Genomic DNA, 144,179 nt, shown 5'->3' with positions numbered 1-144,179 from the left:
TTATGCATCTAATTTATGCATAAAATCATTTATGATGAAAATCACACTTTTAATATAAAAAAATATCTTTTATGCATACAAATCATTTATGATGAAAATCACTCTTTTAATATAAAATAATTTCTTTTATGCATAAAATCATTTATGATGAAAATCACACTTTTAATATTTAAAAAATATCTTTTATGCATACAAATCATTTATGATAAAAATCACTCTTTTAATATAAAATAATTTCTTTTATGCATCTAATTTATGCATAAAATCATTTATGATAAAAATCACACTTTTAGTATTAAAAAAATATCTTTTATGCATATGTTTATGCATACAAATCATTTATGATGAAAATCACTCTTTTAATATAAAATAATTTCTTTTATGCATCTAATTTATGCATAAAATCATTTATGATAAAAATCACACTTTTATAATAAAAAAACTAATATTTTATGCATACTTCTATGCATGAAAATCAAATATGATAAAAGTAACACTTTTATAATAAAAAAGTAATCTTTTATGCATGCTTCTATGCATGAAAATCAAATATGATAAAAGTAACACTTTTATAATTAAAAAATAATCTTTTATGCATACTTCTATGCATGAAAATCAAATAGATAAAAGTAACACTTTTATAATTAAAAAAATCTTTTATGCATACTTCTATGCATGAAAATCAAATATGATAAAAGTAACACTTTTATAATAAAAAAATAATCTTTTATGCATACTTCTATGCATGAAAATCAAATATGATAAAAGTAACACTTTTATAATAATAAAAAATCTTTTATGCATACTTTTATGCATAAAAATCAATAATAATGAAAGTAATACTTTTATAATAAAACTGAATTTCTTTTATACAAATAACCAAAATGCATCTTCTATGCATGAAAATGATACTTTAGAATATAGAAACCATAAGGATTACTCTTTTACAATAATAAAAGATAATACTTATTTTTAATTTTTTGAAAAATTTCGCTATAACCTCCTTTGTATGGCTGACCATTTTTCAATTTTTAAGTCTCTAAATTAATTAGAAATGCACCAAGAGTATTTAAATCATTCTAAAATAACATTTTCTTACTTATTTAAGAGAAACATTATGAAAAATTTGATTTTATTCATTAATAATTCATCTAGGATAAAGAATGGTTGGATTTACTAGAGAAGAGAGGGGAATGCCTTTTGCAATGAGGTATAACATCATTTGCAATGTAGAGAAGATAAAAATCATAAAAAACCATAAAATGAATGGAAAAGAGAAGAATCTCCAACTTACATAGATAATTTGAGAGCTTTCCTTTGGCTTGATGGTTTGAGGGTTCAACTCTTGTTTGAAACAAGAGTGGCCACCAATCTTTTGGAAGAGGGAAGGTCAAAAACTAATGAATTATGAGTAAAATTCACTGTTTTTGGCACTTGGGAGAGACAGGGTAACAGTGCAAAACACTATTAAGTTTCAACAAAGGGGAGGGCTTCTATTTATAGGAAAAAGTGAGCCTCTAACCAAGCAAACTGATTCTAGAATTTTCCAGATCAGTTTGGTCAATTTTTGACCATTTTTAGGTCAGTTTTGCTCACTTTTTGGATCTAGTTGAAACAAGAGAGAGGAGAGATGAAAATATCTTATTATTTGGGAGTTTAAAACTCATTCAAGCATGTGAAATAGGCGCCTCCTTCATGAGGGGAATTCCCCCATGCAGAGGTGTCAAAAATGCATCATTACTTCCAAATATCTCTCTTTTTTAACTATTAACCTTGTCCTTAGTCAACTCTTCATCTTATGTGAGTATTTACTCATTTTTGGGGGGATTTTGTTTACTTCTTCCATTTATCTCCTCCACGCATTTGGATGAATCTTATTGGTCCATAGGAACCTTAATTTAAAATTTTGAAAAAATCTTCACCCCCAGGATAATGCCTCTTGAACAGTTTATACTTAATTTCTAGTGCACCTTCTGAAAATCTTTTTGAACTTCTGTTTCAGGGGAACTTATTTTAATAAGATGAGATATTTTTCTATCCAAAAATATTTAAAAACTGAATTACCACTCTCTAGAAGATTTTCTCTTTCTAGGCCAAAACTGGTAGAAACAAGATCTTTTATATTTCTGAACAGGGATTTGACTACAAGGGAAGATACTGGACATCCTGAGAGGCTGGGGAGGAATCTTACATGCGGGACATGCTTGACTTCAACTACAGGACCTGCAAACCTAACTAGGACCCTATACAACGGATCCTTTTGTAACAAGGGCTCACAAAGGGCCACGTACCACTCTAAGACTTGCACATGCTGTACAGATATGTCCACGTGGCGTCCAAGTGCGGGATGCACATGACACCCCCTTCTGCTTAACTTGGCAGATGCTACATAGCCTCTACATAGTGTGTCAATAATGTATAGTCTTCAAAGAAGTTCTTGTCAAGCCAAACTGGTTCATGCATACTTGTCTTCATCACATAGGGCAAAGTTCACTTCCACATTAGTAACAAGAGAATCAGCACAAATACAAACAAAATTATCCAAGCCACTTGTTTCCTTGGTCAATTCCAAGACCATATTAGTCTCTTCAGGAATCTCTTCATCTAATAGGAAACCATCCACTGTCTCTATTTCTAAAGATGAACTCAAATCTACATCCTCCTTGTCTACATAGCCTTTGAATAAAACCTAATATCATTCCTGACACAACTTTCCAAAGAAACATTTCGTGAAAGAGCACCATCAAGTCCCGCAAGATTGAACCTCACTTCCTCAATACTATTTAGCTATCTTGATGCCCAAAAAGGAAGAACATATTGTTGAATATGTGGAAGTAAACCTTGAATATAAATGGCCAACATATAGGAGTGGTCCAAGTTACCAAATAATGCTTCCAAATGATGCCACATCAACGCAACTCTCTGTAATCTTCAAGGGTCTCTTTGTCTTCTTGTTTCATGTCCTTAAGCTACATCGTCCCAATCGTCTTGGATGCTCTCATGTTGCTTTTAATACCAATCCCTTGCATAATCTCATAGCCATTGACTTGCATAAATAGCCTTGTCATAATTGTCACGGATCCTACTTTGCCAAAAGTATTGTGTAGCATGAAAGATCCACTCTCCAACATTCTCTTCATCTTATCAATGGAATAAGAATCAATTTGGAGAAGACAACATATGTAAATTTTCTTTCAAGAAGTATCCAACATCAACCTTGTAAATTGAAGATCACCGATGAGTAAGTCCTCAGTGGGGGCACCAAAATGAAGGCAGTAAAGGGAAACATACCTTTATAGTACTCCCTCTACTCTCACCATATTCTCAACACTTTAAACCCATCAAGAAAAACTCGAGAACACTCAGTGAAGCACACTAAACTTGAAAACTGAGAACGCAGTGAGATAGACGAAGAGAAAAGAGATGAAACTCCATATCATCAACTAATGAAAACAATACTCAAGAAATAAGAAAAAAATACAATCATTATTCAATCATATACTCAAAGGGAAAACCCTTGCAATCATTATTCACTCATATACTCAAAGGCAAAACCCTTACAATCATATGATGGGAGAAAATACTTCCATTGCATACAAAACTAACACAGGAAAAAAAACTAGCATGATGAAGAGGAAAGAAACTTGAAGAGGGAGGAACCATTGAATGTCAAACTCATCTCCTTTCTCTCTATGCTCCAATTGATATGAAGCTCCTCAAGCTCAACACTTCTCTCCTTCTCTTGAAACGAAACTCCCTTCTTCCCTTATCTACACGCTCTCTTGGAATGAAGCTAGATGGTGTTTATATTGATTTTTGAAATGGGCTAGTCCTCTCCTTTCCCTTAAAAAACAATGGTTGCACAACCCTTCTTTCCTACTTTTCTTTTCTTTATTATTTTAGCTAGACGGCTGCTTTCATGCCAAAAAAAAGGAACTATTTATTGTTTTAGCCATAGATGGCTGCTTTTCTTTATTGTTTTAGCCATAGACGGCTGCTTTCATGCAAAAAAAGAACTTTTTTTTAGGGGGAAAGTTTGTATATTTGTGGAGGAAAGCCTTGCTTTTCACATGCATAGGCATGAGCATACCAAAATATGTGATTCCACACGATCAAGGCAAGCAGCCACCCATTGGCCACATTGGCCAAGGCCAAGCCTCTCAATAAAAACTGTCGAAGGCGCCGAACAACAAAACCACCTCCTAGGCAGTGCACATCTATATCACCTTCTAAGCATGTGGACTAACTTAAGAGTTGCTCCCAAGGTTTTGGGACCATGAAGAGGTAGATTGGAACAAAGAAAAATACCTCCATCAACGCGTGTGTGCACATGTGAAACAAGTGCACCTTTATAATTTTTTTTGGTATGCGAACCTTATAAAATTTCAAGGTTCCCACCTAAAATTTAATTTCTCAAGGAATTTTACTCATCTTTGATCCATTTCTCCATGTGCACATTCCATTACACAATTTTCCTTCCTCAAACAATACACCAGTTTATTTTTGGGGGGCTTTTAGCATTTCCTCTTTGCACCCCAAAAAAATATATTATTTTCGTGCTATAGTATCTTGAACTCATTTTTAACAAAGCAAACATTTTACTACATAGAGAATACGACGTCGTTTCTCAATTTTTTATATAGGTAATTACAATTTGCTATATAGAAAGAACAAGTTTGTTCCCTATAGTTGTAGTACCCCAGAATTTGCACATGAAGTGAGAAAAAAAATTGAGAATCTGAATTTTCTTATGAAAAAATTGAAGCCACATGGTTAAACCTTCTAGACTCTCTGTTTCACTACCTCCACTTTCTAGAGGGAGGACTTCAGTAGTCTGAGCCCCTATAGAACAACACATATGCTGTGTATATTCTATATATGTTTTGTAGTGGATATGTATGTAGGAGTTAGAAATTCATGCAGACGTGTGTGTAGTCCAGCTGATAGAATGGTTGGGTTCCACGATGGAGACCTGGGTTCGATGCCTAGGGGACTAGGCAATGGATAGCACGCTTGTAGAGCCGATAATAATATATCCACCTGCCCAACAAGAGAATTTAAGAATTGATTATTGCTAACCACTAGGCACTTAGTTTATTTGGGCTTTTTTATACTTTAATGTCCCTCGACCCCTTGTCCTTAGATGTAGGGGAACACATTTTACTTTTGGTTGCAATGAGATTCTCTTACGACTCTAGCGTGAGCTTCCACTGCCAACCTCACCTTGTTTTGGACCTACGACTCTATATGTGGTAGGTGTTGCTGTAGATGATTGCTTCCTTCGCTCACTCGTCCAACATTTCGTATCAGTGCACAGGCAAATTGCAGACCTTCGTCTGTGTCGTAAGAGTCGGCTGTGCACGCGGTTATTATCAGAGATGAAGGCAAAGCTTAGTCATCTCGACAATAGCGTAGAAATTGGCTATAGTGTCAGGTTTACACACAAGCAACGTAGTAGCCAAACGATATCAAGGTGGGGCTAAGTGTCGTCATACACACTCTACATGTGGGCAGTACTGCTAGTGGGTTGTGGCACAAGCAGCTAAGCAACAGAGCAAGAGGGTTACAAGCAAAGGCGAAAGCTCCGCAGACATGCGGCACAGCTCGAGAGAAGCTGCACAGGTGATACAGATAGACAGCACACAGAGATGGTGTAATAATGCTCAGAAGTGGCATGACACAAGGCGTTACCAAGCAAGCTATCTAGAGCAATATAGAGGAGAAGAAGCAGCAAACAGCTGATAGCGGAGTAGGTTGTCGAAGGCACGGCATGTGGCATCAAGAGTGCACCACATTGCCGGAGGCGACAGCAGGCGATGGCAACAACCGACGGCAAGCGGCACTCCACAGGTGACTGGTAGTGGATCTTGGCAGCTGCACAGGCTAAGCTATGCGGTGCAATGGTGGCACTTTTTCTCCACAGTATGAAGTTCATTCTTCAACTGTATCTTTCGTGCCTTGGTATTCGTTTCATAGAGTTTTACCAAGGTGTCCCACGCCTCCTTGGGGGACTTGGCATCCTGTATGTGCCCAATCATGGTGTCTTGTATACTGATAGAGAGCCAATACATAACTTTTCTGGCTCCTTGGTTCCAGTCCTTGAACTCTTTCACATCTGCAGCAGACGGACTGATCTTTGTTATCTTCGGTACCTCTTCATGCTCGCCTTCTATATAGTCCCAGTAACCCTTTCCCATCTCAGGAAATTTGTCAACCTGAACCTCCAAGCATGGGAGTTGTTCTTATCAAGCTTCTCAGCAACTGTTTGGTTTATGCCATCATTTGACATCTTGCAGCAGACACACAAATTTACCAGAAACAGCACTCTGATTTGTCCTACACAAACTGCTGTATTTTCTGCAGCGGTATTGTACTACACTCAAATGTCACAACCAGTGATCTCAACATGCATACATACACCCAATGGTAGCTGTTTGACCTCCTTGCAGCACGCACAATGTCGGCACAACCAATCTATCTTCCCGCAGTTCTTAAAACAGAGTTCTGCGCACAGAGAATCAATGACTTGCCCGTAATGCTTGAAATCGCATGCTTTCCAAAAAACGGAGGTCCAACGCGCCCAAAACGCATTTTCATCGACAGTCTGATAGGACAATATAGTTGCTCTATAGCTTTACTCCCACGAAGAAAGCTCCTCAATCAGAGATCGTTTGTCGATGCCTCCCATAGAGCTCCCGACACAAGGGTGTAGTTCGCCAACACAAATAGGGAAGAGTAGATGAAGCTCGTACCCTCGTACCGCTTCTTGTGCTTCTCTTGCTTGCAGCTCAGCCCTTAGAATGAACCAAGCTCTGATACCATGAAAAGATACAGGGGAGAAAAGATCTTGAGCTCTTGCAAGCACACACACACTCACAAAACCCTAAAAGAGAACACACAAGGTGAGAAGCTGAAAATCTTCTTCTTCTTTTCACAACACTCAGCACACCATATACAAAGATAAGAGTACACAATTATGAAAAGGTACTCAGCCAAATACATACTAGGGTTCTCTATAGTGTGAACCCAACTAAATAAGCTGGCGCTATAACTATGCCAGTCTCTAGAATGGCTGTCACACAGCCTATCATCCCACTGGCCGCATATCACCCATGATCTCACCAACCATGCCAGTGGTGTAAGTGTGGGGCCTATCCCCCCGGCGGGTCATTAGTGTCTACACCTCACTAGATGAGCTCGATATCTCAATAGTACATGTGAAATGATTGGATGGATGTGGATGAATGAGATGAGATGTTTATGAATGAGATATGATGTGGATAGAAGTGATGTGATATAATGTGGATAGAATGTATGTGTTGGGATGGTTATGAGAATGAATGTGATGCATATGAATGAATGTGATGTGATGGATGTAAATGGATGTGATGTAAATGAATGTGATGGACGTGAATAGATGTGATGTGATGTGAATCGGGATGTGAATGAATGAGATGTGATGTCATGTGAATTGGGATGTGGTGTAAATTGGGATAGATGTGATATGTGATGTGAATGAATACGATGTGATGAGATGTGGATATGGGTAGATGCAAGTGGATGAGATGTTGATATGGGTGGATGCAAGTGGATATGGGTAGATGCAAGTAGATATGGGTAGATGCAAGTGGATGAGATGTGGATATAGGTAGATGCAAGTAGATGAAATGTGGATATAGGTAGATGCAAGTAGATGAAATGTGGATATGGCTAGATGCAAGTGGATGAGATCTGATGCGCATAAATGAGGAAAGATGTGATGAGATGGAAAATGATGTGATGAGAATGGGAATATATGAAATAAATGAGGATTGATGTGGAACAATGTGGAAAGACGAGAGTTTGTTATAGAAACTGTATTTATGACCTATTTTTAAATGATTATTTTATGTCAAGAATGATGGGAAAGAATTTTGACCGTTTTGTGAATGCGGTCGTGGAGACCTAAGTGATAAAGTTGCAACAGCTGACAGAGAGTCATCGGAGAATGTCTCGCGTAGCACGGTCTTGATCAGCCTCGGTTCGATTTAAATGGTGAGCTTCCGGTACGGTGGATAAGAACCAAGGAAGCGGCCTATGAGTGATGCTCTCGGTGACCTACAAAGGATCCTAGAGGGTGCTAACCATACGGTGCTCGGCAGGGCTCTGGGTCGCCGAAGATACCCACACGTACATCATGGAAGATATTGGAACAAGGAGTAAGAGTTGTTTTCTGAATTTGGGCATGGATCTGGTTGATTGACCTTGCTGGTCCTCAACGGATGAGTCCATGGTTTTTTTATGGATCTCTTGGGGGTTGATCTTGCTGATCTTCAATGGAGATTCCATTTTTATTTTTATAAGTGAATATATTGCCGAGTACTATGAGCTAGGAACTATCAAAAAGGTCCCTCAATGGACAGGTGGTGAGCGTTCTGCCAATGATGCCATAGGTACACCGATGAAGGAAAAATTGAAAATTAGGATTCAACCGGAGATTTTGGAGGATTATGATCAGTGATACTATAGTTTCATTAAATGATTGTTTTAAAGATAGCTGAATTTGTGAAAAAGGCAATTTCATATTGGGTGTGTAAGTGGTGTGACTAGTTTTAAGTTTGCATGAATGTCTGGCTAGGGGGCCTGGGAACTGGTACCCGGGACAAAACCTAACCAAATTCTTAAATGGATCCCATCACTACAGTGGTTAGGCGGTTGGCTAACCCACGGGAGTGGATGGGATTAGGCTGGATTGATGGATCCTAAAAATGAGACTCAATTTTTGTTATGGTACGATAGATGAAGTAAATCCCAGATAAAAATTGTTCTATGGAAAAGCATCAACGGCTGTGCCTCTCAATGAGGAAAAAAACGTTGGTCTCTATGATCCAAGTGCAAGTCTTTTCCTTGATCTGACTATGGGACTTACGTGTTCAGTCAGATCAGTTCAGTTAATTAAGGGTTTTGACTATGTTAGAGTAAAATTATCCTGGAGGAATTGCCTGTGCTTTTCGGGTGAGGAAAGTTTTTTCGGGTTTGATTTTGGAAGAACCGAGGGATTAGTCTCTTGTCTGGATATCCGTGGGCGAGGCCCTGAGTGAGGGACCTTGCCCCGTGCAAGAAGTGTTACTTTCACTGCTAGCACCCCTGAATTCGTTGCGCGGAGGGGACAGGGATTTTTCAGCATGTCAGGTGCTACCTAGGGATGTCGGTAGCTTCGAATGCATGCTGGTAACTATCGACACGCATCGGGAGCACCCACAATGCATGCCGGGTATCACCTAGGCATGCCGGTAGCTTCCAATGTGCTGGTAGCTATCGGCATGCACCGGGAGCACCCAATGCATGCTAGGTACTACCGAGGCATGCCAGTGCTGTTGGAATTAGGGTTGCAGGAATGCACACACAACTTCAAGAAGATGAGGAAGCTTGAGCACAACACTGTAGTGTATTATGAGTGCCAAAAATGAAAGATAACCAACCCTAAAAGATAATGGGCGTATATACAATGCACGGGGGAAAAAACCTCCTAGTGAGGGAAAAAGTGCCCCGGCGGTCCTAAGTGTGTTCACACACATCACTACTATAATATGGTAACAAATCCCCCCTGGAGTGATGCGGTGAACAAGAGCTAGCACTCATGTATAGGGAAGTGTCTAGCTATGTGGACGAATCCACAAAAGGGAGTAAGCCCAAAGCTTTGCGAAAAGCTTCGAACTTTTCACGAGGCAGAGCCTTTGTGAAAAGGTCTGCAAGGTTATCCTGTGTTGGCACATAAGCCAAACTGATCTCTCCTGCAGAGAGTCTCTCCCTGACATAATGGTAGTGCACCTCAATGTGCTTCGTACGAGCATGGAACACTGGGTTCCGCGCAACTGCCAATGCGCTCTGACTGTCAGTGAAGATGGTGGTGGCAGATGGCTGCCCAACACCCAAATCAGCCATAAGGCGTCTGAGCCACACACACTCAACCGTAGCTGTGAAAGCTGCCCTGTACTCAGCTTCACAACTAGAAGTGGCCACAGTAGGCTGCTTCTTGCTCAACCATGATATGCATGAGCTTCCAAGCATGAAGCAAAAACCACTCGTGGACACGCGTGTGTCATAACAACCAGCCCAGTCAGAATCTGAAAAAACATGTAAATCTGGCGGCAATGATCCCCCCTTGGGATAAAACAACCCAAGATGCCGAGTACCACTCAAATAGCGAAAGATACGCTTCACTGCCTGCCAATGCTTAATGCCTGGGCTATGCATAAATCTGCTCACCTGTGAGACTGCAAACTGAATGTCTGGCCTCGTAATGCATACATAAATGAGGCAACCAACAGCTGTCTGATAGAGTGTGACATCAAAGTGATCTCCAGCATCATGAAGACTCAACTTCAAACCTGTCTCCATTGGAGTAGCAATAGGCTTGCAGTCTTCAAGGCCAAATCTCCGCAACAATGTTTCAATATACTTTGTCTGACACAAAGCAATACCTCCATCACACTGCTTAAATTGTATCCCCAAATAATGATACAAATGCCCCAAATCTGACATCTCAAAAGAGGCATTCAAATCAGCCTTAAAATCAGCAATATGACTCTCATTTGGTCCTGTGAGCAGCATGTCATCGACATAGAGAGCAATGATTAGATGTACACCATCCACACGTTTAACATACAAAGTGCTTTCTGTTGGACTATTCTGAAACCCATGTGCAGTCAAATATGCATGTATTTTTTCATACCAAGCTCGTGGAGCTTGCTTTAAACCATATAAAGCCTTTTTTAACCTGCACACTTTGTTTTCCTGCCCTCTTTGAACAAAACCACGAGGCTGCGATACATACACCTCCTCATGCAAATCTCCATTTAAGAACGCAGTCTTTATGTCCAGCTGATGTACATTCCAACCATTATGAGCTGCTAATGCACAGATGCTACGAACAGTGGTCATACGACATGTGGGAGCAAAAGTCTCATCAAAATCAATGCCCTTCTCTTGAGCATAACCTTTTGCAACAAGCCTAGCCTTATGGCGATCCACTGTGCCATCAGGCTTACGCTTCAATTTGTATACCCACTTAGTGCCAATGGCCTTCTTGCCAGGGGGCAAGTCACATAAAGACCATGTACCATTCTTCATAATAGCATCGTATTCTGCTTGCATAGCAGCCATCCAATTTTCGGAACTTTGTGCCTCATCAAATGAAACAGGCTCACTTTCATCGCACATACTAGAAACAGCCAATGCATAACAATCTGACGCATAAGAGGCACCATGAGAGCCAGAACGAGTGCGACTAGACAAAGGGGCATCCAACTTGCTGTCACGCAAAGTCTGCACCAGCCATCTAGGCATATTCCTAGAGCCCTCAATCTCTTGTCTCTCATCCTCAAGTGCATCATGCACATCTGCATCAGATATAGGCTGATCTGTGCCATCATTTAAAACCTGCATAGGCTGAAAAACTGCCTCATGAGGTATTGCACTTGACTGTGCACCACTGAAAAGAGGCAACAATGTATCATAGACATCACGTGAGCTGATATCTGTCTCCTTAGTACATGAAACCAAGGGCTGAACTGCATCTTCCACAAATACAACATCACGGCTAACCAAAATGCGCTTTGTCTGTGGATGATACAAACGATAGCCTTTGCTCTCAGCACTATATCCAACAAAAATACATTTGACAGCTTTGTCATCCAATTTTCTGCGATGTTGCACAGGCACTAATGCATATGCCAGGCAACCAAAAACACGTAAATGGCCAACAGATGGCTTGCGGCTATGCCAAGCCTCATATGGAGTGACAACCTGTAATGCTTTGGTGGGACACCTGTTTAGTACATAAGTGGCACACATGACAGCCTCAAGCCAAAAACCATGTGGTAGACTTTGACTCTTAACCATACATCTTGCCATTTCCATGAGAGACCTGTTTTTTCTCTCAGCCACACCATTTTGCTGTGGTGTATACAGCACTGTACATTGGTGTTTTATCCCACGCTCAGCCAGAAATGCATTAAATTCTGAAGACATATACTCCCCCCCTCGATCTGAACGGAGGGTGCCCATCTTACTTTCTGACACATTTTCAGCCATAACCAAAAATTGTTTGAAGCACAAAAACACTTCGGACTTTGCCTTCAAAGGATATACCCATGCATGCCTGGTAAAATCATCAATGAAAGTCACGAAGTAAAGGTAGTTTCCAAATGATGGAGTTTGCATGGGACCACAAACATCACTGTGAACAAGCTGCAATCTGCGTTCAGCTCTCACTGATCCATCTTTGGGAAAGGAAGCACGCTGCATTTTACCCAATATGCAGCCCTCACAAACATGCTTGACAGGTGCCTCAAGCTTAGGCAAAGAAGACACCATTTCAGATTTCTGCAGGCGCAGCAAACTTGCAAAATTCAGATGACCAAAACGTGCATGCCACAGTTTTGCATCTGAAATAGCCTGCGTATCCATAATAGCACATGCTGAATCCTCTACACATTTGCCATCCATATTGAGCTTATACAGCCCTCGACATAGTGAACCAGATGCTACAATGATCGGCATGCATTGGAAGCTACTAGCATGCGTAGGTAGCACCCAACATGCATTGGGTTCTCTTGATGCATGGCTCCTGGTGCATGTCAATCATTATCGGCATGCCTATGTAGCACCCGATAAACATTTGGTACTCTTGATGCATGTTGGTAGTTACCATTCGGTACTCTCGATGTAGAGCCACCAGCATGCCTAGGTAATGCATTGGGTGCTCCCGGTGCATGCCAGTAGCTTTCGATGCATACAGGTAGCTCTCGGTGCATGCCCGTAGTTATCGGCATGCATTGGAAGTTATCGGCATGCCTAGGTAGTTACTGGCATGCCTAGGTAGTTACTGGCATGCGGGAGCTCCCGGTGCATGCCGGTAGCTAAAGGCATACTTAGCTAGCACTCGGTATGCATTAGGAGCTCCCAGTGTATGTCAGTAGTTACAAGCATGCATTAGAAGCAACCGGCATGTCTAGGTAGCACCAATATACATTGTGTTAGAAATGTAAGCCTAAACTTGTCTATCTAAGCCTAAGTCTAAAGCCTAAGGTATGTAATATGTGTAAAGCATGGTATGTATCACCCACCCCAACTCCTATATAAGCCATTGTACTCATTTCACAAATAATGCAAGAATATTGTTAGCGTCTCTCTCTCTCTCTCTCTCTCATCATGAATGGTAGCAATGTCTTTCCACCATAATCTAACAGTGGTATCAGAGCATCTACGTCGTTAGGGTCTTCATTAGTGTAAGCTAATTTAGTTTATTAAGCCATTATTATTATCTTTAATAAATCCTATTAGTTTAATTCTACGCTGTGGAGTTGTCCCAAATCTATAGAAGAGCAGGAGAAGGATCAAAAGCCATCGCATCATCATCATCAACAAGGAAGCTCTCCATAGCTTCAATCTTTGCTACGCAGAACAGGCAGTGGTGGGTTCAATTTTCAAACGGTGCGCACCTTGGGTAAACCAATTTTGCTTCATGTTCTCTGTGCACACAAATGGTCATCTGCAATTTTTTGTGAAGCCGCCTTGACATCATTAATGACGTGGGTGGGTTGGTTAGCTCATCTTCGGCGGTGAGGTGCTGTGGTCAAATCCCGTGTAGCACGCACTGATTAGCACGCACTGATTGTGATAAATTAATTCTTTTTTTTTTTAACATTTGGTCGCCAAGGTCCCCTTTTCCACTAGTCTATGTTCCCACCAAAGACATATATAAATGAATTTTTTCTTACATTAAAAAATCATAAGAGGCTGTTTCCACCAAGCACCAAGAAAAAAATGTCAAGCAAGTTGTTGTGTCAATGGCAATGTCATGTGCAAGAACTACCACCTCATCAAAAGTTGTGAAAGAAAAATCTATGTTGTGCCATAAATGTTGTAAGGGTATAGACACTACCGTGGAACAAAAATGTCTAGAGGTAAGACCTACCCAATGTCTAGAGGTAAGACCTACATTGGGTAGGTCTAGAGGTAAGACCTACCCAATGTAGTGCATAAATGTTTTTTGCCATTGTCTACCCTATGTTGGCCCAAGCTTCGTATTGTGAAAACACTAGTTGTATGGAGGACTTTATCAAAAATTAGTCCTACCATTGGTATTGTGTACACCCACTTGTCTATCCACACTCTTAAAGTTGTAGAGAAGAGTACACATACCCAAATTATGTTAAAAGGGGGGGCTCTATCTCATTATACCAAGGGATGATTGTTTGTTAGGCTAAGCCAAGTATATTGGGTAGTGTTGTTGGCAACCAAAAAATCATTGTCCACAAGTTTGGCTTAAGGGGGTGTTAGAAATGTAAGCCTAAACTTGTCTCTCTAAGCCTAAGTCTAAAGCCTAAGGTATGTAATATGTGTAAAGCATGGTATGTATCACCCATACATGAGGTGTATGATCCATAGAAGGTCAAAAAGTATCTCTAAAGAGGTGGATACATGGAGAAATCATAGAAGGCAGATCATTTATCAAAAACATCATTGCTTATGTCATTTGTAACCTCCCCAACTCCTATATAAGCCATTGTACTCATTTCACAGATAATGCAAGAAGATTGTTAGCGTGTCTCTCTCTTTCTCTCATCATGAATGGTAGCAATGTCTTTCCACCACAATCTAACACATTGGATGCTCTCAGTGCATGCCGATAGCTACCGCCATGCATTGGAAGCTACCGACATACCTAGGTGTAGCACCAAGCATGCTTTGGGTGCTCCCGATGCATGTCAGTGTAGTTACGGGCATGCATTGGAAGTTACCAGCCTATGTAGCACCCGGCATGCATTGCATGCTTCCGGTGCATGTCAGTAGTTACCGGCATGCATTAGAAGCACCCGGCATACATTGGGTGCTCCCGATACATGTCGGTAGCTACCAACATGCATTGGAAGCTACCGACATGCCTAGGTAATACTCGGCATGCATTGGGTGCTCCCCGTGCATGTCCGTAAGTTATCAGCATGCATTAGAAGCTATCGACATGTCTAGGTATAGCACCCGACATGCATGGGGTTCTCTTGGTGTATGCCGCTAGCTCTTGGTGCATGGCGGTAGTTAGCGACATGCATTGGAAGCTACCGGTATGCCTAGGTAGCACCCGGTATGTATTGGGTTCTCTCAATGTGCATGCCGGCATACGAGCCTACTTAGGTAGCACCCAACATGCATTGAGTAGCTACCTAGGCATGTCGGGGCATATCGATTTACGAGCATGCCTTGGAAGCTACTGGCATGCCTATGTAGCATCCGGCATCATGCATTGTGTGCTTTCGGTGCATGTCGGTAGTTAGCGACATGCATTAGAAGCACTTGTTACCATATTATAGTAGTGATGTGTGTGAACACACTTAGGACCGCCGGGGCACTTTTTCCCTCACTAGGAGGTTTTTTCCCCCGTGCATTGTATATACGCCCATTATCTTTTAGGGTTGGTTATCTTTCATTTTTGGCACTCATAATACACTACAGTGTTGTGCTCAAGCTTCCTCATCTTCTTGAAGTTGTGTGTGCATTCCTGCAACCCTAATTCCAACAATTGGTATCAGAGCAGGCTTCCTCCTCCCGGGCAGCATCACCGGCACCTGTCGCTTCATCTCCTCCGATTGCAACGAGGTTTCACGAGCGTCTGCAGGTTAGTATATGCCGTGGGCGAGCCCGTAGGGCTCGTTCGTTTCAGAATTTTGATCTGAAGTCATTTCGCCCTCCGTTTTTGCATTCCAAGTACTGCGCAGGCAAAATCGTCCTACTGTGCAGATTTTCTGTCAAGATTAAAATCTGTAGGACAGGTGCCCATTCGTCTGTTTTGGGCTGTGCTACATAGCACAGGTCGATTTTATACAGGTTTACCTCTTACAGACAGCATTTACATCTAGTAGTACAGTCATTGGCCATGGCTGACAACAATGATGTATTCCGCATGTTGGCTGCTGAGGATAAGTTGGATGGCACCAACTATCCATTGTGGGCATATATGATGCGACATGTATTGGTAGCAAAGGGGTTATGGAACATTGTGCAGGGTATTGATGCACGTCCTATTGTGGCTGGGAATGCTGCAAACACATCAGAAACAGGTACTGTTGATGATGGTGCAGGCACAAGTGCTGTAGCAGCTGTTCGAGAACCACCACTTTCAGCAGAGCAGATTCGTTGGGATGGTAGAGATGCGCAGGCTCATGCCTTGATTGCGCTGTCTGTCAAACGTACCATTATCCCACATATTCGCTCCTGCAGGACTTCTAAGGATGCTTGGGATGTACTTGCCACATTGTATCAGGCAAGAAATGAGGCTCGTGTTGCTTATCTCCGAAAACAGTTGGAGAGTGAGCATATGAACGAAGGTGATTCTATGGATAGCTTTTTGACAAAGATCAAGGATTTCAAAGAGCAGCTCATTTCTGCAGATGAAATCCTGTCAGACAGTTCACTTGTGCAGACTGTTTTGAATGGTCTACCAGATTCTTATCAGGGTTTTGCTTCCACTCTTCGCTTGATGATGAAAGGCAATCCCAATGCCTTATCATTTGAGGAGTTAGTTTCTGTTTTGCTGCAAGAAGATCAGTCAAGGCAAAACAGGAATATTATGCGTGTCGCAGATCAAGCTTTCGTTGCTAGTCAGAGAAGCGGGAAAGGTAAAGCTGGCTTTTCTTCTCTACAACCTGCACCACATTTGCCATGTATGCATAGTGATGTGCCACATAACCATCATGGGCAAACCTCTGCACAAGGTTCTTCACTCTCCCAGATCTTCGCAGCTTTTCATTCATGGCTTCCATAGCCTTCTTTACACCAGGTGTTCTCATAGCTGGGATCCCAAGCTCCTCATCAAGGCTCATCTCTGAGCCACTAGACTCTTCATCAACATGAGAATGCCCTGCAGAAATGTCACGTATACTAAGGGGCTCAACCACTTTCTCTTTTCCTTTACGTGATGTACTAATCACATTTGCAAGACAGGTATTATGACGCAGCCTGCCACTCCATGGTGTATCAACTGAACCACTAGATGAGGACTCTCTGGTCAACTCAAAGACTGTGATTTGCTGACTTCCATTTTGTGCTACCACATTTCCACTCACATCAGTCCCAACAGCTTCTTTTTCAGCAGCATACCAACTACTCATCTCATCAAAGACAACATCCCTGCTTACCCTCAACTCACGTGTAGCAGGATTACAACACCTGTATCCCTTTTGCTCAAGGAAATATCAACACATTTTTCAGCTTTTGGATCCAGCTTAGTTCTCAGCTTATCTGGCACATGCACATATGCAATGCATCCAAAAACTTTTAGGTGAGACAAATTAGGTTTTCTGCCAGTAAACCTCTCCTCTGGAGTTACATCATGTATGGCTGCAGCAGTTGGAGTCCTGTTCATGATGAAAACTGCTGTAGAAACAATCTCAGCCCAATAGCTATGTGACATATTCTTCTCTTCCATCATCAATGCTCACGCAATCTCAGCAATGTGCCTGTTTTTCCACTCAGCAACTCCATTTTGCTGTGGAGTGTATCTGCATGTAAACTATCTTCAAATACCATTTTTCTTCAAAAATTCACATGTCTAATTCTTTTATGCCAAATGTCTGTGTCTGCAACAATTCTTGAACCATTTGCAAACATCGCAACACTCACTTCAAGCATGTTTACATTCAACGTAAACATTCTGCCCACTCTGTTGCCTTTTGCAACCAACCTGCACTTGTCTTTAAAGTCTTCAACAGAACAACCACATCAGGATTAAATCGAACCTGCAAACCCTACTCAATCATCTGGCCAACTGAAACTAGATTCTTTGTTATGTTCGAAACGTGAAGTACATCTACAAGGTACTTCACTTTGCCATCCTGCATAGACAATGGCACATCTCCAACATGGGCAATTGGATGAGCAGTGTCATCCCCTTGTTTCCACAAAACCTGGTTTTTCAAGGTTCTTTATCTTTTCACGACCTCTTTGACTTCCCTTGCCTCTGAATTGGCCTCTTCCACCTGCGTGTTGTTGTTGTTGTTGTGAATTTTTGGACTGTTGTTGTTGTTGCTCTGCTGGCCATAATTCTGATTACCTGTTCGGCCATCTCATTGACTGCGTCCACTGCCTCCTCTACCTCATCCTCTTCCTGAACTTGTGTAGAAGGCTTGTTGCTCTGAACTGTTTTTGTTTTGTGAGTGAAGACTGTTGGTCTTCACCCAAGCTCTTCTCTTCTATAATTAACATTAGACACCAAATCAATAAAATTGGGAATGTTTTCCCGAGTCTGAATAGACGTCTTGAACGCCTTGTAGTGTATTTCACCCACAGACAAACGGCTAGACAGAAATTTACAAACAACCAGTTTTAACGTGCTGAGAGTTAAAAGAAAAGGATGCGGAATTAAAAGAAAAAAGCCTGGCACAACAAGAACCGGTAGACTTACACCCCGCACCCGAACATTTCAAATCATTTACCACAGGGGAACGTAAAGTCGTCTATACAGAAAAGCCCAACGAACGCCTACCAATGGGAGTAGCGGTGTCTATAATGGCCCGACGGTAGTTAAGGAGATAGAACTAGCAGATCTAGGTGAGGAGTCTAACCCAATTTTTATTGCTCAAGACCTCACCCAGACGAAGGAAGCTACACTTAAGAGGCTTCTTAAAGAATTCAAGGACATATTTTCTTGGACATACCATGATATGAAGGGTGTTCCACCCTCTGTGGTGCAACACACAATTCCAATGATTAGCACTGCTAAACCAGTCCAGCAACGTCCCTACCCCTGCAAAGATTGTACAAGAGGAAATTGAAAAGCTTATAAAATGTGGATTCATATACCCTATTGAGCACTCAGAATGGGTTTCTCCGATAGTCATCGTACCAAAGAAGAATGGGAAACTCAGAGTGTGCATTGATCTCAAAAAGGTTAATGCAGCCACGAGAAGGGATCATTACCCCTTGCCGTATTCTGAACGTGTGCTTGAAAGAGTTGCATGCAAGGAGGCATATAGCTTTTTAGACGGGTACTCTGGTTATAATCAGATCACAATTGCAATAGAGGACCAAGCTAAAACAGCATTTATCACGGAGTTTGGAGTGTGCCTTTCGCGTCATGACCTTTGGCTTGACCAATGCACCTGCAACATTCCAACAATTGATAAACATAGCCTTTAAGGAATATCTAAGGGACTTTTGTGAAGCTTTCTTAGATGATCTTTGTGTTCATTCCTCTTGGGACGAGCACTTGATGTGTTTACGAAAAATATTTGAAAGGTGTAGATTATATTGCATCTCATTGAATCCTTTCAAATGCCAATTCTGGGTTAAACACAGAGTTATTCTAGGGCATATAGTGTCCAAAAATGAAATTTCTATCGACGAGAGTAAAATCAAGGTCATTCTGGAATTGCCCCCACCCACCAACTATAAGGGAGTCCAACGCTTTATGGGCCATGTTGGTTATTATCGAAGGTTTATTTTATTCTTCGCTAAGATAGCTCGACCATTGTATAAGCTTCTCATCGAGTTTATTTGGACCGAAGATTGTGATTGTGCATATAAGCTATTAAAAAAGGCCTTGGCGAGTGCTCCAATCTTGCGAATGCCTAACTGGGATTTAATCTTCCATGTGCATATTGATGCATCAAACTTTGCTATTGGGTGTGTGTTAACTCAACCTAGAGAACACAAACTAGACTACCCCATTAGCTTTGCCAGTCTCCAGTTGAACGATGCTGAAATGAACTACACCACTACGGAGTGAGAAGGGTTGGCAATGATATATGCAGTAAGAAAATTGTTGAAATTTGAGCATAATTGATGAGCTATGGTGGATCATACACTAGAATCAACATGATTAACAAAGTGATTAAGAAATGATTAAGACGTAATTAGTGAATAATTAGCAAATAGATTAATGTAGGCATGGATACTCAAAAACCAGCAAATTCTCATTAGGGCTATGCCTCAATTTATAGAGTTTACATCAAGCATCAAATCCCATTGATTTCTCCATGATTCACTCCCAGAATATCTCCACCTCTTGCCTGATTCTCTCCACCTCTTCTCTTTTCCCTGAATATCTCCCAGAATAACTCCACACTCCTAAATTCTCTCATGCTACCCTTTATTCTCTCCCAGTAGATTCTTCTCACCTTTTCACAGGTTCTTTCACATTTACACATCCTCTTTTACAGCCTCTATCCAAGAGCTTGTTCCCACACACACCCTATTCACTTGTATTTTCAACACCTTCCCTCAAGTGAATAATCCTAGTACACCTAGACCCTATACCAAGTTTGCCTCCCTTTACTTTTGGTAGTCCGCGACCAGTGTCTACTCCTCCCCTCAAGTTATCTCAGCACACCTGGACCCTGTATCAAGTTTCTTTCTTACTTGACAGTCCGCAACCAGTGCCTCAAGTCCCTAAACTCCATAGTCCTTGACACTCTCTCTCTCTATGTGTCCAAGGCTTACTATAGTTGCCTGCGACCTTGACTAAAGTGCTCACACATACATCTACCACGTGGCCTACATCATCGGTGGCTCAGAGGTGGTTTTACTTTATTGGGGCAGGTTACATTGGGTTGTGGGGTCTCTCTCTCTCTCTCTCTCTCAGAGATTTTCACATGGCTCCTCACTCTTTGGAGCCTCACATCTTCTCTTGTCTTCAGTCTTCTTGTCGTGGCAGCATCTCTCCACGTGTCCGTCTCTTCTTTCAGTCTTCTTGGGGCAGCTTCTCTTCTCGTGTCCATGTCTTCCTTCAGATCTTCTTCTCGGTGTGGATCCTCTTCTTGGAAAGAGATATTCTTCTTCTTTCATGGCTGGGGCCATGAGCTCGTCCGTCAGGTCATTTTGCTCCATGTGAGCAACATGTTCCAATGTTTTGCTGACAGTTCCTTTGGGCTTTTTATGTTTATTTTGTATCATTATGCAATGCAAACCCAAATTTATGCGGGAGGTCTTACCGCCTTATTCTGGACAAGGGCAGTGTCTGTTCCCATTTTTACACTGATGCAATGTGCCCAATACATAATGCGTATAGCATTCATTCTCATGCACATTCCCAAATGCAACTCTGGCTGTGAATAATCTTGATTTTGAGTGAGATTTACAGGCATTAACCAAGGGTTAAATGCAAAATGATGATTTTCACAATTTTATCAGCATAATTTTACCAAAAATTACACTGAATCAAGGGTAACCAATTTGTACGGGATGGTTGGAGTATCAAACCAACTCCGATTTGAAATCTGAAGTTATAGGGATCTGTATCAGATACCTAATGGTTAATTTGAACCCTCAATTGCACCAAAGTACAGTGATTAGCACTGATTAATCACTGATTAGCAAATTAATGCTCTGTTTTGTGTGCAGAAAACAAAGTATGCGGGGAGTCCAGATCTGGTGCCTTCCACTTCAAATGAGCTCAAATGCTTTCAAAGGCATCAATAGCAATGAGTCTAGTAGAGGATTAACCCAAGAAACACAAGATTTGACCAAATAATGAAAGCTTAATCTCTGTTTTACCAAAGTCACCTGCAGATTTGATGAAGAGCTTTGATCTCAATGTAGACTTGATGAAATTGAATTCTGTCTTCACCAGCTTGTAGAGCATGCTTGATTACCCCTTGTGCTAAGAGGAATTAAAAACATTTGAACTGAGCTTGAAGAAATCTCCATTCTGCTTCAGAAAAACGGCGCCCCTTCATCTGCGAAAATCAGTGCTGATTCGTGGCGGTTTGCTGCGTTTTTTGCATAGGCTTAAAGCCAAGGATGTTAGCTAGCTAGTGGTAAAAGCTTTTGCCCTAATTTGATGTGTGCAATATGCTAGAGATCCTCCACTGGCTGGGGGTGAAGGGGAAGGTGAAAACTCACTAAAATTTTGATTTTTTGCTAATCATCTACTAATCCTAATTAATTAACTAACGGGCTCATAAATCTGATTGATTCTAGGCATGGCTCTGATACCATGTTGAAATTTGAGCATAATGATGAGCTATGGTGGATCATACACTAGAATCAACATGATTAACAAAGTGATAAAGAAATGATTAAGACATAATTAGTGAATAATTAGCAAATAGATTAATGTAGGCATGGATACTCAAAAACCAGCAAATTCTCATTAGGGCTATGCCTCAATTTATAGAGTTTACATCAAGCATCAAATCCCATTGATTTCTCCATGATTCACTCCCAGAATATCTCCACCTCTTGCCTGATTCTCTCCACCTCTTCTCTTTTCCCTGAATATCTCCCAGAATAACTCCACACTCCTAAATTCTCTCATGCTACCCTTTATTCTCTCCCAGTAGATTCTTCTCACCTTTTCACAGGTTCTTTCACATTTACACATCCTCTTTTACAGCCTCTATCCAAGAGCTTGTTCCCACACACACCCTATTCACTTGTATTTTCAACAAAAATTTTGTTATTACCTCCTTGCCACCAAGTTTGTTTTCTATGTGGATCATCAAGCATTGTTGTATCTGGTAAACAAACCATGCTCCACAGGAAGAATCACACGATGGTTATTGATTCTTCTTGAGTTTGATTTCACTGTTGTTATGAGACCTGGCAAAAAACATGTCATGGCTGATCATTTGTCTCGCATACCTAATGGTGAAGCTCCTACGGGAGTTGATGATGACTTACCTGACGCTTCCTTGTTCATGGTGGAGACAATGCCTGAATGGAGTGAGAAGATTGTTAACTTTTTGGTTAATGGCTTTCCACCCAAGGAGCTTCGTATAAAGAGCTAGCTCGAAAGCTGATCAAGGAATGCGATCCCTATTGCCTGATGGCTGGGACTCTTTATAAAAGAGGAAAGGATGACATTCTTAGGCGTTGTGCCCGAGAGGATGAGTATCTATACATTTTGCAAGAGGCACATATGGGCGTAGCCGGTGGTCACTTCTCAGGAGACTTAACTGCGCGAAAGATCTTACAATCAGGGTATTGGTGGCCCACTATGTTCCAAGATGCATCACTTTTTGTGAAGGGTTGCGATGAATGCCAACGATACAAGAAACCCCAACGGAAAGATCAGATGCCCCTAATCCAATTAAAGTAAACCAACCATTTGAAAAGTGGGGTTTAGACTTTGTAGGTCCAATTAGCCCAGCGGCCCGCAACACACAATCTCGCTATATTATTGTGGCCACTGACTATATGACCAAATGGGCTGAAGCGAAAGCGACACGTAAGGCAGATGCGAGGACAACATCCAAGTTTCTCTTTGAAAATATAATCGCATGCTTCAGTTGTCCTTTTGAACTTGTGAGCGACAATGGTACGCATTTTATAAATGAAGTGATTAAGGAGCTCACAACAAATTTCATGATATCCCATTATAAATCTACTCCTTATTATCCGCAAGCGAATGGCCAAGCCGAGAGTACCAATAAGACCTTAATCTCTGTTTTGACAAAGACTGTTGAAGCTCATCGCACGGATTGGGATCTAAAGCTTATGACAGCTTTATGGGCCTATCGTACTGCGTACAAATGGCTATTAATTGCACACCATTCAAGATGGTATATGGCCAAGAAGCAGTCATGCCGTGGGAATTTGTCATTCCTAGTCTTCGTGTTGCTACTCAAGAGGGTTGGGATGGTAATCCCTTAGTAGAGCGTTTGTATATCCTTGAGCGGCTAAACGAAGAAAGACAATTGGCGGTGTACAATGCCCTTGTGGAGAAGGATAGGAGGAAGAAATGGTTTGATCGCCACTTGAAAGACAAGGACATCAAAGCTGGGGATAAAGTCCTGATGTATGGAGTGCGGAGTGCGTAACGAAAAGAAGAAGCTCAAATATGCTGGTAAGGGACCATATAGAGTATGTGAAATTACCCCGCAAGGTACCATCCGAGTGGACTCTTGACGGAGTTGAAACCATTGGATTCCTTAATGGGAGTGAATTCAAAAGATACTATGACCCCCTGAGCCAAGAGGAGTTACATGCAATCCATCACAAGAAGGCAGCTAAAGAACAACCTGAGCTTAAGAAGATACAAGCGAGAGTTGAAGCCAAAGAACGTCAACAGCGTGTTAGGCGCCAACGAGAAGCCAACTTGGGGATTACGCAAGCATTTTTCGAGGAGGCAGAGGAGGATTCACTGGAATCTGACCCGCCTCTAAGATACCCAATCGAGTTACAGAGTCCTTATGGGGAGGTGCTGTATAATGCATTATTGGGATACAAGAGCTCAACACAATTTGCTATAAAAATGGCAATGCAAGTTTATTATGTGCTTTGATGTTGGACTATCGCCCTATTGACACTTGGTAGACGAGGAGCATTCTACTCCAGACCGATGCCCTGGGTTGGTAGGGGGTAGCCTGGTCTAAGGTGAACTAATAGATTCCTGGAAGAATGTCTTGTGTTAAACATGGCACCAGGATCGATGCTAGTTTAGCCTTAGGGAGGTCGCCATTGTGTGTAAAAATTATCACGTGCATAAAGAAATAAAGGCAAAAGGCTCCTATAACTCTGATGTTTCTTGTGTCCTTAGGCTCTTGGGATTAGCTTGTTCTTAGAGTAGACACATTGTGGTCATCTGTTTATTTATTAAGCTTGGTAATTTTCCTTGACTTAGGCCAGTTATAGACCTTTATTAACCTTCGACACTTTGCTAACTCTTGAATTACTTCCAATAATTTTAAACTCCTGTTAATTTGCTACGCTAGCTCATTCATGTGACCCCTTAAACTAAGTTCTCATGGCAACATCCATTGTGGTCTAACATGCTTGAATTTATTACACTCTATATCTTTTGAATTCCAGCATACTTTCACTCTACTTCCCTGTTTTGCAAACGGACTCCCACAACAAACCCTATCGAGCTTACCATACCATAGCTTCCGAGGACGGAACCTACATCAGGAAAGGGGGCATGTTAACCTATGACGGACATTGAGACGTACTACTTTTTACGTCATGTAATTAATTTAAGTATTCTGAGTCATGGGCCGGGCTTGTCGGCACCACATGTAAAGGATAAAGGGATTGGGTGATCGCCGATGAGAGGCGCACATCGTCGAATGTCAACAGGATAAGGGTTAGGATCGGCCGGCCATGTATGGGCGTCCATGTATGAACGGCTAGGTCACCTATAAGAGTCAAATGTAACCCTAAAACCTCTTATTCTCAATGTGTTTAATACAAGGAGTGCTCTTGCCTTATCTTCTCAGTCCCCTTCTCTTGCGTGTGTGTGTGTGAGAGAGAGAGAGAGAGATAGCGATCGAGCACTATGTGGCGGCATGGCGGTGGCGAGGCGATAGAGCGACGACGGCGGCTCCTTCTTCACTGCGGCACAAGAATCCTTCACGACCGCGGTCTGAGCGGTGAGTGACACACCTTTGCTTCCTGTTTGAGCTTGCTAGTTTCTAGTTGTGTGCTTGCAGCCATTCGTGGCTCGCATACGGTGCCCGGCAAGTCCCCAGCTCCGACTCGTGCAGCAAAAGCACACAGAGGCAGTCAATTTGGGTGGTATTAGAGATAGATTCAAAGTAGAGGAGGTAGTTAAAATTGATCTGATGGCATTCGAGTCCAGTGAATCTATGTCCACAAATGTGGTGGTGATGTCTCAAGATTAGGGAAGGAAGCAGGACATAAGGGCGTAGGTCCCCTATAAAGATGGCAAACGTGCTTCTGCTGTATACTTGTAGGACGGAGGTGATGTTAGACGTGCTTCTGCTACTCTTGCTCGTTGCAAGTAAACCATGCAATTTTAAAAAAATTAAGTAAAGTACCTGTGCTTCAAACCGTGCAGAACTTCACAACGCGAAAGTGGGATCTGTTGAGAACGTGCAAAATAAATAAAAATGAACCAAGAATGAAGAAGGTTACATCCACAGATTTCATTGAAAGATGTGAGATGAGATCTTCTTAGATTCAAATTCAAAATTGCATTGGAAGATGTGAGATTTGGCTCCTCCTCACGCTTGCGGGAGGAGTGGTTATTTTGAATTAGCCCCACCTCCTTTGCCCACGTGGAGGGAGGTGGGGTTGTGGTTAATCTTGTATACATGGATTTTATATGAAAAATCATTCTTTAAAATAAGGGATGCGTTTTTCACCTGCCTCCTAGGGAGGGAAAGTAGCCAAAACTTTTGTACATTGAAATCACACCACAATAACAGTCCCACCTTCCATGTTAGAAGTAAACTTTTTTCCTAACCAATGAAAAGAATGATGACCTTCAAACTCAACCTGTTTTTATTGGAAAAAGGCATAGGAAAGTCGGTTTTAAAATTAAAATTTCAAAAATTTGACTTTTCAAATTCAAGGCTAGGCATGTCCTTTGCTGGCCACCGACACAGTCGTCCATCTTACGAGGAATTTTTGGGAGCCTAAATAAGGCTAGGCCAACATATGCATATTTCATTTGATTTTAGTTTTTCTCAATTTGAGCCACGAAAATTATACCAAAAGATGGGTTTTTTCTGACACGGCCCAACTCTACAAAGGTCTCGTTGAAAGATGGTAGTTGGGAATGGCCAACAAAATCTAATTTGGTCAACAAAATCTAATCTTTTGTAATGCTTCTATAAATATATTACTTGTAACCTACCATGTGGCAACAAGCAAAGGAGAGTCCCACTTGGCAAGAGAAGGAGAGATCTTTCACATAAAGGAGAAATGAGAATTTTTTAAATTTTCATACGTATTTTTTACACATGCCTAAATGCATTGGGGCTCACAATTAGTTGTCACCATTAAGTCACCATTAAGTCACCATTAAGACATCCTACATTAAGTGGGTAGAGGTATCCTACATTATTGCTATCTTTGACTAAGAGCTACTTGTGCAGATATTTTCTCTTGAATCAAAATGAAACAATTAGAGTTACACTTACTCATGTACTGCTTCCTTTGCTTGAGGTTTAGATGGTTCTTCCAAACCAAGGAGGCCATAGTAGGGAGAGGTGGAGGAGACTCATGCAAAGGAGGTGAGAATGGGGTTGAAATTACATGAAATTTTTGCAACTCGTATTAGCAACTTAAGATCAAACCAAGCCATCTCAAGTGGCTAAGGTGATGCCTAAATTTCATGAAGATAAAAAAAACTCTTAGAAATCTTTGCCCAAGTCTTTTATATGTACCAAGAGGAATTTGCCGCTATCATGACTTGAAGGTTTTCTTTGATAAGGTTGGTCACATCTGTCTCAGCAGCAAATGCCGTTGGGAGAGGAATCCAACACAATAACTTGTATGAGTTGCCGGCTTTTACAACCCGGGCCGATGTCGAGACGAGAAAGTTATGGCATGAGAGACTTGGGCACCTGAGCTTTTTAGTCTTAAAAAAGACGTAAAGTCTAGGATTATGGCACATCTACCAGTATTTTCAAAGATGTCAACAGATGTTTCTGAAGCTTGTATGATTGGCAATTAGATTGGTATGGATTTCCTCTCTGGAATAAGTCTGGAGCTTTTTGAATTTTTAAAATATGACATAGCTTGGTATAGCATGAGACAAGAAAGAGGCTGAAGGAGTTTCAAACAAATCAACGAGGAGAAATCACTTCAAGTGAGTTTAATGCCTACTACAAGGAGCACGAGATCAAGAGAGATTTCGTAGTTGCTCATACTTTGCAACCAAATTGTATTGCAAAGCGCAAGAATCGCACAGATCTAGAGATGGCATGGTGTATGCTCATATCTTATTGGGATACAATATGGAGTTAAAGGGTCACCAACTAAATCACCCAGAGGCAAGAAAAACGTATATCTTATTGGGATACAATATGGAGTTAAAGGGTCACCAACTATATCACCCAGAGGCAAAGAAGATAATTGTTAGTCGTGATGTGGTGTTCGAGACAACCTCATCAGGTGGAGGAGAATGCTCCATCCACACTATCCCTTAACAAAGAAGTGGCCCAATAGACACAACCCACTAGTGATAGTACCAACTCCACAAGAGGTGGATTCATTAGATGATGAAGAAGAGAAGCTTGCAAGACCATATAAGGGGATGTATCTTAAAACGGTGAAGTAGCTCTTGGATGGGAAAGCTATGCCTGTTTTCAATCATAGAAGAGCCAGTTGCTTGTAGATCTAAGAGAATAGAGGAGCAGAAGAGATGGCATGAAGAATAGAGCTTCAGCTCTTGCAAGTACACACACTTACACAAACCCTAGAAGAGAACACACAAGATGAGAGGCTGAAAATTTTGTTGTTCTTCTTCTTCACAAACAACAAAGTTCTACCAACAAAGACATAAGGGAAAATACAGCATAAGCACGAAAGTACTATGTACATGTAGTCCATAATGTAAACACGCTAAGTGAGTGAGCTGGCAAGATAAGGATGCCATAACTCAGTGGTGGACTAGTAGCTGGTGTAGTCTAGCTATAGAATCATTGGTGAAGTGCTATCATGTCAACATCCTACCAAACACATCAATGATGTAAGTGGCGAAAATGAACACTCAAGCATATTTTAAGTGCCAGCTCATGTTGAGCTTGACATCTCAACACTCCCCCTCAAGCTCAACTCGATCTCCAGGACTCTAAGCATAGTCCAAAATCTGCGAAGCTTCTCTGCTCCCAATGCTTTCATGAAGATGTTTGCTACTTGCTACTCTATGCTAACATACACGAGATCAATGTCTCCTGCTAAGACCCTCTCTCTGATGAAGTGATAGTGGACCCTCTATGTGTTTGGTCCGCGCATGAGAAATTGGGTTCCTCGCCAATTGTATACTACTAAGGTTGCATAATAGATGACAACTTGCTTGTCAACCTACAGCCCCAAATCGCCAAGTAGCTTGTGCAACCAAGCTACCTCACATGCTGCCATTGCAGCACCCCTATACTTTGCCTTTGTACTCGAGAAAGCTACTATTGGCTGCTTCTTGTTGCTCCATGTCACAGCACCACTCCCAAAGGAGAACACAAATCCACAAATAGATCTCCTATATGTGATAGTATCAACCCAATCTGCATCAATGTATCCAAACACCTGCAACTCCATTAGAAGAGACCATAGTCTAATGTAGACTTCACACAGCACAATGTGCACCTCACATCATCCAAGTGTGGCTTTCGAGAAACCTGCAGAAATTGACTCTCCAATACAACTGTATAGTTCAAATCTGGCCTAGTGGTGTTGGAAAAGCATTTTCTCAATGCTCCACCTTCATGTTGTTACTGTGGGTGACGAATGCTCTTTGTTGTAAGCCCCCTAATTGAGGAGTAGCCATTGTGGTGCGTATCTAGGCTCCTAGTTTAAACACTAGATGGTGGCCAAATGGTTAGGAGACGGCTTATATTTACTCAACACTCTCTGCCAAGTAGGGTGCATGCTTGTGCGAGCTATGTCACTCCATTAGTGAGTGCTAGATAGCAAATCGAGGACATTGTTCTCAAGTTACGAGGCCCATTAGGATCTAGACGTTCTTAGATGGCGATGGGAGTCTAATATGGTCCCAATCGAATGATATGGTTGATTGGTCATTTTGGACCAAGTCATGGGTTGGTCGACCTTGGGTGCTATATATAAGACTAGTTTGGCATCCTTATTCATCATCAAGCTCATTGTGTTCAAGTACTCTTATAAGCAAGACATTCTCTATCCAAAGTATGTTTAGTTCACCATCAAAGCTCATTCGCACACAGGTGGAGACAGTGCTTCTGCTATTGTGTATTAATACAACAAATACAAGCTTTTATAGCCTTAGAAAGACATCGCCCCTTTCATATCTACTAAATGATCTCCTTGATAAACTCTTCTTCTTTCCAACTAATGGATTTTACCTAATTAATTGTAAAGCAAGGTTAATGTCAATCACGCTATGAACCTTAGTCTATCCTACCCCATTATATAAGTCATGCAATAAATTTGATTTTTTCTAGACGTCTCGCAAGGATTAAATTTATGTTTAGCAAATATCTAGAAAAGATTTGTAAATTTAATTTTTTTCCAAAAATCTAACACGGGTTAAATTTAAGTTTGATAAGTGTCTAAATAAGATTAATAAAATTAATTGTTTTCCTATCAAGGGCTAAATTTAGATTTAGTAAATATCCAAATAAGATTAGGCAAGGGTAAATCTGACCACTTTGTAAGGATTGTAAAGTTGGACATGCATATAAATGAGGTCACCGACGTTTAAGGAGTCTCCATAATAATGAGGTCACCAATAGCTGATCAATGGTGGCTTTTAAAAAAGGTAGATACCCATGTAATGTAAAGTAACATTGAGTTTTGAAGAAATTAGAATAAGCTTTGAAATAGACAATCATACACGTGTGTGCGTGTGTTGCAAGGGTTTAAACTTTAAATTTGTGTTCTAAAATTCGAAAAGTTGAAAATTATATTTTGGGATATGCCAAACGCCAAATTATGCCAAGATATCAGTATATTACAATAAAATAAAATAATTCATTCAACTTCATTTTTTTCGATGGTGCTTATTCACTCTATGCATTAATTAAATTTTTTCCGATGGTGCTAGTTTTTAAATTTTCCAACACATTAAAGTTAAATCTTAGTCACACTAAGGTTTAACCTTAGTGTGACTAAGGAAAATGGCCACGTTATTTTTGACCAAAAAAAAAAGGCCGCCGCAAGGAAAATTATGAGTAAAAATGGCCGCTTTATTTTTTGACTACAAGAAAAATGGCCGCGTTATTTTTTGACTAAGAAAAATTACAAGGAAAAAAACGAATTATTTTTTTGGAAAAATGGCCGCGTACAAAAACGTGCACAAGAAAATGGCCGCATTATTTTCGACAAAAAATTGGCTGCCTTATTTTTTAGCAAGGAAAATTACGAGGGCTTTATTTTTTGACTAAGAAGAATTACAAGAAAAATGGCCACGTAAAATTTTTACTAAAAAAAATCATAACTCGGGAAAATTACAAGAAAAATGGCCAAGTACAAACACGTACATGAGAAAAGGATTTTTTTGGTATTGAGATGAGGGTGGAGCTTCGAGCAGGATGGCAGAGAACGTCGTTGTTGCAATGCATCGACGTTACAGGCGCGAGACAGAGAGAGAGAGAGGGGGGGAGATACACGCTAGCAATGCATCAGAGTTACAGGCACGAGACAGAGAGAGAAGGGGAGATACACATCTCTTGTGAATTCTCTCTGCAAGGAGTCTTGGAAGTAGTGAGAGGGGACTCTTGAGGTAGATAGGTTGCTCTTCTCAGTTCTCTCTACTTTTGTTCTCTCTGCAAGGACTTGTGAAGGTAGAGTTTTGTTCTCTCTGCAAGGACTTGTGAAGGTAGCAAGGCAGAGAGCGGGTAGCGAGGCAGAGAGAGACGCTCCTCTGTATTGGGCTCTTCAAGGTAGAATGAGGCAAGTTCTGAAGCTGGTCGCTGGCAGGATCATCCGTGGAGAAAGTGGAGGAAAGTTCTGAGTTCTTCTAACTCCAACATTAGGGCAAGCATGTGTCAAGGATTGGAGAAGGAATGCTTCAGAAGGCTCCAATATGCTGATCATCGGGCTTAGTCCATTGAAGATTACAGAGGGGAACATCACACCTTTTCATTCATGTCCTATGCATTTTATATAGGTGATTCACCCTCAGGCCACTGGATTCTTAGCCATCGTCTATGGGTCAGATCGGTCGTTCTCATCTTTGAGGGCTTTTGGATTGTAGCTAAGGCCACCTATTGGCTTAGCTGTGTTAAGGGTCCACCCATGGACCTTCCTCATGGGTCGCTATTGGCTTAGCTGTCTTAAGGGTCTTCCTCATGGGTCGCTGTAATCTCCTCCTTTTTTAATATATTTTCCTGTTTCTACCGAAAAAAAAAATAGCAAGTTGCAAGGACCAGCATAAACTCCACATTGAACTCAAAAGTAAAACATTCTATTAATATATTCATTAAGGTCAAGGAAGAAAATGAACATTAAAAATTTATAAGGTCGAATGACTTTATTTTCTGGCATTTACCTCTCTAAGTAATTAACGAAGCCCAAAAAAAAACATTTTGGGTGCTTATTAATTCATTCAGCTTCATTTTTTATTACCATCTCCCAAGGCCGATGGTGGATAAATAAATGGCCATCTCAATGGTGGATGGCTTTCACCTTTAGAAACCTGCCTGGGAAGCGTGTGAACAGACGCCAAGCTGTCCAGGGAGGACCGGGAGGGGGTCCGGCAGACCGGGACCATGCAGATCGCGCAAAGCTTTATGCGGGGCCTGGCAGAACAGAACAAACCATTCATGAGTCATCAAGACTAGTAGGTACTCTACTAAAAATAGCAGCAAGTTGCCGCCTTCATTTATTTTCTAATAATTTAAGATTAAAAAATTTTAAACCGATATCCGCATGAACACATTCAAACGTACACGCATCGCAGGTAGGTAACCCAGTCTGGAATCTGGAATCTCATGGAGCCTGGAGGACACGCTCTTTTCTCAAAAGGGAAAGAGTTTTTTTTTTCTTTTTTTTCTTTTTTGAGGGGGGGAGGAGGGGCATAGACGTACTGCCTGGGAAGCGTGTGAACAGGCGCCAAGCTGTCCGAGGACCGGGAGACCGGCACCATCATGCAGATCGACCAAAGGCCTGGCAGAACAGAGCAAACTCGTAAACTCATCAGTAATACCAGTGCATGTTTTTCAACCAATTACTATATACAGATTTTATATGAAAAATCATTCTTTAAAATAAGGGCTGCTTTAAATCTCAGCCAGTTGCCAGTAAAATTACACTAGCACTGATATTAGAGCCTCATTTCACCTGCCTCTTATGGAGGAACAGTAGCCATAAATTTTGTACATTGAAATCACACTACAATAACAGTCCCACCAGACGGGTGAATCCATACGACCAGGATACAACCAGTGGGGCTATCATAGACATGGGGAACATAGGCAAGGGGCAGACAAGAGAAAGTGGCCAGGAGCTGAGAATACAAGGGGCTTCCACAAAACAGGGTGAATAGCATATGAGAGTCATGGGGGCTGCAGGGAGGGCAGCCAACTCGGCCTGCACACTCTCCAAGAAGCAACGTCCTTCCATAATCCGGGTCCAGGTGGTGGATCTCAATGTCCAAGCTCTTTTCCCGTTCATCTCTGGTCATGTAGTGATCTCTGAACGCTTCATTGAGCTTTGTTGCAAGCAGATGAGTGTGATAGAACTCGGTGTCCTTCAGGACAGCCTTCTTGGGGTTACTTCGTCTTCTATAACTGTTATAGCCAGGTGATCTTTCCAGTCAGTAACCATATTAGAAGCAGGGAGGTTGTCAATCTCCGACTGGAGAAATAAAGGAATAAAAATTGAGTGTAATAGCCAAGAAAACTCAAGACATCCTACATATAAGTCAAAGGGGTAAAGGTATCCCAAAGGTTTCGAGAGGCTAAGAGCCACGTCCCGCGGTGGGACAGCAGGGGTTGCAAGGTTCGTTGTTCCTGCTACACAAACGCCCCACGGGCAATCTTGTGGGAATATCTCCCCTCCTCCACAAATTTCAAAGCCCTACAAACCATTGCAAAATGCTTACATATACGTATAAATAGGAGGGAGAATGAATGAGATATTGCACTTTTTACTGCACGCAGACAGTCTCTCGGAGTAGCCAATTGATTTTGAGGTGAATTGCTCGATGCAAGTCCAGTGGGACGCATGGAAGAACAAGAGACCTTCTTCTCCTTCCTATTTTTTAATACCCCGGCTGCCCCGCAGTGGGGTGTGGCTGTAACAAGGCCCCTAAAAAATTGCTCCGTCTGCCCAAAGCATGTGAGGCTATATATATATATATATATATATAGGCATGTAATGAAAAAGGATCTTTATAAGCATGTGGACACACCTTGCATGCGAGGTTCTTGAACAAGCCTTGGAGTTCACTAGTAAAGGCTTTAACCCAATTTGAAAGCATCTTGGCTAGGATGGTGAGTGATGTCGTGTTGTGTTGATCCCTAGCCTTCTAATGGGTGAGGAAAGTGAGCAGCTAGATCAAAGCTGTGCACCAATTTGGGGACTATGATCTTCTTTGAATTTAGCCCCATTGGAATTAACATGAGCCATTGGAATTTGGGGGACGCAGCTCTTAAATACCAGCAAGTGCAGATGCTGCAGCCTACAAGCTAATTTAACATTTGTCTACTTTCCTACTTTTAGAAAAAAAACAAAAAATTAACATTATCTGCTGCTATTAACTTAAAATTTTTTTTTTTTAATTGAACAGATTGAAACGTCTACGCCGCTTACTCTTCTCCATTGTAGGTGCGCCTGACTTCAGAACTGGTGTGCTGTTGAATGCTGCGGAGGAGCTGGCAGAAGCCAGTGATGATGGAGGAGAGGATGGCTTTTTTCACTCTGTTTCGCCCACGAGGGAAGGCAAAGGAGGCGGAAGAAGGGAGGCGAGGCAGCTCCATAATTAACACACAAAAGACTTCTCAATCTGCTGTAGCGTAAAAATTGTGAGGACTGTTGAAGAAGAGGCTCCAAAGGCTCCGGATGAAGATGGTGGAGGCAGAGGGGCATTCTTCTAGGGGCTGAGGGCCGCCAACTTTTAAGTGCGTTGCAAACTTGCAACCTCCCAGGGAACAGGGATGATGGTTCGTGGAAAGAGCCTGTGCACGCCCCTGCAGCTTCGGTACTGGTTGCAGGCTCCGCCACGCGACAAAACGTAGAGAGTGATACCATTTCTAAGTCAAAAAGGAGCCGATGTACAGTGTACACTCTTCTGGTGACGCCTCTGAAAGGAGCCCGCTGCCCACTCCGGAGTCCGAACACTACCACGGCCCTAGGGGATTTAGTGCCCACTAGATTGAGTGCGAGCCCCGTCAGCATTAGCAAAGGGACTGAAGCTCTCTTAGCCTCACTCAAGTTTTAAAAAAATAACCCTTAAAAATAGCGTAACTTTCGATGCGTTGCAAATAATGAAGAAAAATACTCAAATACCATGATTTCGGGTCCCTTCACCCGTTAATAGTCAGATCGTATCAGAAGTAGTAGTGAAATTGTGGGAGCTACTATAGCGTAGGATAATAATTTTACCTATCTCATGTTAATGACCCTGTCTAAGAGGAGATAGAGCTCTTAGTTCCCACTAGACTGAGTGCTAGTGAGTGATAAGATTCTATTTAAGATAAAAAAGGAACCAAGAGCCTCACCAAAGGCCCCCTTGAGCACTGCCATCAGAGGGGATTTAGTTCCCAGTAGACCAAGTGCCAATGAGTGATAAGATTCAATTTAGGATTAAAAAGGATAATCTTATATTGAAATTAGCATGCAACCATTGGCTGCAGCCTCGAAAAGCTGTCAAAAACTAGAAAGAAACGCTAGGGAGGTGGTAGATCTGACCAGCCCTTTTCGGTAGTGATTACATATGCCATTGGAGGGCAACCAAAGTTTTCTATCCTTATGATGTGAATTGCGTGAGGCCCTCCAGCCTACCACTAGCCCCCTGCGAGAACACCTCCTTAGAGCTTCTCATCTTGCAATAAGGGCATTAAAAATATTAGAAAAATATATAAATGCTAGTCTGATTTTTACGTATATACATACGTACACACGGTTTGGAGCAAAAGTCTTCCTCCCAACCAATATGTGGCACGAGCGCACAGCTTCTCCTTCCCACGTTTCCTTTTTCACTTCGCAAAAACACACACACACACACACACACACATAACACTGGCTGACCTCCCACATAGGGCTGCTTTCCACGCAGAAGAAATTCGTTTTGAGATAGCCCTCAATTGATTACATATGCAACCCGCAAACTGTTTACCACGACTTCATCTTCTAGAGCTTTATTTGTTTCAGAAAAAATCCTCCAAAACATAAGCTTCCATACGATCAAGACTCAAAAGCATCAAGCAAATAAATGATTTAAATAAATAGTGTCAACAGTAACCTTCAATTAGAATCTCCCTTGTTGCCAGAGATGCCGGATCTTGCCAGATTGCAAAGCTAGATTTTAGAGACCCCATTTCCTTCAACATAAGCATCCTCCCCACCAAAATCTAACTTGCCAACATGCCAGCAATGGCATGAAAAAATTTAGTCCCAATTCATGAGAAGTGTTCATGCTCTTACACCGCATGCTCTCCTCTAGATACCACCTCTTCATCCTTAATAACCGGATTTATTATTGGTCTAGATGGGGTAAACACTAATGATTGCTCTATTTGCAGTGTTTTTGAGACCATTGCAGAGACATAAGTGCTAGCCCATCAGGCTTATCACCATAATTTGATTCCTCTCCATCTTTGATGGGCTATACTACACGTGAATCCCAAATCCCAGCTCTAGTTTACTTAGCATGTACTCTCATGGACAGTGCTTCTTGTAGTTATGCTGAACACGAACAAGGCTTTGGTGAGGAGACACTGGACTATTTGGATTAGATGCAAGTAAAGTGAGTTTCTCTAAATCTTGCTACGTGCATTTGCTGTTTAAAAGCATGTGGCAGCAGAGGAGCCATAGGAAAAGGCTATGCTGAGATTGCAAAGAAGAGATACGAACAAAATCCTTTTGTTAGCAATACTATACGTATGGTAGATGTGGTCACTTGCAGAAGCAGAGCAAGTGTTCCACAGGCTACCCATTTGAGAGCTAGTGTCATGGACTGCTTTGATTACCAGATATGCTTCAAATGAGCTTGATTCCAAAGTGCTCAGCTATGTGGAGCAGATGCAATCGGCAGACTACGTCTCTCCTTTTGGTGTTACGTTTATGTGTGGATTGAGATCTTGTGACGAATGCTGAGATTGTCAAGCAAGGATTTGAAAGAGATCTCTCAGTTGAAAACATGCTGAGTGATATGTATGCCAAGTGTGGCTCATTTGCAGAGCCATGAAAAGTCTTTGATAACTTTCCAGTTCGAGATGTTGTTACTTGTAGTTCAGCAATTGCAGGATATACTTACAACCAGTTCAATGAAGAGGTTCTGCAATTAGAGGGTGTCGCATCTCCTGATGCTATCACATATGTTTGCAGCATGAAATCTTGTGGTAAGCTTTCATGCTCCCATAATACCACAAGCATGAAAGCTTGCGGTATTATGCGCGAGAGATAGAGAGGGGCCAAGGGATACAAGGCGACGCTGTCAAATAGGGACTTGAAAGAAGTCTCTATGTCCACAGTGCTATTCGGGATATGTATGCTAAGGAGGCTCTCACCCGTCTGTACAGCACCAGCCCTTTCATATAAAGAGGGGCCTCTACTGGAATCTACTGCTCAAGGTCCCTCTCAAACCGAGGGGCCTTCTTTTCTCTCTTTTTTCCGGGAAATAGAACCTTCAATTAGTTAAATCAAAAACCAGCCAACAGGCTTAAGTACACGCTGAGAACCTCCAAAGGAGGAAAAAACACTGGTGCGGGTAGTCCCCTCCCTGGCTGGCCCATCTCAGAGGGAACTACCTCATACAAGGGGGGAGGGGGGAAAGCCAAACCAGTGGCCTGTAGTGCCAAGTGAGGTCACTTGCACTGTCCGAGAGGAAGGGGTCCAATCAATTGAGGAGCGGAGGGTGGAGTACTGATACCATGCTAGGTGCTCCTTTTGGACTCAGGCAGGGGACATGGTCACCTGTGATTGCTTTGAGACAGCAGGCCCTCGCCATCGCAGAGATGGGGTCTGGAGGCTGAGGAGCCCAAATGGCACCATAGAGATAGATCCCCCCTAGGTTTGGGCCATAGCCATATGTTTCTTCAGAAATTCCCTTTTAATAGATTCCCTCACCCCTCAGGTGCAGGAGGCAAGGGAGAGAGTCTGGCAGCATACGCGGGAGGTGGTGCCCCCAGGCCTCCAGGCCCTCTTGTGCTTCCCTCACCGAGTTACGAGACTCACGTCGTGCCCTTCCGCTGGGTATGTGTCGAGGCGAGGATGGCTTGCTGGTCACTCTCTGTCACCGTGCCATGGCTAATCTTCGGCATGAACTGTCTTAATCCCTGATTAGTGCAGCACTTAGCAGTAGCAGCAGCATCATCATCATCAGCAGCAGCAGCAGCATCATCATCTTCAGCATCAGCAGAAGCATCAACATTAGCATCATCATCTTATTCATTATCGTAATCATCAGAGCAGGACCATCAACATCAGCACCAGCATTTGTTAGCATCATCATGAGGAGTACAGAAGGGCTGTCGGCTGGCAGCAGGCCTCTGTACAGCAATCGGCTAAGGGCCAGATGAAGGGCAGTAGGTGTGGCAGGGGCAACAGACAAAAGCGCGATTTTATTGATGCTGAATTAAGGATTAAGACAAAGGAGAGAGATTGGGTGTCAGGGTTTTCTTGTATTTAATATGGTACAAAAAGGTTACATGATGCTTGTACATGACTTAGGGCTATGGTCAGCCCCATAGGGGTGACCCTGGCCCTTCTACATAGCTTCTACATAGCTTTCTACATAGCTTCTACTGACGACTAGATGAATGAATGCTGAAAATACTTGATGATTGAATGAATGATGAACTTCATGCTTATATTTATGTCTGGGGATGTAGTCAGCCAGCTGTCCTTGCTGTCGGCCTGCTGTAGACAAGGACCTGAATAAAATACTAATGTTCTTAATCAGGCTTAGGGCTGTGGATTAGTACAGCAAGGACTCCGCGCATGCGACACTCTCTTTCTGCGTCATTGGGATCTCTTTCATGGCCACCTTCAATGAAATCATGACCTCAGGTCACATTGCGGAGAGGCTCTCTTGAGGGGCCGATTCACTCGACTCCGAAGGAGGGTGGTGACCATTTGGAGATTCAGCAGGCGCCCCATCACTGTAACACGCGGAAGCTCTAAGAGTCTTCTTTCAGCCCTAAACACTACTGAGAACATGCTGATGCAAAACGCAGACAGAAGGGACAGTAGAGAGAGAGAGAGAGAGAGAGAGAGAGAGAGAGAGAGAGAGAGATGCTGGAAATTCAGTATATTTATATAGTACAAAAAGGTACCTAATTCTACACTCCTAGGCTGCCTTCATGAAAAGGTGGTATACACCCAAACAGTCCTAGTCTAAGACCCATTCCATGAGGGAATGAATGATTAACTCAATGAGCACGTACGCCTATTTATAGGCTTCTTGAACCTTAGGAATGCTGGCCGACTGCTGGTCGGCCAGCCGACTGGCATACTTCTCCATTAAACGTTGAGCGCTTGCAGCCCCCTTCATCAGGTACAGCCGACTCCACTTTGTTCAGCCGACAGCCCCTTGTCTTGCAGCCGACAGCCTCTTCCAAGTCTTCCATGCCTTGTACCAAGTCCAACACTGCCTCTTCTGCACTTTGTGCTCAAAATCCTAGCTCTAATCTGTTTTTCTGGTTGCCCCTTCAGGATTAGCTCCAGGAAATGTCCATGGGCAAGCATGCACATGACATCCCCCTCTGCTAAACTTGATGACGGGATTCCAACTTGTTCTTGGATGACTGTCATCATCCCATTCTTTTTCCCGAAGTCCCTCTATCATCCATCCATCTCTGGCAACCCTTTTCTCTCAAAACCTAGCCCCGGTCTCCAAAACCACTCTGACTCTGAATAAGATCTATGCATCTATTCCATCCAGTCCCCAATCCGTTCCTGCCCTGACTCTAAACACTGTCTTGGTCTTCATTCCTGAGAAATGAGTCTCGCACTCTCACATCACCCCTTGGAGGATAATCCTCCCTTGGGACCGTTGCCCGAGAACCTATCTGGCTCACAGGACTGCCATCCCCTCTGGCTTTGTGGAACACCACCAAAAAACCTCCTGGGAGCTCTTCTCGTTCCTGTGTTCCTTGCCTTGGGCTTCATACCCGTGTACTTTCTTGTACCTTGACCTATACACCATCATATGGGACCGAATCAATGTTTAGCTTTGCTGAGCCTGATGCTCTGATACCAATGTAACACGCGGAAGCTCTGAGAGTCTTCTTTCAGTCCTAAACACTACTGAGAACATGCTGATGCAAAACGCAGACAGAAGGGAGAGTAGAAAGAGAGAAATGCTAGAAATTCAGTATATTTATATGGTACAAAAAGGCACCTAATTCTACAGCCCTAGGCTGCCTTCATGAAAAGGTGGTATACACCCAAAACAGTCCTAGTCTAAGACCCATTCCATGAGGGAATGAATGATTAACTCAATGAGCACCTACGCCTATTTATAGGCTTCTTGAATCTTAGGAATGCTGGCCGACTGCTGGTCGGCCAGCCGACTGGCATACTTCTCCATTAAACGCTGAGCGCCTGCAACCGCCTTCATCAAGTACAGCCAACTCCACTTTGTTCAGTCGTCGACAGCCCCTTGTCTTGCAGCCGACAGCCTCTTCCAAGTCTTCCATGCCTTGTACCAAGTCCAACACTGCCTCTTCTGCACTTTGTGCTCAAAATCCTAGCTCTAGTCTGTTTTTCTGGTTGCCCCTTCAGGATTAGTTCCAAGAAATGTCCATGGTCAAGCATGCACATGACAATCACCCTCCTAGGAAACGCTTACAAAATCCTTGCCAAAGCCATCAGGCGTTGCCTATAGCCTCATCTCCTCAGCCTGATCCATGGCACCCTAACTGGCTTCATCTGGTCGATATCAGCAAAACCCAAGGGAATGGGAGCCCTGAGGGTCAGATGCCATTTGGGGCATACCAAGGAAGGCTCTCGGGAAAACGGTTCCAAGTGGGTGGAGCAAGGAGGCCATGATCACCCTTGGGAAGGAGACCATTGAGGTGTTCAGGGATAGGAGATGAAGGCAAGAGGACAAAGTGGAATAGATGCACAGATTTCAACACCATATTTGGGGTGGAGTCAGAGACATGGTAAGGTTTTCACTGAAAAGGTTGCCAGGAAGGAAGGATGACAAGTTTGGGAGTCCATGACCAGACAAGGGATGATGACAGTCATCCAAGGTCAAAGGTTGGAATCCCGTCATCAAGTTTAGCAAGAGGGGACATCATGTGCACACGTGAACATGGCTAATTTCCATGCTAGTCCTTGATTAGGCAGCAGATAAACAATAGTTTAGGGCCCAATAGCAAGTCCTTGACAGGCACTGGAACTTGGAAGTCTTCTCCAAGCTAATCCCTGTTTAGGCAGCAGATAAACAATAGTTTAGGGTAGTAGCAAGTCCTTGACAGGCACCGGAAGTCTTCTCTATGGACCAAGGCCCAGTTGGCCAGGTATAGGAGGTGACACCCTTCAGGTAGGCAGCTTACATATATTTATGAGTCCATGGAATCCTTGGGGCAGGTCAAGGGTCAGTCAGTAGGAAGGTCTTTAGATTACCTCTTTTGGAAGGCCAAAGGCCACAGTTTTGTACAGTCCTACGGACAGCTCTATGTACTATATAATTCCTAAAAATACAGCTATCTCTCTCTCTCTCTCTCTCTCTCTTCCGTGGTGATTTGCATCAAGGTTCCTATTCAGTTACTTAGGGCTGAAAGAAGACACATAGCTTCCACACGTGTGACATTTTTTATCTCCAGATCAGTTAGACAAAGATGCTCCCTAGCCCCCTTCCTCTTCCTCTTCATGGCAGAGGTGATGCGTAGGTTGCTCTCCGTGCAGGAGACAGGACTTAGGGTCTCCTTCTCCCCATTAGATCCCAAGAGCTACTCCACTTGGAGTTCACATGCGACACAGCCGCCTTCCTCGAGAGAGAGGAGGGGAACCTTTAGGGATTTGCCCTTGCCATCGAAACTTTTTGCTTAGCCTCCGGAGCTCAGATCAACTGGCACAAGTCGTGTAGTTTCTAGGTAGGATCTTCACCCACCCCGGCTTGGCACCCACCAATTGAGTCATTTCAGCAGATCCCTAGGGGCACCTGGATCAGGTACCTCAGGTGTCACGTAGGGATTGACATCTCAGCCAAGCAGCACCTAGCCCCCTTCTTCAGAAGAAGCTTTTGTATTGGAGCACCGCCCCCCTCTCCCCCGCCGGCTGCTTGATCGTGGCCAACCATGTGCTCATGGCCACCATGTCGTACATCATTTCTTGTTGGGCGTTTTCCAGAGCTTGCCTAGGTCAGGTACAACGACTAATCCGGGACTCTTTGTGGGCTAGGTCCGACGGCCAGCCGGGCACGGGCCAACGTGGCTTGGAGAGTGATTACTCAACTTTGGACACATCGAGGATTGGGCATCATAGACCCAGCTGTTTAGATCAGAGCCCTGCTGGGCAAGTTGATCGTCAGAGGCCTTCTACCTGGTGGTGAGCCCCGGACACGTGGAGGATTGGGCATCATAGACCTAGCTGTGCTGGGCAGAACCCTATTGTGCAAGTTGATTGTCAAGAGCCCTATAAGGCCTCACTTGGCTTTTTGATTGATCGGATCCCCTCACTTGGCAGCCCCTGGACTTACAATGCATGATGGATCTTCACGAAGGTCTGATCTCGAGGCTTGAGCACGGCCTTTGAGGAAAGATTCGTAGCTAGTTTGAGCTTGGGGCCACCTCGAGCTAGCCCTCCAATAGCTCCCCCAAAAGGAGAGACTTCGCTAGCCGCCGCCATTGATCTGGAACCGCCTCTTTAGGATGCCCAGCAATCACCCTTTGGGTGCGCGTTCTCACATAGCCTGGGGCCTCCTCAACTTTGGCGCAGCCCAGTCTCTTGGCGAGTGGACTAGCTTCAGGTGGCTTCTTGAGGAGGCTCAAGATAGACGCCTTGCTTAGATCCGAGGTAGAGAGCAGATTGAAACCAATCCAAGACCTATGAGAACAAACCCCGAAACACTTGAGACACCGACAGACAACACAATATTGAAATAATCTTTAGGACGGAGCGGAAGAACCATAAACAACACTAAAAAGAACACAATACTGAGCCGGAACGGTCAGCCCCCCGTAAGAACTGCTTTATTCCAATGAATAAACTAATACAAACAGACCAAGGTGCGGGTGCAATCCTGCACCGGATTTTCCACCAAGCTTGGCAAACATTTGCTCAAAGACCTGGATACCAATCAGCACCATAAACCAGTACAAATAAGCCTCGAAAACCACAGCTTGGTACAGTGCCAAATCCAGCCCCGTCTTCCGTGCCAAAACAGCCCTCAGAACAGAGCCTCAAATCTGCCCCAGAGGAGCTCTCAAAACAGTCCCTGATATCTCCAAAACAGCCCCAAAATCGGTAGCCACTCCGGAAAAAGAGAGGAAGATGATGTCCTGCTGTACGACCAGCTCTTAGGAGAAGAAGAACTGCTGTACGATCAGCAAATCAGGTGAGAGAGAGTGCACGCTGCTGCCCTACTGTACGGCCAGCACTCAGAAGACAAAGAACACTAGTCACCTGCTAATACTGTGTACGGCCAGTGCTGAATAGAGGAAAACAGGCTGCTGTCCACCTGTACTGCCAGCGAGAGAGAGAACAGAGGCTGCTGTACCTGCTGTATGGCTGTTGTATGGACAGCACAAGGAAAGAACCCCGCCTGTCTGCTGTACAGCCAGCGCTCAGCCACCCACTGCAGAGTACGGCCAATGCAAGGGAAGAGAGGAAAAGGACTACTACCGGCTGGAGATAACAAGTCGCCTGCTGATGCTGTGTACGACCAGCGCAAGGGAGAGGAGAATAGGCTGCTGTACAGCCAGTGTGTATGTGCTTTTTTGCCCCAGCTGCTGCCGACCAGCCCTTTGCCACCCCTAAAAATAGTCAACCTCCACTATATATGCTTGCTTTTCCATCGCTAAAAGTGGTAGTCTCTCCATAAATACCATAAAACTCCTCTTTTGGGAGTTGAAAACAGCTGCCATACATATATATATACATATGTATGTATTATATATATGTATATATATATATACATATGTATGTATGTATGTATGTAAGCTCGCAAGATCCATGCAAAGTTGGGCGCTCACTTTAAGTGTTCACACATGGCTTAAAAATTCAGGTCCACCTCATGTATATGCTCCTTGTCCAAACCCCCCACATGTCCACCCACTTACTTAATAAATAAGTGTGAACAAGTACCCTAATAAACCATATAAGTGAGTAAAATCCTGTAAACTCGTGTCCTGTAGTCCGCCTTCAGATAGAGACATGCCTGATAAACCTTCACACAAGTTTTGCAACAAGTCTTGGCTTTACACAGACGTCTTCCATCCTGTGACTTCCCTGCTTCTATGGGAAATCCCCGTTCACACCTTGGCTCCAATCAGTGTATGAAACACTGTCAAGACTGAAAGGGACCAAATGGTGACACAGATAGTCCTCACCATTGCCTCAGCCATCCCCCCCAATTGGCAGACCCCCCTCGCTAGTGGCTGGGAGCTTTCACGTGCCACAACATCCCTTTGGCAGTATTAGGTTCAGATAGGGGACCAGCTCTCATTTTCTTAGTGGGATGCCATGGACGTCTGACCCTTTCCCCAACAGAGGACTTTAGCAATGGCTCACTTTAGAGGATCCGGATCATCGGCTTCCATGAGCACCGCTGGAGCGAGTGGGAGTGGACAGACCCCTTAGCCCAAAGAGCCCAACCACCCCCTTTTTTCACTAGTTGGCGAGGCTAGCCCGTTGGATCCAAATGCACGAGATTGACGATACTCCTGCTTCAACAGACTACTATTGGTCCTCCCGGGACATTTGACCTAGCTTCCTTAGAGACTACTGGTCCTCCAAGGACATCTCACCTAGCTTCCTTAGAGACTACGGGAAGCGACTGTGGGACAGCTTCCGACCTCAGAAGGTCACTCTTTTTCTCTGCGAGGTAGCTCAAAAAGGTTTAGTAGTGGACACGTGGCTGGCCATTGGTGGTTGTCCAGCACAGTGATGTCACCATTTGGTCCATCTCCATTTTTGGAGCCACTTCTATGGGACTGTCACTCCATAGAACGGCCAGATTTGTGCCATGTTCACATGGGACCAGGCCAGTGTCCCATGTGAAAGGGCCAGTTTTATGGTGTCACATGGACGGGAGCCAGATCAGTGCCACCCGTGTGCGACCAGTGCTGCGTCACATGGACGGGAACCAGTTTCGTGTCACCCATGTGTGATTTGCTTCGTGTTGTATGGACAGGAGCCTGTTGGTGCCACCCGTGTATGGCCAGGATGGTGTCTTACCTATGGGATTGTCACTCCATAGGAAGACCAGGACATTTATTTATATTTGTTGCGCCAGTTTTGTGCCCGACCCTCTTATACAAGTTTCATGAAAGGGAGATTTCGTCCACTATTTGTGCACATGCATTTATGCCTGCATGCATAAATTTGTTTTTGCATGACTTGTTTGCGTGTGTTTGCCTGTTATGCCATGCTAGTACACTGGATGGGGACGCCCCCAATGTACCGTGGAATGCTGTTTGCTGACTTGGTGGGGTGGCGTGTGAACAGGTGGTAAGTATTACCATTTTGGCCTTACCATTTTGGCCCTTTTAAAATGTAAAATCCATAAACTATGGTTAACTTTAATGTTTATAAGCTAATGTGTTCACACATTTAAAAAGGATCTGGACATTTTCTTTAGGATGGTGCCCATATGTATTAAGGTATTATAACCTTTGATAAGCCTTTTGCATGGAACATTATTGGAAACTGCCTACGTGTGAGGTTGGTGGGTTTTCTCTCTCCACCGTCTGTATTCTTTTCTCTCCATCGCCTGTGGTATGTGCTGCTGCTGTACCCGACTGCTGTACCACGCTTGTACCAGCTGCTGTACCACGCTGTTGTACCCGCCTGCTGCCCACGTATTTACCTGGCTACTGTACCCGCCCTTGTGTACTTGTTGTACCTGCTGGCTGCTCTTGTGTACCTGTTGTACCTGCTGGCTACCCTGGTGTACTTGTTGTACTTGCTGGCTGCCTTGGTGTACCTGTTGTACCTATTGCAAGTACAGGTACCTACATAGTACCTGGCTGGTTGTACCTGCACACGTGTGAAGTACCTGATGTGCTTAATTGTACCTGCTACAAATTATACCGGTTGTATCCGGATTGTACTCACCGTACCAGGTGCTCTCATATTTTTTTCTCATTTGTATAAATCTGAAATTTGCTAATTTATATTCAAAAAATGCTTTAAGTTGTGTAGTGCGAGAGCATGGCATGTATATGCTAACCATGTTCAGGAAATTCTTCCTGGTGTGGCTAGTATATTTCCCTGTGTGGTCTTGTTAACCGCGCTCTCAGAGCTTCTGAGAGCCAATGAAGGTTAGACTCACAAGGGAATTTGGGAGCAAAGCTCATTGGGGAGAACCAGGCCACGTTCCCTCCACGGTGTACCCCTTGGCCTGCGTTAGTACAGGCGTGCCTGTTGGTGCACGGTCCCGGAAGACCAGTGAAAGGCAGGTGTCCCCCCAGTGAAGGTGGGAATGAGCCTGTGATTTGGGGCTACTCCAACCAACATCTCTTCATCGACTGAACCAGTTTTATTTGGTTGTTTTCACTCCCTTGTGGAGAAATCTGGCCTGTCAGGCCCGTGACACTTGTACAAATATAAATACTCCAAGAAATACAAAAAGTATTGAGGGGGAGGGGGGCGGCCCTTTCCGGCCCCAGTATAGGCGTCATTTGTATTTTCAGTATTTCCAGTATTTGTGTTGCTGATGTTGTTTCCATTGTTTAATAAGTTAAATTAAGTGTTCTAAATATGTGTATATTGTCTTCCTATCTGTAGGCCTCCTGTAGGGAGCGGCCATAGTGCACGAGGTGCAGCCACCCATAGGAGTCGCAGAGCAACAAGACCTTGGGACTCGGCCCCAAAGCGCAATAGGTTTGGCTGTTCTTTGACTATTCACCACTTCTCCGACTTATGGTCAGGCCCCTAGGCTCACCCATTACAGGATAGAGTCTATCCCCACCCCCAACTCTCCAATAGGAGCCTAGGTGGGAGATCATGAGCAGCATTGCAGCATGGCACATCTGGCGGGCACGGTGCAACTAGGCCATTGCCCCCCACTCCCCTCCAAAAAAAAAAAAAACAACGGAGTCCATCCATGCCATATGGATAGATATCATTCATACCCTCATGGTCAGTGGGGGGAGCTTCCGGGAGATTCAGACCGCATGAGGAGATGTTGAGAGGCCGGCCTTCGCATCTGGCAGCAAGGCCCTCTATGCGGATTGCCTCCAACTAAGACTCCAACCACGGACTGTCTGGGGTCTGCTCCTGAAGCTGCTGAAGGGAGGCTAGGCCCCCGCAGAGACTCCTCTCCTACTCTCTAAACCTTGTAAGTCTATCATGAGCTGCGCCTGTAATAGGGTACTGATCTCCTGTAGTCTAGAGCCGGGCATGGCTGCCACATCTCCCAGCCTAAAAGTGAGGGACTCCCAAATCTCCTCAACTCTTTTCGCGATCTTTGGGTGCTGGACGAAGCACTTAGGGATTCGGACACTCTTGTTGACACTCTGGTCTCCATGTGTCCTCTAGGAGGAGGACAACTGGCAAATGATCTGACTGCAAACAAACCTATATTGCAGCAGGTCCAGCGTGGTGCCTACAAGAATACCAACCAAACCACCGGGACTGAGCAAGGTGGCCCATCTACCTACAAATGAAGCACTGGCCAGGGAAACCGGCGTACTCTACCCGTTACCCTGCTCGCCGGTTTCCCTGGCCAATGCTTCATTTGTAGGTAGATGGGGAAGCAATGCAAACTCTGATTGACCAGATGCTCGTTCCGGATACACCTGCCAGGGGTCAGATGCAAGGTCGAAACCAAGGTGCAATCTCGCAAAGAACACGTGCGCACTGTGTATCGCACAGGACTCTGCTGCATCACACAATCAGCCGATGTGGGGTTTACCATGAGAGTAACCAAGCCCAAGAAAATGGATACCGGTGATTTTGTTGGGTTCCCTGATGAGGGCTGCCTGGAGCAAATTCAGGACTTGTCTGCACACCTACGATCTTGCAAACCAAAGAACAGGCCATGAGGGAAGATACCGTTGAAGCTAAGAGTTGGAGGTCCGCCTTTGAAAATAGGCAAGGGACGATGGCCTTGGCCAAGGATGACGGAGCAGCTGCCATGGAGTCCTCTGGAAGGTGAAGACCAAGAGTGCCTACTCTTGCCGATGATGAACAACCCGGAAGCAGAACACTTACTCGGAGGGGGACGGGCGATGGAAGAGGGAGGGCTGGAGAGAAGCAGGGAGCACAGAAACGGGACGCAACAGAGAGGCGACACGAGGCACACGCGACAAGAACACGGGGACCTCGAAGGGGCAAGGAGGGGCTGTTAGCAATCATCACCTATCTATACCATATTACACTGTAGGGAGTGAGGGCGAGTGTTGTGGGTGTGCCCGCCTGTGTAGGAGTTTCTCCATTTTTCCTCATTGTCCAGATTTTCCTCCACGTGGGGGTGCTGTAGTTTTTTCCCTAGTCGGCTGTAATAGCTTGCTAGCCAAGAGGGCCCGTTTTTGTTGGCCGACCAGGTGGTGCTGGTCGTGGGCCAGCCAACTTGGCTCTTATGCTGGCCCTATAATCTATTCAGAGGCTGTCGGCCTGTTTTACACTGGCCAACCAGCAGCCCCTTCTTGTATATATACCCTCTTGCCCCCCATTGTCACCATTTGGTCCCTTCCCAAATCTTGATCAGTGTTTCAGACAATGGGCGGAACCAAGGTGTGAACGGAGATCTTTCCACATAAGAAAGTTGGAGATTTCACCGACAAAATTTGGCCTAAAACATGGGTTTTGAGTGCTGGAGATGAATGGCCAAAAACCTTTGGACATCATCTTGTACTTGACAAGGACTTGCCAAGTGTGGAAGCCCTCTCCTGAGAACTTCTTAATTTGGCTGTTTTCCTTTGACATTGGGTATTGAAGGGAGATTACAAGAGTGTAATGGGCTGATTTATGAAGAAAAAAACCAAAAAAATTGTGATATTTTGGCTTAAGTAGAAAGAGAATGGCTTATGAGAGTGCAACAACCCTTAATCAAGCCAAGGATGTTGCATAAAAAGAGATTAAGATGAGGAAGCTTATGGTTTAGCACTTAGGGTTTGTGCCCAACCACTAATTCTGATGGAGATGAGCTTCATTAGTGTCAAAGAACACTTTCTTTGGTAATTAAGATCACTGTTAGTGTTTAGCAACACTATTAGTGCTTAAGAGCACATTTTTAGCGTCTAATGACACTTGCATTGGTGATTAGATTCACCATTAGTGTTTAAGAACACTCTTAGTATTTAGAAACACTCTGAAATGGCTCCCCTTTGCTAGATTAGTTGCATCATTAGTGTTAATTAACACTACTAGTGTTTGAGAACACTAATATCAAGCTTTTGAAGAAGCTTTCATGGTAGAACACAAGAGCAACCTGGTTTTTCGACTCCCACGCACGATTCACGCCGCCATTAGGGCTGATTTCTTGATTGTAGACCCTTGAGGCTATGGGCTTCAAAAGCCCTAAGCTTATGTGGCCTAATATTACCCACTGAAGGCGTATTTGTGTACGAAAACAGCGCTGCAGTACAGCGTACGCCGGCCTGCTCAGAGCGCAATGACGCGGCTAGGAGAAGAGAAACCCTACAATTGACTGTACGAAACTGAACGCCCGGGGGTATGCTTCATCTTCCTAGTTGGAATCAAGCCAAGATATGGCCTCCACAAGCAGCTGGAAGGCCTCCACTAGCTGGGGGTTCATCTCCACAAGTAGTGAGATATGGATAACCTAGTCTACACCACACAAAATGTGACCTAATCTACCAAGCTCTGATACCATGTTGAGAAAACGTGGTGCTTATGCTAGATCAAGTTGAGTGGAGGAGAGAGACCCAAAAAATACAAGAACAAATCTTGTTTATTAAGTTGCTTATGCATACAACTTGGCCTTTGCACACACAAAATGCCTTCTAGCTTTGCCTTTAAATAGGTGAGCTAGTGGACCATAAGTCCATTCATACACACACCCTTCTCCTACCCTTTTACATGACCTTAGTCTTTTAATAATGATCACAATACCCTTATCACTCTTGCGCACATACAAAGAGTGATCTACATCTGCCATATGAAAACCAATAGTAATAAGATACTCAACAATCTTGTCATGCCATGCTCATGGAGCTTGCTTCAGCCCATACAAGACCTTACGAAGCTTACATACTCTGGGTGACCTGTATTCTCAAAACCTAGTGGCTGATCCATATACACCTCTTCTTGCAAGTCACCATGCAAGAACACATTTTTGACATCCATCTGATGTAAAAACCAGCCTTTAGCTGCAGCCACCGCAATCACAACTCTTGCAGTTGCCATCTTTGCAACTAGGACAAATGTCTCCTCATAATCAATCCCATGTGTCTACGCATATCCTTTGGTTACCAATCTAGCCTTGTACCTGCTTATGCTACCATCACTGTTATTTTTCACCTTATACATCTACTTACAGCCAATAGATTTCTTGCCTTCAGGCAATGGTACCAAATCCCAAGTCTCATTTCCATATGATGCATCCATCTCCTCATCCATAGCTTTCTCCCAACACACATTTCCAATAGCCTCATCTTCAAAACATATGGATTCTACAACCAACACAACTTTTCCCATATACGCATAGTGATGTGTCACGTAACCATCATAAGTCAACCTCTACACAGGATTTTTAACTCTTCCGGATCTTCGTAACTTTGCATTCATGGCTTCCATAGCCTTCTTCACACCAGGTGTCCTCATTGCTGGAATCCCAAGCTCTTCATCAAGACTCATCTCCGAGCCACTAGACTCTTCATCAACAAGAGAATGCCCTGCATAAATGTCAGGCATACCAAGGGGCTCAACCACTTTCTCTTTGTCTTTATGTTGTACCAACTACATTTTCAGAACTGGTATTATGACGCAACCTGCCACTCCATGGTCTATCAACAGAACCACTGGATGAGGACTCTCCTGGTCCACTCAATGACTGTGATTGCTGACTTGCATTCTGTGCAACCAGTTACCACATTTCCACTTACATCAGTCCCAACAGCATCTTTTTCAGCATAACTCATCTGGCACATGCACAGATGCAATCAGTTCACAAGAAACGTTTCGAGGATTTGAAAGTTTTTTAACGAAAGGTTTCGTCCGTCACTAAAATAACCGCAGGTTTCGAAAATTTAGAATTATAAAAATAAATTATAAATTTGTACACACATACACACACACACACACACATATATATATATATATATATATATATATATATATACACACACACATATATATACACACACACATATATATATATATATATATATATATATATATACACACACACACACACACGTATTACATCATACATACATATTATATACAAATTAGAATTCACAAGATAGATAGAAATTTAGAATCTATATTCTAGCTGCACAATTTCAGAGACTTTCATGCAAGCTACAAGCACAAGAATGACAAGTCACAAGATTCATTATTCAAGATATGATAGATTGAAACTTTAAAGTATCAAAGACCATAGATCAATCATCATAGATAACATCATCCAAAATGCATAATATATATACCATGAATCATGATTCATGATACATCAATGTCAATGTCAACACTGAACAGGCATACTAAATAGTCAATGCTCAAAAAATCTAAGAGCTAGCTGCTATCCTGATGTCTCTCCCTCTGAGTCTCTTGAGCTATCAGTGCTCGAGAGACTAGTAGAGATAGATCTCTCTCTCTCCTCATCTGATGGCATCATCTACTGCATGACAAAAGAGCATGCTCTGCCACGACCTCTGGGTCCTCTGCTACGACCTCTGCCACGACCCCTACCGCCATGGCGGCCGGTGCCTCCAGTGTGTCTCGGCTCAACGCTCCCACCTCTAGGGGAGAATGCAAATCAAGATCATCACCCTCCGGCTCGGGAGCAGTAGATCGAGACTGAGCTCGTGTAGCACACCTAAAGCGTGCCTCATCCTCTCGAAGAAACTCATAGGCAAGATCCTCATCACTGCGTCTCTGAATAAAAGAAAGGTCAATCTGCTCTCCCCGCTCCAATCCTCGCTCTAACTTTATGAGGATCGTGACGTCAATCTCCTTCACCTTCCACTTGAGAACTCCTCCTTCCTCAATGCTCCCATTGGTTTTCTTGAGCTTCTCAAGTAGGCAAAGATTTGCGTAGACCAACTTATCTAGTTGGGATGTGCTCAATCTGCAACATCAAGATTCAAGAACGTAAATAAATTTGTGTACATCAATCATGTCTTGACTCTTGAGTCTTAAGTTATTATGTTTACCTATTTCTCTTTTTTGTATGGATGTCCGCGCATATACTCCAAATGCGCTCTGCGGCACCACTCGTGCACTCTTGGGAGAGAGTGCGAAGAGCCAAGGTCTACAAAGTAGGAGTCAATCGCCCATTGATTTCCCACCATGAGACAGTTTGACGTCTTTGCTCCTCTCTCATGGTGATCTCCCATGCGAATTAGTCACGATCTTGAGAGAAGAGAAGTGGCTCTTCCTCAATGCTATTCAGAGCACAAAGTTCAAACCAAACATATAAGTGAATAGTTATTAGTACTTGTTACTTTGCACACTCAAGACTCAAGAGACAAGTCCTGTAAGTAACAAGCTTAAGCCAATACTTACGTGGACTGCTCGTCTGGAGCATATACTCTATCCAAATAAGATGTCCACCCACAAACCAGCTTTCTATCATGCCAATGATTTGCATCCTTGAAAAGAGGATGAAGCATGTAAGCAACCATGTGGATTGGTTTATGAAACCAAATCCACCTGTCGTTCCAAATCCGAGAGAGATCCGAAATCCTGCACGTAGTCATGCATTAGCAATCGCCCAGTTTATGTTTTAACGCTCATCAAGACTCATGATTACATGATAGATGATAGATCATACAGTATACTACATAGTAGTAAGTACTAACTTCTAAGTAAAAAAGTACATACCTCTCAAGTGACAAAGCTTTGCATGTGGTCATGCATTGTCCCAGGCGTTGCATGTAGTGGTATACCAAGCTCATCGTACACCCCTCGTGATCAACCTACTCCACTCTTCGCTACATACCAATCGGCGAAGAGAGTCTTTACTTTGCACCATCCTGAAAGGCATTGTACATGAACATTAAATTTGTATGAGCATTGAGGCTATGTCCATTGTCATATGAGCAATGAGCATACGAATTTAGGATGCATCATGCTTGTAAGTACTATGTACAAATTAGAAACGTGACATGTCACATGTCTAAATGTCACATACTTCTGAAGCACTAGAAAAAGATACCCAAACCGTGTCTTTTCCGGCTTCACGAGGTCATAGCGACATACGTCTCTAAATAGTGACAAAGCTTGAGGCTTTCGAGTGATGAACGTGATGATGCGCAAAGCCTTTTCTAACACCGGGTCAACCCACCCAAGCTTTGCAATATCCTCCATCATCAAGTCAAGGGAGTGGAAGGCACATGGTGTCCATACAATGGTAGAAAAATCCCTTTCTACAAACTCTCCCATCTTTTCACAATTCGAACCATTGTCGGTGATGATTCGGACTACATGTTGTGGCCCAACCTCCTCTATAGCTTGCCGAATGTGCTCGTATATCCACTCCCCTGTGATGCGCAGATCCGGAGCCGAGGCATCAACAACTCGCACTAATGTCGTACCGGCATAAGATGAGACCAAGATATTGATCATATGCCACCTTTTCTACACATTAGACAAACAATCGATTATGTAAATATTCAATAGACAACAACATAATACAAGTCTCAAATTATGATTTAGAATGTATCAAAAGATCAAAGCAAGGGACCATTTGAGAGTCATGACTTACTAGGTCACTCCATCCATCGGAGATGATAGAGCATCCATATCTTTGCCAACACGCCCCCAATCCCGTCAACTCTTGTTTGATTTGGTTCACTTGAGCGGTCACATTTGTTGTTCTCAAGGACTCCGAGTTGACGGGATGCATGCCAATGGCTCCCGCCGCAGCCAAAGCATTGTAAAACTTATGGTATGCGGGCACACGAACAATGTTGAAGGGAAGATTACATTGTTAAAAAATTTGTTGCTCCGCAATTTGTGCCTCTTGCTTGAGCTTTGGGACGTATAGTGCTGCAAGTGTAGTTTGAGTACCATGCCCAAGTTCCATAGCCCTCTTCGGGACGTATAGTGCTGCAAGTGTAGTTTGAGTACCATGCCCAAGTTCCATAGCCCTCTTCTTTGTATAGACTTGTGTGGGTCGTCTGCTAGAAGGCATGGAAACACGTCTCTTGATTTTCATCTATTGGGAGTTTGATAGAGACTCACCCATAAGAGGAGAATCCACCGTAGCCACACGTGAGTGTGTAGGTGTATCCCTCGATGTACTTGGTGGTTGGGAGCTCATAGCACCAACATTTGAAAAGCTTGGTGGTTGTGAGCTTGGGACCGATGGTTGCCCGTCTCCTCTTGCACTTTGTTTTGAGGCTTCGAATTGCCTCGCTGCTTCTACACACTGCTCAATGTGCTCTCGGGGTAGTGAAGGGTGCAAGAGTGGGAGCACTTCTTGCCATTTTCGCTCCAAACCACCATGAGCAAGAAAAATAGCCTCACTCACACGATAGCATCCGTGTGATCCTTGCTTGTCCTCCCATGTGAAGTGAGCTCTTGCACCGGTGCTACTACCTCGCAAGACATCTCCACACAACTTACACACTGCACATCTAGAGCCCGAGGTCCTGTACCTATGGATGAATACATTGTCATCCCTCACATTCCAAGTATTGTCATTTTTGTTGCGACAAGGCATTATAGAATTTAAGAATAGGGCTAAGAAGAGGAATTTTGGAATTAGCGAAAAAAGGAGATGGGGGAATTGAGGAAGGAGAGAAGATGAGGAGAAGGGAGGAAGGAGAAGAAGTTAGGAAGAAGAAGAAGAGAGGAAGGAAGGAGAAGAAGATAGGAGAAAGAAGAGGGGAGGGGGAGAGGAAGGAGAAGAAGAGGTGGAAAAGTAGAGGTGAAGGAAGAGAGAAGAGGAAGAGAAGGAGAGGTAAAGGAAGAGGAAGAAGAGCAGGGCTGCACTGTGCAGGCAACTGACGGACAGCGGGCTGCAGACGACTGGCGGGCGAGTCGCGACTGTTTGGCGGGATGCAGCGAGTCGGCGACCATCTATGAGACTACGAGAAGGGCACGTGCCACAGGGAAGCGAGCGTGTAGAGTGGAAGAAAACATGCGAAAATGCACCACGGGTGAAAACAAGCAAGTTTTCTGGATTTGGACGAAACGTCTCCAGTCAGGCGTTTCGCACGTTTCGTAGAAACGTTTCGGCACAAAACGTTTCAGAGGTTTCGTTGCTGCGAAACACGTTTTTTTGTGACTATGTATGCAATACATCCAAAAACTTTCAAGTGAGACAAATCAAGTTTCCTACCAGTAAACCTCTCCTCTGGCGTTACATCATGTATAGCTGCAGTAAAAGTCCTGTTCATGATATAAACTACTGTAGGCACAGCCTCAGCCCAATAGCTATACGGCATATTCTTCTTTACCATCAAAGCTCGTGCTATCTCTACAATGTGCCTGTTTTTTTGCTCAGCAACCCCATTTTGTTGCGGAGTGTATCTACATGTAAATTGTCTCTGAATGCCATTCTTTCGCACGAATTCAGAGAACTCATTGGAGAAGTATTCTCCCCCTCCATCTGACCTTAGGCACTTCACATGCTTTCCTGTCTGTTTTTCAGCCATAACTCTGAAATTCTGAAAATGAGTGAACACTTCTCTTCTCCTTCATGAAGTACACCCACACTTTTCTCGTGTGGTCATCAATGAATGTTACGTAGTACCTGCAGCCACCGATAGACATAGTCTTCACAGGACCCCATACATCTGAATGCACAACATCTAGTATATTCCTGCTCACATTTCTGTCATGTGAAAATACATGTTTTGTTTGCTTTCCAAATTGACATGCTTCACAAACTTTCTGCATACCTTCAACTTTAAACTTAGGCAGCCCTGTCACAATTTATTTAGTCTACATAGACTTCATTCTTTGCACATTGACATGCCCAATTCTCTTATGCCAAATGTCTATATCTGCAACAACTCCTTAACCATTTGCAAACATTACAACACTCACTTCAAGCATATTTACATTCAATGTAAACATTATGCCCACTCTGTTGCCTTTTGCAACCAATCTGCACTTATCTTTAAAGTCTTCTACATAACAACCATCAGGGTTAAACCAAACCTGCAAACCCCACTCAATCATCTGGCCAACAAAAACCAGATTCTTTGTAATGTTTGGAACATGAAGTACATGTGCAAGGTACTTCACCTTACCATCTTGCATAGACAATGGCACATCTCCAACATAGGTAATCGGATGAGCAGTATCATCCCTTGTTTCGACAAAACCTCGTCTTTCAAGACTCTTCATTTCCTTGAACCACTCACCATGACTTGTCATGTGGTTCAAAGCACTTGAATCAGCATACCATACATCATCCTTACATACTGCTACATCATTTCCAGACACAGCATTAACCACATGTTACATAACAAGCAACCTCTCATTATCCTCATTATTTCTGCTAGAGGATGCATAGTTGTTTCGCTGCACTTTTCCATTTCGCATGTCTCTTTGCTTCTTATAGCAATCTGCCTGCACATGTCCAAGCTTACCATAGTAAAATCAGCCTCGTGTATCATTATGCTGCCTTTGTCAATTACCACGACCTCGTTGACTTCCCCTGTCTCTAAAATGGCCTCTTCCACCTGTATATTGTTGTTGTGAATCCTGGGACTATTGCTGCTACTGACCATTATTCTAATTACTTGTTCGGCCACCACCTTGGCCATGTCCACGACCTCTTCTTTGTCCTCTACCTGCACTTGTGTAGAAGGCCTACTGCTCTGAACTGTTTCTGTTTTGTGAAGACTGTTGATCTTCACCCAAGTTCTTCTCTTCAATGATCACCATTGACACCAATTCTATGAAGTTGGGAATGTTCTCCCGAGTCTGAATAGACGTCTTGAACACCTTGTATTGTGGCCTGAGACCACGCAGACACACTTCCACCTTATCATCATCATCAACAGAAACACCAATTGATGCAAGGGATTCCACAATGTCCATGATCTTCAAAGCATAATCATTCACAGGCATATTCTTCTTTTCCACAGTATGAAGCTCATTCTTCAACCGAATCTTTCGTGCCTTGGTGTTGGTTTCATACAGCTTCATCAAGGTGTCCCATGCCTCCTTAGGTGACTTGGCATCCTGTATATGCCCAATCATAGTGTCATGTATGCTGATAGAAAGCCAATACATGACTTTCCTTGCTCCTTGATTCCAATCCTTAAACTCTTTTATATCTACAGCAGTTGGATTAATCTCTGATATCTCCGGTGCCTCCTCATGTTCACCTTCAATGTAGTCCCAATAACCTTTTCCCATCAGGAAATTTGTCAATCTAAACCTCCAAACATGGAAGTTGTTCTTGTCAAGCTTCTCTGCAACAATCTAGTTTATTCCATCATTTGACATCTTTTCTGCAACACAAATTTACCAGCAACAGCACTCTTGCTTAACTTGCACAAACTGTTGTATTCTCTGCAACGGTACTATACTGCACCCAGATTGTCACAACCAGTGACCTTACTTTTGTTGAGATATCGAGCTCATCTAGTGAGGCGGTGGACACTGATGACCCGCCTGGGAGATAGGCCCCACACTTACACCACTGGCATGGTTGGTGAGATCCTGGGTGATATGCGGCCAGTGGGATGACAGGTTGTGTGACAGCCATTCTAGAGACTGGCATAGTTATAGCGCCAGCTCATTTAGTTGGGTTCACACTATAGAGAACCCTAGTATGTATTTGCTTGAGTACCTTTTCATATGGTGTGTACTCTTATCTTTGTATATGGTGTGTTGAGTTTTGTGTGAAGAAGAAGAAGATTTTCAACCTCTCATCTTCTGTGTTCTCTTTTAGGGTTTTTGTGAGTGTGTGTGTGCTTGCAAGAGCTCAAGATCTCCTCTCCCCTGCATCTTTTCATGGTATCAGAGCCTGGTTCATGCTAAGGGCTGAGCTGCAAGCAAGAGAAGCACAGGAAGCGGTACGAGGGTAAGAGCTTCATCTACTCTTCCCTATTTGTGTTGGCGACTACACCCTTGTCGGGAGCTCTACGGGAGGGACCGGCAAACGATCTCTCATTGAGGAGCTTTCTTCGCGGGAGTAAAGCTATAGGGCAACTAAACTATCCTATTGGACTACGTTTTTCGGGCCGAAAATGCGTTACGACCTCCGTTTTTCAGAAAGCAGGCGATTTCGAGCACTGCGGGTAAGTCATCGATTCTCTGCAGAACTCTGTTTTAAGAACTGCAGGAAGACAGATTAGTTGTGCAGACATTGTGTGTGCTGCAAGGAGGTCAACAGTTGCCATTGGGTGTATGTATGCACATTGAGGTCACTGGTTGTGACATTTGAGTGTAGTACAGTATCACTGCAGAAAATACAGCAGTTTAAACCAGAGTGCTGTTTCTGGTAAATTTGTGTGTCTGGCAAGATGTCAAATGATGGCATAAACCAGATTGTTGTTGAGAAGCTCGATAAGAACAACTTCCATGCTTGGAGGTTCAGGTTGACAAATTTCTTGATGGGAAAGGATTACTGGGACTACATAGAAGGTGAGCATGAAGAGGCACCGGAGATACCGAAGATCAATCCGACTGCTGCAGATGTGAAAGAGTTCAAGGATTGGAACCAAGGAGCCAGAAAAGTTATGTATTGGCTCTCTATCAGTATACAGGACACCATGATTGGGCACATACAGGATGCCAAGTCCCCCAAGGAGGCGTGGGACACCTTGGTAAAACTCTATGAAACGAATACCAAGGCACGAAAGAAAGAATGAACTTCATACTGTGGAGAAAAAGAGTATATCTCTGAATGACTATGCATTGAAGATCAAGGGTATTGTGGAATCCCTTGCATCTATTGGCGTTTCAGTAGATGATGATGATAAGGTGGAAGTCTGTCTACGTGGTCTCGGGTCCCAATACAAGGCATTCAAGACGTCTATTCAAACTCGGAAAAACATTCCCAATTTCACAGATTTGGTGTCTATGTTAATTATAGAAGAGAAGAGCTTGGGTGAAGACCAATAGCCTTCACAAAACAAAAACAGTTCAGAGCAACAGGCCTTCTACACAAGTTTAGGAAGAGGACGAGATAGAGGAGGCCGTGGACGCGGCCAAGGAGGTGGCCGAACAGGTAATCAGAATTATGGCCAGCAGCAGCAACAACAACAGTCCCAGAATTCACAACAACAACAACACGCAGGTGGAAGAGGCCAATTCAGAGGCAGGGGGAGTCAAAGAGGTCGTGGAAATTGACAAAGGCAGTATAATGATACACGTGGATGCTTTTATTGTGGTAAGCCTGGACATGTGCAGACAGATTGTTATAAGAAGCAGGCTGACATGCAAATTGTAAAATTGCAGCAAAACAACTATGCATCCTCGAGCAGAAACAATGAGGATAATGAAAGGTTGTTTGTTATGCAGCATGTCGTTAATGCCATGTCTGAAAATGTTGAAGCAGCACATAAAGATGATGTATGGTACGTTGATTCAGGTGCTTCGAACCACATGACAAATCATGGGGAGTGGTTCAAGGAGATGAAAAACCTTGAAAGACCTGGTTTTGTGGAAACAGGGGATGACACTGCTCATCCAATTGCCCATGTTGGAGATGTGCCATTGTCTATGCAGGATGGCAAAGTGAAGTACCTTGCAGATGTACTTCATGTTCCGAACATAACAAAGAATCTGGTTTCAGTTGGCCAGATGATTGAGCAGGGTTTACAGGTTCGGTTTAACCCTGATGGTTGTTATGTTGAAGACTTTAAAGACAAGTGCAGGTTGGTTGAAAAAGGCAACAGAGTGGGCAGAATGTTTACATTGAATGTAAACATGCCTGAAGTGAGTGCTGCGATGTTTGCAAATGGTTCAGGAATTGTTACAAACACAGTCATTTGGCATAAAAGAATTGGACATGTGAATGTGCAGAGAATGAAGTCTATGCAGACTAAAGGAATTGTGTGACAGGGCTACCAAAGTTTAAAGTTGAAGGTATGCAGAAAAATATGTGAAGCATGCCAATTAGGAAAGCAAACAAAGCATGTATTTCCACGTGACAGAAATGTGAGCAGAAATGCACTAGATGTTGTGCATTCAGATGTATGGGGTCCTACGAAGACCATGTCTATGGGAGGCTACACGTATTATGTGACATTTATTGATGACCACACAAGGAAAGTGTGGGTATACTTCATGAAGGAGAAGGGTGAGGTGTTCACTCATTTTCAGAATTTCAAAGTTACGGTTGAAAAGAAAACAGAGAAATATGTAAAGTGCCTAAGGTCAGATAGAGGGGGAGAGTACTTCTCAAATGAGTTCTCTGAATTTTTGAAGAAGAATGGTATTCGGAGACAGTTTACATGCAGATACACTCCGCAGCAAAATGGAGTTGCTGAGCGGAAAAACAGGCACATTGCTGAGATTGCGTGAGCATTGATGGGAGAGAAGAATATGCCGCATAGCTATTGGGCTGAGGCTGTTTCTACAGCAGTTTACATCATGAACAGGACTCCAACTGCAGCCATACATGATGTAACTCCAGAGGAGAGGTTTACTGGCAGAAAACCTGATTTGTCTCATCTGAAAGTCTTTGGATGCATTGCATATGTACATGTGCCAGATGAGCTAAGAACTAAGCTGGATCCAAAAGCTGAAAAATGTGTGCTTATTGGATATTCCCTTGAGCAAAAGGGATACAGGTGTTATAACCCTGCTACACGTGAGTTGAGGGGATAAGCAGGGATGTTTTTGATGAGATGAGCAGCTGGTATGCTGCTGAAAAAGAAGCTGTTGTTGGGGCTAATGTGAGTGGAAATGTAGTTGCACAGAATGCAAGTCAGCAATCACAGTCTTTGAGTGGACCAGGAGAGTCCTCATCTAGTGATTCAGTTGATAGACCATGGAGTGGCAGGCTGCGTCATAATACCAGTCCTGCAAATGTGATTAGTACATCACATAAAGGCAAAGAGAAAGTGGTTGAGCCCCTTAGTATGCCTGACATTTCTGCAGGGCATTCTCATGTTGATGGAGAGTCTAGTGGCTCAAAGATGAGTCTTGATGAGGATCTTGGGATACCAACTATGAGAACACCTGGTGTAAAGAAGGCTATGGAAGCCATGAATGCAAAGCTGCGAAGATCTGGGAGAGTGAAGAATCCTGTGCAGAGGTTTACCTATGATGGTTATGTGGCACATCACTATGCATACATGGCAAAAGTTGTACAGGTTGTAGAGTCCACATGCATTGATGAGGCTGTTGGAAATGTGTGTTGGGAGAAAGCTATGGATGAAGAGATGGATGCACTATATGGAAATGAGACTTGGGATTTAGTGCGATTGCCTGAAGGCAAGAAAGTCATTGGATGCAAGTGGGTGTACAAAGTAAAACATAACAGTGATGGAAGCATAAGCAGGTGTACAAGGCTAGATTGGTAGCCAAAGAATATGCGCAGACATATGGCATTGATTATGAGGAAACTTTCAACCCAATCGCCAAGATGGCAACAGTGAGAGTTGTGATAGCAGTGGTTGCGTCAAAGCAATGGTCTTTACATCAGATGGATGTAAAGAATGCATTCTTGCATGGGGATTTGCAGGAAGAGGTGTATATGTTGCAGCCACCTGGTTATGAGGATGTGAGTCACCCCGAGCATGTTTGCAGGTTGAAGAAAGCCTTGTATGGCTTAAAACAAGCACCAAGAGCATGGTCTGACAAGATTTCTAGTCATAGAAGGGTTGTGCTTGTTGTCATCTATGTAGATGATCTGATCATTACGGGGGACCATGATGCAGAGATCTTTGATGTAAAGATCTTGCTTAGACAGAAGTTTAAGATGAAGGATCTCGGGAAGCTCAGATATTTCTTGGGCATTGAGGGGATTAGGTCACCACATGGTATTGGATTACTGCAGAGACAGTATGGCTTGTCACCAATTGGCCGACCATTTGGTCCATCTCCAGTTTTGTGTCTCATTCACTTGAGGCCAGGCCGGTGTCTCATGTGAAGAGGCCAATAATTTTGCTTAACATGGACGGGAGCCAGACTTGTGCCACCCGTGTGTTAGCAGGATGGTGTCGTATGGACGGGAGCCAGACTGGTGCCACCTGTGTATGACCTGGACTGTGTTCTATCCATGGGATTGTCACGCCATGGAAGAGCCAGTATTTATGCCGTGTCTTGCCTATGGAACTGTCACTCCATAGGGAGGCTCGTGCCTCGAACTGTGTTTTACCTATGGGACTATCACTCCATAGGAAGACCAAGATTTATGTTTTATGTCGTGTCATTTTTGTGCCCAACAGATATTTTGTACTTGTTCCATGAACGGGAGATATGTCCATGATACTATTTGCACATGCACTCACGTTTTGCATGTTTGAAACTGTTTTCGCATGACTTGTATTCTTGTGTTTGCCTGCTTGACGTGCCACTTATTGAGCGGGGACGCCTGCCAGTGAGTCGTGAAGTTTGCTCTGTCTTCTGACGAGTTTTGTTGCGTGTGAACGGGGGGTGGTAAGTGTATTGCACTTGTTGGTTTAATAGTTTTATTTCTAACCTTTAATGTTATAAGGTTGTAAGTTCACATTCATTTAAAAGTGGGCACCCATTATGGGCACCCACTTGTGGGCCAGGGTGGGGAGGGAAACCCCACACTTAACCCCTTAAGTGTGGGGGTGGGTGCATGGCCACCTACCCACACCACACCATGAAGCTGGCCGCCCCCATGCAAACGTGGGGAGCCGGCCAGCTGGGATCGTTTAACCCCCCTCCAACATCTACAAAAAACGACCACCCTTCTCCTCACACACACATGATTGTGCGCCTCCATCTCCTCAGGCTGCTCCTCTGCCCATACAGTCGACTGTGCACTTCTGCCTCCTCAAGCTGCGCCACCTCCCTTTCCTCTCCAACAGGCGGTTGCCTCCTCTGCATAGCGGTTGTCTCCCTTCCATCGGCGCATACTCCTCCTCCCGTACAAGCTTCTGTACTCTTTAGCTGGCGGCTGCGCATGCTCCTCCTCCCGTACAGGCTTCTGTATTCTTTAGCTAGCGGCTGCGCATGCTCCTCCTCCCATACAGGCGACTGTGCTCCTGCAACCAGGCGTTACCTCTCCTCGACAGGCTGCTCCTTCTGCCCTGCAGGCGGCTGCAGCCAGGTGTTACCTCTCCAAAGGCGGCTGCTCCCTCTGCCCAGCAGGCGGCTGCGCTACAAGAGGCGGCTACCTCTTCTCCTCTGCAGGTGACCATAGCAGGCGACTTCTGCACCCCTCACGCGGCTGCACGTGCTCTCCAGCAGGCCACGCTTGCTCTTCAGCTGGCGGCTGCACCTTCTCCTCTCCAAAGGCGGTTGTTTTATCCTTTGCAGGCGGCTGCATCTCCTCCACAACAGGCGGCTGCACTCCCCTCTACAGGCGGCTGCGTGGGGTTGCACCTTCCTTCCATAGGTAGCTACTGGTGGCTCTGCACCTCCTAGGTGGCTACACCTTCCACACAGGCAGCTCCTCCTCCTCCTCCTCGACAGGCTGCTGCGCCCTGATGTCCCTCTCAAGTAGCTGCACATAGACACCTCGGGTATCTGTCTTCCATTTGCGAGCTACAAGTAATTGAATTCAGATTTAAGTAAAGAACTTTGTTGTAAATCTGATAAAGGATTCTCTCTACCGCTAACACCCATTCGGTGCCGGGTAGTCCAAGCTTTTGGAGAACCACGGTCCAAAGGTGCCGAGATCGGGAGAGCCAGGCGTTAGTACGGGAGCGCCTGTTTGTGCGTGGTCCTGGAACACCACTGGGGCGCTCTCCGCGGAGTCCAGTGAAGGCACAGGACCATAGAGACTGGACCACTCAAGTGGTCGCTCTCCTTCGAACATCTACTTCGAGCCTCTTGTTTGGTACTGTATTCATTTGTACATGGACATCATCTGGTTCATTGAACCCATGAAGCATTGTATTTGTTAAATACTCCCAATAATATATCATATATTGAGGGGGGGGGGGGGGGGGGGGGGGTCGGATCAACATTTCATTTCATTTCAATTTTCAGTTGTTATTAAGTTGTCCATTTCAAATTGTGATATTAAGTTGTGCTATTACACGTGTGGGTGTCCAACGGAGTCTATTCCCACTTGACGGGATCGGTTTCATTGGTATCAGAGCACAGTTATTTCCCTCTTCTTAGTGGGGAAACGAACCTGTGTATTAGACACCCCGCTTCTAGCACACTTAACACAATGGACAGCCAAGGCAACCCTTTGAAAGTGCCTAATTCGAGGGGCCCATCAAGTGCCTCACGTGGTTCTGATGCTCTACAAGGAAGGCACAAGCCCCTTGAAAGGGTAAATGATAGTGATTCAAAGGGACAACTGTCTCGAGGAAAGACAGTCATGCAAGAAGAAGAGCCTGATGCAATGAGGGCTGAAATGGAGCATATGAGAAAGCTTTTGCAGGCACAAGAGCAAGAGCTGAAATTTTTGCATGAAGATCCCCATGTGCAAAGTAAGGAAAGCCGATGCAATGGTAGATGTGACTTTTGAGTCCATGGCACGGGAAGTAGGCAAGAAGCCAAGGGAGTTGGCACTTTCCTATCTCCTCCGCAAAGGTGACATCAAAGAGGGGGAAGACGGAGAGCTGAAATTCAGAAATCCACCTCGCTTGAAGCATGGAGATCCCGCATCTCAAAGGTTGAGGTCATTTATGCAAAAGGAAGAGGTGAAAGTCACCTCTTGTCATGCATCTTCTCCACAAGGCACAAAGTCTGACAGATATATGTATGCTAGTGCTCATGGAGGGCATGATGGTCACATGCATTCAAGACATGTATCCCATGGTAGGGGTGACAGGTCTGCCACTAGAAGAGCTTTGCCTTCTGAGTTGTCTCATGGAGAGACATTGCCTTATGCAGGAAAGTCACATGCATCTGATTCCTAAGTTCGTGGAGCACATGCCACCGTGCTTCATGAAACTTCCATGATGGCCCATGGAGCCCATGCAAATAGGGCTGCCCCGTTGAATAAGGGGAAAAGAAAAAGAGAGGACCATGAGCCTCATGCCAGAAAGCTTAAGGAATTTAAAGCACGTGACAAGTCTGTTAAGTTTGATGTTTTTCATGGAGAGCATGATGCTTCCAAAGTGTTAGCATTTGTGGCACAGTTTGACATTGCTTTTAGCGATGAGGACTTCACTGAGAAGTCTAAAGTACGCCATGCTAGCATGTTTTTTAAGGGGACCGCTGCTCATTGGTGGATCACTGAAAAGATCACCAAGGATCCCATTTGCACCTGGAAGGAGTTTAAGGACAGATTCTATGCTCAGTTTTTGCCACCAAATGCGGAGCAAACTCTCACCCAAAAGTGGGATAGACTTGAGCAAAGAGATAATGAAAGTGTGCAACAGTATGTCAACAAGTTTTGGAAAGTGTTGCTGGAGGTAACTCCTTTTATGCAAATCATTGAGGATGAAAGAAAGAGAAAGTTCCACTCTGGATTGCAACCAGCTTATCGTTCAGGCATTGAATTGCACCCGAAACATACTTTGCAACAGCTCACAGCCTCTGCTCTTGCTACGAAGGAATTGGTGCTCAAAATTAAGCAGGATCAAGGCGGTTCAAAGGGAAAAGACAAGGCTGTCCCAAATCTGCAAAAAGGTGGACAGCCACCTAAAAAGAACTTCCGGGAGACCCACAAGGGAGGTAAAGCTGAAAATACCTCATCTAAAGATCAAGGCCCAAAGAAGAACAAATTCGGCTTGACCCCAGAGCAAAGAGAGCAATATGCCAAGGAGGGAAAATGTTTTTCTTGTGGCAGCAAAGAGCACATGTTTCGACAATGCCCTGACCGCAAACCTAAGCACGAGGACAAGCAGACCAAGGCTAATGTACATGCAGTTCCCGATGTGCAGGGAAACACTAAACATGATGCAAAAGAGCGGATGGTATGCAAGACTTGGGATCAAATCAAGGATCAGCTCGCCTTATTCATGTTTGATGACTGTGCAACCGATAACTTCATCTCTATACAAACGGCAGCTGCCTTGGGTATTGAGGTTGAGAACATGGGACCTCAGATTGAAGCCGAAGCTGCTTTTGTTGGTAAAGAGGTGCAGGTTACCCCATTGATAGGGAGGTTGCGCATACATATCCAAGGCTACCTTGATAATGAACATTTCTTAGTTGCACCACTAAATGGATGTGATGTATTGTTGAGCAAGCCATGGCATCATAGGCTTGAGCCCCGCAAAGAGTACAAGACCAACATGATTTCTTTTATGCATAAAGGCCGCATGCATTTCATTGATGCTGGCAAAGAAGGGGATTCCATCCCACTTGTATCTCACATCCAAATTAATAAAGCAATGAAAAAGAGTCTTTCTGCGTATGTTTTTCTTGTGGCAGCAAAGAGCACATGTTTCGACAATGCCCTGACCGCAAACCTAAGCACGAGGACAAGCAGACCAAGGCTAATGTACATGCAGTTCCCGATGTGCAGGGAAACACTAAACATGATGCAAAAGAGCGGATGGTATGCAAGACTTGGGATCAAATCAAGGATCAGCTCGCCTTATTCATGTTTGATGACTGTGCAACCGATAACTTCATCTCTATACAAACGGCAGCTGCCTTGGGTATTGAGGTTGAGAACATGGGACCTCAGATTGAAGCCGAAGCTGCTTTTGTTGGTAAAGAGGTGCAGGTTACCCCATTGATAGGGAGGTTGCGCATACATATCCAAGGCTACCTTGATAATGAACATTTCTTAGTTGCACCACTAAATGGATGTGATGTATTGTTGAGCAAGCCATGGCATCATAGGCTTGAGCCCCGCAAAGAGTACAAGACCAACATGATTTCTTTTATGCATAAAGGCCGCATGCATTTCATTGATGCTGGCAAAGAAGGGGATTCCATCCCACTTGTATCTCACATCCAAATTAATAAAGCAATGAAAAAGAGTCTTTCTGCGTACTTGGTTTTTGTTCGTGATAGCATTATACCAAGTCATCAAAATGTGGATGCTATGACTTATGATAGGCTGAATTTTCTTCATGCATTCAATGACTGTTTTGCTGATGCATTGCCAGGTGAATTACCTCCCCAAAGGCCCGAAGATCATCACATAGATCTTGTGCCAGGTAGTTCTTCACCTAACAAACCCGCATACCGTGTGAGTGCCGCACAACAAGAAGAGATCATGAAGCAGGTAAATGAGCTTTTAGAGAAAGGTTTGGTTCAGCCTAGTTCCTCACCTTATTGCTCTCCTGTGCTTCTTGTCCAAAAGAAAGACAGGTCATTCCGCATGTGTGTGGACTATAGAGCTTTAAACAAGCTTACCATCAAGAACAGATTCCCAATTCCGCGTATTGATGACATTTTGGATAAGCTTGATGGTTCGGCTTGTTTCAGCCGTCTTGATTTGAAGAGTGGTTATCACCAAATACGAGTGGTGTCACAAGATGTCCATAAAACTGCATTCAGGACAGCCTTTGGATTATATGAATTTTTGGTAATGCCTTTTGGTCTCACCAATGCTCCTGCCACATTTAATCGTATGATGGATAGGATATTCCGATCCCATCGCAAATTCACAGGAGTATTCTTTGATGATATCTTGGTTTTCTCCAAGAATGAGCAGGAACACAGAACTCATTTGGTCACAGTGTTCGAAGAGTTGCGGAAGCATAAACTTTTCATTAATGCCAAGAAAAGCGAGTTCTTCCTTTCTTCAGAGATACATTATTTGGGTCACATTGTATCCAAGGATGGAGTAACAATGGATTTTGCAAAGATAGAGACCATTCGGAATCGACCAGAATTGCAAAACGTACATCAAGTACGTAGTTTTCTGGGATTATGTTCATATTATATGCGTTTCATAAGGCATTTTGCTATGATAGCCAACCCCTCTACATGATCTCACAAAGAAGAAAACCACTTTCAAATGGACTTCAAAAGAACAGGATGCTTTCTTGCAACTCAAGCATGCTATCATATGTGGACCCATATTATTGTTCCTGACTTGCAAAAATCATTCGTAGTAGAATGTGATGCCTGTGGCGATTGTATAGGGGCTATCCTAAATCAAGAAGGGCATACAGTTGCATACGAGAGTCGTCGTTTGCATGATGCTGAGCTTCATATGGATATCTATGAGAAAGAGCTCTTGGCTGTAATTCATGCCTTAAAGATATGGAAACATTATCTTCTTGGGACTGAATTTGTAGTCAAGACAGATCATCAAAGCTTGAGATACTTTCTATCTCAAACAAAGCTTTCGGAGAAGCAAATGAGAATGGCAAACTTTCTTTCCATGTTTCATTTTCAGAAAGAAAAATGTGGTGGCAGATACATTATCCAGGAGGCCTTATGTGGCTGCAGTCTCAGTGGCCTCTCATGGGGACTTATCTGCTATGCGAGATTTGTATCATTTGGATGCTTATTTTTGCCATATATGGACTGATTTGATGGCTGGTCATTCACATGCCTCTTATGTTATCAACGAGGGTTATCTTATGAAGGATAATTGCCTATGTATCTCGAAGGATTTGCGTCCAAAGGTTATGGAGGAATGTCACGCTCCACCTTATGCTGGTCATAGAGGTATCATGCCCACTACACGCATGATTGAGAGATATTTCTTTTGGCCAAAAGACATTGAGGCTTATGACGTGCATGTATTACTTGCCAAAAGGTGAAATTTGACGGGCAAAAACCTCCAGGTTTGCTTCAGCCCATTGCCTATTCCCTCGCAACCTTGGGAAAGTATTACTATGGATTTTATTATGGACTTGCCTAGATCCCAGCATGGGAATGATGCTATTTGGACCATTGTGGACACGTTTAGCAAGCAAGCTCATTTCTTGCCCGTCAAGAAAACCATTAAAGTTGATCATATGGTAAAGCTTTTTCTTGCTAATATCTTCAAGCATCATGGTATGCCTAAATCCATTGTTGGGGATAGAGATCCCAGAACTACGAGCCTCTTTTGGAGGGCTTTATTTGATAACATGGGTACTAAACTTGAGTTTTCATCAGCTAATCATCCCCGAACGGATGGCCAAAGTGAAGCTGCAAATTCAGCCGTGTTGGATTTGTTGAAGTGTTATGTGGCAGATCAAAAGACTGCATGGGAGAAGTATCTTCCACTTGTTGAGTTTGCCTACAATAATACGATCCATGCCTCCACGGGAAAGGCTCCATTTGAGATTATTTATGGCAGAGTGGTATTGCCACCCATCCTTTGTACAAAGGATGAGATTTTTGCAGCTGATGAATATATTCGTGACTTAGATGTAGCTTTTGCTCAGGTACGGACAGCCATTGCAAGGTCACAAGATAAGCATAAAATGGCTGCTGACAAGCATAGAAGGGACATGCAAGTCAAAGAAGGTGATTGGGTTTTGCTGAAATTTGAGAAGGCTAGGCTTCGGAAGAGGCCAGGACGAGAAGGATCATATCCTAAGCTTTCTCCTCACTATTATGGACCCTTCAAGGTGATTCAAAAGATCAATGAAGTGTCATACAAGCTTGCTTTACCTAGTCATTGAAAGATTCACAATGCATTTCATGTGAGTCTTTTTCGGAAATATGTGGGGCCAGATCCTGACGAGCTTGTCACAGAAGATCCGCCGGAGATTGATGAGCTTGAGGAGATCCTCCAGCCAGAACAGATTGTCTTTCACAAGGAGCGAAAGCTACCTGCAGGAAAGCTTTCCAGGAGATACCTTGTGAAGTTTAAAAAATTATTTGCCTATTGATGCAAAGTGGGTAAATGAGGATTATTTTGTTGACTACCCACAGTTGTTGCAGGCATATCTTGAGGCTTTTCAATTGAGGACAACTCTTTAGGAGCTCGGGGGGATGTCACCAATTGGCCGTCCATTTGGTCCATCTCCAGTTTTGTGTCTCATTCACTTGAGGCCAGGCCGGTGTCTCATGTGAAGAGGCCAGTAATTTTGCTTAACATAGACAGGAGCCAGACTTGTGCCACCCGTGTGTTAGCAGGATGGTGTCGTATGGACGGGAGCCAGACTGGTGCCACCCGTGTATGACATGGACTGTGTTCTATCCATGGAATTGTCACGCCATGGAAGAGCCAGTATTTGTGCCGTGTCTTGCCTTTGGGACTGTCACTCCATAGGGAGGCTCGTGCCTCGAACTGTGTTTTACCTATGGGACTGTCACTCCATAGGAAGACCAAGATTTATGTTTTATGTCGTGCCATTTTTGTGCCCGACAGATATTTTGTACTTGTTCCATGAACGGGAGATATGTCCATGATACTATTTGCACATGCACTCATGTTTTGCATGTTTGAAACTGTTTTTGCATGACTTGTATTCTTGTGTTTGCCTGTTTGACATGCCACTTACTGAGCGAGGACGCCTGCCAGTGAGTCGTGAAGTTTGCTCTGTCTTCTGACGAGTTTTGTTGCGTGTGAACAGGTGGTAAGTGTATTGCACTTGTTGGTTTAATAGTTTTATTTCTAACCTTTAATGTTATAAGGTTGTAAGTTCACATTCATTTAAAAGTGGGCACCCACTTGTAGGCCAAGGTGGGGAGGGAAACCCCACACTTAACCCCTTAAGTGTGTGGGGGTGGGTGTATGGCCACCTACCCACACCACACCATGAAGCTGGCCACCCCCATGCAAACGTGGGGAGCCGGCCAACTGTGATCGTTTAACTCCCCTCCAACATCTACAAAAAACGACCACCCTTCTCCTCACACACACATGATTGTGCGCCTCCATCTCCTCAGGCTGCTCCTCTGCCCATACAGTCGACTGTGCACTTCTGCCTCCTCAGGCTGCGCCACCTCCCTTTCCTCTCCAACAGGCGGCTGCCTCCTCTGCATAGCGGCTGTCTCCCTTCCATCGGCGCATGCTCCTCCTCCCTTACAGGCTTCTGTACTCTTTAGCTAGCGGTACAGGCTTCTGTATTCTTTAGCTGGCGGCTGCGCATGCTCCTCCTACCATACAGGCGACTGTGCTCCTGCAGCCAGGCATTACCTCTCCTCGACAGGCTGCTCCTTCTGCCCTGCAGGCAGCTGCAGAAAGGTGTTACCTCTCCAAAGGCGGCTGCTCCCTTTGCCCAGCAGGCGGCTGCACTACAACAGGCGGCTACCTCTTCTCCTCTGCAAGCGACCATAGCAGGCGACTTCTGCACCCCTCAGGCGGCTGCACGTGTTGTCCAGCAGGCCACGCTTGCTCTTCAGCTGGCGGCTGCACCTTCTCCTCTCCAAAGGCGGTTGTTTTATCCTTTGCAGGCGGCTGCATCTCCTCCACAACAGGCAGCTGCAATCCCCTCTACAGGCGGCTGCGTGGGGTTGCACCTTCCTTCCATAGGCGGCTACTGGTGGCTCTGCACCTCCTAGGTGGCTACACCTTCCACACAGGCAGCTCCTTCTCCTCCTCCTCGACAGGCTGCTGCGTCCTGATGTCCCTCTCAAGTAGCTGCACACACACCTCGGGTATCTGTCTTCCATTTGCGAGCTACAAGTAAGTGAATTCAGATTTAAGTAAAGAACTTTGTTGTAAATCTGATAAAGAATTCTCTCTACCGCTAACACCCGTTCAATGCCGGGTAGTCCAAGCTTTTGGAGAACCACGGTCCAAAGGTGCCGAGATCGGGAGAGCCAGGCGTTAATACGAGAGCGCCTATTTGTGCGTGGTCATGGAACACCACTGGGGCGCTCAGTGAAGGCGCAGGACTGTAGAGACTGGACCACTCAAGTGGTCGCTCTCCTTCAAACATCTACTTCGAGCCTCTTGTTTGGTACTGTATTCATTTGTACATGGACATCATCTGGTTCATTGAATCCATGGAGCATTGTATTTGTTAAATACTCCCAATAATATATCATATATTGAGGGGGGGGGTCGGCCCGTTCCGACCCCATTGCTGGTGTCCATCTATCAACATTTCATTTCATTTCAATTTTCAGTTGTTATTAAGTTGTCCATTTCAAATTGTGATATTAAGTTGTGCTATTACGCATGTGGGTGTCCAACGGAGTCTATTTCCACTTGACGGGATCGGTTTCAGCTTGGACATGTTGTCCAAGTATGGTATGACAGGCTGTAAGCCTATCTGAATGCCATTGGATCAGAATGGCAAGTTGAGTGCAGATTCAGGAGAGATTTTGGAGGATCCTACTATGTATAGGCGCATAGTAGGAAGCTTGATCTACATGACGATCACCAGGCCAGATTTGAGCTATGCTGTTGGGTTGGTGAGTTAGTTTATGCAGGTTCCTCGAAAGCCGCATTTGGATGCATTGAGACGCATACTGAGGTATGTGAGGTCTACTTTGCATTGTGGACTATTTTATGAAACTGGGACAGAGATATGTGTACATGGGTACACAGATGCCTACGGTTGCTCTATCCAGTACACAGGCCAAGTACACACGTGCTACTATGGCAGCATGTGAGGTAGCTTGATTGAGAAAGCTACTTGCAGATTTGGGTCTATCAGTGGATAGACAAGTTGTCATTTTCTGTGACAACATTAGCAATATACAGTTGGCCAGGAACCCAGTTTTTCATGCTCGCACGAAGCATATAGAGGTCCACTACCATTTTGTCAGAGAGAAGGTTTTGGCAGGAGACGTTGACCTTGTTTATGTCAGCACACAAGATCAGGTCGCTGACATCTTCACCAAAGCATTGGGTACAAAGAAGCTCCGCAGATTCAGGGCTTCGCTTGGTGTACATGAGATGGAGTTGAGCTCGAGGGGGAGTGTTGAGATATCAAGCTCATCTAGTGAGGCGGTGGAAACTGATGACCCGCCTGGGGAATAGGCCCCACACTTACACCACTGGCATGGTTGGTGAGATCATGGGTGATATCCGGCCAGTGGGATGACAGGCTGTGTGACAGCCATTCTAGAGACTGGCATAGTTATAGCGCCAGCTCATTTAGTTGGGTTCACACTATAGAGAACCCTAGTATGTATTTGATTGAGTACCTTTTCATATGGTGTGTACTCTTATCTTTGTATATGGTGTGTTGAGTGTTGTGTGAAGAAGAAGATTTTCAGCCTTTCACCTTGTGTGTTCTCTTTTAGGGTTTTGTGAGTGTGTGTGTGTGCTTGCAAGAGCTCAAGCTCTCCTCTCCCCTGCATCTTTTCAACTTTACGTACATACACCCAATGGCAACTTTGAGACCTCTTTGCAGCACACACAGTGTCTACACAACCAATCACCCTTCCTGCAGTTCCAAAAACAGAGTTCTACAGAGAATCAGTTCCAAAAACAAAGTTCTACAGAGAATAAAACTTACCCGCAGTGCTGGTGAACGCCTGCGAACTAAAAAACGGAGGTCCAAATGCGCCCGAAACGTGTTTTCGGCCCAAAAAAATGATACCCAACGGAAGATAAAGTTGCCTTGTAGCCTTGCTTCCACGAAGAAAGCTCCTCAATCGGAGTTCGTTTGCCAGTGTCTCCCGAAGAGCTCCCGACAAGGGTGTAGTAGCGAACACAAAGGGGGAAGAGTAGATAAATCTCTTACCCTCGTACCGCTTCCTGTGCTTCTCTTGCTTGCCGCTCAGCCCTTAGCATGAACCAAACTCTGATACCATGAAAAGATATAGGAGAGAAGAGAGCTTGAGCTCTTGCAAGCACACACACACTCACACAAACCCTAGAAGAGAGCACACAAGGTGAGAGATTGAAAATTCTTCTCCTTCTTCACACAACAAAAAGAGGTCTACCAAGAAGATAAAGTGACTACTAACGCATATAATAGAGTATATACAAGCGGTCCATAATGTAAACACACTAAGAGGAGTGGGTAGATGTGGACTAGTCAGTGTAGTCCAGCTGTAGAATCTCTTGCGAAGATATGTTGGTACCAGCTACCAAACCCGCCAGTGATATATATGTCGAACAGTCATGCAGGCGCCTCGTGAGTATCAGCTCATGTTGAGCTTGACGTCTCAACTTGGAGTCTTATGATTTGGTTGATTTCATTGTGGTTTGAGTTCCAAGGCCAGAGTTGGAGGAGGAGTTTTCACTATCCACCAAGAAAGAGCGGGAGGCCCAGGCACAATTGTGGGATCGTGTCAATGCCCATGTGCGTTCTTTCATTTTCCTTAATTGCATACTCCAAGTGATCAATTATATCAAACACATGACGTTGGCTCGAGGGATTTGGCAGCACTTGGCTTCTTTGTACAATTGAGTATCACCCATGAAGAGAATTTCCTTGGAAGTGTAGATGCGAGTGATGAATCCTGCAAAGTCTTCAACAATGTGAGAGCACATCAACAAACTCCAAGCTCTTCAGGGTTCTTCAGACTGGGAAAGAGATATCATCAGAGGACATGGCCATCACTTTGTTGTCTCATCTATCCCCTCAGTACTCAGCTTTCTATTCTTTCTTAATCACCGGTGGGAGGCTCAGCACCATTACATGGAAGGAGCTTGTGCTGATTGTTTTGGACCAGGAAGAGCGGTTTCTGAACCCTCCACAAGGTGAAGGTTCTGAGTCTTTGATTGGCCAATGGTTGAAAGGCCACAACAACAACAAATACAAGAACAAAGGGAAGTCTTCACATGCGAAGTCTTCTGCGCAGGAGCCCGACTCGGATCGTGATGCCTTGAAGGCCGAGCGGACCTGTAACCATTGTGGCCACAAGGGTCATGTCCTCAGCGGAGTGCCCAGAAAGGTGCAGATTCCTCAGCTGCAACCATGAGGACTCTAGCTTTTGTGCACTCGGAGATTATGGACACTAGAGCTTGTTCTTCTTGGAGTAGGAAAGCGCTTGTTCTCACCGTTGGGGATACTCAAAAGTGGATTCTAGACAGTGGCACCCCCAGGCACACGACTCCTTCCCGAGTGTTGTTACAGGATCTTCAAAGGCAAGCAAGTCACATCCTTATTGGTGACAAGTCCACTATCCCAATTCACAGTGACAGTAGGTTGGAGATCATTCCCGATGGCAAAGGGGAAAATCATTCCTCCCAGGTTCTTTTTGTCCCATCTCTTGGCTTTCATCTTTTGTCAATGCATGAGGTTTGCAAGAATGGCATGCGGGTGGAGTTTGATGAGCATTTTGTTGCTTTCCGGGACAAAGCAACAGGCCAGGTTATTTGGGAAGGCAGAGTGAAGAATGGGATTTACAAACTCTCAGTACTCTCTTCTCTTACAGGTACTCAACTCAGTGATTTGTGGCATTCTCGTTTTGGCCACTTGAATGTGAACGCGCTGCGCCAGGCTTTTCGGGACCAGATGGTGGATAGCTTGCCAGATGTTGGCAACAAGCAGGGACATTGCAATACTTGCATTCGTGATAAAGTTAGTCAAAGGAGCCTTTACAGGTAAACTATGCATTGATGTCTCGTATCATTCGGGACAAAGAGCCTACTTCAGTTAAGGAAGCTCTTTCCCAGGAGACTTGGAGGAAAGTCATGCAAGTGGAACTTGAAGCCATATAGAACTTGGGAGTTGGTTCCGAGGCCATCAAAACGATCAGTCATTGGTGTCAAGTGGATTTACAAGACCAAGTATACATCCAATGGGTCCGTGGACAGACTTGTGGCTAAGGGCTATGCTCAGCGGCCTGGCATCGACTACAAGGACACTTTTGCACCGACAGCTAGGATGACCACGATTCGGACAGTTCTTGCCCTTGCCTCTTCTCAATAGTGGCCGCTGTATCAGATGGATGTGAAATCTATGTTCCTGAATGGTGACTTGCAGGAGGAAGTGTATGTTGAACAAACTCCAGGCTTTGAGGTTCCAGAATCAAAAGGTATGGTTTATAGGTTACGGAAGGCCTTGTATGGTCTTAAACAGGCTCCCAGGGCTTGAAACCAGAAGATTGATTCTTTCTTAGAGAGGATTTCCAGAGATCAATTTCAGATCCGAACTTGTATCTCTTTCGAGAACGTGGTATGGTCACCTTGATTATCCTCTATGTGGACGATCTTATTCTCACTGGCGGTCATGTGGAGCACATAGCTGTGACGAAAGTTGCCTTGTCATCAGAGGACTTTGAGACGTCGGATTTAGGCTTACTCCATTTCTTTTTGGGATTGGAGCTTTGGCAGACACGGGGTTCTTTGTTTCTCAGCAACAGTATGTTCATGAGTTGCTGAATTTGGGATGGAGAACTACAAGCCTATTTCATCTCCAATGGACCCGAATACCAAACTTAACTACAGATGATCCTTGTGAGCAGGTTGATGCCTTCTTGTATCGAAAGCTTGTCGGTTCATTGATTTGGTTACTAAACACTAGATTGGACTTGAGTTTTCCAATGGGGCTGTTGAGCTCATTTATGCAAACACCTTTGAAGACTCATTGGGATGCAGAATTATGGATCTTGCGGTATCTGCAGCGTACAAAGGATCTTGGACTCTTCTATAACACTAGAGGAGGAACTAAGGACCGAGTCAATCTCCGCGGTTGGAGTGACTCTCATTGGGGAGGAGATCCAGACATGAGGAGATCTACTTCAGGATACGGCTTTACCCTTGGCTCAAGAGCGATTTCTTGGAACAGCAAGAGGCAGCCAACTATTGCCTTGTCTTCTATTGAGGTAGAGTATCGGGCTGCTTGTGAGGTGGTGTGGCTGCGGAGGTTACTTGGTGAGATTGGGTTTCCATTGAAGGAACCCACGGTCATCCAGTGCAACAACCAGAGCTGTATGGATATTGCTCTGAACCCGGTCTTCCACGCCCAGCCCAAGCACATAGAGATACAATATCACTTTGTTCATGAGAAGATTTTGGATGGTGACATCTTGCTTATCTTTTGTTTGACAGAGGACAATACGGTGGACCTCTTCACAAAGCCTCTACCTCAACAGATGCTCCGTCACCACTCCAACTCACTTCGGTTGGTTCCACATCCAAGAGCTGAGGGGGTGTTAGCAATCATCTCCTATCTGTACCATATTACACTGTAGGGAGTGAGGGCCAATGTTGTGGGTGTGCCCGCCCGTGTAGGAGTTTCTCCATTTTTCCTCATTGTCCAGATTTTCCCAGTTTTGCTCCACGTGAGGGTGGAGTAGTTTTTTCCCTGGTCGGCTGTAGTAGCTTGCTAGCCAAGAGGGCCCGTTTTTGTTGGCCGACCAGGTGGTGCTGGTCATGGGCCAGCCGACTTGGCTCTTATGCTGACCGACTGGATATTATCCAGTCGCGGGCCTATTCAGGGGCTGTCGGCCCTGTTTTACACTGGCCAACCGGCAGCCCCTTCTTGTATATATACCCTCTTGCCCCCCACACCATATTGTACCAGATATACAGTGTATATAGCAGAGTTTATAAATCACTTCTCTCTCAGCACTTCTGCGTTTCATTTCTCTCCGGTGTTTGTCCCATTTCCGCTCCCATTCCAACAGCGCAATAGCAAACTCTAAGGAGGCAGCGGGCACACATTGGGTGCACAAGAGATGGGATGAGGAGCAGGGAGTCAAGAAACACAAGGGGGGCAGGGGCAGCAGCAAAGAGGAAGGTGGAGGGGGCTTGGGAGAGAAGGAAGGCGAAAAGGCACAAAGGAAGAGGGGTGTTGTGGTCGGCACACAGAAAGACGGGCTGCACAGATCCGGGAGGGGGGGGGAGGCGAAGACGGGAAGACCATCAATAGGGGCCATGAAATGCATGCCAACATTGTGACGAAAGGCCTTTAACAACACCCTTCTGTTGGCAATGCTCTGGTTGATATGTATGGCAAATATGGCTTCATAGTACACGCATAGGAAGTGTTTGATGATCTGCTAGCTTGAGATGTCATGGCCTTGCTAGGTATGCTGAACAAGGGCGTGCCTGAAGAACTGTAGAGCTACTTTCAACAGATGCAAATGGAGGATCTGTCCCTGGAAGTGATCTTATGGAACGCTGTTTAAGTGGGATACACCAATCAAGGAGAAGATGTTAGAAGGTTTTAAAATTGCGAATGTTCTGAACATGTGGTGATGTAGAAGTTCTAGAAACTGGTATATTTTGCATTCTCAAATGTCCTGAGAGGCTAGCCAGGCAGGGGAGTGTGCAGCATTAAAAGCTCACCATAGATATTCGAGATGACGAGTTGTCATCCGGGGTGCATTGTACCTATTCACATAAAATACAAATTGATTACTACAAACTTTGCAAGACCTTAAGAATCTCCACCATGAAATTAAGATCCTGCATCATGGGAACAAGTACTGTGATCACTCTTGAAAACATATGCTCACTCCCCAGTGCCCACATTCTAGGTTGTCTACAAAACATAACCTCGATCGGATCCTTTTCATGCACCACCTGTTCTACTACTAGCCCACCTATTTATAAACATAGCAAAAGCCCAATTGTCATACCAGATTATCATGCATACCAATTACATTTAAGCTTATTGTCATGCATATCAGATTATTTAACATACCTAACTCTTATTCAAATATACACAAGAGCGCCTTAATTTTAACACAAAATGTTGAAAACAAGGCATTGTTAACTTACATAACAAACTATGAAATAAGCACATTCACATCTATAAACATCATTTGCAAGCAGTCCTCACAGAACCAGCTATGCCACAACTTACCTCATTATTCCATAGATCTTGCTACTTAGGAGCTCTACACAAATCATTTTGGACCACATTGTATGCAAGTATAGCATTTATTCGGTGCATGTCAGTATCTTAAATTATCATGCACACCAAATTATCAAGCATACGTAATGTTAATTCGACATGAAACAAGAGCATCAAAATGTTGAAAATAGGGCGTTGTTACTTACATAACAGACCATGAAATGACCCTTTCACAACCATACCAATCAATTGCAAGTAGCTTTGCCAAAACACACCGACCAGAGTCATAGCGACATCCCACCATCTTCGAGTCTGAGCTTCTCTCCATTGGCTCACGACATTCTTTCGTGTCTTCCCTTGGAAGAGTGTGCATGGACCACCAAAGTAATCCAACATGGACTGTGCATCACCTTGTCCACATAGCACTACTTCATCAGATAATATCCATGGCCTTGCTCAATCCCCAAGTCAAAAATGACCCTAACATACACGATAAGTCCAAAATGAGACACTTGAATGTCACGACCATCTCCAACAAATGTGGCTCCCATCAATATATATATATATATATATATATATATATATATATATATATATATATATATATATATATAGCACCCACCACAAAAAGGTGAGCATCTTCTCTTTAAGATGGCCACTTGTGTTAAACAAATCATGGGCCTTAGAATTCTATTATAGTTGCTTGTACTATGGAGGCCAGAAGGACACACAAACACTTGTAGAGGCTAGAAGCTAACCTATGCATTGTGCAAGGACACATAAACACGTGTAGAGGCCAGAAGCTTCCCTATGCATTGTGCAAGGACACACAAACATGTTTCTCTACAGTAATAACTTTTATAAAGTTATTTTTTGGGTGGTGCATGTGTGGTGCTACATGCCCACCAAGGAATTGGAAGGTATATATGCTTAATCATAAGCAAGATTTGAACATTTGATATGGTAGGACCCTAGTAATAAGTACTGTTTCATTAATCCTTATGGTGGCTAATTGGTATGTGCCCAACAAACTTAACAATCATGCATGTCCCTTCCTTGCAATCCTCTCTTTCTTTTATTTCTTCATATTACAAAGGATGAATAAGAAACGGTGTGATCAACACATGTTAGAGTATGTCGTAATAAGACTAAAGTACATATATAAAGAATCCAAAATAAAAGAAAATATCTAGCAAAACGTAATGTGGCCACCATAAAGAAAATTCAATTAACTACAAAGATGGCATACTAAATGTACTCAAGCATGAAGTTTAGAAATATAAATTCGTCCCCATAACAACTGGCAAAATGATCCATCATGTACTACATGAACGCCATGCATGTAACTCATCTATCACTACAAGCAAATGAAGGCATGGCCGCAAAAGGTATAGATGTGAAATAGTGAGAGAATGTAGTGAGAGAGTGGTGCAAGTAGTGATAACGGTGGCATTAACTGTGATGTGGCTATTTCGTACCCTGTACACGCGGTTATACGTGCGGCTATTAGCACAGCTGTGCCGTGTGAACAACCGTGTGTATAGATATCTATGCGGCACAAATAGCTGCGTTGATTGGGAAAAATTTTAGATTCTCCTATCCTTGGTCACGACATGTTGCACTTATCTACCTTGCTCTTCCTTTATCTCATTCATCTTCTTCCTTCCTCGCTCTTCCACAGGCATAGTGCTCTCTTTCACAAGCATATAGTGTGCTCTTCCACAAGCATGGTGCTCTCCACAAGCATAGTGTGCTCTTCCACAAGCATAGTGCTCTCAAACACAAGATATGTGTCTCCTCTCTTCTATGTTTTCAATCAAAATGTTTGTATTTTCTATGTTCTTCTCCAATCCCTTTCTCTATTGATTTAATATTCATTTTTTGTATGTTTGGTTTTGTGTTAATGTAAAGTATCTTTAGGGCATTACTCTCTTTAGCTGGCTCTTAAGGTAAGCTCCAACCCTAAATGCAATGCTTATGTTATTGGTTTTATGGTTTTTATTATTTTATGTCTAGGGTTTAGGTGTGCACACGTTTCTCCAATGCTTTATGCATGAGCTTTGTCCTTTATACTCGGTGCATAAAGTATAATACTCCATCCCTTTGGTTGGGCATGCATAGAGTATATTGCATGCATAAATTATAATATTCCATCCCTTTGGTTGGGCATGTATAGAGTATATTGCATGCATAAAGTAAAAAGAGAGCTCTTTTATGCATGAGCTATGCATAAAAGAGAGCTCTCATGAGCTCTCTTTTATGTATAACCTCTCATGAAAGGTTATTTATACACATAGAGAGCTCTCTTTATGAGAGCTCCTATATAGCACCCTTTTATGCACAGCGCTCATTAGATGTGCATAAAGAGAGCTTATGCATAGCTCTCATTAGCTATGCATAAAGAGAGCTCTCTGTGTATATAACATAACCTCTCATGATTTATGCATGAGAGCTCTCATAAGCTCTCTTATACATAAGTTTTTTTATATAACTCATGTTTCTTTGATGTGTAGGTCTTCCATCTATTTTGTGTGGCCTCTATTGTCCCTCGCCATACACTCTTACATTAAGCTCGAAACCCAATACTCTTTTTTTTAATGTCATACCCTTGGGTGCTATGGAAGTACTTTTTTAGAAAATGCATGAGCTCTCATGTAAATGTATTAAGCTCTATGGATTTGCACGACATGTTGTCCAAGTATAGTATAACAAGTTATAATCCTATTTTAGTGCCATTGGAGCATAACACAAAGCTTTTCAATATAGGTGAGCTTTTGGAAGGCCCCACTATATATAAGCCTGTAGTGTAGGTGCTTGATCTACATGACCATTACTAGGCCAGATTTAAGCTGTACTATATTGGACTTGTGAGTTAGTTTATGTAGGCCCCTAGGAAGCCACACTTGGATGTGGCTAGACAAATTCTTAGGTACATAAAGTCCATAGTTGATTACGGACTTCTCTATAAGGTTGGCACAGAGATACAACTACATGGGTACACATGTTGATTGGGTTCGTAGTGTCGCAAATATGAAATCTACCAGTGGCTTTATGTTTTTATTTAGGAGTGCTCCTATGAGTTGGAGAAGTAAGAAACATTCAACATTTACCTTGTCAAGTATAAAGATAGAGTACAAGGGCGCTTCTATGGCAGCTTGTGAGTTAGCTTGGTTTCAAAAGCTACGTGGTGATATGGGTGAGCCCGTGCATATGAGCATTATCATTTATTGTGACAACATGAGTAGCATAGAGATAGCTAGTAACCTAGTATATGGAAGCACATTAAGATACATTATCGCTTTTGTGAGGGAGAAGGTTCCAGTAGGGTATATGTATTTGGTATATGTTAGCATAGAAGATTAGGTGGCTGACATCTTCATGAAGGCACTTGGTACAAAGAATCTTTATAGGTTCTAGCAGGTGATGTGTATTTGGTATATGTCAGCATAGAAGATCACAGGTGGCTGACATCTTCATGAAGGCACTTGGTACAAAGAATCTCCATAGGTTCTAGTAGGTGATGTGTATTTGATATATGTCAGCATAGAAGATCAGGTGGCTAACATCTTCATGAAGGCACTTGGTACAAAGAATCTCCATAGGTTTAGTTTCTTCCTTGGAGTATATTGGGAGTGTTTAGATATCAAGCTCAACTAGTGCTATGAATATTGATAACCTGCCTGGGTGACAGCTTCCACACTTATGCCATTGGCATGGTTAGTGAGATTATGATTGGCATGCCGCTCTAGTGGATGACAAGCTACGTGATAACACATTTGGATTACTAGAGTATGGCATAGATATAGCACTAGCTCATACAGTGAGGCTCACACTATAGACCACCAACCATTGTATGTTATAGTAGGAGAGTACTTTCCCAAATAGTATGTACTCTTATCTCTTTAGTTTTATGGATAAAGAGAAGAGAAGAAGATAGAAGGAAGTTTAGCCATCCGTCTCTCTCTTGTGTCTTGCCCTCTCTTATGTGTGTGTATTTGCGTGCAAGGAACTCAAGCTCTCCCTCTCCCCCAGATTACCTTGAATGTAAATAAGGAAAGTATAAGGACGTCGTGTACATACTACTTAAGATAAGTAATAATGGTTTTTAACTTTGGTTGGCATAGTGTGAAAACTAGTCACTTGTATATAAGTCATTTTTGACACTAAGCAATACACATAAACATTCCCTTGTAATAGAACCCTTTTTGGCTAAGATATCAAGACTAAAATGATGAAAACTCCACACTTATGCCACTAGCATGGTTGGTGATATCATGGGTGATGATATGCCACTAATAGTTTACAGGCTGCGCATGACAACCACTTTGGTTCACTAGAGTTAGGCACGGTAATAGTACCAACTCATGTAGTCGGTTCACACTATGGAGATCTTATATCTTTTAGTAGGAGAGTACTTTCCCTTATAGTATGTACTCTTATCTTTATGTTATGGTTATAGAGAAGAGAAGATAATAGAAGAAAATTCAGCCATCCATCTCTTTTGTATGCTTATCTCCTCGTGTGTGTGTGTGTGCTTACAGGGAGCTCAAGCTCACCCTCTCCCTTGCATTCTACTCGTGTAGAGTCTTGGTTCATGTGAAGAGCTCAAGAGATAAGGAACAGGTAAGAAAAAGAAGTGGTACATGGTTAAGGGTATCTCTTTCCCTTTGATTTGGAAGCAAAGCTATTAGCGACTAGTCATAGCATCACACAAGCACACAATAGTAAGGTGCATTGTCACATCTTGAGGTACCTGTATACGATGAAGAAAAGGGGCATCATATTATATGGTGATGGCTCATAGAACCGCAATGATATTAGAATTTGGATTTGGCTCCTACAAGTTTCATGTAGCACTTTGTGTGTGGAAGTGTCAAATTTCTATTGATTTTGATTGTGTATGCTCAATTTTTGGTTCACTTCATAGTCATTGACAAAAAATTAGTTACAAGACATTATGTGAAGAGAATATGAGATTTTTGAGTTGTTTGCATCTGTATTTTATATGGCTGGTCCACATATAGTTGTAGTATAACAAGTTTAGAGTACCATAGAGATGACTGACTATGTTGGAGATTACAGGTTTGTTGTAAGTGTAGAAGCTCGCTTGGTAAGTTACTATGGATAATCATGTCTAACAGTCTATTGAGCGAGAAGTTGGATAAGAACAACTTCCAAGAATGGAATTTTAGGATGAGAAACTTCCTCATGGGAAAAGATATTGGAAGTTTATTTTAGGTGACGAGAAGAAGTCGGAGCTTTTGAAAGAAAATGTCACTCCTCAAAGGCACACATCTTTAAGGTTTAGCATGAGAAAGGCAATAAAGTGATGTGCTAGGCTTATTTGTTAGCATGTCGGCAGATGCTATGATTGGCCATATATAGGATGTAACCACTATAACATTAGGGGGGCATAGCAACACCATTGTAAACGACATAGTTATGGGTGTCACTATGTTACACCCCTAGCGACACTTTCTGATTAAAAACCCATCTTTTAAAGAGGTTTTTAAAAAAGGCTTCAGGTGTCGCTTATAGTGACACAAATATGTTGCTACAAGTGTCGCTATTATTATGTCGCTCACTAATAAGTGACACAATGACCATCTATTATCTTGACATAATTTTCCCTACCTGTACTTCAAAATTTCATTCTCTCCTACCTTTCCTTGTAGCTCTTGAGCACCTGTAGTTGTGTATATCTCCCACCTACTTCTCCACACTTTATAGCCACACACCTACTTGGTATTCCTACCTCGTTATGGGTGTCACTATGTTACACCCCTAGCGACACTTTTTGATAAAAAAATCCATCTTTTAAAGAGGTTTTTAAAAAAGGCTTCAGGTTTCGCTTATAATAGTTACACAAATTATGTCACTACAAGTGTCGCCATTATTATGTCGCTAATAACAATGACCATCTATTATCTTGACATATTTTTCCCTACCTGTACTACAAATTTTCATTTTCTCTCCTACCTTTCCTTGTAGATCTTGAGCACCTGTAGTTGTATATATCTCCCACCTGCTTCTCCACACCTTGTAGCTACACACCTACTTGGTATTCCTACATACCTAGTGTAGCTGCATTCACACATAGCTTGGCATTACAACTAGCTTGCATGGATCCAGTTAATTGCCACTTTATTGATCCTACTCGTAGGCAGAGATCCTAGTCAATGCAGGCTTCATGGGGGGGGGATGTTTTTGGAGGATTCCATGGCCTCCATAGCCTCTATCACGGTTGATTAGATTCAAGATTTTATCAAATCTTGTCAATGGAGACCAATCACTAGGTAAAGGGAGGTACCGGTTATCATTCGAGAGCGTGTTGGTGAGATGTCGACAACTAGTTTGATACTTTCGGTCATGGGAAGGAGGTTGCAGAGGAGACAAGTAGATCGAAGAAGATGCGACCACCACGATGCATGTAAGTGAATCTCCTGGCAAGCTTTTGTACTAGTGCATTTGAGAATCTAAGCAATGCCTGTGTAGAAAGCTAGTATTAACATAAAGCTATGAATAAAGCTTTACGCATCAAAGCATAAAGCTTCATGCATTAAAGCATAAAGGTGGGAGCTCTTGCATGAATCATATAAAGTTATATACTTAATGCATGAAGCTTTATGAATAAAGCTTTATGAATAAAGCCACCACTTGTACTCTCTTATTTTCCATTTAACTCAATATTAGATAAAATGGAAAAAATCCCGTACTTTGGGAATCTTGAAATTGATGAGTCATATAAATCTTTGGCTTTGAAGATATGGTTATAGAGACATTCCTTGCTAGTAAGGTTGACACATTGTATAAATGGGTAGTATGTAATGTTGATATGGCCTTGAAGCCATGTTTTTCCAAAGAGGCTGATAAGTTGTAGAAAAGGGTGGTGTTAATAAACACAGTTTAATGGATGTTGATCATGCGATTCTCCACAATGTTGATATTGCCATGAAGCCATATTATTGGGTTTCACATTTGTCCTGTAAGAATATATGACATTAATCATACAATTCTTTATATATGAGAATACGTCTTTAAAAATGCAACTTATGAGATGTGTGTTTACGACGATAAGAAAAACCATACTAGCAAATTTGCATGGTCATCATTGTCACTGTCGTTTATCACTCGTTTCCACTTGTAAACCATCTCACGCTCTCTCGAAGGCAAGAGGTAGCTTTATCTTTTTGTGTGAATTTTGTGCTTTTGAGACCCACGACCATAGAATTGAGTCAACTAATAGCCATACCTTTGGATCTGACTCGTTTTCCACCCAAAACTTTTTCTTGCAACAATCAGCATAGGCTTCTTTTTCACTCATGCCCTTTTTATTTACACAAGGTGCGCAATATTATATTAAGACCTTCTTAAAGTTGGGATATTCTTAAAGTTGGGATATTTCCTATCCATATTAATGTTTGATATGGCAACACTAAGCCAAATGGGATATGTGACGGTATCAAATGGCCACACCAAGATAAAGGTCCCCTTCTTGACATCTAGCATTGGTTTAAATTCCTCCCTTGGTTTTTCCCTAAGAGGTCCACAATAATGGTCATTCCATTTCTCACAACCCAAGAATTTCTCAACCTCTAAGTTAGCATCCACATTCATAACATGATGGGTTTCTTGTGTGTTCTTGGCAAAAAATCTATGTGCAATCCTACCTCTAACACATTTGGCTTCCCAAGTTCTTGAATTAAGTTTTTTCAATAATCTGTCACAAGATGATGATACATTGGGTCATTTGCACCATTGCACGCCCTCTCCCAAAACTTTATATATGCACTTATTTCTTTTATGACTTGTGTGTGGTCCTTCATATACTTAGCCATAGGCAAAATATTCGGACAACCTAGTGGTAGAGACCCTCACTATCCTTTTTCCATAATTCAATACCTCCTTTTCTAGGCATCCAATTAGGAAATTTTGGATGCATTTTATACTACATGATTAGTGTGGTGTCTCGCATAAAAAAACAAAATTATAGCGGCCTTGAGTGCCCTGCAACAAGTGAATCTTGAATTCTGGAACTTGTGTGAGCAAAAATGGTGATGGAGAGGATGATGTGAACAATTTCTTAATGTATCCATCAAGTATGGCAAAGTAAATGCATTGCTAGTTCTCAATCTCTCTGAAACCGTACTAAACATTGCATTGATGTCCTTATGTGTGTGCCCCACCATTAAGAATCCCAAATGAATTGATTTGAAAACACCCCTTGCAGAGAGGTATACAAACAAATACCAATTTTTGTTCTCTTAAGCATAGTTATCCAACTATAGTAGCAAGTTCTCTGGCAATTTGTGGAATTAAGAGACAACACTACCATCTCCATTTGAAGGGGTGGCTTGTGTGGATGAAGGACGCTCTTCGACTACATGTGAGATAGTTGAATGCCCATCTGAGGACCTAAGAACTATGGCCATATATCCAGGGTCATTGTTTGAGGGCTCAAGACATGATTTGGTGATAGGCTCTTTACCATCACAAGTGTAATGGTAGTCTAGAGAAACCCTTGAGTTCAACGTATGAAGAAGTGAAACATTGCTCCTTTGAAACCCATCAATACCTAGATCTCCAAGACCATGTCTGTTCATCCTCTCCAAGTTATGTAAGCAAAATGCAAGGGAACCAATTATGAGATTCGGGTCAGATGGCCATAAAACATTAAGGAGAAAGTGCCCATGATGACCCTCCCCATGTGTTGAGAAATGTGGTGCCAAAGTGCACAAGGAAGAGGTTGGGAGTGAGCAAGGTACAAGGTCATCTAGCAAGTTGCCGCATCATCAAAGCTAATTTATCCCACATGAGCTCTCAACCAACTTAGTAGCCACCTCATCTAAAAGGGGCACCTTCAAGCAATGTAAACACAATCAAATCATCTCAAGCAATATCATTTGGTTACATTTCTTGTTCATCTCTTTTTAGTTATTCTTTACTCTTACTCATGTTGTCTTAATCATGTTTAGCATTTTCTTTAATCCACCTTAGCTTAAGCCTAGCCTTGGTCCATGTTTCTCAACATGGTATCAGAGTCGAGCCGGCTAGACTTGGCAAGGTGAATAGATAAAAATTGCATTAGTCTAGGTTGATAGGTTGCATTAGATCTCTCTTATATACTTGCAAAGTGGTCTCAAAAAGAAGGACTTCTACACAAGAAAGGAGATGGATGGTCATGAAAACATGATAAGTCTTGCACTTAAGCATTAGGGTAAGCAAGGAGATAGAGATAGAGATAGAGATAGAGATAGAGATAGAGAGAGAGAGAGGGGTAAGTAGAGGATATAGAGATAGAGAGAGAGATATATATATATAGAGAGAGAGAGAGAGAGAGAGAGAGAGAGAAAGAGAGAGAGAGGTAAGTAGAGGATCTTGCTGCTCATCACATCAACAGCTCAGAAGAAGGGAAGAAGCAGAATATGTGCTAATTCATCAGAGCAGGTCACAAGAAATACGTCAACAAGCCAAAGGCACAAGCTTCATACAATAAGCCAAAGGCATTAGCCACATAGATGTGCATTAGCATCATCTTGTGAGCAAGGCAGTTCATCACAATCATAAGTGATCTAAGTGGCCAAGCAAAAGTGGGGCAGACCACCATACGCATAGTCATGAAATGCAGCCGGTTACGGTAGCCAATTAACACAAGACTCTGCACAACAAAACTGCGCACAGAGAAGAAAGGGTAGTGAGAGTCTAGCCAACATTAGCAACACAACAACATTGCGATTGTCATTTGTGAAATGTAGCAGTCGTCCGCATCGCCAAATCAGCGCGCAAGCAGCACTACAGGTAACGGCTTCCTTGGTGTTGTGGTCGCTCCTAGAAGTGCTCTAGCTAAGGCTCTACCTTTGTAAAAACATCTGTGGTCTCAAGGCCACGCATGAGCTCCCTTACAAGCAAGAAGGCTCTAATCTTGGAGTAGAGATGCTTGCCGGCTTCCACAAGTAAAGCGCTGAGGAACTCTGGAAAAAGAAGGAAGATAACCATAACCTGCAGTCATCATCTCCTAGCAGGCAAACTTGTGTGGCGTAGATAAGGTCGCATCTTTTCTTTTCTTTGTGGTTCACATAAAATGGAAAATATGCTGCAAGCCAAGGTTGCATCATGGAAGAGAAGAAGGAAGAAGATGACACACTTTGGTGCCCATGTACTCCATTTGTAATCACACATTTTCTTACATTAAAATAAGTGTAATCTGCATGCATATTGCATGTGCTAGTGACACATATTTTATTTCCATGTTTTGCATTGGGATTAGACACTAGCCATACAGGCTAAGACCTTCTCGTAAAAATATTTCATTTGTGTTTGCATTTTTTGGGTCCTAGACACTGCCATAGAGACTTAAGAAGCTTATGGTGAGATCACCCGCTGCATGACATAATGTCTCATCAGTGTGTATGAAAAAGAACTAAAGGCACAATGAAGAGGGAAATATTGAAATGAAAAAAAGAGAAAAGAATTCAAGGAGAAAAATGAAAGAGATGCAAAAAAGCACGAAGCAACAAAGAGGCTACCAATCACTACCCAATTCTTTACAAAAAAATTATTGTAAAAAATCCTACTTCCTATAAAAAGTGCTTTTGTAACTATCCTCTGGCACCGATGATGTAGCCAAGGTAGAAGAAATAGCCAAAAATTTATTACCCTACTCTTAGAAGAGACCTCTAGACCTCAAAGATAGGTCAAGTCTCTATCACAAGGGGTGGACTTCAGCCTTAGAGATGACCTCTAGGCCTCAAAGATAGGTCAAGTCACCATCAAGGGGGGAAGTGCTAAAGTAGCACATGAACCAAAGTTTCTCTCATAGCACATAGGGGAATGTATAAAGTTAAAAAAGAAGAAGTCAAAATAACATTTTGTAACCAACATCCAACCACCTTGATGAGTAGTCCAAAGATTTGGCACCAAGGGGGGGTGTCGAGAAATGTGGTGCCAAAGTACACACAAGGAAGAGGTTGGGAGTGAGTAAGGTACAAGGTCATCTAGCAAGTTGCCACATCATCAAAGCTAATTTATCCCACATGGGCTCTCAAGAAACTTAGTAGCCACCTCATATAAAAGGGGCACCTTCAAGCAATGTAAACACAATCAATTCATCTCAAGCAATATCAAGTAAGTCCATTTGGTTGCATTTCTTGTTCATCTCTTTTTAGTTATTCTTTACTCTTTCTCATGTTATCTTAATCATGTTTAGCATTTGCTTTAATCCACCTTAGCTTAAGCCTAGCCTTGGTCTATGTTTCTCAACACCATGACCATTGAGTCATCATTCTATTTAATCACACATGTAGTTTCCATGCTCTTGCAGTATATCCTTTGGACTCATTCATAATCTAGAGAGATCTGTCTTCTTTTGATCCATCTTGCATGTTGTCATGAATGATGCACACATATTTTTGTGGTTCCATTTTTTATGAGTAACTACACCATGCATAGTATAAGTTTCTACAACTTTGTTGCTACACCATGTGGTGTTGTCTTTCCATGATCTTCTTACACTCTAGTACACTTTGTGGCTTCTAGTCTAGCCTTGATTACACTACATAGGGTGCACTTAGAGAACTCACTAGACTTGGTTTACGGCCACATGCTGATAATTTGTATCCCAAACCCTCCCAAATGAAGACTTGGATAACTTTCCCTCATAACACCCAACTGGTCAAGCATCCTGTTAACCTCATTTAAGATGTGCACCTACTTATATGTTTCTGCTATCACCAATTGATCTCCCTTGAACCATCCAACATAGTTTTACTTTTGTTAGGCATGCGCTTGCAGTTGTTGTCCACAAAATCCTTGATTAATGATCTTGCCATATCTATATGGTCAAGGCTTCTCCTTGTAATCCTTGTGTTTCCAAGGACATATTGTTGCACACCACCCACAAAATGCTCCTTGTAAAGATAAAATGATGTTTTTGGGATTTAATGCATCTCATACCATGCCCTACAACATACTGCCATATCGTTCAACCTAGAGTTATAATGGACCTTTTAAGCTACATCGCGATGCCATGCTATAGATAACATGGCATACACATAATTTGTACAAGATTCCAAGGATTGTCCCCAAAACTCCTTATGTACTTTCATTAGCATATCATGATCAGAAAATCGGTAACATTCACTACTACAACAATCAATTGTGGATACTTTTTGCACTGATTCTAGCGTCACTCTATAATATGAGGCATGATGCAGTTTCTCCTTGGTCTTCTTGTTGCTAACAAAAGTGTACCTTATTTTATTTAAAGGTGGAATATCCCTAGCCAACATCAGAATCTTCTTCTCCATCAACAACATATATAGGCTCTAAGGGCACATATCATTGCAATGGGCTCCCATCCAACAACGCACACTGATTAATAGGCAACTTAACTAAGCTGATACTCTTAATATCATGCATAGTGGAGCTAGATGCTTTATCAAATGTCATTCAATACCCACCGTGATACTATCTTACTTAACAGACTGTTTACTAAGTGTGCAGAATGTTTCAATGGATGCTTTGACATATAGAGACTATAATAGCTAGAATAACAAAACTTCTAATTAATAGATCAATGCTCAAAGCCTTGAATTTTTTGCAGCTTATCAAAAAATCTCAATATTTTTATTGAATTCTAAAAAAAGCTCGCAGAGCAGATTTATAACCCCCATAGACATGTCAATGGAGAAATGGCTCTAGAGTTTTTTGTAAATCTAGTAGGGTCCTATTGTGGCATCTTTAAGAGATTGTAGATATATTCACAAGACTAGAAACATTTTCTTATCTCATTTGATTTTTTTAATTAGCATCTTCAAGAGACTGTAGATCTATTCTACATTCATTTGTAAACTCTAGAGCCATTTGAGATTGTAGATCTACTCACAAGACTAGAAACGTTTTCTTCTCTCATTTGATTTCTTTAATTAGAATCTTCAAGAGATTGTAGATATATTTTGTATTCATTTGTAAACTCTAAGAGCTTGGGCCTTGTGGGCAAGAATAGAAAGGATTTATGGCCTTATGGCCACATAAGAGCCTTGTGGCCCATGAGGCCTTGTGGGCAAGAATAAAAGGCCATTATGGCCTTATAGCCATAAGAGCCTTCGGGCCATAGAAGCCTTGTGGCCCTATAGCCACATTGAGTCTATAGGGCTTCTTCAACAACACCCTTGTGGCCACATGGCCATATTAGGGTCTCAAGGGAAAGTGGCCTAATAGGCCTTGTGGGCGTGTATATAAAGGCTATTAAGGCCTTGTGGACATAAGAATCTCATATGGTCCCTAAGTATGTATATTCAAAGATTTATTTGGCTCTTTAACCATGCCTTCATTTGATAAGATATGGCTTTAGGGCCGTATCTTCAATGTCTAGCCATTGGTTAAACCGTTTCTTCATTTGATACGATATGATGGTTATCCAAGGGCCAAGTTTCCCTCAAAGAGCCATGAATCAAGGGCCAAGACCTCTCTCTATAGCTTTAGGGACATAACTTTAGAATTGTAATTTAAGATCTCACTTAAGCCATATATTCATTTGAATAGATATGGCTGTAGAGCCATATCTTTGTTTGAAAAGATATGGGCCATATTTTCAAAGAGCCACTAGGTGAATATGGCTTTGTAACCATGTCTTCATGTGATCATTTGATAATATATGGCCCTAGGGCCATATCTTAAAAGTTTTATTTGGCTCTTTAACCGTGTCTTATTTTGATAAGATATGGTTCTAGGGCCATATCTTCAAAGTCTAGCCACCACTGATGAAACAATTTCTTCATTTAATAAGATATGGCTCTAGGTCCAAATTGTCTCTATGGCTCTCCTAGGGGATAAGTCTTCCTCAAAGAGCCATGACTCAAGTGCCAAAACCTCTCTATGGCTTTAGGGTCGTAACTTTAAAATTGTAATTTAGGATGGCACTTACGCCATATCTTCATTTGAATAGATATGACTCTAGAGCCATATCTTTGCTTGAAAAGATATGGCCCTAGTGCCATATCTTCAAAGAGCCACTGGAGAATATGGTTCTGTAACCATGTCTTCATGTGATCAAATATGGCTATGGGTGAATATCGCTCTATAATCATGTCTTCATGTGGTTAAATATGGCTATAGGGCCATATCCTCATTTGATAAGATATGTCCCCAAGGACATATCTTAAAAGCTTTATTTGGCTCTTTAACCATGTCTTCTTTTGATAAGCTTTTAAGATATCTCCCCAAGGACATATCTTAAAAGCTTTATTTGGCTCTTTAACCATGTCTTGTTTTGATAAGATATGGCTCTATGGCCATATCATCAAAGTCTAGCCACGACACCATTGGTTATGTGTCTGTCAGAGACCCAAATTGCTATTGTAGAGTGGGACCAAGATTGGTGTAGGCAATGTATCAGTAATAGTGGAAGATTGTGTTAAGGATGTGCTCCTACCATTCCCTACTATGGATACATAGAAACTGAGTGATGCTACATGGAGTTCTATTCGATGTAGCCTAAGATATTTTTGCAACTTGAGGATGTGTCTTTAGAAGGTCCTACAATTCAAGTTCCTAAACAAACTGATCCCATAGAACCTTTAATGGAGGCTATGTCATTATCTTCATTGGAAATTAACATCTACATTCGTAAATCTTGGGAGCACAAAAAGGTTTTCCTATGGGATGAGGGCAAGACGTTGACCATGTATGAGGGTGTGATCTTATATGTGCTTCCATATGACTCAATAAACTTTGTTCAATTGGGTGTCCTGGATACTTTGAAGCATACATTGAACAATATCGAGCTTTTTTTAGAAGACATAACATCTCATAAAAAGCACAGGGTAACATGACTCACATAAGGATAGTGCTATTATCCTTCACCAAGAAAAAATATTTAGCAAGCTTTTTAGTTGGTATCTAGGACATAAAAATGTCTACTTAATAGAGACTAGCATGTTCACCTACCATAAAGCCCAACTCACATTATAAGAGTGCATTTCCTTGCATACATAACAGAGATACATAGACATGGATTGTTTTGATTTTGTTCAACTACCTCTCATCCAACATGATGAAAAAAAAGTTCACAGACTTATGTTTAAAAAAAATCAAAGTTCAAACATTAACTCTAAATCATCACAAATTTGATAAAAACTAACACTTATATTAATTAGATTAGAAAAACTAACACTTATATTAATTAGATTAGGTTACTATATCAAAAATTATTGCAATGCTAAATGCGCCATCGATGAAAACCTAATAACTAGAAGGGAGGGAGGTGTCATTACATTGCTTTCATTAGACGAGGCTTAGCTAAGGACAAAAGATACATCATGTTATGAAAGTATGGGCTTATGCTTCTTTGCATGCAAAGGACAAAAGAAGGGAGGCCATCGACGAAAACCTAATAACTAGAAGGGAGGGAGGTGTCATTACATTGCATCTCTCTCTCTTTGGACTGTTGTGTTGAGCAAAACTGGATCCATCAGAGAGATGGAGGTTAGGATGGTTCTCTGATCCGTCTCTCACACTACGGAGTTGACAAGATTAGGACATCCAATGAGATTAGCAATTTGTTAAAAGCAAGATGAGACACTTCCTTGGTGTAGAAATAAGAGCCATTGGTAATAACAGAGCTTCTGATTGGCCTATGAAGAGGACATAAAAATTCCAACCCATCAAAAATCAGTCCATATAATTAAAAAAATATTTGCTGATGGTTGAGGTTGATTAAACTATTTGAAAATGATTTAAGATTTGATTAATGCATCTTTAAAATATATGAATTAGCACCTAGAGGCCATTGGAGATCGTGAAGAAGTCCACATAGGAGGTCTACATGAAAGCAGAGTTGGAGCAAGGGCAGAGGGTGGAGGCTGTTTTGGTGTTATAAGAAGGGTCCTAGGTCGAATTGGGGCTATGGATAAAAGGGGTGAATTCTTTGAGAGCATAGCTTGGCCCCCAGTATCTCACAGTTCTGAAAGTGGTCTCCTGTGTAAACAAGAGCAGCAAAACCAATAGAATCAAGAGCATGCACACCGTTACTATGAAGAGGAAACGCGTGACAACCCTCGATTGTGGATGTTGGAACTGCTTGGGTCTGATTTTCCACCGCCCAAAAAACGGAATTACTTGTTCAATCACCCAAGTAATCTTGATTTGAAAAACAAAATACAGGATTGACTGTTTCAGTAAAACAAATGATTAGCTCTTTGGTGCACAAAATCAACTTAATTTGTCGATTTCAAAACATGATAATAATAAGATTTAATTGTTTAATCAGCAAATAAAATAATTGGACACATAATTCAATTGTGGACAACAACAGGATTGAATGGTATAGCAGAAACAATCAACAAAAATTAAACCAAAAAGAAAAATTGAGATGCAAAAATAGCTGGCAAAACTGGTCATTTGGAACCCTAGTGCAGAGAGGAAATGGGCGAAATTTGTACAGTTGTGATGAAAAGGAATGGCCCCAAGAAAAACAAGAGAGATGATAAATTTGAAGAAAAATGATCAAACGTGTGATGCGAAGTCAAATCAAAACCAAAAACAGTTAAATTTTTTTGAATATATCGGGCAATTTAATAAAAACGAGGGTGAAGATTTACCATTGGTAGTCTTCGTAGAAGCATGCAGTTTGGCTGTTAATCCATCCAACAACACCACCACAATTGAAAAGATTAGCAGGCCGGAGCTTGCGATGCAGGTTCCTCCTCAAAGATCTAAGAGGGGCTGAAGAGGACTCATTACTTGGCATGCTGTTGAATGTCTTTGCTTAATAGCAAAATAAAAAATAATGATGGTGATGATAATGGCAATAGGCCAGCAAATCAAGGAGTAATGGTGGATATACAGAGAAGGGATAATTATGATACAGAGATAGAGAAGGGATACCTATGTAAAAGAAAGGTGTTAAATACAATGTAGATCTAGCAGTGGTAGTATACACTGTATATATACTACAGTAGTGGTTGTATACAATATGTATACTACCACTCTAGATGTAGTAGTGGTAGTATACAGTATGTATACTCCAGTAGTGGTACTATACAATAAGTTTGAACATGCTAGCAAAGGTTTGAACCTAGTAAGTTGTTCAGCCCATTAGAAATCAATAAAAAATGATCAAGTGATGCGAAATCAATCAAAACCAGAAACAATTGAATTTTTTTTTAATATAATGGGCAATTCAATAAAACGACGGTGAAGATTTACCTCTTGTGGTCTTCTTGCAAAAGCCTGTAGTTTGGCTGTTAATCCATCCAACAACACCACCATAGTTGAAAAGATTAGCACGCCAGGGCTTGGGATGCAGGTCCCTGTTGGGAGATCGAAGAGGGGCTGAAGAGGACTCATTACTTGTTGGCATGTTGTTGAATGTCTTTTCTTAATAGCAAAATAAATAAATAAAGTAATGATGATGATGATGATGATGATGATGATGATGGCAACATGCTAGCAAATCAAGGAGCAATGGATTAAGAGAAGGGATAATTTAGAGAGACAGAGAAGGGATACTTATGATATAGAGAAGGGATACCTACGTATAAAAGAAAGGTGTTAAATACTTATGATACAGAGCCAAGTACAAATTACATGTTCTACACACAAAGAGAGACTTTTAGCAAGATATTAAAATGAGTGTAGGATCCTAGATAAGGCAAGGTGGCACTACTAGGTTCAATGTGTAGACTTGAATTTGTAGGCTTGAAAGGGACTTAAATTCAACAATGCTAAAAGCCAAGTAATAATTTCAACTTTAAAGCTGAGCACAATCACTCTAACATCGAAATAAATAACCAAGTGCTAGCACTTGCATGATAGTTTATACAAGAAGGGCTTTGTAAAGTGTTGGAGCCATGAGCTAGCACTCCAAAGAATGTCCATCCAAAAGTACATGCATCAATCTTTCTAGAACCTCATGGTAGAGCACATTGAACATGTCCCTTCATTGGGCTTGGACTCTGGGTTTTTCAATAGCCAGCAATTTTGCTTATAGCAAGCTAGAAATCAAGGCTTTACTCGCTCAGGGAGTACACAAATCCATACACATTCACTTGTCGAAAACCTAACGATGAGCAGAAAGTAGCTAAGCTTGAGCTCCACCATATGTTGTCCTCAAATGTCGACCGACAGCTTTGATGAGGTGCACCTCGCTAGGTCTCCCAGCCACATAGAGAACGGAGGGACGGCCACATGATCTTCCCGATAACAAGCAACATAAGGGCACCAAAACCACCTATTTGAGCTAAAGTTGAGAAGAACTTAGATTGAAGAGAGGCTTCCTTCATGACATCACATTAGATTGGGCTACACTTTTCAACATATTTAGTCCAATTGACTTGCATGCCAAGGGCTTGTTTGTTGTCCATCACTTGGATAAGTTGCACATGTGAGCTTGTAAGGGTCTCATTGGCCATGAATTGTATGTCCAACACATGTGGATTAGAACCATAGAGTTGTACCATGTCTCTAAAGGCCTCATATATATCTGGACGGGCTCAGTCACATTCGATGTTGTCCCATCAGGCATCAAGAATACACAATCATTCAATGCCTTGTCCAAATTGGCTGCATTTTTCATTAAAAAAAGAGACAAAAAAATTATTAGATCAAAAGAATCGGGTGTCCGTTGATGATTTATCAAAATACAATAGAAATACATTGATAATGGAAATGGGTAGAAAGAAAACAAATGAAAACTGATCGAATTAAAGTGGCACCATGGATTAACGATGGATAAACCACAAAAATGGGTGGTGGAAAAAGAACAGCAGCTAAAATTGATGAAATAAAATTGGCATATGGGTTATAAGTTCAGCTTACATTACATGTATCTTTGGACTGTTGTGTTGAGCAAAACTAGATCCATTAGAGAGATGGAGGCTAGGATGGTTCTCTGATCCGTCTCTCACCAAAGATTAGGGCATCCAACCCTAGTGATTAGCGATTCATTAAGAGAAAGATGAGACACTTCCTTGGTGTAGAAATCAGAGCCATTGGTAATAATAGAGCTTCTGATTGGCCACCGCTGAAAAGGACAGAAAAATTCCAACCCATCAAAAATCAATCCATATAAAAAAACATTTACAAATGGTTGAGGTTGATTAAACTATTTGAAAATGATTTAAGATTTGATTAATGCATCTTTAAAAGATATGAATTACCACCTGGAGGCCATTGGAGATGGTGAATAAGTCCACATAGGAGGTCCAGGTGAAAGTAGTGTTGGAGCAAGGGTCGAGCGTGGAGGTAGTTTTGGTGTTATAAGAAGGGTGATTGCATTGGGGCTATAAATAAAAGGGGTGAATTCTTTGAGAGCATAGCTTGAACCCCAATATCTCACAGTTTTGAAAGTGGGCTCCTGTGTAAACAAGAGCAACAAAACCAACAGAATCGACAGCATGCACTCTCTCTATCCATGGCATGGCTAAAAAAGGGGGGGCAAGCTTGGCCTCCATTAGCGCTAGATGGGGCCCGAGCTTGGTCCCCCCTTTTTGTTGCCCACGAAGGTCATAACCACAACCATGCCCCTCACTTGGCCGCACCTGCACCTCCCACCTCCTTCAACCACCTAGCCGCTGTAGTCCTCTGCTCAATAATCTCTCTCTTGTTCATGGCGCTCTTTCGCTAGACCTCATTCATGGAAGAATTTGTTTTTTTTGGAGAAACTGTAAATATATTAAGATAAATATGAAGATGACAAAATGAAAAAATTAGACCTTAGGGTCTAGTTCGGGTCTACATCAAGGCTTGTTTCTATCTTAAGCTAACCCTTTAGGCTAATGTATTTCTCATCTTAGTAAGGCTCAGTATGTATTTCTACAACTCTAAATCTTTGATCAGGAGCTCGACTTCTTCATCCGCCACACCAGGCCATCCCGAAATTTCCTTTCATATTGAATTTCCCTAAAAGTTTCTGAGTCCTCTTTAGCTTGATTATCTATAGAGTCTCTTCTGTTGCATTCTTCGTGTACTGCGCTTCACATGCCTTTAGACTCTCTCTATGCAACGTGTTCATTTGCACATGTAGTTCAAATCTCAGTCCATGCACCATATTGCTTTGTACATTCTTTAAAAAATAGTTATTTCTATGTATCCAAATTGCCCAAGGATATTCAGCATGAATGACATTCTAGAGAACAATAGAGCATTTGATTGGTTGTCCCAGGAGGAGTTCTTGCCATGACAATTGCTAGTTCTAAATGGGGCTTATGCATTGATTTAAAAACTTAATGGCTTCTATGTTATGGGCACACCCTCGAAATAGATGTTCTATTGTTTCCAATGTTGCGTGACATCTTGGGCATTCTCCATTACCGTATCCAAAGCATTGAGCTCTCAAGTTTGTCCACAGAGCTTTATGGGAAACCGGCAAAGCAAGCATGATTTTTTTGGCGAGATGAAAGGCGACCACATATTTTTTAATTTGAGGCCGCACTGTTTACTGTCCCAGAGGATGTTCCATCTACTATTCAACTTGTAATGCAAAGGTGGTCCTCGTGGAGGAAGGAGCAAGATTGGCAATAGTTTTCCTTTGGTTTTCCACACAAAAACTTTGTGGGTAAAGGGCCCCCTGAGTTGTATTTGAGTCTTTCTATCATCAGGCCATAACTGCATTCTGCTTTGAATCAGGAGAATGTCTTTGAAGATATGTTTGAGCTCTTGTTCAGTAAGTCATATGCGTTCATAATTGTTCCATATATCTTCTCAGATCTGTATGCCCTTTTTCTTGAGCTTAAATGCATGCTTATATTGTTCTGCATAGATATTGTCAGATAGTGCTGAAGAGAACCAGATGGAGTCCAAGTGTAAAATGTGGGCATTTTTCTGCGAGTATTCCTGTGCAGTATAATTTCTGGTTTACATCTATTCCATGCTTGCCATATTGATTTGGCCAGTGCACTTCCCTAAGGTTTGATGGTGATTGGATTACCAAAAATCATCATTAGAGGTAACTTTTTCCATCTAGGGAACTCTACCAAACTGAATTGGTCCATATTGTGGTGCAACAGAATTGCCCAGTCACTATATGGCATATTAAAACTTCAAGCAATCCATTTTGTTGCCATACGGTCCACAATGTCTATAATATCTGGCAGACCCAAACCCCCCTAATTCTTGGGTTGTGTATATACGTTCCATGCCACTTTTGGGAATTTACTTTCTTCTGCATTTCCTAACCATATAAAATTTCTACAAATTTTCTCCAATTGTTTCAATCCTGAGTTAAAGGACGCCAGCATGACAAGAATTTTAAAACCACCATTCTGCCAGCCAAGTTATGTTGCATGACCATTTACTGATTTTTTTTTTGAATTTTATTAAGAATCCAAATCCATCTTTGATGCATAGACACTGCGAATCCCATATCAATATATCTACCCTTCCTGGAGAATCATGCATCCTTGGTCCAATAGCCACCATTGAGGAGGCTCTTTACATGTTTTTATCCCAGTTTTGGAATGGTTAATAATTGACCTTGAGGCTAGGTGGAAAACCTGCAGACATTCCCAAAATGTATCAATAGAGATTGCATCATTGTGTATGAGCCCATTCGTATCATCAACAAATTGTTGCCCGACATTCGACATAAAGATACCCTGCATATTTCCTTCTTCTATAGCATTCTAAACCAGCCATCCAAGAGCATCAGCTGCTTCTATAGCAAACAACAATGGTGCAACAGGGTAGCCCTGTCTAATGGATCTACATAACTTAAAAAGGATTCTATTAGAGTAGGAATCTGGTTATGTTTTGTCCCAGGTACCAGGGAAAAGAGTTCCTAGGCCCCCCTAGCCAACGCTTCATGCAAACTTCAAGATAGTCACACCACTTACACACCCAATATGAAATTGCCTTTTTCACAGATTCAGCTGTGAAAATAATCTTTTAATGAAACTATAGTATCATTGATCATAATCCTCCAAAATATCCAGTTGAATTCTAATTTCCAATCATTCCTTCATCGGTGAGCCTATGGCATCATTGGTAACCAGAACGCTCACCACCTGTTCACTCAGGGGCCTTTTCAATAGTTCCTAGCTCATAGTACCCGAAAATATATTCACTTATAAGAATCCAAATGGACTCTCCGTTGAAGATGAGCAAGATCAACCAATAGATTCAGCTGTGAAAACAATCTTTTAATGAAACTATAGTATCACTGATCATAATCCTCTAAAATATCCGATTGAATTCTAATTTCCAATCATTCCTTCATCGGTGAGCCTATGGCATCATTGGTAACCAGAACGCTCACCACCTGTTCACTCAGGGGCCTTTTCAATAGTTCCTAGCTCATAGTACCCGAAAATATATTCACTTATAAGAATCCAAATGGACTCTCCGTTGAAGATGAGCAAGATCAACCAACAGATCCATATAAAAGAGCCATGGACTCATCCGTTGAGAGAACCAGCAAGATCAATCAACCAGATCCATGCCCGAGTTCAGAAATCAACTCTAACACCTTGTTCCATTTTCTTCCTTGATGCACGCGTGGGTATCTTCGGCGACCCAGAGTAGCCTGAGCACCATATGGTCAGCACCCTCTAGGATCCTTCGCACGTCACCTACTAGCACTTCACTCAAGGGCCCCTTCCTTGGTCCCTCATCCACCGTACTGGAATCTCACCATTTAAATCAAACCGAGGCTGGTCAAGACCTCGGCTAACCTTACTACACGAGACGTCCTCCATTGACTCTTCGTCCAGCTGTTGCAACTTTATCACTTAGGTCTCCACGACCTCATTCACAAGATGGTCAAAATACTTTCCCAACATTCTTGACATAAAACAATCATTTAAAAACAGGTCATAAATACAGTTTCTAATGAACTCTCATCTTTTCACATTGTCCCACAACATTTCTCGTTATTCCACATTCTTCTACATCAGTTCACATTGCTTAATCCACATCCAATCATATGTATTACCGTCGTCCTTCATCCATTCTCATCCAATCGCATCATATTACGTCTCATCACATCTATCCACATCTATCCTCATCACATCTCATCCATTCTCATCTACCCATATCCACATCACATCCATTCACATCTCATCTCATCCATTCACATCTCATCTCATCCATACCCCGATCCACATCACATCGCATTACATCCATTCACATCACATCTCATCTATTCACATCTATCCCGATTCACATCACATCTCATCACATCCATTCTCATCACATCCATTCTCATCTATTCGAATCTATCCCGACTCACATCATATCCACTCACATCACATCTCATCCATTCACATCTATCCTGATTCACATCACATCTCATCCACTCTCATATCACATCACATCACATCTATTTAAAATCACATCACATCTATTTCACATCACATCCCTTTCACACCACATCACATCCATTCACATCTATGCCGATTCACATCACAGCTCATCCACTCACATCACATCTCATCACATCTATGTCGATTCTCATCACATCTAATCCATTCACATCACATCACATCACATCACATCCATTCACATCACATCTCATCCATTTACATCTATCCAGATTTATATCACATCACATCCATTCACATCGATCCCAATTCATATCACATCACATCCATTCACTTCACATCTCATCCATTCACATCCATTCACATCTATCCCGATTCACATCACATCACAGTACATCCATTCACATCTATTTACATCACGTCACATTCACATCCACTCACATCTCATCGCATCTATTCACATCCACTCACATCTCATCGCATCTATTCACATCCATCACATTCATTGCATTTTCATATCCCATCACATACATTATATCCACATTACATCACATCCACATCTATCCACATCATATCTCATTCATTCAATCTACATTACATCACATCCACATCCATCCATATCTCGTCACATCCATACACATTCCATCTCATTCATCCACATACATCCAGTCGTTCACATGCACATCTATTCACATCCATATATATTCACATCACATCACATTTCATCCACATCTCATCACATTTACATCCTCATCCCTTTACACCACATCACATCTCATCTACATCCACATCCACATCCATTTACATCACATCACATCCTTTCACATAACCTCACATCTCATTCTCATCTCATCATTTACATCCACATTCATTTACCAAACATTCTTTCACATACACATCCACATCCATTTACTTTACATCTCATCCTTTCACATAACCTCACATCTCATTCTCATCTCATCATTCACATCCACATCCATTTACTTCACATCTTATCCATATACATTTACTTTACATCTCATCCTTTCACATAACCTCACATCTCATTCTCATCTCATCATTCACATCCACATCCATTTACTTCACATCTCATCTACATTCATTTTCATCACACCACATCCTATCACATCCCATTCACATCTTATCACATCCTATCGCATCCCATTTACATCTTAGCACATCCATTCACATCCTAACCCATCCCATTTACATCTTATCACATCCATTCACATCCTATCCCATCCCATTCACATCTTATTCCCATTTAGTAGCTTTTCCTACTTTGATACCGATAATGGGACTTTTTCTAAATTTCTGCCAATTTCTTGGCCTAGATAAAGGTTCTTTTTCTCGACGGCTATTTCCATATTCTTTCTCAATTTCTCAATTGAATTATATTCAATATTCTTCTTTTGAATAAAAGAATTCATGGGATTTACAAAAATCAATTCTACCCATATTTTCCAATAATGCTCAAAATTTTACTTTTGATAAATACTCATAGTTTGAATTATGCTAAAAATTCCTCTTTTTTCCATTTAATTTCTTGGATCTCAAATATGATGGGAATTCCTCTTTTTACATTTAATTGATTGAATTCTAAATGTCATGGAAATTCCTCTTTTATCACATCAAATGAATTTATCTAAATTTCTCTTTTCTTTAATAAACATATCCATTAATTCAATATGCCAAGAATTCCACTTTTACTATTTAAATGATTGAATTTCAAATGTCATGGTAATTCCTCTTTTATCATTTAAATAAAATTACTATAATTTTCTCTTTTCTAAATTATTTAATAATGCATAAACCTTAAAAATTAGTTTTCCATTGAATGTGATGAAAATCATTCTTTTAGCCTAGGATATTCAATCCTATAATATGGTAGGAAGTCCTCTTGTCACGTTATGCATAAGAATGAATTATGTATCAATTTCTTAAAAAATTTTCCATAGCTCCGCTGCTCTTACTGATAATTTTTAATATTTTTAAAAAGAATAAACTTAGTAATACAATTATGATAATATAACTATCCTCTAAACTTAAATCCAATTTATGGATTTAAATCATAAGATTATCATAATTTCAAAGCATAAAAGTATAAAAATCACTTTCTTAAACTCTTGCTTCACAAGCCTAGAGTTTGATTTTTGAATTGAGAATTTATTAATGAGAAGCATCATTTGAATAGAGAATTGGTCATAGGAATGACCATTCTTTTGGGGTGAGAGAGATAAACATAAAAAGCATCCTAATTTAAGCATAAATATTGACTTTTCTTAATTATTCATTACAACTCTTAAGAAAAGCCTAACTTACATTATAATCACATAATTAAGAAACTTCTCAAGCTTGAGAGGGGTTGAGAAGTGAAAACATTGAGAATAGTAGAGAAAAGCCATAAAATTACACTTTACCTCTTGTTTTTGCTTGCTTCTCTATCTTAGAAGAAGCCTCCAACTAATCAATTGGTTAGTGTGCTGAAAGGAAAGCTCCAAGGATGGTTGAAGAGAGAGAGAGGCTCCACTCTCTCCAAAAGTAGAGGATTTTTAAGGGATAATAAAAAATATCATTATTTTAATGTAATATTGGCATGGTATAGCTCATAGATTTTTTTACAAAAGACTAAGGATCTATTTATAGGTGAGGGAGGCCTCTAACCAAGTCCAACTAGGTTCTAGAATTTTTTAGGTTCAGTTTGGCTGAATTTGGACAAGATTTGGACCTAGTTTGGCTCCCTTTTGATTTGGTTTGATCCAGGAGAGAGGAGAGATAAAAATATCACAATTTTATTGAATTAAAAACTCCACCACATGTGTGAAATAGGCACCTCCTTGAAGTCTCCCCCCCTCCTTACCAAGGTGCCAAAAGTGTATCATTATACCAAAATATCTTTTTTTTTAGTAATATCTCATAGTTTTTAATTAATAAACCTTGTACTCAATCAACTCTTCATCAAGATTATGTGGGCATTTACTCATTTTTGGGTATTTTCTTTTATTCATTGGATTTATCTCCTCCCCACACTTGGATTAATCCTATTGGTCCATAGGAACCTTAATTGGACCATAATCCAAAATTTTTAGAAAATCTTGACCCTTAGGCTAAGGTCCTTTATACACATTTTCAATTAATTCCAATTGCACATTGGAAAGTTCTTTTTGAATTTTTGTTTTAGGGGAATCCGTTTTAGACACTAGGAGGATTTTTATATCCAAAAATATCTCAATTTTGGACTACCTCTCTTTAGACATTTTCTCTCTCCAGACCAAAACAGGGTAAAACATGATCTCTCTTCTATTTCAGAGAGGGAAATAATTACAAGAATAGAAGGGGAGGTTCTTACTCCTTTACACCTCAAAATCCAGAGGGAGGAATCTTACAAAGGTGAGCTCAACGATCTCTCGGACCAACTCATGGAAGAGCTCTGCATGGTCCTCACTGGCCAATGTAAGCAATTGGCCATCTAGCTAAAAGAAGATGCCAACTCGGATGATGAAGGTGACACGAAATCAGGAGCATCGAGTCAAACGCTCATCCCACTCCACTTTTCCACTCCAAGTGCCTCGACAACTTTGACCTAGCCCTCACCCCCAAAAGCATCATCCTCCACCACCCATGAAGACCTCCTCACAAAGATGGACCAATTGGAATAAGAGCTTGCTCGATGTAAAGCACAAAAAGACAAGCTCTTCGGCAAGAATCCTATCTAGAACGTGACCGAGCCAAACTTGGAGGCACCGATCAACATGGAGAACCTACAAGACTGGCCATGGTGCCCTACTCTAGGGGAACCACATCTAAAGAAGATTCGGCCATGTCCCTCCTGAAGGATCATGCACAAGCTGTAAGATTCCTTCCTAGTCTCTCAAGATGTCCAGCATCTTCCCCTGTAATCAAATCTCTCTTCAGAAATATAAAAGATCTTATTTTTACCTGGCCTAGAGAGAGAAAATATTCCAGAGAGAGAATATTCAGATTTTGAATATTTTTGGATGGAAAAATATCTCTTCTTATTAAAATAAGTTCCCCCAAAACAGAAGTTCAAAAAGATTTTTAAAAGGTGCATTAGAAATTAAGTATAATTTATTTAAGAGACCTTATCCTAGTGGTCCAAATTTTCAAAAAATTTCAAATTAAGGTTTTGAAGGGCCAATCAAATTCATCCAAATGTATGAAGAAGATAAATAGAAGAAATAAAGAAAATCACCCCCAAAAATGAGTAAATACTCACATAAGATGAAGAGTGGACTAAGGACCAAAGGAAAAGCTAAAAAAATTGATTTTTGACACCTCACAATGGGGATTCCCCCCTCATGAATGAGGTGCCTACTTCACATGTGCAATTGAGTTTTAAATCTTCAAAAATTGAGATATTTCATCTCTTCTCTCTCCTAATTCAAGTCTAGTTCCAAAAAGCTAGCTCAACTAACCTAAAAATGGTCAAAAATTGACCAAACTGATTTGGAAAATTCTAGAATCAGTTTGTCTGGTTAGGAGCTCAATCCTAAAAATCTTCAAAAATTGACATATTTCATCTCTTCTCTCTCCTAATTCAAGTCTAGTTCTAAAAAGTTAGCTCAACTAACCTAAAAATGGTCAAAAATTAACCAAACTGATTTGGAAAATTCTAGAATCAGTTTGTTTGGTTAGGAGCTCAATTTTTCCTATAAATAGAAGCCTCCCCCTTTGTTGAAAAATAATAGTATTTTTGCACTGTTACCCTACCTCTCCCAAGAGCCAAAAACTGTGAATTTACTCATAATTCATTAGTTTTTGACCTTCCCTCTTCTTCTAAAGATTGGTGGCGACTCTTGTTTCAAACAAGAGTAGAACCCTAAAACCATCAAGCCAAAGGAAAGCTCTCAAATTCCTTCGTAAGTTGGAGTTCTTCTCTTTTCTATTCATTTATGGTTTTTTATGATTTTTGTCTTCTCTAAATTGAATATGATGCTATGCCTCATTGAAAAAAGGCATTTCCCTCTCTTCTTTAGTAAATCTAACCATTCTTTATCCTAGATGAATGATTAATGGATAAAATCAAGTTTTTCATAATGTTTCTTTTTGATAAAGTAGAAAATGTTTATATTAGAATGATTTAACTACTCTTGGTGAACTCCTAATTAATTTTAGAGAGTTAAAAATTGAAAAATGATCAGCCATACAAAGGAGGTTGTGGTAAAATTTTTCTAAAATTGTGAAAAATAAGTTTCACTTTTTTATTCAAAAAGAGTAATTCCCATCGTATAGGTATTCTTAAAGTGTTATTTTTCATCCTAAGTATAAAAAAATGCATACTAAAAATATTTTATTAAAAAAATATTACTTTCTTTAGAATTAAATTATATGCATAGAAAGGAGCATATTGAAATTTTTATTTTGATTTTAAAAGTGTTATGTTCATCATAAATGATTTTTATGCATAAATGGATGCATAAAAGAAATTCTTTTATATTAAAAGAGTGATTTTTATCATAAATGATTTTTATGCATAAAGGGATGCATAAAAGAAATTCTTTTATATTAAAAGAATGATTTTCATCATAAATGATTTGTATGCATAAACATATGAATAAAGGATTTTTTTAATATTAAAAGTGTGATTTTCAAAAATAAATTTTATGCATAAAGGGATGCATAAAAGTAATTCTTTTATATTAAAAGAATGATTTTCATCATAAATGATTTGTATGCATAAACATATGCATAAAAGATATTTTTTATATTAAAAGTATGATTTTCATCATAAATGAATTTTATGCATAGGGGATGCATAAAAGAAATTCTTTTATATTAAAAGAATGATTTTCATCACAAATGATTTGTATGCATAAACATATGCGTAAAAGATATTTTTATATTAAAAGTGTGATTTTCATCATAAATGATTTTTATGCATAAAGGGATGCGTAAAAGAAATTATTTTATATTAAAAGAATGATTTTTATCATAAATGATTTGTATCCATAAACATATGCATAAAGGATATTTTTTTATATTAAAAGTGTGATTTTCATCATAAATATTTTTATGCATAAAGGGATGCATAAAAGAAATTTTTTATATTAAAAGAATGATTTTCATCATAAATGATTTGTATGCATAAACATATGCATAAAGGATATATTTTTTTAATTAAAAGTGTGATTTTCATCATAAATGATTTTTATGCATAAATGGATGCATAAAAGAAATTCTTTTTTATTAAAAGAGTGATTTTCATCAAAAATGATTTGTATGCATAAACCTATGCATAAAAGATATTTTTTATATTAAAAGTGTGATTTTTATCATAAATTATTTTTATGCATAAATGGATGCATAAAAGAAATTCTTTTTATTAAAAGAGTGATTTTCATCATAAATGATTTGTATGCATAAACCTATGCATAAAAGATATTTTTTATATTAAAAGTGTGATTTTCATCATAAATGATTTTTATGCATAAATGGATGCATAAAAGAAATTCTTTTTATTAAAAGAGTGATTTTCATCATAAATGATTTGTATGCATAAACCTATGCATAAAAGATATTTTTTTATATTAAAAGTGTGATTTTCATCATAAATGATTTTTATGCATAAATGGATGCATAAAAGGAATTCTTTCATATTAAAAGAGTGATTTTCATCATAAATGATTTTTATGATGATAAAAAGTGTGACTTTCATCAGAATTAGATTTTATGCATAAATAGATGCATATGGAATTTTGATATTTAAATAAGGGTTCTCTTAATCCTCTGTTTAATTTTCGCAAAAATTAGAAAAAACAAATAAGTAGATAATCTGTGAGAAGAAATGCTACCGTTTCATATTCACTAAGATGGTAATGAGAAAATTTAATTAAACTATCGAAGTCGGAGATCGAGATAAATGATTATTTTATTCCTCAAAGGAAATTCATGTTTTAGAAATCTGTAAGCAAATATTCGACGGACGAAATTTAGAAAAAAAAGAAATTGAAATATTACCTTTCGAGAAAGATAGCTTAGGAAGAACCTTTCCAGACCCAAACTCTGATTTAGACTATTGACCAAGACGAAATTCCTTTGTTAGTTTCAATCAATGACGATGTGTCCAGTTCAGGAAAAATGCACTCAAATCCCCCACCGAATCTGAAACTAAGCTAAGAATTTTGATTTTTATCTGAGGATCAAGTTAACAAAATTCAAGGAATTTTGTTGTAATTCAGACCTGGATCTGAAAGTATTGGGATACAGATTTAAGATTTATTCATGATATTCAAACAAAATCAAAACTGAAAACTTGCATAGAAACCCTGTTTTCTTAAAGGACTGTCTTATGCCAGAATGCTGGAGGGAGCATTTGGCATATATGTTTATCTAAGGGAAGTTCGGTTGCAACAGCTGGCGGGGAGTGTTCGAGGGTCAGCTCACGCAGCAAAAATCTACCCAGGTCTTGACCAGCCTGGGTATGGTGAAAAATGGTGTGCTTCCAGTATGATGGGCGAGGGCCGACGAAGCGGTCCCTGAGTGATATACCAGGACACCTAAGGAGGATCCTGGAGGGTTCTGACCAGGCGATGCACGGGCTCGCAGTGCTTAGGACACCCATTTGTATGTTGAGGAAGATATATATATGTATGTTGACGAAATGATTATTGTAATCTGTTACTGGATCTCATTATATTTACTGACCAGCTGGTCCCAACGGAGAGTCCAGAGTGGTACTGTTTTTGTGAAACAAGAGATTGAATGGAAATTTTAAATTATGAAATCTGTGATTATATCTGTTTTGTCAATGGGTTATTTTTATATTAAAGTTTTAAAGAGGAGTGTGTGTGTATCTGTTTTCTAAAGCTAAAGTTAAGAAAGGCATTTCAATTATGGGTGGGTGAGTACTTGTTTGGTTCTACCGATTCCAGTGGTGGCAGGGTGGTGGCTAACCCATGGGCCGGATGGGGTCAGGCTGGAATCAATGGAGTTTTAATAATCAAACTGAAAAATCTTAGGATTACGCTAGGATTCGAGTAGCTAGTTAATTCCCTGATAAATTTCTCAATTCAGTGGATCAACGGTTGTGCCTGATCTTGATTAGGAAAAAAGCGTTGAAATTACTCAGATGATCAAATTATATCAGTGATAGTTTCCTTCTTTCTGGTTTATTCAGGTGAAGGTTAGTTTAGAATTGATCTCATTAGAAAAATTCGTTAAGAAAATTCAAAAAAGGTCGAATCGTCCCCGCTTTCCGGGCATAGGAAATTTTCTCGGTTTTGGTTTTCGGAGTGACCACCAGCCTAGTCTCGTGCTCGGACATTCGTGGGCGAGGCCCCGAGTGAGAAACCCTAGTCTCGTGCTCGGACATTCGTGGGCGAGGCCCCGAGTGAGAAACCCTGCTCCCCCGCGCATGAGGGGGCTGCTTTCGCTGTCAGCTACCGGGAGTCTCGTGCGCAGAGGGGGCAGAGGGATCTCACACAAGCCCTCTAGAAGGACTATGATGAGCTACATAATCGGCTAGCCACCCTGAAGATGCCCTACAAAGATCAGCACCAGTGACACCAAAATCACAAGGACGAGATGCTCACTTACACATTGAGGAACTCAAAGGCATGATGAAAGAACCACGGTAGGGACCTTGGCAAGCCCGATGCAGTGAAAGGACATTGGCCATACTGGTATCCATGTTTCGTAGCTCAAACTTGAGGAATTCTTCCTTCACCTCCCACCACCACCATGGATCCGTTTTTCCACATCACCTGTCATAGATATACATGTCACTAGGTTCAAGAGTCTGGGCACTAAGGTTGTAGACATGGATTCATGTGCATGCTGATGATCAGAACTCTCCTAGGCTGAAGGTAGATGTTAAGGAGCATCTAACATGGTCCCTATCTCTGGGCGATTTACTCCACTAACATGCTAAGGAGCATCTAACATCAGGAAGACTTGAAGATTGAGGGTTCAATTCATCATATTGGGAATTCAAACCACTGGGCATGCCAGGTGTTGGCCGTGGGCCGAAAATCCACCAAACAAGTAGGCCAGACAGCTAGCAACTGGATAACTGCCCATTCAACAAGCCAGAGCAACGCCACCAGAATTTCAGAACCAACACACTTTAACACTAGTTAATAGGTGTAAGGTCCTCGCCCTAGCTGGCTCAACGGGATCCTTTTGATAGGCAGCTAATTCCCTTTGTCTATGATTGACAACACCTCGATCTCTTGGAAATACAAGGATATGAGCAAACAAAGGGATCTAACTTTATCTTGCAGGGGAAATAATTATTCTAATAGGAATCTATTTTTTTGATCAATCGGCACTCAATATGTGTGATCGAGGATGGAACAAGTCCACACTTGGTACATGGAAACCAATTCCTTTTTCATCGTTCCTTTATGAGGCACAACCACTGACTCACTCTCCTAAAACAGAACTTGTTTAGGCGCTATTCTATTATGGATTGTAAATAATAATTATGTTGGAAAGTTCATCAGGTCCACCCATCCATATGATGACACCATCACATCATCCATCCACCCACTTTTCACCCACGCACCCAATCATTTTTGTTATCTAATTAGGTCCTACCACATTGTGAAACATATAAAAGCATGTTCCTTAATTAGGGATCTTACACAATGTTCCTTAAGACAGCCTTTGAGAATAATATTTACATCAAACAATTCCTATAACAAAATGTTCACAAAAGAGACCCTAAAACCGGGCCAATAGCCAATTCCAGGCTTCCATATCCATGTACATAGACATATCCAAACCAATACCAATCCATCGATGATCTAGAATTTGGTCTTCCAGCCTAAACCAATTGGGCATACCTCACGGACTATACTCCCTGGTCATCAGCCAGTCGGCGAGCTAGCCTATCACCCCCTTAGATCTTGCGGCTTGTATACCAAACCCTCCTGCTTCTCAAAGGGGATGTCTACTCACATGAGATGGGCTAATTCACTACAGTAGCTTGGGCCCAGAGAACTAGGCAACATCATAATCACATGTCCACCCTCGTGGGGTGGAAATCCAATTCCCAATGGCATAGGAGGGGATTACCCTGGGCTGACTCTCAGGCTTGCTATTGCCTCTGCCTACGATCATGCAAGCCTAGAGAGGAGTTAGCAAAGTAGGGGAGAAGATGTACCTGTAGATTAGCAATAAAACGAGAAGACATATCCATAGCAATGAAATCAGCAAACATATCCATAGAAATCAAGAAAAAATCTTTTCTTTTCAATAATTCATTATACTATTTCTATAATAATTTTTACCTTAATTAAACTTTAACTAGTAAATCAATTAAATAGATTACTACTAGCAATTAATAGAGAAGCCGGGGCCATGCCTCAACCCCCAAGAATGATATATAATTGAAAAACTAAATATATATATACCTTGTAGAAATTATGTAAAAATTTATCGTTTATCGTTGCCTTTGCTCGTTAACAAGAGATTCATAACTTAAAATAGGAGAATGGAGAGTCTCCTAATACTTTCTCATAGAAAAGGAATTATCTAACCATCCCCAAGCTTAATGGCCTTTCACTCGTACTCTCACTCTTCTCTCTTTGAAGGACTATGGCAAAGTAACCTTTTCTCTCATAGGGCTACGACATACTATTCTTCCTTTAAAAGAAAACTATGGAGATGTGGTATCTTCCTTCGAAAGACCATAGAAATCTAGCATGATCTTCTAAGAGATTAGATAAAAATGAAGGGATATATACATCTCAAGGTCTAGAGTTGAGGCTACTTGTTGCCTTGTTATAGTTTTCCTGTGTAGAGACCCTAACAGAGCCAACAAATTGTTTGGTCATCATAACTCACTAATAAAAACTCAAAATATAGTCATATAGCCAGTCAAAAGAACTAGAAGGCATCTGGTCTACAAGCCCATGTGAGTAGAATAGGTAAAGACATCTGTATGTAGCTGCAAACACGCCATCTTTAGAAACACATTGATTTACCATGTTTTTAGTGTGCACGGACTCTAAATATGTATAAGTACTCTAAATATGACCTCCTATTACCTAAATTTGAAATTCTATTTGTGGCGATATTTATCTCTTAATAGATCTCTTCTTATCTTCTTATTTCTTTTCAGATTTTTTGAACTAATATTTTTACTCTATCACTTTCTTAACGTTTCTAGCCATATAGTCTCTCTCAAAGTTCAGCCTCTCTAAACCTTAATTTTGGGCTAATTAAGCTCTCTGTAAATGGTTGTGAAGCCATAAATAAATAAAAATCTTATCTTGCCAAAACTAATGCAAATGCAAGTTAAAATGCATTTGTAATGATGCAACTGCCAAGCTAATCACTAATATATTAATTAAGGAACAAGATTTAAGCCTAAAAACTTGATTTTGGACTAATTAAGCCCTTTGTTATTGGCCTACAACAAAAGTAAAACTGAATTCTTTTTTTCCTTACAGAAACCACACTCCACACAAAAAGGAACAAATTTAACACTATTAAACCAACCTTATCGTAGAAAACAACACACAAAATAAAAATTCAAACAAAACACAAATCTAACCAACCGTTCCTTCTCCTTTTCCCCTTCCTTCCTTCACCTTATCCACACCGTTATGCACACAGTGTAGGCAAAAAAGGAAGATAATGCAAGAGAAAGCACTAAAGGAAAAAAAAAAGCACTGAGATTTGGCTCTTGCTTCTCCGATAGCGGTGCTAATGTTAAGCTATTATCACACACTCTCAAGAAAACACTAGGCAAAGGCATTATACACACATGAATGAAGGCTCAATAAGAGAGAAAGAGATGAAATCACTTGCTTGTCGTTGGGGATGCAAAGCAAATCCGTTTAGAGCTTTTCTCCAACCACTTTAAGAAGAGGCTAGTGCCATCTTACCTTTGCTTGTCACCAAATGGAGTTTTTGTTGATTGTCTTGGACAAGTCCTCTCATAGATCCATAGCCATGGTGGTGCAACTCAGTAACTTGTAAGACACACTCACACACACACTCTCTCTCTCTCACACACACTACCAAGAGGGTAAGAACACATGAAGTACACAAGAGCTCTAAAATTACACAAGGGAAGTTTCTGTTCTCATTCCTTCCATTATTATTTATACAAAACTTATAAGTGGCCGGCACCCAAACCTGGGCAGCCAATGTGTAAAAATAAGAACTATGTGTCTCTACACCTACTAGTGTACCTATGTATGTGATGCTAGCATTACACTTAGCTTGAACATCCTTTGTTTACATCGTGATGTGCTCATTTGAGTGGGAAAATCCGTAAAATGTTATATGAAGTGCTAAAAAACCCGCTCGAGCGGTTCAAAAATTACAAGTGACCCTTTTGAAATAGCTTGATGAATCACGACCACTTGCTTTGCTTAGACAGCCTTTGAAAAATATGTTGGTAGGCCCGCCTAAGCTAATTTCCCGGGCGGTTAACTGCCATTGGAAATGCGGTTAGCAAGGCTCAAGAAAAGCTTGCAATTTTAATTTATTTTTCGGAAAATCTCGCGATAGAAAGTTTGCGAGAAGATCCTGCCCCACCATAATCAGGAGATTCTTGGCATTTTTTAGATACTCTTAGTCAAGGTCTTTGGGCCATTACCTTGGTCTCCATGGGGCATTATCTTGGTCTTCATGGGGTAGTGCATTATTCCTACTTATACTTATTTATGAAGAAAAAAAAGAGAGCTACATAAATAAAAATCTTACCACTTAGAAATTTTACCTCTAGAGATAGAAAGTTAGACTATAGCTTGAGACAGTTTCAAAAAAAGTTATCCTGTATCAAGACTAAGGTCATAAATGTAGGCGTATACTTTAAACAAGTTCATGTATAGACAGGAATAGTACTCATTTCTAAGTTAGATTAGCTTTAATATTCATCCTTGTAGTAACTATATGGAGTTTGACTAGTCATATACAAAGTTCAAGACTACATGTTCTTGCTAAATCAATGTTGAAGCTTTAATGTTCCCTTTGGAACACTTTACTTGTTATAGTGTTGTCTTGCTGATTTTGCTAAACTTTTCCCTAGAAGTGTGTTATAGTATCACCACATCCTCATGAGCCCTCACGACACAAATCTACAACAACCTACACACCTTTCCTACACATGGAATCAACTTGCTCTTCATCAATATATTCCAAAGAGAGAATCTACATCATGCAGGGGGGCATGTTAACTCTCTCTCGATGTTGATGCCAACTATCACACCTCCACCTCCTATGGACATGGGCATCGGAATTACCACCTTTCACTCTTATAAGGCCTATTTTGTATATTTGGCATGTGCAATCACCGATTGTCTATGAAAGGCATGCCATGAGATTAGTTAATGCAAGTACATGCTTTAGACTAGGTGTTTGCACAAGCCTAGGCCACCTTGGGTACTGCTCTTATGTGAATACATTGTGTGCTATTGATCTTTACTCTTTCACCTTCTTGTCTCTGAAAGGCATGCCATGAGATTAGTTAGTGCAAATACATGCTTTAGACTAATAATTTGCACAAGCCTAGGCCACCTTAGGTACTACTCTTATGTGAATACATTGTGTGCTCTTTCTCTCTACTCTTTCACCTTCTTGTCTATTGCTTGCCTAGTGTAGCCTTGAGCTCTCATGTGATTATCTATGCATGTGTGAGAGTGTGTGTGAGAGAGAGGTGAGATCGAGTAGTGAGTGCGATTGAGATACGAGGCATTTGTGACAACGGATGACGTGTAGGTTGAGCTCATGTGTGCTTCATCTTGAGGCTACCTACTCCGAGTCTACAACAATGATTGGCCAAATCTAAGCATTTTCACGAGGCGAGTGACACACCCCATCGTGCTACTCCTTATGTGCTACCTATGGTAGATTAGGTCCTAGTTGGAGCTCTTGTGTGCTATTGGGAGCAAGATATGCAAGTTTCCCATAACACTTGGTTTGAGAGCCTCCATCGAGTTGTGTGACGAGCTTCCATTGAGAAACCAGATTGAGCCACAATCTGGCAAAATGTGCCTTTGTAGTGAGCAACAGTGGAAGCATTACTTGGACATATAGTTTTAGAGGAGGAAGGATTAGCAGTGGATCCCCAAAAGGCAATCGTTATAATCAGGCTTTAAGTTCATGTAACATCAAAGAATTGGGTAGGCTTCTTGGTGTGAGATCCCATTGCCCCCTCCGCGCACTGGATTCCCGGTTGATAGAAGCGGAAGTAGCTTCCTCTTGCGCGGGGCAGGGTTTCCCACTCGGGGCCTTGCCCTCGAATGTCCGGACACGAGACTAATATGGTGGTCATTCCGAAACCAAAACCGGGGAAATTTTCCTTGCACGGAAAGCGGGGACGATTCTACCTTTTTGATTTTCTTAATGAGTTTTCTAACGGGGTCAAGAGACTAAACTATCCTTCACCTGATTAAACCAGATAGAAGAAAAACTATTACAAACTTAACTTGAAGAAATCAACGCTTTTTTCCTAACCGAAATCAGGCACAGCCGTTGATCCAATCATTTGAGAAAGTCTTCAGGAAAAAGGGTTTCTATGCAAGTTTTCAGTTGATTTTCTTTTGAAAACAATGAGTATATCTTGAATCAATATCCCCAAAACTTCATGATCGTAATACTGAATTCCATAACAGAATTCCTCGAATTCTGTAACCTTGATCCACAGATCAATTTGAAGGGTCTCAAACTTAGTTTCAGATTTGGCGGAAGATTTGAGGATATTTTCCTGAACTGGTCACATCTTCTTTCCTCGAAACAATGAAAGAGTTGGTCTTGGTCATAGTCTGATTCAAGGTTCGAGTCTGATAAGATTTTTCCTGAACTATCTTTCTCAAAAAAGGGGGTGATATTTCAAATACTATTTTATTGAATTTCTTCCTTTGAATTACTATTTTATTTCTCGAAAAAGGGGGTGATATTTCAATTACTATTTTATTGAATTTCTTCCGTAGAATATTCACTTAACTAATTTCTAAATTAGTTAGGAATTTCAATGAGGAATAAATTAATCATTTATTTGAATATTTTGATCTTGATGGATTTCTTGAATTTTCTTTTTACAATCCGTGAGTGTAAAACGATAGAAATTTCTCTCTTAGAGTATTTACTTATTCATTTATCAAATACTCATAGAAATTAAACATAGAATTAAAGAGAATTCTAATTTTGATTAAAAAAATTATTTATGCATCTATTTATGCATAAAAGTCAACTTGAATGGAAATAACACTTTTATATAAAGAAAATTCTTTTATGCATAAAATCAATTTAATAGGAATAACACTTTTAAAATAAAAAGAATCTATTTATGCGTAAAAATCAATTTTTATAAGAATAACACTTTTATAAGAAAATTTCCTTTATGCATCTTTCTATGCATGGAAATTAAATTCAATGAAAATAACACTTTTATAATAAAAAATTTCTATTATGCATCTTTCTATGCATAGAAATTAAATTCAATGAAAATAACACTTTTCTAATAAAAAAATCCATTATGCATCTTTCTATGCATAGAAATTAAATTCAATGAAAATAACACTTTTATAATTAAAAAAATTCCATTATGCATCTTTCTATGCATAGAATTTAAATTCAATGAAAACAACACTTTTATAATAAAAATTTTCGGTTATGTATCTTTCTATGCATAGAAATTAAATTCAATGAAAATAACACTTTAATAAAAAATTTTCATTATGCATCTTTCTATGCGTAGAAATTAAATTCAATGAAAATAACACTTTTATAATAAAAAATTCCATTATGCATCTTTCTATGCATAGAAATTAAATTCAATGAAAATAACATTTTTATAATAATAAAAATTTCCATTATGCATATTTCTATGCATAGAAATTAAATTCAATGAAAATAACACTTTAATAATAAAAATTTCCATTATGCATCTTTTTATGCATAAAAATTAAATTCAATAATTAATATCAGTGATATCCATGCATATTCATAGGTGAATATGTACATTGAGTAAATAAGAATATTTCTTTTAGAATGCACAAACGGTGGGAATTACTCTTTTGGAATAACATAAAAATAAAGTTTCTTTTTCACAAAATTCAAGAAAATTTTGCCATAACCTCCTTTGTATGGCTGATCATTTCTCATTTTTAACATTCTATTTTCAATTTAAATTAACCCCAATTAGATATAAAGGACTCTAATCTACACAATTTTCAATTTCCAAGGGTGTAAACAATAAGAAACATTTAATTAATCTTTTTATTAAACATTCTAGGATAAAGAAAGGCTAAATTGTAAGGAAGAGAAGGGGATGGCCTTTTCATCAAGGCATAGCATCAAAATTTACTTTAATCAACTATAAAAAACAAGAAAATCAGAAAAGCTTAGATTTAAAATTGAAAAGTAAGAAGAATTTTAGCTTACATGGAGTTTGTAAGCTTTCCTTTGGCTTGAGGGATTGAGGATTCTACTCCTGTTTGGAGGATCAAGAGTGGCTACCAATTACTTTTTAGAGGATTAAGTCAAAAACAATTGAGTTATTAAGAAAATTCAATGTAATTGGCTCTGGGGGATAGGAGTAGAGTAACAGTACATAAACACTGTTAAGCTTTTACAAAGGGGGAGGCTTCTATTTATAGGAAAACGTGAGCCTCAAAGCAAGCAAGCTGATTCTAGAATTTTCCAGATCAGTTTGGTCAATTTTTGACCATTTTTGGGTCAGTTTAGCTTACTTTTTGGAACTAGACTTGAAATAGAAGAGAGATGAAATATCTCACTTAATTGATTTAAAATTGGGGATATAATGATGAGAAAAAAGGCACCTCTTTCATGAGGGGGAATCCCCACTCTGAGGTGTCAAAAATTCATTTTTTTTAATGTTTTCGTTGGTCCTTAGTCCACTCTTCATCTTATGTGAGCATTTACTCATTTTTGGGGAGTTTTTCTTTATTTGCTCAATTTATCTCCTCCCTACATTTGGATTAATCTTATTGGTCCCTCAGAACCTTTATCCAAAATTTTTAAAAAATCTGGACCCTTAGGCTAAGGTCTTTTGAGCAGATTATAATTTATTTCTAATGCACCTTAGGAATTTCTTTTTAAACTTCTATTTCGAGAGAATTTACTTTAATAAGAAATGATATTTTTCCATCCAAAGATATCTAAAAATTGAATTACCTCTCTCTAGAATATTTTTTCTCTCTAGGCCAAAACAGATAGAAACAAGATCTTTTATTATTCTGAAAAGGGGATTGATTACAAGGGAAGAAAGTAGACATCTTGAGGGACTGGGGAGGAATCTTACATTCTCTCCCACTTGAAAAACACAAGATGTCCTCATCTCGCAAACTAGGGGTAATTCTGCATCAGTTCGGCTTCTTTCTCCCAGGTGGCGTCTTCAAAAGGATAGAACTTCCATTTGACTAATAATTCTCTTAAAATTCTATTCTTGAGAACCTTCTCTCGAACATCAAGGATTTCTTCAGGTTGGAGTTCCATTAGCCCTTGGTTTAAAGAAGTTAAGAGTTCATCTTTAAGAACATGATTTGAGCTCGATACATACTTCTTAAGTAAGCTGACATGAAATACATTATGTACTTTGAGATGAGGAGGTAGAAGAAGTTCATTGGCTAAGTCACCTACTTTCTTTGTAATCAGATATGGCCCAAAATATCTGGGGGATAACTTCTTGTACTTTCCAAGAGATAGAGAACTTCTTTTGGGACGTACTTGAATAAAGACCATATCTGCTTCTTTGAATTTTTTGTCTGACCTCTTCTTATCTGCATACTGCTTCTGTCTATCTTGGGCAGCTTTTATATCTTTACGGATTGACTGCATCTGCTGCTCCATGTCGTCAAGCATCTGTCTGGACATCTCGACCCTAATCAATGGGTCGGACCAAGTTAATGGTGTTAGGTAGTCTTGTCCATACAGAGCTTTGAAAGGGCTCATCCTAATGCTTCGGTGATAAGAGGCATTGTAGTTGAACTCGACTAGGTGCAGATAGCTTAGCCACTTTTTGGGTTCCTTGCCACAGCATGACTGAAGTATATCTTCGATTACTTGGTTCACCCTTTCTATTTGACCATCGGTCTTGGGGTGGTAAGCTATGTTGAGATCCAAGAAAGTTCCTACTGCTTCGAAGAATGTAGTCCAAAATCTTGACATGAACTTGGGATCTCGATCACTTACTATTCTCCCGGCAAGGCCATATAATCTGAAGATTTCCTTGAGGAACACTCTGGCCACATCCACTGCAGTGTAGGTTTCTTTTACTGGAATCAGATGGTGGTTTGGGCAACTTTGGTTAGTCTGTCAACTACCACGAAGATGGAGTTGTAACCTGATTGCACTGAAGGTAGTCCAGTAATAAAATCCATATTGATACATTCCCACTTCATCTGGGGGATGTCTAATGGATGTAACTTCCCAGGCATTTTTACTCTCTCGGCTTTGACTTTCTGACAAATTAGGCATTGACGTACATGGTTAAGTACATCCTTTTTTAGTCCAGGCCAAAAGAAACTTTTCTTTATAGACATGTAGGTCTTGATGAAACCTGGATGTCCTGCTATAAGGCTATCATGGGCTTCATTCAGAATTTGACCCTTAGTTCCCTCATCATTGGGAATGCATAGCCTACTATTGTAATACATAACTCCTTCATCCAGGCTGTACTACCCTTGAACTCGGTTCAACTCGTGAGAGAGGAGTTTTGCTTTCCTGCATAACTAGGGTAGCAATAAGGCCAAAAAATCTATCCTGCATGATCTTCTCTCTTGCTCTAATCAATGGATTTGACACCACTGAGATTGCAAGCAAGGAGGCTTTTCTGCTGAGAGCATCTGCTACCACATTTTCTTTTCTTGGGCCGTACTTGATTTCAAAATCGAATTCCTACAGGGTTTGCATCCACCTTCTTTGGCGCATGTTGAGATCCTTCTAAGTGAAGATCCACTTTAAGCTCTGATGATCTGTCATCAAAGTGAATCTTTGACCCAGTAGGTAATGTCTCCACAACTTTAGGGCATAGACTACTGAAAGTAGCTCCAGGTCATGGACAGCATAATTTCTCTCATGCATTCTGAGTTTTCGGGATTCATAGGCCACTGCATGACCTTCTTGCATGAGCGCACCTCCCACGGCAAAACCACTGGCATCAGTTACTACCTCAAAGGGTAGAGAGAAATCTGGCAACTTCAGAACGGAATTGGTTACCAAGGTGGTCTTCAGCTTATCAAAAGGGCTCTGACACCTGGCAGACCATTGGAACGGGATATTCTTTTTTAGAAGATTAGTCAGGGAGGAAGCTATGAGAGCATACTTAGGTATAAAAATTCTATACCAACAAGCTAGTATGGACTTTGTCACTGAATTACCTTCAGTGCAATCAGGTTACAACTCCATTTTTGTGGTAACCAAAGTTGCCCATCTGATTCAAGTGAAAGAAACATACACTGTAGTGGATGTTGCCAGAGTTTTCCTTAAAGAGATCTTCAGATTGCATGGCTTACCCACCACGAGGATAGTAAGTGACAGAGATCCTAAATTCACATCGAAATTCTGGACTGCATTCTTTGAAGCAGTAGGAACTTTCTTGGATCTTAGCACAGCCTATCACCCCGAAACAGATGGCCAGACTGAAACAGTGAACCAGGTAATAGAAGATATCCTTCGGTCATGCTGTGTGGCAAGGAACCCAAGAAGTGGTTAAGCCATTTGCATCTGGTCGAATCTGCTTACAATGCTTCTTATCATCGAAGCATTGGGATGAGTCCTTTCAAAGCTTTGTATGGGCAAGATTTCCTTACACCATTGACTTGGTCTGACCTATTGATCAGAGTCAAAATGTCCAAACAAATGCTTGATGACATGGACCAGCAGATGCAATCAATCCGTAAAGATATAAAGGCATCCCAAGATAGGCGAAAGCAGTATGCAGATAAAAAGAGATCTGAGAGAGAGTTTGAAGAATCAGATATGGTCTTCATTCGAATATGACCAAAAAGAAGTTCCTTATCCTTAGGGAAGTACAAGAAGCTCTCTCCCCAGATATTGTGGGCCGTATGCTGCTATAAAGAAAGTGGGCGATCTAGCCTACAAACTTCTTTTGCCTCCCCATCTCAAGGTACATAATGTATTCCATGTCAATTTGCTTAAGAAATATGTACCCAACCCGAGTCACTTGCTTGATGAACAATTGATCTCTTCGACTCAAGGCCAGATGGTACTCCAACCTGAGGAAATCCTTGACGTTTGGGAGAAGATTCTCAGGAGCAGAGTCCTCAGAGAATTTTTAGTAAAGTGGAAGTTCTTCCCTCTAGAAGACGCCACATGGGAGAAAGAAGAAGAGTTGGCGAAAGATTACCCCCACTTTTTGAGATGACATCTTTTGCGTTTTTCAAGTGGAAGCCTTGTGTAAGATTCCTCCTCAGCCTAAATAATGAATAGCCTCTACTTCAATCCCCTATAATCATTCCCTATTTCTGAATCCAAGAAATTATTGTTTTTCCTTGTTTTTGCCTAGAGAGATGAAAAATTCTAGAGAGTGGTAATTCAATATTGAGATATTTTTGGATAAAAAATTTTTCCTAATATCAAAAATATGTTTCCAAGGTGCATTAGGAATCAATTAAAAGACCTTAGCCTAAGGGTCAAGATTTTCTGAAATTTTTGGATTATGGTCCAATTAAGGTTCCTATGGGCCAATAAGATTAATCCAAGTGTTGGGATGAGATAAATCTAATGAATAAAAGAAAATACCCAAAAAATGAGTAAATGCTCACATAAGATGAAGAGTTGACTGAGTACAAGGTTTATTAGTTAAAAACTATGAGATATTACTAAAAAATGAGATATTTTGGTATAATGATACATTTTTGACACCTTGGTAAGGAGGGGGGAGACTTCAAGGAGGTGCCTATTTCACACATGTGAATGAGTTTTTAATTCAAAAATATTAAGATATTTGTATCTCTCCTCTCTCTTGAATCAAACTAGATCAAAATGCGAGCTAAACTGGTCCAAATCTTGTCCAAATTCAGCCAAGCTGAACTTGGAAAATTCTAGAACTTAGTTGGACTCAGTTAGTGGCCTCCCTCACCTATAAATAGACCCTCATTCTTTTGTATTCTCATCTGTGAACTAAAGCATGCTAGTATTATATTAGAATCAGCATATTCTCCCAACACTTCAGTCGCGGATCTCAATTCTGAGATCGTTTGCTCACCGTATGAGCAAAAGATTATAGCGCATGAACCCTTTCTTAAGGCAAAAAACCCTTATTAAAGTCTACGCAAACGGGGAGGGGGGGATTGTGAGATGTCCTTAGAGCAAAAACGTGGAGAGAGTCTCAGGATTTATTCTAATTAATGTAACTAATCGTATTTAGTTGTTCCACAGGAATCCTCCGATCCAGCCTCCCCATCCGGCCCATGGGTTAGCCAACCACTGTATTGGTGGGATTCCTTTATAAAGATTTGATTGTGTTTTGCCCGGGTACCCACGAGGAAAAGAGTTCCCAGGCCCCCTAGCCTGCAAAAATTAAGGTAGACATACCAGATACACACCCAATATGAAATTGCCATTTATAACAGATTTGGCTAGCCTTAAAACAATCCTTCAATAGAAAGCATAATATTATTATTAGATTAGCATGGTAGTTATAGTTTTATTGTGTAGGTACATGGAATTATTCGCCCATGTACACACTGACAATCCTGTGGGTTTTGATTGCCTAGGAAGGTTATGGACAGGGCAATAGAGTTAGAGGTGTGTATAGGAGTGATGGTAAGCATTACTGCTTGTTGCATGTGTATGTTTCATGAGTGCATTGTGAATGTCTAATCGGGAGGATGGAAAAAAAGCAACGGTGTACTATACATGGTTTGGCAGGGCAGGCAATTAGAGGACCAGTCTACACTGAAGATCTGACATCTCCATTTAATTATGAAGTAAATTTAGGAGAGCAATTTGGAGAGGAACATTTATAGACTATCCTACGCAATGTGGGAGAATTACATGAAGATGTTGGCGCAAGTGGTTCTACAAGAGTCAAATTTGAAGCAACTCCACCTGGATTTGACTTGGAGTTGCAAGATAAGGTAAATAATCCATAATTAATTGTAAAGATAGGAACATTAGCCTTGACATCTTTACAACCTCCACCCAAAAGATGGTTACAAGTTTACCCTTTTAATAAATCTAATCCAAGATCAAAGAAACAAGCCTGGGTTTAGGCAAAGATGGCTGCTCAACAACCAGTACCACCTAACCCAAAGGTCTAATCTGTAAAATTTTCAAGGAAGCCCAAAGAGGACCTTGATTTCCATGTGGCTCAATTTGAGGCTCGATGGCTAGCTAGTGGATTTTTAGGGATATATGGGGATTTGATAAAGAAGCAACAATTTGCTACCACCTTAGAAGGCTCTGCCAATGAATTGGTTTAGCCAGTATGGGCTGAATCATTTTAATGATTATGATGCATTAAGAACCAGATTCCTGAGTTGATTTAGGAGGGAAAAGACCCCTAATGACATTTTAAGGAAGATAAAGGCTATGGAGAAGAAGGATATGTTGATAGAGGATTATGCCTAGAAATTTAGAGGGTTAGTGGTTAGGCTTACATGTCATGATAGGCCTTCAGATGAAATCTTGGCCAGCTACTTTGTGAAGGGATTGAGGGAAAGTTTAAGAGGTGTTTTTGTGCAAATGTGGTATATTGTAAACAGGTTTTGAAGAAATTGTGATAGTAGCTCTACCAGAGTTGAGAAAAGGTTGGGAGTGTGGATGGGAAGCCAGGTCCTCCACACTCCACCAAAAGCTTCCCACCATCACCTTCAACATCTCCGACTGCTCCGATCGCTGATGTGCTCCAACCGCATTGACCGCCGGTGCCCTCCTACGACTCTGACCGCCATCATCGCTGGTACACCTCTGACCGCCATCACCACACCGATGCCCCTTCCACCGCCTCCGACCACCAGTTCCCTCCTCTGACATCTCCACTGCCATCACTGTCGAGGCCCTTCAACATCTCTGACATTCATGGCCAACTTCAATGGCACTCATGGAGGCAACGACTTCAACTGTCGTCACCGGCTGGTACCCTCCAACATCTATGACGTGTATGGCCAACTTTGATGGCACTCATGGAGGCAACACCCCTGTCCCTTTCCCGAGGGATGGCAAGATCCTCTTGAGCACCATCTTCCTTTTCTCGATGGAAGGTCTTCCCTCTACACTACATGATGAGGGTTGGGACTTCGAGGAGGAGGACACCCAAGGAGGAGATAAGAGGAGCACTCTCTAAGTATAGTGGGGGAGACTCTCTTTTGTAGGAAATTCATTGTAGCACATTTTGGCAAGGATACTCTCTCTTGTATCACTTTCACCCTAGCACATTCGGCGAAGAGCACATTCTCTGGTGTATGACATTCTCTATGTTGGAGCACAGTCTCTCTTGTACCATTCCTTTCGGTATCTTGATATACAATGTTATGCTCTTGTGGTGTTTTGTATATCTCTTTGTGTGAGTGAGGTGAGTGAGTGGTCAGTGGTGGGTGTGGTGTGAGTGAGAGGCTTGTAGGGATATTGTGGTGCTAGGTGGCGGAGAGCATGGTATACAGTATAGAGCATAGGTATTGCAATTTAGCTAGTGAGGTTGACTCATCCTTGGCGGGTATACTTCCCTAAGAGGATCCACGCTCCCTTTTTCCTAATCCTAGGGTTTGTGTGTTGGTAGTCCTTGAGTTCCCTAGCGAGGGCCAGTGGAGTCATCTACAACTAAAACAAAATTTGGCAAGTATGGTGGGACTCTCCTAGAGGTCAAGGATAGTCTCAAAAAAAAAATTTCTTTTTGGTGATTTTTGTTCGTGGTGGTGAGAGGAGTGTTGTGTATGCCCCTGAAGACTAGATCTTCTAGAGGTGACTCTTCCCTTCATTCTCCTCTTTGAACTAGTCATCGTAGGGTTCTTCCTCGTTCCCTCAACATCTTCCTCTTCTAACCCTATGGCAACTCTAGGGCCAGAGCCATTGGCTACTGTCCTTAGCAGTGTGCAAGTTAAACTACAAACCTTCAAAGGCACCATCACTAAAGATGTAGAAGGCCATCTGTGGTGGTTCCTCACTATATGTGTGACTCAAGAGGTTGCAATTGAGATGATGCATGCTTGGTCTTGTTCCCCCGACAACGCTAGAAGAAAGTGCCGATCGGTGGTACAGTCAATCCGTCAACCACTTCCCGGATTGGGCCCCCCTTAGGTTATAGTTATTGGCTACCTTTTGGACTCAGAACTACTTCAACCTCATTACTCAAGAGCTCAACCAACTCTCCATGAAGGCGGGGGAGTCAGCGGACCAACTTGTCATAAGAGCTAAAGTTTTGGTCACTCAGCTACCCCAAGATACTAGAAACTACAAGCTGCAAAAACAGTGGGTGCTTTGAGCACTCCCCATTCAAACGATGATGAAGTTGAGAGAGACCTTTCCACCCCAAGGCACCCTACAAAACTTTTAAGATAGAGCTACGCAACTGGAGAATGCTCACCTCATGGCGGAGCGCAGTACTACCTGTTGGTCCCCACTTATCTCCGGCATGTCTTTAGCTCCTCCAACTGTTCCTGTAGCCCCAATGGTAGCTTCTACATCCACTTCCATGGATAAGCTAACCAAGATCAAGAAGGAGCTTGAAGATTTCAAAAGGTCAAAACAAGAGGAGACATGGCCGTGGCAGCGCTCATGAAGGAGATCGAGTAGCTCAAGGTCAAAGATCCCAAGATGAGTCCGTGGTGCCCGGTATGTAGCTTGCAAGGACATCTTCTAAATGATTGTCCCACCAAGAAATATTTCTCATTTTTCTCAAAGGCGGGCCATGAGGACAAGGAGTGTTACTAACTCAAGGGACTTTTTCCTTATGCAACAACAACTTAAGCAAGGTGCCACCCCACTTAATCCCTTTGTCGAAGACTACATGGTGACCCCAACCAGTAGTGCTTCAACTTTTGCCCAGGCCCCTAACCACCAACCAAACCCAACACTCTTCTTGAACCCTCAATTAGCTGGAGTAGCTAGCCCCCAATCCCAAGCTTATATTAACCATGTCCCCACTGGCCCCTCCTACTTAGCTACCCCACATACCCTTCCCTCCCCCATGGCTACTTTTGTACAAACTCCTCCAAAGCCCCATGCCACATCAACTCAGCACAAGGAGCTCAAGTAGCCACAGTAGCATACACCAATACCGCCCCTCAACTCGGAGCAACCCTAACATACAAACCCTTGCCTATATGAAAATTCCATATCAAGCACGCACTCTCCCAACCTATCAGCCATACCTCCCACACCTGTTTTGGTCCCACAAACACCCCAAGTCTTTCAAAAACCACCCCCGTTGGTTTATGCAAAAGCTCCTCTAGTATATGGGGCCAGGCCTAACCAAAGCTTCACCAATTGATGTCATCCCGAAAACCCCACCCGACCTCTTATATGCTACCGTTGTGGGGGGAGCGGCCACATGCAAGCTCAATGCACTATACCAGAGGGCTCACCCCCATGCCTCCATTGCCTGGAGAACCGAGACCACTACACCCGAGATTGTCCTAGAACCCCATTGGTTAACATGGTGGAAGTGGTGGTGCCATCTCCCAAGGTTGACACTCCAATAGTGGCAGTGGTGCCACCTCCCACTGCTGGCACTCCAATAGTGGCGGTCGTCACCCACCAGTCGTCCCCAAGGAGCCCCAAAGACACCAACTCCTCCTCTTGATGGTGTAGTTTACCCATCTTGTAAGATTCCTCCTCAGCTTGAATAATGAATAATCTTTACTTCAATCCCCTGCAATCATTCCATGTTTCTGAATACAAGAAAATATTATTTTTCCTTGTTTTTGCCTAGTGAGATAAAAATTTCTAGAGAGTGGTAATTCAATATTGAGATATTTTTGGATATATAAATTTTACAAATATCAAAAATATGTTTCCCTGAAATAAGAAATATAAATAAATTTTCCAAGGTGCATTAGGAATCAATTAAAAATGATTTAAAAGACCTTAGCCTAAGGGTCAAGATTTTCTGAAATTTTTAGATTATGGTCCAATTAAGGTTTCTATGGGCCAATAAGATTAATCCAAATGTTGGGATGAGATAAATCCAATGAATAAAAGAAAATACCCAAAAATGAGTTAATGCCCACATAACATGAAGAGTTGACTGAGTACAAGATTTATTAGTTAAAAATTATGAAATATCACTAAAAAAATGAGATATTTTGGAGAATCGTACAATTCTGACACCATGGTAAGGAAAGGGGGAGCCTTCAAGGAGGCACCTATTTCACACATGTGAATGAGTTTTAAACTCAAAAATATTAAGATATTTTTATCTCTCCTCTCTCCTAGATCAAACCAAATCAAAAAGGGAGCCAAACTAGTCCAAATCTTGTCCAACCAAACTGAAGCTGGAAAATTCTAGAACTTAGTTGGACTCAGTTAGTGGACTCCCTCACCTATAAATAGACCCTCATTCTTTTGTATTCTCATCTATGAACTAGACCATACCAGTATTACCTTAAAATAGGTATATTTTCTATTATCCCCTAAAAATCCTCTACATTTTGAAGAGATTGGAGCTTCTCTCTCTCTTCAACCTTTCTTGGAGCTTTCCTCAACATACTAACCAATTGATTGGTTGGGGGCCTCTCCTAAGAATAGAGAATCAAGTAAAATAAGAGGTAAGGTGTGATTTTATGGTTTTTTCTTAATCTTCTAAATGTTTTTCACTTCTCAACCCCTCTCAAGCTTGAGAAGTATTCAATTGAATGGTTTTTCAATGCAAATGAAGCTCTCTAATGAATTTTAATGATTAATCACATAAAGTTTACATTTATTCTTAATTTAGGATGTTTTTTTATGTATATCTCTCTCTCTCCCCCAAAGAATGGTCATTCCTAAGACCAATTCTCAATTCAAATGATGCTTCTCATCATGGAGCGATTCCTAATTCTAAAATCAAACTCTATGCTAGTTAAACTAGATATGTCAAATACATAAATTATGGTAAACTTAGGAATTAAGTCCATAAATTGGATATTGGTCCAAATGATAGTCACTCTATCATAATCCTATTACTAAGTCTTATTCTTTTAGAAAATATTAAAAATTATCAGTAATAGCAACGGAGCTATGGTAAATTTTTTAAAAATTAACACATAAATCATTTTTATGCATAATGTGAAAAGAGGACTTTCCACCATATTCAAGGATTAGTCATCCTATGTTAAATGAATAATTCTCGTCATATCCATGGAAAACTAATTTTTAATGTTTATGTATATATAGTTAATTAGAGAAAAAGAGAAATTTTTAGTAATTTTGTTTTTATGATAAAAGAGGAGTTCCCATGAAAATGGAGATCCATGTATTCCAATGGAGAAAGAGAAAAGTTGGAATATTAAAATAATGGATATTTTATTTAAAAAGTAAAGAATGAATTTTAAATAAATTATTTTATACATGAAAAAATTTAAATGATAAAAGAGGAATTGGAAAAAGTGAAATTCTTGTCATATTAGGATTAATGAATATTTTTATTTAATTTTTAAGAGAAATTTTAGTTAAAATTATTTTATGCATGTATAAATTTAAATGATGAAAGAGGAATTTCATCATATTTGGAATTCAATCATTTAAATGGAAAAAGAGGAATTCTTGGTATATTTGGAATATTGAATATTTTTATTAAAGAAAAGAGAAATTTTAGATAAATTTATTTGATGATAAAAGAGGAATTCCCATGACATTTAGATTTCAAGTAATTAAATGTAAAAAGAGGAATTTCCATGATAATTGAGATCCAAGAAATTAAATGGGAAAAAGAAGAATTTTTAGTATAATTCAATTTATGAATATTTATCAAAGGTGGAAATATGGGTAGAATTGATTTTTGTAAATCCCATGAATTCTTTTATTCAAAAGAGGAATATTGAATATAATTCATTTAAGAAATTGAGAAAGAATATGGAGATAGTCATCGAGAAAAAGAACCTTTATCTAAGCCAAACAATTGGCAGAAATTTAGAAAAAGTCTCATCATCGGTATCGAAGTAGGAAAAGCTACTAAATGGGATGTGACAGGACGTGAATGGATGTGATAAGATGTAAATGGGATGTGATAGGATGTGAATAGATGTGATAAGATGTAAATGGGATGTGATAGGATATGAATAGATGTGATAAGATGTAAATGGGATGTTATACAGATGATGAATTCGAATGTGGTTGATATGATTTTAAGATTCTGGTTGAGAATTGATGAGTTGATTTGGATTCTGATTGAGATGATTCTTGAATTTTGGTTGAAAAGCGATCAGTTGAACAAAGCCACAATGAGGATGAATGGGACGAGTCCCTGTGTGATGATGTTCATAAGTGGAATGACGATAAGGACTTCAACAAATCACTACGAGATTAGTGGATTGTGCTGACAGATTGCTACTATTAACACTTGACCTAGTGGATCCAGTTAAGGGATAACAAATTAAAAACCTGCATAACTGAAACTTCCATGGAGGAATGTTCAAATGGAATTTTTTATTTGATGAACCATTATTGTGTTAAGAATATGAATGATATGTTTTGAATGAATTTCTATCTAATAATGAGTTCTATATAAGGGATCTTTATCCCATGATTCTGTGGAGAGCTGACCCATTATTGTGTTAAGAATATGAATGATATGTTTTGAATGAATTTCTATCTAATAATGAGTTCTATATAAGGGATCTTTATCCCATGATTCTGTGGAGAGCTGACCAATCTAAAGAACCCCAGAATCAGTTGGATCTAAAGTCGGATTTGAATTGTAAATAAAAGGACTTAACAAGAATTTTCGTATTGATAGGATCATGGATCGAGGTCGTCGTGGTAGGAATGATAACCCCCAACTCGATGAGGAAGAGCTTGACTTGGATGTTTGTAAAACTCTTCATAGATCGCAGCCTGGACCTTTCAAGGGTGAAGGAAAAAACTTAGGCGAGATTGTGGAGAAGTGGATCGAAGCAATGGAAGAGTACTTCGATGTCACCGGGTACAATGAGAAGAGCAAAATGGCTCTTGCAAGGCTGAAGATAGTAGAAATAGCTAGAGTAGCATGGAAAACCCACTGCGAGACAAACCATGTGGATCGAAACACTCAGACATGGAATGATCTCAAAATTTACTTAAGGAAGAGTTTCTGTCCTCACGGCTTTTTGGGGAAACAAAGATGAACGAATTCTTAGAGTTAACCCAGGGGAGCAGAACTATTGAAGTATATCACCAAGCATTCGCTCTCCTCCTCAAATACTCGCCACCGCTGGATGAAGAATAGCTGATGGTGGCCAAGTTCATTCGGGGACTGAACGAACCTTTGAATATCCTAGTGAAGAATGCCAAGCCAGTTTCCATGGCGCCGAAGCAGTGCGGATGGCGAAGGATTTCGCCAAAGCCTTTAATGTCAAGGTCCTGCTGAAGCCAGTACCATCACCTTTCAAAAGGTTTTTAGCTCAGAAGGTGATTCCAACCTTCCACCGTCTAAGAGATATAAGGGTCAAGCCCAGGGTATGGGAAGTTCCAGAATGGAAGAAATGTTCTTTTCCCGCAAAAAGAGGAATTCCCATGGTATTTGAGATCCAAGAAATTAAATGAAAAGAAGAGGAAATTTTAGTATAATTCAATTTTTTTGATTACTTATCAAAAGTGGAAATATGGGTAGAATTGATTTCTGTAAATCCCATGAATTCTTCTATTCAAAAGAGGAATATTGAATATAATTCATTTGAAAAATTAAGAATGAATATGGAACTAATCGTCGAGAAAAAGAACCTTTAATTAGGCCACGCAACTGGCAGAAATTTAGAAAAAGTCCCATTATCGGGATCAACCTAGAAAAAGCTATTAAATGGGAGCAGCATGTCATAGGATGTGATAAGATGAAAATAGGATGTGATAAGATGTGATGTAATGAGAATGGATGTGGATGTGGATATGGATGTGTATGTATGGATGTGGATGTATATGTGGAAGAATGAATGTGGATGTGTATGTGGAAGTATGAATGGGGATGTGTATGTGGAAGAATCAATGTGGATGTGTATGTGGAAGAATGAATGTGGATGTATATGTGGAAGTATGAATGGGGATGTGTATGTGGAAGAAGGAATGTCGATGTGTATGTGTATGTATGGATGTGGATGTGTATGTGGAAGATTGAATGTGGATGCGTATATGGAAGAATGAATATGGATCTGTATGTGGAAGAAAGGATGTGGATGTGTATGTATGGATGTGGATGTGTATGTGAAAGAATGGATATGGATGTGTATGTGTGGAAGTATGAATGTAAATGTGTATGTGGAAGAATGGATGTGGATGTGTATGTGGAAGAATGAATATAGATGTGTATGTGGAAGTATGAATGTGGATATGTATGTGGAAGAATGAATGTGGATATGTATGTGGAAGAATGGATGTGGATGTGTATGTATGGATGTGAATGTGTATGTGGAAGAATGGATATGGATGTGTATGTGAAAGAATGGATGTGGATGTGTATGTGAAAGGATGTGATATAGATGTGAGTGAATGAATGAGATGTGATGTGATGTGAATCGGGATGTGAATGAATGAGATGTGATGTGATGTGAATCGGGATGTGAATGAATGAGATGTGATGTCATGCGAATCGGATGTAAATGTATGATATGGGATGTGAATGGATGAGATGTGATGTGATGTGAATCGGGATAAGAATGAATGAGATGAGATGTAAAATGAATGAGATGAGATGTGATGTGAATCGGGATAAGAATGAATGAGATGAGATGTAAAATGAATGAGATGAGATGTGATGTAAATTGAGACTGATGTGAAATGAATGAGGTGTGATGGGATGTGAATATATGTTGATGCGAGTGGATGAGATGTGATGAGAATAAATGAGGAAAGATGTGATGAGATAGAAAATGATGTGATTGGATAAGAATGGGTATACATATGAATTGGATATGGATTAAGTAATGTGGACGGATGTGAAACAATGTGAAAGACGAGAGTTCATTATAGGAACTGTATTTATGACCTATTTTTAAATGATTGTTTTATGTCAAAAATGCTGGGGAAGCATTTTGACTGTCTTGTGAATGAGGTCGTGGACCTAACTGATAATGTTACAATAGCTGACGGAGAGTCAACGGAGGACGTCTCGCGTAGCAAGGTCGGCCGAGGTCTTGACCAACCTCGGTTCGATTTAAATGTTGAGCTTTCGATACGGTGGATGAGGGACCAAGGAAGCGGCCTATGAGTGAAGCGCCAGGTCACCTGCGACGAAGGATCCCAGAGGGTGCTGACCATACGGTGCTCGAGCTCTGGGTCGCCGCTGAAGATACCCACACGTGCGTCGGGGAAGATATTCGAACAAGGAGTAAGAGTTGTTTTCTAAAATCGGGCATGGATCTGGTTGATTGACCTTGCTGGTCCTCAAACGGATGAGTCCATGGCTCTTTTATATAGAGCTGTTGGTTGATCTTACTGATTTTCAACAGAGATTCCATCTTGATTTTTATAAGTGATTATATTGTCGGATACTATGAGCTAGGAACTATCGAAAAGGCCCCTGAGGGACAGATGGTGAGCATTCTGGTTGCCAATGATGCCATAGACGCACCGATGAAGGAATGATTGGAAATTAGGTTTCAATCGGATATTTTGGAGGATTATGATCAGTGACACTATGGTTTCATTAAATGATTGTTTTAAAGATAACTGAATCTGTGAAAAAGGCAATTTCATATTGGGTGTGTAAGTGGTGTGACTGGCGTTAAATTTGCATGAATATCCGGCTAGGGGGCCTAGGAACTCTTTTCCCTAGTACCCGGGATAAAACCTAACCAAATTCCTAATTGGATCCCATCACTACAGTGGTTTGGGTGGTTGGCTAACCCATGGGATTGGATGGGGTTAGGCTGGACTGATGGATCCGTAAAATGAGACTCAATTCTGTTATAGTACGATAGATGAAGTAAATCCCGGATAGTAATTGTTCTATGGAAAAAGAATCAACGGCTGTGCCTCTCGATGGGGAAAAAAGCATTGGTTTCTATGATCCAAGTGCAAGTTTCTTCCTTGATCTGACCAAGAGACTCTCACAGGTTCAGTAGGATCAATTTGGTCAGTAATGACCCTGACTACGTTAGAGTAAAAATATCCTGGAGGAATCGCCCGTGCTTTTTGGGCGAGGGAAGTTTTTCCGGGTTCGGTTTTTGAAGAACCGAGGGATTAGTCTCTTGTTCGGATATCCATGGGTGAGGCCCCGAGTGAGGGAAGTTTTTCCGGGTTCGATTTTTGAAGAACCGAGGGATTAGTCTCTTGTCCGGATATCCATGGGTGAGGCCCCGAGTGAGGGATCCTGCCCCGCATAAGGAGTGCTACTTCTGCTGCTAGCACCCCCGAATCCATTGCACGGAGGGGGCAAGGATCTTTCAGCTCGTATCAGAGCAAATTGATTAAAGTGGATCAACTGAAAAGCCAAAAATGACCAAAAAAAAATTATGAAAGTAAAAGGTTGTAATTGTGTGATAAAATTCATTCAAAATTGATATTCAAAATGAAGATTCATAAAATTGAAAGTGGGTCTTCAGATGAAGTACCGCAATTGTATGGAAATCCCTGACTTGCTTGAGGCCTAGTCATGATGGTATTTACCTTATAATTTCAAGGACCGTGAGTACCCGTATATACCGAGGGTATAACTGCAGCTCTTTACTGACAGTATATACGAGTAAATCTAAGACCTTGAAATTATAAGTAGAAATGCTATCCAGATGATGAATTCGAATGTGGTTGATATGATTTTAAGATTCTGGTTGAGAATTGATGAGTTGATTTGGATTCTGATTGAGATGATTCCTGAATTTTGGTTGAAAAGCGATCAGTTGAACAAAGCCACAATGAGGATGAATGGGACGAGTCCCTGTGTGATGATGTTCATAAGTGGAATGACGATAAGGACTTCAGCAAATCACTACGAGATTAGTGGATTGTGCTGACACATTGCTACTGTTAACACTTGACCTAGTGGATCCAGTTAAGGGATGACAAATTAAAAACCTACATAACTAAAACTTCCATGGAGGAATGTTCAGATGGAATTTTCGGTTTGATGGACCATTATTGTGTTAAGAATATGAATGATATGTTTTGAATGAATTGCTATCTGATAATGAGTTCTATATAAGGGATCTTTATCCCATGATTCTGTGGAGAGCAGACCAATCTAAAGAACCCCAAAATCAGTTGGATCTAAAGTCAGATTTGAATTGTAAATAAAAGGACTTAACACGTATTGATAGGATCATGGATCGAGGTCATCGTGGTAGGAATGATAACCCCCAACTCGATGAGGAAGAGCGCAACTTGGATGTTTGTAAAACTCTTCATAGATCACAGCATGGACCTTTCAAGGGTGAAGGGGAAAACTTGGGCGAGACTGTGGAGGAGTGGATCGAAGCAATGGAAGAGTACTTCGATGTCACCGAGTACAATGAGAAGAGCAAAATGGCTCTTGCAAGCCTGAAGATAGTAGAAACAGCCAGAGTAGCATGGAGAAAGCACTGCAAGACAAACCATGTGGATCGAAACACTCAGACATGGAATGATCTCAAAATTTACCTATTGAATAGATTCTCTCCTCCCGGCTTTTTGGAAACAAAGATGAATAAATTCTTAGAGTTAACCCAGGGGAGCAGAACTATTGAAGTATATCACTTCGCTCTCCTCCTCAAATGCTTGCCACCGCTAGATGAAGAACAGCTGATGGGGCCAGGTTCATTTGGGGACTGAACGAACCTTTGAATATCCTAGTGAAGAATGCCAAGCCAGTTTCCATGGCCGAAGGAGTGCGGATGGCGAAGGATTTCGCCAAGGCCTTTGATGTCAAGGTCCTGTTGAAGCCAGCACCATCACTTTCAAAAGGTTTTTAGCTCCAGAAGGTGATTCCAACCTTCCACCGTCTAAGAGATATAAGGATCAAGCCCAAGATATGGGAAGTTCTAGAATGGAAGAAATGTCCTTTTCCCGGAACTCAATCCCTTGGAATTCAACTTCAGAAGTTCCACCCTTGAACAAGGGAGTGAAATGCTATAACTATCAAGGATTTGGACATCGCAGTATCGATTGCCCAACACCTTTTGGAACAAGGTTTTCAGAGTGGAAAAATCAGGGATCAAGATTCGAGACTCCAGCTCCTTCCTTCGAGAGTAATCAGGTTTCTTTTCGCCAAAATCAGAGAAATCCCAGAGGTAGACCGTCTAACCAACCCATAATTTTAATCCAAAGTAATGCAAGACCTCCGCCTCAGAATAGGGGAAGTCAAGGAGAGATGTTCCCAAATTGGCCATCCACTTCCAAGGCAATAACGCTGGAAGTAATTGCAAAAGAAGAAGAGGATGAAAGAGATCATACTCCACCTACAAGATGAGGACATCTCGCGTTTTTTAAGTGGGGTAGGATGTAAGATTCCTCCCTCCGGCTTTTGAGATGTACAGGTGTAAGAACCTCCCCTTTTGATCTTGTAATTATTCCCCTCTTTGAAATAAAAGAAAGATTCCCTAGAGAGAGAAAATATCTAGAGAGAGATAATCTAAAATTGAGATATTTTTGGATATAAAAATCCTCCTAGTGTCTAAAATGGTTTCCCCTGAAACAGAAATTCAAAAAGAACTTTCCAATGTGCATTTGGAATTAATTGAAAAGAAGTATAAAGGACCTTAGCCTAAGGGTCTAGATTTTTAGAAATTTTTGGATTATGGTCCAATTAAGGTTCCTATGGGGGCCAATAGGATCAATCCAAGTGTGGGGAGGAGATAAATCCAATTTATAAAAGAAAAACCCCCAAAATGAGTAAATGCTCACATAAGATAAAGAGTTGACTAAGGACAAGGTTTATTGGTAAAAAACTATGAGTATTACTAAAAAAAATGAGATATTTCAGGTATAATGATTCAATTTTGACACCTTGGTAAGGAGAAGGGAGCTCTTCAAGGAGAAGTTTATTTCACTTGTGTGGTGGAGTTTTAAACTCAAAAATATTGTGATATTTTTATCTCTCCTCTCTCCTAGATCAAACCAAATCAAAAGGGAGCCAAACTAGGTCCAAATCTTGTCCAAACTGAACTTGGAAAATTCTAGAAACTAGTTGGACTTTGTTAGAGGCCTTCCTCACCTATAAATAGATCCTTAGCCCTTTGTAAAAAAATATGAGAACTATACAATACCTGTATTATACTTAAATAATGATATTTTCTATTATCCTCTAAAAATCCTCTACAAATTGAAGATATTGGAGCTTCTCTCTCTCTCTCTTCAACCTGCCTTGATGACTCCAACAACATACCAAACCAATTGATTGGTTGGGGGCCTCTACTGTGATCAAAGAATCAAGTAATTTAGGAGGTAAAGTGTGGATTATTGTCTTCTTTTTCTTAAATCTCCAAATGTTTCTCTTCTCAACCCCTCTCAAGCTTGAGAAGCATTAATTTGAATGGCTTTTGAATACTATTGAAGTTCTTTAATGTATTGTAATGAAGAAATACAAAAATTTTCATTTATGCTTAATTTATAATGGTTTTTAAGCATTTCTCTCTCTCCTCCAAAGAATGGTCATTCCTATGACCTATTCTCAATTCAAACAAAGCTTCTCATGCAGCATTTCTCTAATCTAAAAGTAATTTCTATGCTTGTCTAATTGGAGGCCAAAATAATGGCTTTTAATACTTTTATGCTATTTAATTTATGATAAAATTAAGAATCAATCCATAATTGCATAATGATCCAATTAGTGGTTATTCTAGTCACATGAATAATACTAAACTTTATTCTTTCAAATTTATTGAGAAAAATCAGTAATAACAGCGGAGCTATGATAAAAATTTTAAAAAATAAACACATAAATCATTTTCATTTATATTAGAAAAAGAGGACTTCCTACCATATTCTAGGATTAATCATCCTAGATTAATTGAATGATTCTCATTATAATCATGGAAAATTTTATTTTTATGTTTATGCATAAATAGTAATTAGCAAAAGAGAAATTTCTCGTAATTCATTTTTAATGTTAAAGAGGAATTCCTATGACATTTGGAACTCCATCATTGAGATGGGAAAAGAGAAATTCCTAGCATATTGGAATTAATGAGTATTTTTATTAAATTCAAAGATAAAATTTAGATAAGTTTATTTTATCTATAAGAAATATTTAAATGTTAAAAGAGAAATTCTTGTGACATTTGGAATTCCATCATTGAGATGGGAAAAGAGAAATTCATAGCATACTGGAATTAATGAGTATTTTAATTAAATTCAAAGATAAAATTTAGATAAATTTATTTTATCTATAAGAAATATTTAAATGTTAAAAGTGAAATTCTTGTGACATTTGAAATTCCATCATTGAGATGGGAAAAGAGAAATTCCTAGCATATTGGAATTAATGAGTATTTTAATTAAATTCAAAGATGAAATTTAGATAAATTTATTTTATCTATAAGAAATATTTAAATGTTAAAAGAGGAATTCCTATGACATTTGGAATTCCATGATTGAGATGGGAAAAGAGAAATTCCTAGCATATTGGAATTAATGAGTATTTTAATTAAATTCAAAGATAAAATTTAGATAAATTTATTTTATCTATAGGAAATATTTAAATGTTAAAAGAGGAATTCCTATGACATTTGGAATTCCATCATTTAGATGGGAAAAGAGAAATTCCTAGCATATTGAATATATGGGTATTTTATTTTAGACGAAATTACTTTATGAATAAAAGAGGATAACCCATGACATTGGAATGCAATTAATTAAATGCAAAAAGAGAAATTCCCATGGTATTTGAGATCCAAGAAATTAAATGGGAAGAAGATGAAATTTTAGTATAATTTAATTTTTTGATTACTTATCAAAAGTGAAAATATGGGTAGAATTGATTTCTATAAATCCCATGAATTCTTTTATTCCAAAAGAGGAATATTGATTATAATTCATTTGAGAAATTGAGAATGAATATGGAACTAATCGTCGAGAAAAAGAACCTTTAATTAGGCTAAGCAATTGGTAGAAATTTAGAAAAAGTCCCATTATCGGGATCAACCTAGAAAAAGCTATTAAATGGGAATAGCATGTGATAGGATGTGATAAGATGAAAATAGGATATGATAAGATGTGATGTAATGAGAATGGATGTGGATGTGTATGTGTATGTGTAATGAGAATGGATGTGATAAGATGTGATGTAATGAGAATGGATGTGGATGTGTATGTGGAAGAATGGATGTGGATGTGTATGTATGGATGTGGATGTGTATGTATGGATGTGGATGTGTATGTGGAAGATTGAATGTGGATGTGTATGTGGAAGAATGGATGTGGATGTGTATATATGAATGTGGATGTGTATGTGGAAGAATGGATATGGATATGTATGTGTGGAAGTATGAATGTGGATTTGTATGTGGAAGAATGGATGTGTATGTGTATGTATGGATGTGTATGTGTATGTGGAAGAATGAATGTAGATGTGTATGTGAAAGTATGAATGTGGATATGTATGTGGAAGAATGGATGTGGATGTTTATGTATGGATATGGATGTATATGTGGAAGAATGGATATGGATGTGTATGTGCGGAAGAATGGATATGGATATATGTGTGGAAGAATGGATATGTATGTGGAAGAATGGATGTGGATGTTTATGTATGGATATGGATGTGTATGTGTGGAAGAATGGATATGGATATATGTGTGGAAGAATGGATATGGATGTGTATGTGAAAGAATGGATGTGGATGTGTATGTGAAAGGATGTGATATCGATGTGAGTGAATGAATGAGATGTGATGTGATGTGAATCGGGATGTGAATGAATGAGATGTGATGTCATGCGAATCGCGGATGATGTATGATATGGGATGTGAATGGATGAGATGTGATGTGATGTGAATCGGGATAAGAATGAATGAGATGAGATGTGATGTAAACTGAGATAGATGTGAAATGAATGAGGTGTGATGGGATGTGAATATGGGTTGATGCGAGTGGATGAGATGAATGAGGTGTGATGGGATCTGAATATGGGTTGATGCGAGTGGATGAGATGTGATGAGAATAAATGAGGAAAGATATGATGAGATGAAAAATGATGTGATTGGATGAGAATGGGTATACATATGAATTGGATATAGATTAAGTAATGTGGACGGATGTGAAACAATGTGAAAGACGAGAGTTCATTATAGGAACTGTATTTATGACCTGTTTTTAAATGACTGTTTTATGTCAAAAATGATGGGGAAGCATTTTGACCGTCTTGTGAATGAGGTCGTGTGGTGACCTAACTGATAAAGTTACAATAGCTGACGGAGAGTCAACGGAGGATGTCTCACGTAGCAAGGTCGACCGAGGTCTTGACCAGCCTCGGATCAATTTAAATGGTGAGCTTCCGATACGGTGGATGAGGGACTACGGAAGCAGCCTATGAGTGAAGCGCTAGGTCACCTGCGAAGGATCCTAGAGGGTGCTGACCATACGGTGCTCGGGCTCTAGGTCACCGAAGATACCCACACGTGCGTCAGGGGAAGATATTGGAACAAGGAGTAAGAGTTGTTTTCTGAAACCGGGCATGGATCTGGTTGATTGACCTTGCGGATGAGTCCATGGCTCTTTTATATGGAGCTATTGGTTGGTCTTGCTGATCTTCAACGGAGATTCCATCTTGATTTTTATAAGTGATTATATTGTCGGATACTATGAGCTAGGAACTATCGAAAAGGCCCCTGAGGGACAGGTGGTGAGCGTTCTCGTTGCCAATGATGCCATAGATATACCCATGAAGGAATTATTGGAAATTAGGATTCAACCGGATATTTTAGAGGATTATGATCAGTGACACTATGGTTTCATTAAATGATTGTTTTAAAGATAACTGAATCTATGAAAAAGGCAATTTCATATTGGGTGTGTAAGTGGTGTGATTGGCATTTAATTTGCATTAATATCCAGCTAGGGGACCTGGGAACTCTTTTCCCTGGTACCCAGGACAAAACCTAACCAAGTTCCTAATTGAATCCCATCACTACAGTGGTTGGGCGGTTGGCTAACCCATGGGACTGATGGATCCATAAAATGAGACTCAAATCTGTTATAGTACGATAGATGAAGTAAATCCCGGATAGTAATTGTTCTATAGAAAAAGAATCAATGGCTGTACCTCTCAATGGGGAAAAAAGCACTGGTTTCTATGATCCAAGTGCAAGTTTCTTCCTTGATCTGACTAAGAGACTCACAGGTTCAGTCGGATTAGTTTGGTCAGTAATGACCCTGACTACGTTAGAGTAAAAATATCCTGAAGGAATCGCCCGTGCTTTCTGGGCGGCGAGGGAAGTTTTTCCGAGTTTGTTTTTTGAAGAACACAAAATTGTGAAGTAACAGTAAAAGGTTGTAATTGTGTGATAAAATTCATACAAATTGATATTCAAAATGAAGATACATAAAATTGAAAGTGGGTCTTCCGATGAAGTACTGCAATTGTATGAAAATCCGTGACTTGCTTGAGGCCTAGTCATGATGGTATTTACCTTATAAATCCAAGGACCGTTGACTACCCGTATATACCGAGGAGGGTATAACTGCAGCTCTTTACTACTGGCAGTATATACGAGTAAATCTAAGACCTTGAAATTATAAGTAAAAATGCTATCCAGATGATGAATTCGAATGTGGTTGATATGATTTTAAGATTCTGGTTGAGAATTGATGAGTTGATTTGGATTCTGATTGAGATGATTCCTGAATTTTGGTTAAAAAACGATCAATTGAACAAAGCCACAATGAGGATGAATGGGAAGAGTCCCTGTGATGATGTTCATAACTAGATGACGATAAGGACTTCAGCAAATCACTACGAGATTAGTGGATTGTGCTGACAGATTGCTACTGTTAACACTTGACCTAGTGGATCCAATTAAGGGATGACAAATTAAAAACCTGCATAACTGAAACTTCCATGAAGGAATGTTCAGATGGACCATTATTGTGTTAAGAATATGAATATGAATGATATGTTTTGAATGAATTGTGTTAAGAATATGAATGATATGTTTTGAATGAATTGCTATCTCATAATGAGTTCTATATAAGGGATCTTTATTCCATGATTCTGTGGAGACCTGACCAATCTTAAGAACCCCAGAATCACTTGGATCTAAAGTTAGATTTGAATTATAATGTCCAAATCCTTGACAGTAATAGCAACAGAGCTATGGCAAAATTTTTGAAAAATAAACACATAAATCATTTTCATTTATATTAGGAAAAGAGGACTTCCTACCATATTCTAGGATTAATCATCCTAGATTAATTGAATGATTCTCATTATAATCATGAAAAATTTTATTTTTATGTTTATGCATAAATAGTAATTAGCAAAAGAGAAATTTCTAATAATTCATTTTTAATGTTAAAAGAGGAATTCCTATGACATTTGGAATTCCATCATTGAGATGGGAAAAGAGAAATTCCTAGCATACTGGAATTAATGAGTATTTTTTTAAAATTCAAAGATGAAATTTAGATCAATTTATTTTATCTATAAGAAATATTTAAATGTTAAAAGAGAAATTCCTGTGACATTTGGAATTCCATCATTGAGATGGGAAAAGAGAAATTCCTAGCATATTGGAATTAATGAGTATTTTAATTAAATTCAAAGATAAAATTTAGATTAATTTATTTTATCTATAAGAAATATTTAATTGTTAAAAGAGGAATTCCTATGACATTTCGAATTCCATCCTTGAGATGAAAAAAGAGAAATTCCTAGTATATTTGAATTAATGAGTATTTTAATTAAATTCAAAGATGAAATTTAGATTATTTTATTTTATCTATAAGAAATATTTAAATGTTAAAAGAGGAATTCCTATGACATTTGGAATTCCATCATTAAGATGGGAATAGAGAAATTCCTAGCATATTGGAATTAATGAGTATTTTAATTAAATTCAAAGATGAAATTTAGATAAGTTTATTTTATCTATAAGAAATATTTAAATGTTAAAAGAGGAATTCCTATGACATCTGGAATTCCATCATTGAGATGGGAAAAGAGAAATTCCTAGCATATTGGAATTAATAACTATTTTAATTAAATTCAAAGAAGAAATTTAGATAAATTTATTTTATCTATAGGAAATATTTAAATGTTAAAAGAGGAATTTCTATGACATTTGGAATTCCATCATTGAGATGGGAAAAGAGAAATTCCTAGCATATTGGAATTAATGGGTATTTTTATTAAATTTAAAGATAAAATTTAGATAAATATATTTTATCTATAAGAAATATTTAAATGTAAAAAGAGGAATTCCTATGACATTTGGAATTCCATCATTGAGATGGGAAAAGAGAAACTCCTAGCATATTGGAATTAATGAGTATTTTAATTAAATTCAAAGATGAAATTTAGATTTAAAAAATTTATCTATAAGAAATATTTAAATGTTAAAAGAGGAATTCCTATGACATTTGGAATTCCATCATTGAGATGGGAAAAGAGAAATTCCTAGCATATTGGAATTAATGAGTATTATAATTAAATTCAAAGATAAATTTAAGATAAATTTATTTTATCTATGAGAAATATTTAAATGTTAAAAGAGGAATTCCTATGACATTTGGAATTCCATCATTTAGATGGGAAAAGAGAAATTCCTATCGTATTGACTTTATGGGTATTTTATTTTAGATGAAATTACTTTATTAATAAAAGAGGAATACCCATGGCATTGGAATGCAATTAATTATGTGTGGAATGCATATCAAAGGTGCATGATCGGAGCATGTTTGGGTACGATGGTATGGGAAAGAGCGGGATTTTCCATGGCCTCTTAAGCACCTCAAGACTTGAAAAATCCATGCTGGGCACTAATTACTAACCCAAACATAGTCCAATGGGAAGAAAACTTTGTAAGCATGTGGGAGTGGGTCCCCCCCACATTCTTGCAAAGTTTGGTCCCCATCGAAGCATGTTTGGGTATGATGGTATGGGGAAGAGTGGGATTTTCCATGGCCTCTTAAGCACCAAGAGACTTGAAAAATAAGCACTGGGCACTAATTGCTAACCCAAACATGCTCTGATGGTGACCAAGCTTTGTAAGCATGTGAGGGTGGGTCCCTCCCATATTCTTGCAAAGTTTGGTCCCCATCGGAGTCAGTTTGGGTATGATGGTATAGGGAAGAGTGGGACTTTCCATGGCCTCTTAAGCACCAAGAGACTTGAAAACTCCGCACTGGGGGCTAATTACCAACCCAAACATGCTTCGATGGAGACCAACCTTTGCAAACAAGTGGGGGTAGGTCCTTCCCTGCATGCTTGCAAAGTTTAGTCCCCATTGGTGCATGTTTGGGTACGATGGTATGGGGAAGGTCGGGATTTTCCATGGCCTCTTAAGCACCAAGAGACTTGAAAAATCCTCACTGGGCGCTAA

At 41.0% G+C, this 144,179-nt stretch overlaps 1 protein-coding gene, 1 long non-coding RNA gene and 1 pseudogene across 9 annotated transcripts; all 3 read right to left on the bottom strand.

Annotated features, from left to right (window-relative positions):
- Positions 1–30,863: 30,863 nt before the first annotated feature.
- Positions 30,864–78,923, bottom strand: LOC147606219 (uncharacterized). 8 transcript variants are annotated; one of them, XR_015265080.1, is made up of 4 exons: positions 78,614–78,923; positions 32,451–32,529; positions 31,913–32,162; positions 30,864–31,757 (listed from the first exon to the last, which is right to left on the bottom strand). XR_015265080.1 is itself a non-coding variant. In XM_086792689.1 (4 exons), the coding sequence occupies exons 1-4, from the start codon at positions 78,778–78,780 to the stop codon at positions 52,229–52,231; spliced, it is 435 nt and encodes a 144-aa protein (XP_086648815.1). In that variant the 5' UTR covers positions 78,781–78,923; the 3' UTR covers positions 51,225–52,228. The 8 variants fall into 8 exon arrangements, 7 of the variants coding, with proteins under 7 accessions (XP_086648822.1, XP_086648819.1, XP_086648818.1 ...); XM_086792689.1 differs by lacking the exons at positions 30,864–31,757; positions 31,913–32,162; positions 32,451–32,529 and adding exons at positions 51,225–52,271; positions 52,393–52,572; positions 77,897–77,941; XM_086792696.1 differs by lacking the exons at positions 30,864–31,757; positions 78,614–78,923 and adding an exon at positions 78,417–78,605 and having other exon boundaries at positions 31,807–32,162.
- Positions 78,924–93,705: 14,782 nt separating this feature from the next.
- Positions 93,706–95,296, bottom strand: LOC147606218 (uncharacterized). The gene is made up of 2 exons (XR_015265067.1): positions 94,185–95,296; positions 93,706–94,039 (listed from the first exon to the last, which is right to left on the bottom strand). It is a non-coding gene; the product is annotated as an uncharacterized LOC147606218 (long non-coding RNA).
- A 658-nt stretch (positions 95,297–95,954) lies between these two features.
- On the bottom strand, positions 95,955–97,843 carry LOC147606217 (uncharacterized; annotated as a pseudogene).
- Positions 97,844–144,179: the final 46,336 nt, after the last annotated feature.

The sequence above is a fragment of the Cibotium barometz genome, chromosome 58, assembly GCF_041138505.1.
Source record: "Cibotium barometz isolate CiBa-2024 chromosome 58, ASM4113850v1, whole genome shotgun sequence".
NCBI lineage: Eukaryota > Viridiplantae > Streptophyta > Polypodiopsida > Cyatheales > Cibotiaceae > Cibotium > Cibotium barometz.
The sequence above is the reverse complement of the archived record's forward strand: the minus strand, read 5'-3'. Positions and strand labels throughout refer to the sequence as shown.

Bases quoted from the DNA above. Each gene is read 5' to 3' on its own strand.
- LOC147606219 (XM_086792689.1), bottom strand. From the start codon at position 78,780: ATGCACACTCTTCCAAGGGAAGACACGAAAGAATGTCGTGAGCCAATG. The intron at 77,942-78,613 runs GTAAGTAACAAC...TTATGTGAATAG, and splicing joins GTCATTTCATGGTCTGTTAT to GTACAATGCACCCCGGATGA. The intron at 52,272-52,392 runs GTAAGTATTGGC...TGCTCTGAATAG, and splicing joins GCTCCAGACGAGCAGTCCAC to CATTGAGGAAGAGCCACTTC.